This window comes from Marmota flaviventris, chromosome 7 (assembly GCF_047511675.1).
Source record: "Marmota flaviventris isolate mMarFla1 chromosome 7, mMarFla1.hap1, whole genome shotgun sequence".
Taxonomy (NCBI): domain Eukaryota; kingdom Metazoa; phylum Chordata; class Mammalia; order Rodentia; family Sciuridae; genus Marmota; species Marmota flaviventris.
Window position 1 is genome coordinate 75,293,483 of NC_092504.1, and position 144,179 is coordinate 75,437,661.

Here is a 144,179-nt window from a genome sequence, read left to right on the forward strand (position 1 = left end):
TGAAGTTGTAGGTTTCACATCATTTTCCCCTATAGGGATACAGGCATTTGGGACTCTAACTCAAACGCGGTTTGTACTAGCTGCTTGAAACTGAAACTCACTCAACTAGTTCTCAGTGCGATCTCTACGCTTTGTTTTCTGTTGAAGTAACCCTAAGCCCAGGCTAGGGAAAGAAACTTTCATTTCTAAGCATTTGCAGTGATTCCACAGAATTTTGAGTTTCCTGGAATCTCAGCAAATATTTTTTCACCCTAACTTGTTGTTATTCGACAGGAAAGATAACTAGACCGGATGCATTTGGCTGCCCAAATTTAGATCTTCTAGGTTGAATAGTTCGTTTGCAGGAACACTTTGAAGTTGTAGGTTTCACTTCATTTTCCCCTATAGGGATACATGCATTTGGAACTCTAACTCAAACGCGGTTTGTACTAGCTGCTTGAAACTGAAACTCTCTCAACTAGTTCTCAGTGCGATCTCTATGCTTTGTTTCCTGTTGAAGTAGCCCTAGGCTATGGCTAGGGAAAGAAACTTTCATTTCTAAGCATTTGCAGTGATTCCACAGAACTTTGAGTTTCCTGGAATCTCAGCAAATATTTTTTCACCGTAACTTGTTGTTATTCGACAGGAAAGATAACTAGACCGGATGCATTTGGCTGCCCAAATTTAGATCTTCTAGGTTGAATAGTTCGTTTGCAGGAACACTTTGAAGTTGTAGGTTTCACTTCATTTTCCCCTATAGGGATACATGCATTTGGAACTCTAACTCAAACGCGGTTTGTACTAGCTGCTAGAAACTGAAACTCACTCAACTAGTTCTCAGTGCGATCTCTATGCTTTGTTTCCTGTTGAAGTAGCCATAGGCAGAGGCAAGGAAACTATACTTTCATTTAAACGGGTTTGCAGAGCTTTCAAAGAACTCCGAGTTTACTGGAATCTCAGCAAATATTTTTTTCACCCTAACTTGTTGTTACTCGACAGGAAAGATAAGTAGACCGGTTGCATTTGGCTGCCCAAATTTAGATCTTCTAGGTTGAATAGTTCGTTTGCAGGAACACTTTGAAGTTGTAGGTTTCACTTCATTTTCCCCTATAGGGATACATGCATTTGGAACTCTAACTCAAACGCGGTTTGTACTAGCTGCTTGAAACTGAAACTCACTCAACTAGTTCTCAGTGCGATCTCTATGCTTTGTTTCCTATTGAGGTAGCCCTAGGCAGAGGCAAGGAAAATATACTTTCATTTTAAAGTGTTTGCAGAGCTTCCACAGAACTCTGAGTTTACTGGAATCTCAGCAAAAATTTTTTCACCCTAACTGGTTGTTACTCGACAGGAAATATAAGTAGACCGGTTGCATTTGGCTGCCCAAATTTAGATCTTCTAGGTTGAATAGTTCGTTTGCAGGAACACTTTGAAGTTGTAGGTTTCACATCATTTTCCCCTATAGGGATACAGGCATTTGGGACTCTAACTCAAACGCGGTTTGTACTAGCTGCTTGAAACTGAAACTCACTCAACTAGTTCTCAGTGCGATTTCTATGCTTTGTTTTCTGTTGAAGTAACCCTAAGCCCAGGCTAGGGAAAGAAACTTTCATTTCAAAGCATTTGCAGTGATTCCACAGAACTTTGAGTTTCCTGAAATCTCAGCCAATATTTTTTCACCATAACTTGTTGTTACTCGACAGGAAAGATAAGTAGACCGGTTGCATTGGGCTGCCCAAATTTAGATCTTCTAGGATGAATAGTTCGTTTGCAGGAACACTTTGAAGTTGTAGGTTTCACTTCATTTTCCCCTACAGGGATACATTCATTTGGAACTCTAACTCAAACGCGGTTTCTACTAGCTGCTTGAAACTGAATCTCACTCAACTAGTTCTCAGTGCGATCTCTATGCTTTGTTTTCTGTAGAAGTAACCCTAAGCCCAGGCTAGGGAAAGAAACTTTCATTTCAAAGCATTTGCAGTGATTCCACAGAACTTTGAGTTTCCTGGAATCTCAGCAAATATTTTTTCACCCTAACTTGTTGTTACTCGACAGGAAAGATAAGTAGACCGGTTGCATTTGGCTGCCCAAATTTAGATCTTCTAGGTTGAATAGTTCGTTTGCAGGAACACTTTGAAGTTGTAGGTTTCACTTCATTTTCCCCTACAGGGATACATGCATTTGGAACTCTAACTCAAACACTGTTTCTACTAGCTGCTTGAAACTGAATCTCACTCAACTAGTTCTCAGTGCGATCTCTATGCTTTGTTTTCTGTAGAAGTAAACCTAAGCCCAGGCTAGGGAAAGAAACTTTCATTTCAAAGCATTTGCAGTGATTCCACAGAACTTTGAGTTTCCTGGAATCTCAACAAATATTTTTTCACTCTAACTGGTTGTTACTCGACAGGAAAGATAAGTAGACCGGTTGCATTTGGCTGCCCAAATTTAGATCTTCTACATTGAATAGTTCGTTTGCAGGAACACTTTGAATTTGTAGGTTTCACTTCATTTTCCCCTATAGGGATACATGCATTTGGGACTCTAACTCAAACGTGGTTTGTACTAGCTGCTTGAAACTGAAACTCACTCAACTAGTTCTCAGTGCGATCTCTACGCTTTGTTTTCTGTTGAAGTAACCCAAACCAGAGGCTACGGAAAGAAACTTTCATTTCAAAGCATTTGCAGTGATTCCACAGAACTTTGAGTTTCCTGGAATCTCAGCAAATATTTTTTCACCCTAACTTGTTGTTACTCGACAGGAAAGATAAGTAGACCGGATGCATTTTTCTGCCCAAATTTGGATCTTCTAGATTGAATTGTTCGTTTGCAGAAACACTTTGAAGGTGTAGGTTTCACTTCATTTTCCCCTATAGGGATACATGCATTTGGAACCCTAACTCAAACGCGGTTTGTACTAGCTTCTTGAAACTGAAACTCACTCAACTAGTTCTCAGTGTGATCTTTATGCTTTGTTTCCTGTTGAAGTAGCCCTAAGCTCAGGCTAGGGAAAGAAACTTTCATTTCAATGCATTTGCAGTGATTCCACAGAACTTTGAGTTTCCTGGAATCTCAGCAAATATTTTTTCACCCTAACTTGTTGATACTCGACAGGAAAGATAAGTAGACCGGTTGCATTTGGCTGCCCAAATTTAGATCTTCTAGGTTGAATAGTTCGTTTGCAGGAACACTTTGAAGTTGTAGGTTTCACTTCATTTTCCCCTATAGGGATACATGCATTTGGAACTCTAACTCAAACGCGGTTTGTACTAGCTGCTAGAAACTGAAACTCACTCAACTAGTTCTCAGTGCGATCTCTATGCTTTGTTTCCTGTTGAAGTAGCCCTAGGCAGAGGCAAGGAAAATATACTTTCATTTAAACGGGTTTGCAGAGCTTTCAAAGAACTCCGAGTTTACTGGAATCTCAGCAAATATTTTTTTCACCCTAACTTGTTGTTACTCGACAGGAAAGATAAGTAGACCGGTTGCATTTGGCTGCCCAAATTTAGATCTTCTAGGTTGAATAGTTCGTTTGCAGGAACACTTTGAAGTTGTAGGTTTCACTTCATTTTCCCCTATAGGGATACATGCATTTGGAACTCTAACTCAAACGCGGTTTGTACTAGCTGCTTGAAACTGAAACTCACTCAACTAGTTCTCAGTGCGATCTCTATGCTTTGTTTCCTATTGAGGTAGCCCTAGGCAGAGGCAAGGAAAATATACTTTCATTTTAAAGTGTTTGCAGAGCTTCCACAGAACTCTGAGTTTACTGGAATCTCAGCAAAAATTTTTTCACCCTAACTGGTTGTTACTCGACAGGAAAGATAAGTAGACCGTTTGCATTTGGATGCCCAAATTTAGATCTTCTAGGTTGAATAGTTCGTTTGCAGGAACACTTTGAACTTGTAGGTTTCACATCATTTTCCCCTATAGGGATAAATGCATTTGGGACTCTAACTCAAACGCGGTTTGTACTAGCTGCTTGAAACTGAAACTCACTCAACTAGTTCTCAGTGCGATCTCTATGCTTTGTTTTCTGTTGAAGTAACCCTAAGCCCAGGCTAGGGAAAGAAACTTTGATTTCAAAGCATTTGCAGTGATTCCACAGAACTTTGAGTTTCCTGAAATCTCAGCCAATATTTTTTCACCATAACTTGTTGTTACTCGACAGGAAAGATAAGTAGACCGGTTGCATTGGGCTGCCCAAATTTAGATCTTCTAGGTTGAATAGTTCGTTTGCAGGAACACTTTGAAGTTGTAGGTTTCACTTCATTTTCCCCTACAGGGATACATTCATTTGGAACTCTAACTCAAACGCGGTTTCTACTAGCTGCTTGAAACTGAATCTCACTCAACTAGTTCTCAGTGCGATCTCTATGCTTTGTTTTCTGTAGAAGTAACCCTAAGCCCAGGCTAGGGAAAGAAACTTTCATTTCAAAGCATTTGCAGTGATTCCACAGAACTTTGAGTTTCCTGGAATCTCAGCAAATATTTTTTCACCCTAACTTGTTGTTACTCGACAGGAAAGATAAGTAGACCGGTTGCATTTGGCTGCCCAAATTTAGATCTTCTAGGTTGAATAGTTCGTTTGCAGGAACACTTTGAAGTTGTAGGTTTCACTTCATTTTCCCCTACAGGGATACATGCATTTGGAACTCTAACTCAAACACTGTTTCTACTAGCTGCTTGAAACTGAATCTCACTCAACTAGTTCTCAGTGCGATCTCTATGCTTTGTTTTCTGTAGAAGTAAACCTAAGCCCAGGCTAGGGAAAGAAACTTTCATTTCAAAGCATTTGCAGTGATTCCACAGAACTTTGAGTTTCCTGGAATCTCAGCAAATATTTTTTCACTCTAACTGGTTGTTACTCGACAGGAAAGATAAGTAGACCGGTTGCATTTGGCTGCCCAAATTTAGATCTTCTACATTGAATAGTTCGTTTGCAGGAACACTTTGAATTTGTAGGTTTCACTTCATTTTCCCCTATAGGGATACATGCATTTGGGACTCTAACTCAAACGTGGTTTGTACTAGCTGCTTGAAACTGAAACTCACTCAACTAGTTCTCAGTGCGATCTCTACGCTTTGTTTTCTGTTGAAGTAACCCAAACCAGAGGCTACGGAAAGAAACTTTCATTTCAAAGCATTTGCAGTGATTCCACAGAACTTTGAGTTTCCTGGAATCTCAGCAAATATTTTTTCACCCTAACTTGTTGTTACTCAACAGGAAAGATAAGTAGACCGGATGCATTTTTCTGCCCAAATTTGGATCTTCTAGATTGAATTGTTCGTTTGCAGAAACACTTTGAAGGTGTAGGGTTCACTTCATTTTCCCCTATAGGGATACATGCATTTGGAACCCTAACTCAAACGCGGTTTGTACTAGCTTCTTGAAACTGAAACTCACTCAACTAGTTCTCAGTGTGATCTTTATGCTTTGTTTCCTGTTGAAGTAGCCCTAAGCTCAGGCTAGGGAAAGAAACTTTCATTTCAATGCATTTGCAGTGATTCCACAGAACTTTGAGTTTCCTGGAATCTCAGCAAATATTTTTTCACTCTAACTGGTTGTTACTCGACAGGAAAGATAAGTAGACTGGTTGCATTTGGCTGCCCAAATTTAGATCTTCTACATTTAATAGTTCGTTTGCAGGAACACTTTGAAGTTGTAGGTTTCACTTCATTTTCCCCTATAGGGATACATGCATTTGGGACTCTAACTCAAACGTGGTTTGTACCAGCTGCTTGAAACTGAAACTCACTCAACTAGTTCTCAGTGCGATCTCTATGCTTTGTTTTCTGTTGAAGTAACCCTAAGCCCACACTAGGGAAAGAAACTTTCATTTCAAAGCATTTGCAGTGATTCCACAGAACTTTGAGTTTCCTGGAATCTCAGCAAATATTTTTTCAACCTAACTTGTTGTTACTCGACAGGAAAGATAAGTAGACCGGTTGCATTTGGCTGCCCAAATTTTGATCTTCTAGGTTGAATAGTTCGTTTGCAGGAACACTTTGAAGTTGTAGGTTTCACTTCATTTTCCCCTATAGGGATACATGCATTTGGAACTCTAACTCAAACGCGATTTGTACTAGCTGCTAGAAACTGAAACTCACTCAACTGGTTCTCAGTGCGATCTCTATGCTTTGTTTCCTGTTGAAGTAGCCCTAGGCAGAGGCAAGGAAAATATACTTTCATTTAAACGGGTTTGCAGAGCTTCCAAAGAACTCCGAGTTTACTGGAATCTCAGCAAATATTTTTTTCACCCTAACTTGTTGTTACTCGACAGGAAAGATAAGTAGACCGGTTTCATTTGGCTGCCCAAATTTAGATCTTCTAGGTTGAATAGTTCGTTTGCAGGAACACTTTGAAGTTGTAGGTTTCACTTCATTTTCCCCTATAGGGATACATGCATTTGGAACTCTAACTCAAACGCGGTTTGTACTAGCTGCTTGAAACTGAAACTCACTCAACTAGTTCTCAGTGCGATCTCTATGCTTTGTTTCCTGTTGAAGTAGCCCTAAGCAGAGGCAAGGAAAATATACTTTAATTTTAAAGTGTTTGCAGAGCTTCCACAGAACTCCGAGTTTACTGGAATCTCAGCAAATATTTTTTCACCCTAACTTGTTGTTACTCGACAGGAAAGATAACTAGACCGGTTGCATTTGGCTGCCCAAATTTAGATCTTCTAGGTTGAATAGTTCGTTTGCAGGAACACTTTGAAGTTGTAGGTTTCACTTCATTTTCCCCTATAGGGATACATGCATTTGGAACTCTAACTCAAATGCGGTTTGTACTAGCTGCTTGAAACTGAAATTCACTCAACTAGTTCTCAGTGCGATCTCTATGCTTTGTTTTCTGTTAAAGTAACCCTAAGCCCAGGCTAGGGAAAGAAACTTTCATTTCAAAGCATTTGCAGTGATTCCACAGAACTTTGAGTTTCCTGGAATCTCAGCAAATATTTTTTCACCATAACTTGTTGTTACTCGACAGGAAAGATAAGTAGACTGGTTGCATTTGGCTGCCCAAATTTAGATCTTCTAGGTTGAATAGTTCGTTTGCAGGAACACTTTGAAGTTGTAGGTTTCACTTCATTTTCCCCTACAGGGATACATGCATTTGGAACTCTAACTCAAACACTGTTTCTACTAGCTGCTTGAAACTGAATCTCACTCAACTAGTTCTCAGTGCGATCTCTATGCTTTGTTTTCTGTAGAAGTAAACCTAAGCCCAGGCTAGGGAAAGAAACTTTCATTTCAAAGCATTTGCAGTGATTCCACAGAACTTTGAGTTTCCTGGAATCTCAGCAAATATTTTTTCACTCTAACTGGTTGTTACTCGACAGGAAAGATAAGTAGACCGGTTGCATTTGGCTGCCCAAATTTAGATCTTCTACATTGAATAGTTCGTTTGCAGGAACACTTTGAATTTGTAGGTTTCACTTCATTTTCCCCTATAGGGATACATGCATTTGGGACTCTAACTCAAACGTGGTTTGTACTAGCTGCTTGAAACTGAAACTCACTCAACTAGTTCTCAGTGCGATCTCTACGCTTTGTTTTCTGTTGAAGTAACCCAAACCAGAGGCTACGGAAAGAAACTTTCATTTCAAAGCATTTGCAGTGATTCCACAGAACTTTGAGTTTCCTGGAATCTCAGCAAATATTTTTTCACCCTAACTTGTTGTTACTCAACAGGAAAGATAAGTAGACCGGATGCATTTTTCTGCCCAAATTTGGATCTTCTAGATTGAATTGTTCGTTTGCAGAAACACTTTGAAGGTGTAGGGTTCACTTCATTTTCCCCTATAGGGATACATGCATTTGGAACCCTAACTCAAACGCGGTTTGTACTAGCTTCTTGAAACTGAAACTCACTCAACTAGTTCTCAGTGTGATCTTTATGCTTTGTTTCCTGTTGAAGTAGCCCTAAGCTCAGGCTAGGGAAAGAAACTTTCATTTCAATGCATTTGCAGTGATTCCACAGAACTTTGAGTTTCCTGGAATCTCAGCAAATATTTTTTCACTCTAACTGGTTGTTACTCGACAGGAAAGATAAGTAGACTGGTTGCATTTGGCTGCCCAAATTTAGATCTTCTACATTTAATAGTTCGTTTGCAGGAACACTTTGAAGTTGTAGGTTTCACTTCATTTTCCCCTATAGGGATACATGCATTTGGGACTCTAACTCAAACGTGGTTTGTACCAGCTGCTTGAAACTGAAACTCACTCAACTAGTTCTCAGTGCGATCTCTATGCTTTGTTTTCTGTTGAAGTAACCCTAAGCCCACACTAGGGAAAGAAACTTTCATTTCAAAGCATTTGCAGTGATTCCACAGAACTTTGAGTTTCCTGGAATCTCAGCAAATATTTTTTCAACCTAACTTGTTGTTACTCGACAGGAAAGATAAGTAGACCGGTTGCATTTGGCTGCCCAAATTTTGATCTTCTAGGTTGAATAGTTCGTTTGCAGGAACACTTTGAAGTTGTAGGTTTCACTTCATTTTCCCCTATAGGGATACATGCATTTGGAACTCTAACTCAAACGCGATTTGTACTAGCTGCTAGAAACTGAAACTCACTCAACTGGTTCTCAGTGCGATCTCTATGCTTTGTTTCCTGTTGAAGTAGCCCTAGGCAGAGGCAAGGAAAATATACTTTCATTTAAACGGGTTTGCAGAGCTTCCAAAGAACTCCGAGTTTACTGGAATCTCAGCAAATATTTTTTTCACCCTAACTTGTTGTTACTCGACAGGAAAGATAAGTAGACCGGTTTCATTTGGCTGCCCAAATTTAGATCTTCTAGGTTGAATAGTTCGTTTGCAGGAACACTTTGAAGTTGTAGGTTTCACTTCATTTTCCCCTATAGGGATACATGCATTTGGAACTCTAACTCAAACGCGGTTTGTACTAGCTGCTTGAAACTGAAACTCACTCAACTAGTTCTCAGTGCGATCTCTATGCTTTGTTTCCTGTTGAAGTAGCCCTAAGCAGAGGCAAGGAAAATATACTTTAATTTTAAAGTGTTTGCAGAGCTTCCACAGAACTCCGAGTTTACTGGAATCTCAGCAAATATTTTTTCACCCTAACTTGTTGTTACTCGACAGGAAAGATAACTAGACCGGTTGCATTTGGCTGCCCAAATTTAGATCTTCTAGGTTGAATAGTTCGTTTGCAGGAACACTTTGAAGTTGTAGGTTTCACTTCATTTTCCCCTATAGGGATACATGCATTTGGAACTCTAACTCAAATGCGGTTTGTACTAGCTGCTTGAAACTGAAATTCACTCAACTAGTTCTCAGTGCGATCTCTATGCTTTGTTTTCTGTTAAAGTAACCCTAAGCCCAGGCTAGGGAAAGAAACTTTCATTTCAAAGCATTTGCAGTGATTCCACAGAACTTTGAGTTTCCTGGAATCTCAGCAAATATTTTTCACCATAACTTGTTGTTACTCGACAGGAAAGATAAGTAGACTGGTTGCATTTGGCTGCCCAAATTTAGATCTTCTAGGTTGAATAGTTCGTTTGCAGGAACACTTTGAAGTTGTAGGTTTCACTTCATTTTCCCCTATAGGGATACATGCATTTGGAACTCTAACTCAAACGCGGTTTGTACTAGCTGCTTGAAACTGAAACTCACTCAACTAGTTTTCAGTGCGATCTCTATGCTTTGTTTGCTATTGAGGTAGCCCTAGGCAGAGGCAAGGAAAATATACTTTCATTTTAAAGTGTTTGCAGAGCTTCCACAGAACTCTGAGTTTACTGGAATCTCAGCAAAAATTTTTTCACCCTAACTGGTTGTTACTCGACAGGAAAGATAAGTAGACCGGTTGCATTTGGCTGCCCAAATTTAGATCTTCTAGGTTGAATAGTTCGTTTGCAGGAACACTTTGAAGTTGTAGGTTTCACATCATTTTCCCCTATAGGGATACAGGCATTTGGGACTCTAACTCAAACGCGGTTTGTACTAGCTGCTTGAAACTGAAACTCACTCAACTAGTTCTCAATGCGATCTCTACGCTTTGTTTTCTGTTGAAGTAACCCTAAGCCCAGGCTAGGGAAAGAAACTTTCATTTCTAAGCATTTGCAGTGATTCCACAGAATTTTGAGTTTCCTGGAATCTCAGCAAATATTTTTTCACCCTAACTTGTTGTTATTCGACAGGAAAGATAACTAGACCGGATGCATTTGGCTGCCCAAATTTAGATCTTCTAGGTTGAATAGTTCGTTTGCAGGAACACTTTGAAGTTGTAGGTTTCACTTCATTTTCCCCTATAGGGATACATGCATTTGGAACTCTAACTCAAACGCGGTTTGTACTAGCTGCTTGAAACTGAAACTCTCTCAACTAGTTCTCAGTGCGATCTCTATGCTTTGTTTCCTGTTGAAGTAGCCCTAGGCTATGGCTAGGGAAAGAAACTTTCATTTCTAAGCATTTGCAGTGATTCCACAGAACTTTGAGTTTCCTGGAATCTCAGCAAATATTTTTTCACCGTAACTTGTTGTTATTCGACAGGAAAGATAACTAGACCGGATGCATTTGGCTGCCCAAATTTAGATCTTCTAGGTTGAATAGTTCGTTTGCAGGAACACTTTGAAGTTGTAGGTTTCACTTCATTTTCCCCTATAGGGATACATGCATTTGGAACTCTAACTCAAACGCGGTTTGTACTAGCTGCATGAAACTTGACTCACTCAGTTAGTTCTCAGTGCACACTTTATGCTATGTTTCCTGTTGAAGTAGCGCTAAGTAGAGGAAAGGAAAATATACTTTCATTTTAAATTGTTTGCAGAGCTTCCACAAGACTCCGAGTTTCCTGGAATCTCAGCAAATATTTTTTCACCCTAACTTGTTGTTACTCGACAGGAAACATAAGCAGACCGGTTTCATTTGGCTGCCCAAATTTAGATCTTCTAGGTTGAATAGTTCGTTTGCAGGAACACTTTGAAGTTGTAGGTTTCACTTCATTTTCCCCTATAGGGATACATGCATTTGGAACTCTAACTCAAACGCGGTTTGTACTAGCTGCATGAAACTTGACTCACTTAGTTAGTTCTCAGTGCACTCTCTATGCTTTGTTTCCTGTTGGAGTAACCCTAACAGAGGCAATAAAATATACTTTCATTTTAAAGTGTTTGCAGAGCTTCCACAGAACTCCGAGTTTCCTGGAATCTCAGCAAATATTTTTTCACCCTAAATTGTTGTTACTCGACAGGAAAGATAAGTAGTCCGGTTGCATTTGGCTGCCCAAATTTAGATCTTCTAGGTTGAATACTTCGTTTGCAGGAACACTTTGAAGTTGTAGGTTTCACTTCATTTTCCCCTATAGGGATACATGCATTTGGAACTCTAAGTCAACCGCGGTTTGTGCTAGCTGCTTGAAACTGAAACTCACTCAACTAGTTCTCAATGCGATCTCTATGCTTTGTTTCCTGTTGAAGTAGCCCTAGGCTATGGCTAGGGAAAGAAACTTTCGTTTCTAAGCATTTGCAGTGATTCCACAGAACTTTGAGTTTCCTGGAATCTCAGCAGATATTTTTTCACCCTAACTTGTTGTTATTCGACAGGAAAGATAACTAGACCGGTTGCATTTGGCTGCCCAAATTTAGATCTTCTAGGTTGAATAGTTCGTTTGCAGGAACACTTTGAAGTTGTAGGTTTCACTTCATTTTCCCCTATAGGGATACATGCATTTGGAACTCTAACTCAAACGCGGTTTGTACTAGCTGCTTGAAACTGAAACTCACTCAACTAGTTCTCAGTGCGATCTCTATGCTTTGTTTCCTGTTGAAGTAGCCCTAAGCAGAGGCAAGGAAAATATACTTTAATTTTAAAGTGTTTGCAGAGCTTCCACAGAACTCCGAGTTTACTGGAATCTCAGCAAATATTTTTTCACCCTAACTTGTTGTTACTCGACAGGAAAGATAACTAGACCGGTTGCATTTGGCTGCCCAAATTTAGATCTTCTAGGTTGAATAGTTCGTTTGCAGGAACACTTTGAAGTTGTAGGTTTCACTTCATTTTCCCCTATAGGGATACATGCATTTGGAACTCTAACTCAAATGCGGTTTGTACCAGCTGCTTGAAACTGAAACTCACTTAACTAGTTCTCAGTGCGATCTCTATGCTTTGTTTCCTGTTGAAGTAGCCCTAAGGAGAGGCAAGGAAAATATGCTTTCATTTTAAAATGTTTGCAGAGCTTCCTCAGAACTCCGAGTTTCCTGGAATCTCAGCAAATATTTTTTCACCCTAACTTGTTGTTACTCGACAGGAAAGATAAGTAGACCGGTTGCATTTGGCTGCCCAAATTTAGATCTTCTAGGTTGAATAGTTCGTTTGCAGGAACACTTTGAAGTTGTAGGTTTCACTTCATTTTCCCCTATAGGAATACATGCATTTGGAACTCTAACTCAAAAGCGGTTTGTACTAGCTGCATGAAACTTGACTCACTTAGTTAGTTCTCAGTGCACTCTCTATGCTTTGTTTCCTGTTGGAGTAGCCCTAAGCAGAGGCAAGGAAAATATACTTTCATTTTAAAGTGTTTGCAGAGCTTCCACAGAACTCCGAGTTTCCTGGAATCTCAGCAAATATTTTTTCACCCTAACTTGTTGTTAGTCGACAGGAAAGATAAGTAGACCGTTTGCATTTGGCTGCCCAAATTTAGATCTTCTAGGTTGAATAGTTCGTTTGCAGGAACAGTTTGAAGTTGTAGGTTTCACTTCATTTTCCCCTATAGGGATACATGCATTTGGAACTCTAACTCAACCGTGGTTTGTACTAGCTGCTTGAAACTGAAACTCACTCAACTAGTTCTCATTGTGATCTCTATGCTTTGTTTCCTGTTGAAGTAGCCCTAGGCTATGGCTAGGGAAAGAAACTTTCATTTCTAAGCATTTGCAGTGATTCCACAGAACTTTGAGTTTCCTGGAATCTCAGCAAATATTGTTTCACCCTAACTTGTTGTTATTCGACAGGAAAGATAACTAGACCGGTTGCATTTGGCTGCCCAAATTTAGATCTTCTAGGTTGAATAGTTCGTTTGCAGGAACACTTTGAAGTTGTAGGTTTCACTTCATTTTCCCCTATAGGGATACATGCATTTGGAACTCTAACTCAAACGCGGTTTGTACTAGCAGCATGAAACTTGACTCACTCAGTTAGTTCTCAGTGCAGTCTCTATGCTTTGTTTCCTGTTGGAGTAGCCCTAAGCAGAGGCAAGGAAAATATACTTTCATTTTAAAGTGTTTGCAGAGCTTCCACAGAACTCCGAGTTTCCTGGAATCTCAGCAAATATTTTTTCACCCTAACTTGTTGTTAGTCGAGAGGAAAGATAAGTAGACCGGTTGCATTTGGCTGCCCAAATTTAGATCTTCTAGGTTGAATAGTTCGTTTGCAGGAACAGTATGAAGTTGTAGGTTTCACTTCACTTTCCCCTATAGGGATACATGCATTTGGAACAATAACTCAAACGCGGTTTGTACTAGGTGCTTGAAACTGAAACTCACTCAACTAGTTCTCAGTGCGATCTCTATGCTTTGTTTTCTGTTCAAGTAACCCTAAGTCCAGGCTAGGGAAAATAACTTTCATTTCAAAGCATTTCCAGTGATTCCACAGAACTTTGAGTTCCCTGGAATCTCAGGAATTATTTTTTCAACCTAACTTGTTGTTACTCGACAGGAAAGATAAGTAGACCAGTTGCATTTCGCTGCCCAAATTTAGATCTTCTAGGTTGAATAGTTGTTTTGCAGGAACACTTTGAAGTTGTAGGTTTCACTTCATTTTCCCCTATACGGATACATGCATTTGGAACTCTAACTCAAAGTCGGTTTGTACTAGCTGCTTGAAACTGAAACTCACTCAACTAGTTCTCAGTGTGATCTCTATGCTTTGTTTTCTGTAGAAGTAACCCTAAGTCCAGGCTAGGGAAAATAACTTTCATTTCAAAGCATTTCCAGTGATTCCACAGAACTTTGAGTTCCCTGGAATCTCAGGAATTATTTTTTCAACCTAACTTGTTGTTACTCGACAGGAAAGATAAGTAGACCAGTTGCATTTGGCTGCCCAAATTTAGATCTTCTAGGTTGAATAGTTCTTTTGCAGGAACACTTTGAAGTTGTAGGTTTCACTTCATTTTCCCCTATAGGGATACATGCATTTGGAACTCTAACTCAACCGCGGTTTTTACTAGCTGCTTGAAACTGAAACTCACTCAACTAGTTCTCAGTGCGATCTCTATGCTTTGTTTCCTGTTGAAGTAGCCCTAAGCAGAGGCAAGGAAAATATACTTTAATTTTAAAGTGTTTGCAGAGCTTCCACAGAACTCCGAGTTTACTGGAATCTCAGCAAATATTTTTTCACCCTAACTTGTTGTTACTCGACAGGAAAGATAACTAGACCGGTTGCATTTGGCTGCCCAAATTTAGATCTTCTAGGTTGAATAGTTCGTTTGCAGGAACACTTTGAAGTTGTAGGTTTCACTTCATTTTCCCCTATAGGGATACATGCATTTGGAACTCTAACTCAAACGCGGTTTGTACTAGCTGCATGAAACTTGACTCACTCAGTTAGTTCTCAGTGCACTCTCTATGCTTTGTTTCCTGTTGGAGTAGCCCTAAGCAGAGGCAAGGAAAATATACTTTCATTTTAAAGTGTTTTCAGAGCTTCCACAGAAATCCGTGTTTCCTGGAATCTCAGCAAATATTTTTTCACCCTAACTTGTTGTTATTCGACAGGAAAGATAACTAGACCGGTTGCATTTGGCTGCCCAAATTTAGATCTTCTAGGTTGAATAGTTCGTTTGCAGGAACACTTTGAAGTTGTAGGTTTCACTTCATTTTCCCCTATAGGGATACATGCATTTGGAACTCTAACTCAAATGCGGTTTGTACCAGCTGCTTGAAACTGAAACTCACTGAACTAGTTCTCAGTGCAATCTCTATGCTTTGTTTCCTGTTGAAGTAGCCCTAAGCAGAGGCAAGGAAAATATGCTTTCATTTTAAAATGTTTGCAGAGCTTCCACAGAACTCCGAGTTTCCTGGAATCTCAGCAAATATTTTTTCAACCTAACTTGTTGTTAGTCGACAGGAAAGATAAGTAGACCGGTTGCATTTGGCTGCCCAAATTTAGATCTTCTAGGTTGAATAGTTCGTTTGCAGGAACAGTTTGAAGTTGTAGGTTTCACTTCATTTTCCCCTATAGGGATACATGCATTTGGAACTCTAACTCAAACGCGGTTTGTACTAGCTGCATGAAACTTGACTCACTTAGTTAGTTCTCAGTGCACTCTCTATGCTTTGTTTCCTGTTGGAGTAGCCCTAAGCAGAGGCAAGGAAAATATACTTTCATTTTAAAGTGTTTGCAGAGCTTCCACAGAACTCCGAGTTTCCTGGAATCTCAGCAAATATTTTTTCACCCTAACTTGTTGTTAGTCGACAGGAAAGATAAGTAGACCGTTTGCATTTGGCTGCCCAAATTTAGATCTTCTAGGTTGAATAGTTCGTTTGCAGGAACAGTTTGAAGTTGTAGGTTTCACTTCATTTTCCCCTATAGGGATACATGCATTTGGAACTCTAACTCAACCGCGGTTTGTACTAGCTGCTTGAAACTGAAACTCACTCAACTAGTTCTCATTGTGATCTCTATGCTTTGTTTCCTGTTGAAGTAGCCCTAGGCTATGGCTAGGGAAAGAAACTTTCATTTCTAAGCATTTGCAGTGATTCCACAGAACTTTGAGTTTCCTGGAATCTCAGCAAATATTGTTTCACCCTAACTTGTTGTTATTCGACAGGAAAGATAACTAGACCGGTTGCATTTGGCTGCCCAAATTTAGATCTTCTAGGTTGAATAGTTCGTTTGCAGGAACACTTTGAAGTTGTAGGTTTCACTTCATTTTCCCCTATAGGGATACATGCATTTGGAACTCTAACTCAAACGCGGTTTGTACTAGCTGCATGAAACTTGACTCACTCAGTTAGTTCTCAGTGCACTCTCTATGCTTTGTTTCCTGTTGGAGTAGCCCTAAGCAGAGGCAAGGAAAATATACTTTCATTTTAAAGTGTTTGCAGAACTTCCACAGAACTCCGAGTTTCCTGGAATCTCAGCAAATATTTTTTCACCCTAACTTGTTGTTAGTCGAGAGGAAAGATAAGTAGACCGGTTGCATTTGGCTGCCCAAATTTAGATCTTCTAGGTTGAATAGTTCGTTTGCAGGAACAGTATGAAGTTGTAGGTTTCACTTCACTTTCCCCTATAGGGATACATGCATTTGGAACAATAACTCAAAAGCGGTTTGTACTAGGTGCTTGAAACTGAAACTCACTTAACTAGTTCTCAGTGCGATCTCTATGCTTTGTTTTCTGTTCAAGTAACCCTAAGTCCAGGCTAGGGAAAATAACTTTCATTTCAAAGCATTTCCAGTGATTCCACAGAACTTTGAGTTCCCTGGAATCTCAGGAATTATTTTTTCAACCTAACTTGTTGTTACTCGACAGGAAAGATAAGTAGACCAGTTGCATTTGGCTGCCCAAATTTAGATCTTCTAGGTTGAATAGTTCTTTTGCAGGAACACTTTGAAGTTGTAGGTTTCACTTCATTTTCCCCTATAGGGATACATGCATTTGGAACTCTAACTCAACCGCGGTTTTTACTAGCTGCTTGAAACTGAAACTCACTCAACTAGTTCTCATTGCGATCTCTATGCTTTGTTTCCTGTTGAAGTAGCCCTAGGCTATGGCTAGGGAAAGAAACTTTCATTTCTAAGCATTTGCAGTGATTCCACAGAACTTCGAGTTTCCTGGAATCTCAGCAAATATTTTTTCACCCTAACTTGTTGTTATTCGACAGGAAAGATAACTAGACCGGTTGCATTTGGCTGCCCAAATTTAGATATTCTAGGTTGAATAGATCGTTTGCAGGAACACTTTGAAGTTGTAGGTTTCACTTCATTTTCCCCTATAGGGATACATGCATTTGGAACTCTAACTCAAACGCGGTTTGTACTAGCTGCATGAAACTTGACTCACTCAGTTAGTTCTCAGTGCACTCTCTATGCTTTGTTTCCTGTTGGAGTAGCCCTAAGCAGAGGCAAGGAAAATATACTTTCATTTTAAAGTGTTTTCAGAGCTTCCACAGAACTCCGTGTTTCCTGGAATCTCAGCAAATATTTTTTCACCCTAACTTGTTGTTATTCGACAGGAAAGATAACTAGACCGGTTGCATTTGGCTGCCCAAATTTAGATCTTCTAGGTTGAATAGTTCGTTTGCAGGAACACTTTGAAGTTGTAGGTTTCACTTCATTTTCCCCTATAGGGATACATGCATTTGGAACTCTAACTCAAATGCGGTTTGTACCAGCTGCTTGAAACTGAAACTCACTGAACTAGTTCTCAGTGCAATCTCTATGCTTTGTTTCCTGTTGAAGTAGCCCTAAGCAGAGGCAAGGAAAATATGCTTTCATTTTAAAATGTTTGCAGAGCTTCCACAGAACTCCGAGTTTCCTGGAATCTCAGCAAATATTTTTTCAACCTAACTTGTTGTTAGTCGACAGGAAAGATAAGTAGACCGGTTGCATTTGGCTGCCCAAATTTAGATCTTCTAGGTTGAATAGTTCGTTTGCAGGAACAGTTTGAAGTTGTAGGTTTCACTTCATTTTCCCCTATAGGGATACATGCATTTGGAACTCTAACTCAAACGCGGTTTGTACTAGCTGCATGAAACTTGACTCACTTAGTTAGTTCTCAGTGCACTCTCTATGCTTTGTTTCCTGTTGGAGTAGCCCTAAGCAGAGGCAAGGAAAATATACTTTCATTTTAAAGTGTTTGCAGAGCTTCCACAGAACTCCGAGTTTCCTGGAATCTCAGCAAATATTTTTTCACCCTAACTTGTTGTTAGTCGACAGGAAAGATAAGTAGACCGTTTGCATTTGGCTGCCCAAATTTAGATCTTCTAGGTTGAATAGTTCGTTTGCAGGAACAGTTTGAAGTTGTAGGTTTCACTTCATTTTCCCCTATAGGGATACATGCATTTGGAACTCTAACTCAACCGCGGTTTGTACTAGCTGCTTGAAACTGAAACTCACTCAACTAGTTCTCATTGTGATCTCTATGCTTTGTTTCCTGTTGAAGTAGCCCTAGGCTATGGCTAGGGAAAGAAACTTTCATTTCTAAGCATTTGCAGTGATTCCACAGAACTTTGAGTTTCCTGGAATCTCAGCAAATATTGTTTCACCCTAACTTGTTGTTATTCGACAGGAAAGATAACTAGACCGGTTGCATTTGGCTGCCCAAATTTAGATCTTCTAGGTTGAATAGTTCGTTTGCAGGAACACTTTGAAGTTGTAGGTTTCACTTCATTTTCCCCTATAGGGATACATGCATTTGGAACTCTAACTCAAACGCGGTTTGTACTAGCTGCATGAAACTTGACTCACTCAGTTAGTTCTCAGTGCACTCTCTATGCTTTGTTTCCTGTTGGAGTAGCCCTAAGCAGAGGCAAGGAAAATATACTTTCATTTTAAAGTGTTTGCAGAACTTCCACAGAACTCCGAGTTTCCTGGAATCTCAGCAAATATTTTTTCACCCTAACTTGTTGTTAGTCGAGAGGAAAGATAAGTAGACCGGTTGCATTTGGCTGCCCAAATTTAGATCTTCTAGGTTGAATAGTTCGTTTGCAGGAACAGTATGAAGTTGTAGGTTTCACTTCACTTTCCCCTATAGGGATACATGCATTTGGAACAATAACTCAAAAGCGGTTTGTACTAGGTGCTTGAAACTGAAACTCACTTAACTAGTTCTCAGTGCGATCTCTATGCTTTGTTTTCTGTTCAAGTAACCCTAAGTCCAGGCTAGGGAAAATAACTTTCATTTCAAAGCATTTCCAGTGATTCCACAGAACTTTGAGTTCCCTGGAATCTCAGGAATTATTTTTTCAACCTAACTTGTTGTTACTCGACAGGAAAGATAAGTAGACCAGTTGCATTTGGCTGCCCAAATTTAGATCTTCTAGGTTGAATAGTTCTTTTGCAGGAACACTTTGAAGTTGTAGGTTTCACTTCATTTTCCCCTATAGGGATACATGCATTTGGAACTCTAACTCAACCGCGGTTTGTACTAGCTGCTTGAAACTGAAACTCACTCAACTAGTTCTCATTGCGATCTCTATGCTTTGTTTCCTGTTGAAGTAGCCCTAGGCTATGGCTAGGGAAAGAAACTTTCATTTCTAAGCATTTGCAGTGATTCCACAGAACTTCGAGTTTCCTGGAATCTCAGCAAATATTTTTTCACCCTAACTTGTTGTTATTCGACAGGAAAGATAACTAGACCGGTTGCATTTGGCTGCCCAAATTTAGATATTCTAGGTTGAATAGATCGTTTGCAGGAACACTTTGAAGTTGTAGGTTTCACTTCATTTTCCCCTATAGGGATACATGCATTTGGAACTCTAACTCAAACGCGGTTTGTACTAGCTGCATGAAACTTGACTCACTCAGTTAGTTCTCAGTGCACTCTCTATGCTTTGTTTCCTGTTGGAGTAGCCCTAAGCAGAGGCAAGGAAAATATACTTTCATTTTAAAGTGTTTTCAGAGCTTCCACAGAACTCCGTGTTTCCTGGAATCTCAGCAAATATTTTTTCACCCTAACTTGTTGTTATTCGACAGGAAAGATAACTAGACCGGTTGCATTTGGCTGCCCAAATTTAGATCTTCTAGGTTGAATAGTTCGTTTGCAGGAACACTTTGAAGTTGTAGGTTTCACTTCATTTTCCCCTATAGGGATACATGCATTTGGAACTCTAACTCAAATGCGGTTTGTACCAGCTGCTTGAAACTGAAACTCACTGAACTAGTTCTCAGTGCAATCTCTATGCTTTGTTTCCTGTTGAAGTAGCCCTAAGCAGAGGCAAGGAAAATATGCTTTCATTTTAAAATGTTTGCAGAGCTTCCACAGAACTCCGAGTTTCCTGGAATCTCAGCAAATATTTTTTCACCCTAACTTGTTGTTAGTCGACAGGAAAGATAAGTAGACCGGTTGCATTTGGCTGCCCAAATTTAGATCTTCCAGGTTGAATAGTTCGTTTGCAGGAACACTTTGAAGTTGTAGGTTTCACTTCATTTTCCCCTATAGGGATACATGCATTTGGAACTCTAACTCAAACGCGGTTTGTACTAGCTGCTTGAAACTGAAACTCACTCAACTAGTTCTCATTGTGATTTCTATGCTTTGTTTCCTGTTGAAGTAGCCCTAGGCTATGGCTAGGGAAAGAAACTTTCATTTCTAAGCATTTGCAGTGATTCCACAGAACTTTGAGTTTCCTGGAATCTCAGCAAATATTGTTTCACCCTAACTTGTTGTTATTCGACAGGAAAGATAACTAGACCGGTTGCATTTGGCTGCCCAAATTTAGATCTTCTAGGTTGAATAGTTCTTTTGCAGGAACACTTTGAAGTTGTAGGTTTCACTTCATTTTCCCCTATAGGGATACATGCATTTGGAACTCTAACTCAACCGCGGTTTGTACTAGCTGCTTGAAACTGAAACTCACTCAACTAGTTCTCATTGCGATCTCTATGCTTTGTTTCCTGTTGAAGTAGCCCTAGGCTATGGCTAGGGAAAGAAACTTTCATTTCTAAGCATTTGCAGTGATTCCACAGAACTTCGAGTTTCCTGGAATCTCAGCAAATATTTTTTCACCCTAACTTGTTGTTATTCGACAGGAAAGATAACTAGACCGGTTGCATTTGGCTGCCCAAATTTAGATATTCTAGGTTGAATAGATCGTTTGCAGGAACACTTTGAAGTTGTAGGTTTCACTTCATTTTCCCCTATAGGGATACATGCATTTGGAACTCTAACTCAAACGCGGTTTGTACTAGCTGCATGAAACTTGACTCACTCAGTTAGTTCTCAGTGCACTCTCTATGCTTTGTTTCCTGTTGGAGTAGCCCTAAGCAGAGGCAAGGAAAATATACTTTCATTTTAAAGTGTTTTCAGTGCTTCCACAGAACTCCGTGTTTCCTGGAATCTCAGCAAATATTTTTTCACCCTAACTTGTTGTTATTCGACAGGAAAGATAACTAGACCGGTTGCATTTGGCTGCCCAAATTTAGATCTTCTAGGTTGAATAGTTCGTTTGCAGGAACACTTTGAAGTTGTAGGTTTCACTTCATTTTCCCCTATAGGGATACATGCATTTGGAACTCTAACTCAAATGCGGTTTGTACCAGCTGCTTGAAACTGAAACTCACTGAACTAGTTCTCAGTGCAATCTCTATGCTTTGTTTCCTGTTGAAGTAGCCCTAAGCAGAGGCAAGGAAAATATGCTTTCATTTTAAAATGTTTGCAGAGCTTCCACAGAACTCCGAGTTTCCTGGAATCTCAGCAAATATTTTTTCACCCTAACTTGTTGTTAGTCGACAGGAAAGATAAGTAGACCGGTTGCATTTGGCTGCCCAAATTTAGATCTTCCAGGTTGAATAGTTCGTTTGCAGGAACACTTTGAAGTTGTAGGTTTCACTTCATTTTCCCCTATAGGGATACATGCATTTGGAACTCTAACTCAAACGCGGTTTGTACTAGCTGCTTGAAACTGAAACTCACTCAACTAGTTCTCATTGTGATTTCTATGCTTTGTTTCCTGTTGAAGTAGCCCTAGGCTATGGCTAGGGAAAGAAACTTTCATTTCTAAGCATTTGCAGTGATTCCACAGAACTTTGAGTTTCCTGGAATCTCAGCAAATATTGTTTCACCCTAACTTGTTGTTATTCGACAGGAAAGATAAGTAGACCATTTGCATTTGGCTGCCCAAATTTAGATCTTCTAGGTTGAATAGTTCGTTTGCAGGAACAGTTTTAAGTTGTAGGTTTCACTTCATTTTCCCCTATAGGGATACATGCATTTGGAACTCTAACTCAACCGCGGTTTGTACTAGCTGCTTGAAACTGAAACTCACTCAACTAGTTCTCATTGTGATCTCTATGCTTTGTTTCCTCTTGAAGTAGCCCTTGGCTATGGCTAGGGAAAGAAACTTTCATTTCTAAGCATTTGCAGTGATTCCACAGAACTTTGAGTTTCCTGGAATCTCAGCAAATATTGTTTCACCCTAACTTGTTGTTATTCGACAGGAAAGATAACTAGACCGGTTGCATTTGGCTGCCCAAATTTAGATCTTCTAGGTTGAATAGTTCGTTTGCAGGAACACTTTGAAGTTGTAGGTTTCACTTCATTTTCCCCTATAGGGATACATGCATTTGGAACTCTAACTCAAACGCGGTTTGTACTAGCTGCATGAAACTTGACTCACTCAGTTAGTTCTCAGTGCACTCTCTATGCTTTGTTTCCTGTTGGAGTAGCCCTAAGCAGAGGCAAGGAAAATATACTTTCATTTTAAAGTGTTTGCAGAGCTTCCACAGAACTCCGAGTTTCCTGGAATCTCAGCAAATATTTTTTCACCCTAACTTGTTGTTAGTCGAGAGGAAAGATAAGTAGACCGGTTGCATTTGGCTGCCCAAATTTAGATCTTCTAGGTTGAATAGTTCGTTTGCAGGAACAGTATGAAGTTGTAGGTTTCACTTCACTTTCCCCTATAGGGATACATGCATTTGGAACAATAACTCAAACGCGGTTTGTACTAGGTGCTTGAAACTGAAACTCAATTAACTAGTTCTCAGTGCGATCTCTATGCTTTGTTTTCTGTTCAAGTAACCCTAAGTCCAGGCTAGGGAAAATAACTTTCATTTCAAAGCATTTCCAGTGATTCCACAGAACTTTGAGTTCCCTGGAATCTCAGGAATTATTTTTTCAACCTAACTTGTTGTTACTCGACAGGAAAGATAAGTAGACCAGTTGCATTTGGCTGCCCAAATTTAGATCTTCTAGGTTGAATAGTTCTTTTGCAGGAACACTTTGAAGTTGTAGGTTTCACTTCATTTTCCCCTATATGGATACATGCATTTGGAACTCTAACTCAACCGCGGTTTTTACTAGCTGCTTGAAACTGAAACTCACTCAACTAGTTCTCATTGCGATCTCTATGCTTTGTTTCCTGTTGAAGTAGCCCTAGGCTATGGATAGGGAAAGAAACTTTCATTTCTAAGCATTTGCAGTGATTCCACAGAACTCCGAGTTTCCTGGAATCTCAGCAAATATTTTTTCACCCTAACTTGTTGTTAGTCGACAGGAAAGATAAGTAGACCGGTTGCATTTGGCTGCCCAAATTTAGATCTTCTAGGTTGAATAGTTCGTTTGCAGGAACAGTTTGAAGTTGTAGGTTTCACTTCATTTTCCCCTATAGGGATACATGCATTTGGAACTCTAACTCAACCGCGGTTTGTACTAGCTGCTTGAAACTGAAACTCACTCAACTAGTTCTCATTGTGATCTCTATGCTTTGTTTCCTGTTGAAGTAGCCCTAGGCTATGGCTAGGGAAAGAAACTTTCATTTCTAAGCATTTGCAGTGATTCCACAGAACTTTGAGTTTCCTGGAATCCTAGCAAATATTGTTTCACCCTAACTTGTTGTTATTCGACAGGAAAGATAACTAGACCGGTTGCATTTGGCTGCCCAAATTTAGATCTTCTAGGTTGAATAGTTCGTTTGCAGGAACACTTTGAAGTTGTAGGTTTCACTTCATTTTCCCCTATAGGGATACATGCATTTGGAACTCTAACTCAAATGCGGTTTGTACCAGCTGCTTGAAACTGAAACTCACTGAACTAGTTCTCAGTGCAATCTCTATGCTTTGTTTCCTGTTGAAGTAGCCCTAAGCAGAGGCAAGGAAAATATGCTTTCATTTTAAAATGTTTGCAGAGCTTCCACAGAACTCCGAGTTTCCTGGAATCTCAGCAAATATTTTTTCACCCTAACTTGTTGTTAGTCGACAGGAAAGATAAGTAGACCGGTTGCATTTGGCTGCCCAAATTTAGATCTTCTAGGTTGAATAGTTCGTTTGCAGGAACAGTTTGAAGTTGTAGGTTTCACTTCATTTTCCCCTATAGGGATACATGCATTTGGAACTCTAACTCAAATGCGGTTTGTACCAGCTGCTTGAAACTGAAACTCACTGAACTAGTTCTCAGTGCAATCTCTATGCTTTGTTTCCTGTTGAAGTAGCCCTAAGCAGAGGCAAGGAAAATATGCTTTCATTTTAAAATGTTTGCAGAGCTTCCACAGAACTCCGAGTTTCCTGGAATCTCAGCAAATATTTTTTCAACCTAACTTGTTGTTAGTCGACAGGAAAGATAAGTAGACCGGTTGCATTTGGCTGCCCAAATTTAGATCTTCTAGGTTGAATAGTTCGTTTGCAGGAACAGTTTGAAGTTGTAGGTTTCACTTCATTTTCCCCTATAGGGATACATGCATTTGGAACTCTAACTCAAACGCGGTTTGTACTAGCTGCATGAAACTTGACTCACTTAGTTAGTTCTCAGTGCACTCTCTAGGCTTTGTTTCCTGTTGGAGTAGCCCTAAGCAGAGGCAAGGAAAATATACTTTCATTTTAAAGTGTTTGCAGAACTTCCACAGAACTCCGAGTTTCCTGGAATCTCAGCAAATATTTTTTCACCCTAACTTGTTGTTAGTCGACAGGAAAGATAAGTAGACCGTTTGCATTTGGCTGCCCAAATTTAGATCTTCTAGGTTGAATAGTTCGTTTGCAGGAACAGTTTGAAGTTGTAGGTTTCACTTCATTTTCCCCTATAGGGATACATGCATTTGGAACTCTAACTCAACCGCGGTTTGTACTAGCTGCTTGAAACTGAAACTCACTCAACTAGTTCTCATTGTGATCTCTATGCTTTGTTTCCTGTTGAAGTAGCCCTAGGCTATGGCTAGGGAAAGAAACTTTCATTTCTAAGCATTTGCAGTGATTCCACAGAACTTTGAGTTTCCTGGAATCTCAGCAAATATTGTTTCACCCTAACTTGTTGTTATTCGACACGAAAGATAACTAGACCGGTTGCATTTGGCTGCCCAAATTTAGATCTTCTAGGTTGAATAGTTCGTTTGCAGGAACACTTTGAAGTTGTAGGTTTCACTTCATTTTCCCCTATAGGGATACATGCATTTGGAACTCTAACTCAAACGCGGTTTGTACTAGCTGCATGAAACTTGACTCACTCAGTTAGTTCTCAGTGCAGTCTCTATGCTTTGTTTCCTGTTGGAGTAGCCCTAAGCAGAGGCAAGGAAAATATACTTTCATTTTAAAGTGTTTGCAGAGCTTCCACAGAACTCCGAGTTTCCTGGAATCTCAGCAAATATTTTTTCACCCTAACTTGTTGTTAGTCGAGAGGAAAGATAAGTAGACCGGTTGCATTTGGCTGCCCAAATTTAGATCTTCTAGGTTGAATAGTTCGTTTGCAGGAACAGTATGAAGTTGTAGGTTTCACTTCACTTTCCCCTATAGGGATACATGCATTTGGAACAATAACTCAAACGCGGTTTGTACTAGGTGCTTGAAACTGAAACTCACTTAACTAGTTCTCAGTGCGATCTCTATGCTTTGTTTTCTGTTCAAGTAACCCTAAGTCCAGGCTAGGGAAAATAACTTTCATTTCAAAGCATTTCCAGTGATTCCACAGAACTTTGAGTTCCCTGGAATCTCAGGAATTATTTTTTCACCCTAACTTGTTGTTACTCGACAGGAAAGATAAGTAGACCAGTTGCATTTGGCTGCCCAAATTTAGATCTTCTAGGTTGAATAGTTCTTTTGCAGGAACACTTTGAAGTTGTAGGTTTCACTTCATTTTCCCCTATAGGGATACATGCATTTGGAACTCTAACTCAACCGCGGTTTTTACTAGCTGCTTGAAACTGAAACTCACTCAACTAGTTCTCATTGCGATCTCTATGCTTTGTTTCCTGTTGAAGTAGCCCTAGGCTATGGATAGGGAAAGAAACTTTCATTTCTAAGCATTTGCAGTGATTCCACAGAACTTCGAGTTTCCTGGAATCTCAGCAAATATTTTTTCACCCTAACTTGTTGTTAGTCGACAGGAAAGATAAGTAGACCGGTTGCATTTGGCTGCCCAAATTTAGATCTTCTAGGTTGAATAGTTCGTTTGCAGGAACAGTTTGAAGTTGTAGGTTTCACTTCATTTTCCCCTATAGGGATACATGCATTTGGAACTCTAACTCAACCGCGGTTTGTACTAGCTGCTTGAAACTGAAACTCACTCAACTAGTTCTCATTGTGATCTCTATGCTTTGTTTCCTGTTGAAGTAGCCCTAGGCTATGGCTAGGGAAAGAAACTTTCATTTCTAAGCATTTGCAGTGATTCCACAGAACTTTGAGTTTCCTGGAATCTCAGCAAATATTGTTTCACCCTAACTTGTTGTTAGTCGACAGGAAAGATAAGTAGACCGGTTGCATTTGGCTGCCCAAATTTAGATCTTCTAGGTTGAATAGTTCGTTTGCAGGAACAGTTTGAAGTTGTAGGTTTCACTTCATTTTCCCCTATAGGGATACATGCATTTGGAACTCTAACTCAACCGCGGTTTGTACTAGCTGCTTGAAACTGAAACTCACTCAACTAGTTCTCAGTGCGATCTCTATGCTTTGTTTTCTGTTGAAGTAACCCTAAGTCCAGGCTAGGGAAAGTAACTTTCATTTCAAAGCATTTCCAGTGATTCCACAGAACTTTGAGTTCCCTGGAATTTCAGGAATTATTTTTTCAACCTAACTTGTTGTTACTCGACAGGAAAGATAAGTAGACCAGTTGCATTTGGCTGCCCAAATTTAGATCTTCTAGGTTGAATTGTTCGTTTGCAGGAACACTTTGAAGTTGTAGGTTTCACTTCATTTTCCCCTATAGGGATACATGCATTTGGAACTCTAACTCAAACGCGGTTTGTACTAGCTGCATGAATCTTGACTCATTTAGTTAGTTCACAGTGCACTCTCTATGCTTTGTTTCCTGTTGGAGTAGCCCTAAGCAGAGGCAAGGAAAATATACTTTCATTTTAAAGTGTTTGCAGAGCTTCCACAGAACTCCGAGTTTCCTGGAATCTCAGCAAATATTTTTTCACCCTAACTTGTTGTTACTCGACAGGAAAGATAAGTAGACCGGTTGCATTTGGCTGCCCAAATTTAGATCTTCTAGGTTGAATCGTTCGTTTGCAGGAACACTTTGAAGTTGTAGGTTTCACTTCATTTTCCCCTATAGGGATACATGCATTTGGAACTCTAACTCAAACGCTGTTTGTACTAGCTGCTTGAAACTGAAACTCACTCAACTAGTTCTCAGTGCGATCTCTATGCTTTGTTTCCTGTTGAAGTAGCCCTAAGCAGAGGCAAGGAAAATATACTTTCATTTTAAAGTGTTTGCAGAGCTTCCACAGAACTCTGAGTTTCCTGGAATCTCAGCAAATATTTTTTCACCCTAACTTGTTGTTACACGACAGGAAAGATAAGTAGACCGGTTGAATTTGGCTGCCCAAATTTAGATCTTCTAGGTTGAATAGTTCGTTTGCAGGAACACTTTGAAGTTGTAGGTTTCATTTCATTTTCCCCTATAGGGATACATGCATTTGGAACTCTAACTCAAACGCGGTTTGTACTAGCTGCTTGAAACTGAAACTCACTCAACTAGTTCTCAGTGCGATCTCTATGCTTTGTTTTCTGTTGAAGTTACCTTAAGCCCAGGGTAGGGAAAGAAACTTTCATTTCAAAGCATTTCCAGTTAATCCACAGAAATTTGAATTTCCTGGAATCTCAGTAAATATTTTTTCACCCTAACTTGTTGTTACTCGACAGGAAAGATAAGTAGACCGGTTGCATTTGGCTGCCCAAATTTAGATCTTCTAGGTTGAATAGTTCGTTTGCAGGAACACTTTGAAGCTGTAGGTTTCCCTTTATTTTCCCCTATAGGGATACATGCATTTGGAACTCTAACTCAAACGCGGTTTGTACTAGCTGCTTGAAACTGAAACTCACTCAACTAGTTCTCAGTGTGATCTCTATGCTTTGTTTCCTGTTGAAGTAGTCCTAAGCAGAGGCAAGGAAAATATACTTTCATTTTAAAGTGTTTGCAGATCTTCCACAGAACTCCGAGTTTACTGGAATCTCAGCAAATATTTTTTCAACCTAACTTGTTGTTACTCGACAGGAAAGATAAGTAGACCGGTTGCATTTGGCTGCCCAAATTTAGATCTTCTAGGTTGAATAGTTCGTTTGCAGGAACACTTTGAACTTTTAGGTTTCACTTCATTTTCCCCTAGAGGGATACATGCATTTGGAACTCTAACTCAACAGCGGTTTTTACTAGCTGCTTGAAACTGAAACTCACTCAACTAGTTCTCATTGCAATCTCAATGCTTTGTTTCCTGTTGAAGTAGGCCTAGGCTATGGCTAGGGAAAGAAACTTCCATTTCTAAGCATTTGCAGTGATTCCACAGAACTTTGAGTTTCCTGGAATCTCAGAAATTATTTTTTCACCCTAACTTGTTGTTACTCGACAGGAAAGATAAGTAGACCTGTTGCATTTGGCTGCCCAAATTTAGATCTTCTAGGTTGAATTGTTCGTTTGCAGGAACACTTTGAAGTTGTAGGTTTCACTTCATTTTCCCCTATAGGGATACATGCATTTGGAACTCTAACTCAAACGCTGTTTGTACTAGCTGCATGAAACTTGACTCACTCTGTTAGTTCTCAGTGCCCTCTCTATGCTTTGTTTCCTGTTGGAGTAGCCCTAAGCAGAGTCAAGGAAAATATACTTTCATTTTAAAGTGTTTGCAGAGCTTCCACAGAACTCCGAGTTTACTGGAATCTCAGCAAATATTTTTTCACCCTAACTTGTTGTTACTCGACAGGAAAGATAAGTAGACCGGTTGCATTTGGCTGCCCAAATTTAGATCTTCTAGGTTGAATAGTTTGTTTGCAGGAACACTTTGAAGCTGTAGGTTTCACTTCATTTTCCCCTATAGGGATACATGCTATTGGAACTCTAACTCAATAGCGGTTTGTACTAGCTGCTTGAAACTGAAACTCACTCAACTAGTTCTCAGTGCGATCTCTATGCTTTGTTTCCTGTTGAAGTAGCCCTAAGCAGAGGCAAGGAAAATATACTTTCATTTTAAAGTGTTTGCAGATCTTCCACAGAACTCCAAGTTTACTGGAATCTCAGCAAATATTTTTTCACCCTAACTTGTTGTTACTCGACAGGAAAGATAAGTAGACCGGTTGCATTTGGCTGCCCAAATTTAGATCATCTAGGTTGAATAGTTCGTTTGCAGGAAAACATTGTATTTGTAGGTTTCACTTCATTTTCCCCTATAGGGATACATGCATTTGGAACTCTAACTCAAACGCGGTTTGTACTAGCTGCATGAAACTTGACTCACTCTGTTAGTTCTCAGTGCCATCTCTATGCTTTGTTTCCGTTTGGAGTAGCCCTAAGCAGAGGCAAGGAAAATATACGTTCATTTTAAAGTGTTTGCAGAGCTTCCACAGAACTCCGAGTTTCCTGGAATCTAGCAAACATTTTTTTTCACCCTAACTTGTTGTTACTCGACAGGAAAGGTAAGTAGACCGGTTGCATTTGGCTGCACAAATTTAGATCTTCTAGGTTGAAAAGTTCGTTTACAGGAACAGTTTGAAGTTGTAGGTTTCACTTCATTTTCCCCTATAGGGATACATGCATTTGGAACTCTAACTCAACCGCGGTTTTTATTAGCTGCTTGAAACTGAAACTCACTCAACTAGTTCTCAGTGCTATCTCTATGCTTTGTTTCCTGTTGGAGTAGCCCTAAGCATAGGCAAGGAAAATATACTTTCATTTTAAAGTGTTTGCAGAGTTTCCACAGGACTCCGAGTTTCCAGGAATCTCAGCATATATTTTTTCACCCTAACTTGTTGTTACTCGACAGGAAAGATAAGTAGACCGTTTGCATTTGGCTGCCCAAATTTAGATCTTCTAGGTTGAATAGTTCGTTTGCAGGAACACTTTGAAGTTGTAGGTTTCACTTCATTTTCCCCTATAGGGATACATGCATTTGGAACTCTAACTCAAACGCGGTTTGTACTAGCTGCATGAAACTTGACTCACTCTGTTAGTTCTCAGTGCCCTCTCTATGCTTTGTTTCCGGTTGGAGTAGCCCTAAGCAAAGGCAAGGAAAATATACTTTCATTTTAAAGTGTTTGCAGAACTTCCACAGAACTCCGAGTTTACTGGAATCACAGCAAATATTTTTTCACCCGAACTTGTTGTTACTCGACAGGAAAGATAAGTAGACCGGTTGCATTTGGCTGCCCAAATTTAGATCTTCTAGGTTGAATAGTTCGTTTGCAGGAACACTTTGAAGCTGTAGGTTTCACTTCATTTTCCCCTATAGGGATACATGCAATTGGAACTCTAACTCAAACGCGGTTTGTACTAGCTGCTTGAAACTGAAACTCACTCAACTAGTTCTCAGTGCGATCTCTATGCTTTGTTTTCTGTTGAAGTTACCTTAAGCCCAGGCTAGGGAAAGAAACTTTCATTTCAAAGTATTTCCAGTGAATCCACAGAACTTTGAGTTTCCTGGAATCTCAGCAAATATTTTTTTACCCTAACTTGTTGTTACTCGACAGGAAAGATAAGTAGACCGGTTGCATTTGGCTGCCCAAATTTAGATCTTCTAGGTTGAATAGTTCGTTTGCAGGAACACTTTGATGTTGTAGGTTTCACTTCATTATCCCCTATAGGGATACATGCTTTTGGAACTCTAACTCAAACGCGGTTTGTACCAGCTGCATGAAACTTGACTCACTCAGTTAGTTCTCAGTGCACTCTCTATGCTTTGTTTCCTGTTGGAGTAGCCCTAAGCAGAGGCAAGGAAAATATACTTTCATTTTTAAGTGTTTGCAGAGCTTCCACAGAACTCCGAGTTTCCTGGAATCTCAGCAAATATTTTTTCACCCTAACTTGTTGTTACTCGACAGGAAAGATAAGTAGACTGGTTGCATTTGGCTGCCCAAATTTAGATCTTCTAGGTTGAATAGTTCGTTTGCAGGAACAGTTTGAATTTGTAGGTTTCACTTCATTTTCCCCTATAGGGATACATGCATTTGGAACTCTAACTCAACTGCGGTTTGTACTAGCTGCTTGAAACTGAAACTCACTCAACTAGTTCTCAGTGCGATCTCTATGCTTTGTTTCCTGTTGAAGTAGCCCTGGGCTATGGCTAGGGAAAGAAACTTTCATTTCTAAGCATTTGCAGTGATTCCACAGAACTTTGAGTTTCCTGGAATCTCAGCAAATATTTTTTCACCCTAACTTGTTGTTACTCGACAGGAAAGATAAGTAGACCGGTTGCATTTGGCTGCCCAAATTTAGATCTTCTAGGTTGAATTGTTCGTTTGCAGGAACACTTTGATGTTGTAGGTTTCACTTCATTATCCCCTATACGGATACATGCATTTGGAACTCTAACTCAAACGCCGTTGGTACTAGTTGCTTGAAACTGAAACTCACTCAACTAGTTCTCAGTGCGATCTCTATGCTTTGTTTTCTGTTGAAGTAACCCTAAGCCCAGGCTAGGGAAAGAAACTTTCATTTCAAAGCATTTGCAGTGATTCCACAGAACTTTGAGTTTCCTGGAATGTCAGCAAATATTTTTTCACCCTAACTTGTTGTTACTCGACAGGAAAGATAAGTAGACCGGTTGCATTTGGCTGCCCAAATTTAGATCTTCTAGGTTGAATAGTTCGTTTGCAGGAACACTTTGATGTTGTAGGTTTCACTTCATTTTCCCCTATAGGGATACATGCATTTGGAACTCTAACTCAAACGCAGTTTGTACTAGCTGCTTGAAACTGAAACTCACTCAACTAGTTCTCAGTGCGATCTCTATGCTTTGTTTCCTGTTGAAGTAGCCCTAAGCAGAGGCAAGGAAAATATACTTTATTTTTAAAGTGTTTGCAGAGCTTCCACAGAACTCCGAGTTTACTGGAATCTCAGCAAATATTTTTTCACCCTAACTTGTTGTTACTCGACAGGAAAGATAAGTAGACCGGTTGCATTTGGCTGCCCAAATTTAGATCTTCTAGGTTGAATAGTTCGTTTGCAGGAACACTTTGAAGTTGTAGGTTTCACTTCATTTTCCCCTATAGGGATACATGCATTTGGAACTCTAACTCAAACGCGGTTTGTACTAGCTGCTTGAAACTGAAACTCACTCAACTAGTTCTCAGTGCGATCTCTATGCTTTGTTTTCTGTTGAAGTTACCTTAAGCCCAGGCTAGGGAAAGAAACTTTCATTTCAAAGCATTTCCAGTGAATCCACAGAAATTTGAGTTTCCTGGAATCTCAGTAAATATTTTTTCACCCTAACTTGTTGTTACTCGACAGGAAAGATAAGTAGACCGGTTGCATTTGGCTGCCCAAATTTAGATCTTCTAGGTTGAATAGTTCGTTTGCAGGAACACTTTGAATCTGTAGGTTTCACTTCATTTTCCACTATAAGGATACATGCATTTGGAACTCTAACTCAAACGCGGTTTGTACTATCTGCTTGAAACTGAAACTCACTCAACTAGTTCTCAGTGCGATCTCTATGATTTGTTTCCTGTTGAAGTAGCCCTAAGCAGAGGCAAGGAAAATATACTTTCATTTTAAAGTGTTTGCAGAGCTTCCACAGAACTCCGAGTTTCCTGGAATCTCAGCAAATATTTTTTCACCCTAACTTGTTGTTACTCGACAGGAAAGATAAGTAGACCGGTTGCATTTGGCTGCCCAAATTTAGATCTTCTAGGTTGAATTGTTCGTTTGCAGGAACACTTTGATGTTGTAGGTTTCACTTCATTATCCCCTATACGGATACATGCATTTGGAACTCTAACTCAAACGCCGTTGGTACTAGTTGCTTGAAACTGAAACTCACTCAACTAGTTCTCAGTGCGATCTCTATGCTTTGTTTTCTGTTGAAGTAACCCTAAGCCCAGGCTAGGGAAAGAAACTTTCATTTCAAAGCATTTGCAGTGATTCCACAGAACTTTGAGTTTCCTGGAATGTCAGCAAATATTTTTTCACCCTAACTTGTTGTTACTCGACAGGAAAGATAAGTAGACCGGTTGCATTTGGCTGCCCAAATTTAGATCTTCTAGGTTGAATAGTTCGTTTGCAGGAACACTTTGATGTTGTAGGTTTCACTTCATTTTCCCCTATAGGGATACATGCATTTGGAACTCTAACTCAAACGCAGTTTGTACTAGCTGCTTGAAACTGAAACTCACTCAACTAGTTCTCAGTGCGATCTCTATGCTTTGTTTCCTGTTGAAGTAGCCCTAAGCAGAGGCAAGGAAAATATACTTTATTTTTAAAGTGTTTGCAGAGCTTCCACAGAACTCCGAGTTTACTGGAATCTCAGCAAATATTTTTTCACCCTAACTTGTTGTTACTCGACAGGAAAGATAAGTAGACCGGTTGCATTTGGCTGCCCAAATTTAGATCTTCTAGGTTGAATAGTTCGTTTGCAGGAACACTTTGAAGTTGTAGGTTTCACTTCATTTTCCCCTATAGGGATACATGCATTTGGAACTCTAACTCAAACGCGGTTTGTACTAGCTGCTTGAAACTGAAACTCACTCAACTAGTTCTCAGTGCGATCTCTATGCTTTGTTTTCTGTTGAAGTTACCTTAAGCCCAGGCTAGGGAAAGAAACTTTCATTTCAAAGCATTTCCAGTGAATCCACAGAAATTTGAGTTTCCTGGAATCTCAGTAAATATTTTTTCACCCTAACTTGTTGTTACTCGACAGGAAAGATAAGTAGACCGGTTGCATTTGGCTGCCCAAATTTAGATCTTCTAGGTTGAATAGTTCGTTTGCAGGAACACTTTGAATCTGTAGGTTTCACTTCATTTTCCACTATAAGGATACATGCATTTGGAACTCTAACTCAAACGCGGTTTGTACTATCTGCTTGAAACTGAAACTCACTCAACTAGTTCTCAGTGCGATCTCTATGATTTGTTTCCTGTTGAAGTAGCCCTAAGCAGAGGCAAGGAAAATATACTTTCATTTTAAAGTGTTTGCAGATCTTCCACAGAACTCCGAGTTTCCTGGAATCTCAGCAAATATTTTTTCACCCTAACTTGTTGTTACTCGACAGGAAAGATAAGTAGACCGGTTGCAATTGGCTGCCCAAATTTAGATCTTCTTGGTTGAATAGTTCGTTTGCAGGAACAGTTTGAAGTTGTAAGTTTCACTTCATTTTCCCCTATAGGGATACATGCATTTGGAACTCTAACTCAACCGCGGTTTGTACTAGCTGCTTGAAACTGAAACTCACTCAACTAGTTCTCATTGAGATCTCTATGCTTTTTTTCCTGTTGAAGTAGCCCTAGGCTATAGCTAGGGAAAGAAACTTTCATTTCTAAGAATTTGCAGTGATTCCACAGAACTTTGAGTTTCCTGGAATCTCAGCAAATATTTTTTCACCCTAACATGTTGTTATTCGACAGGAAAGATAACTAGACTGGTTTCATTTTGCTGCCCAAATTTAGATGTTCTAGGTTGAATAGTTCGTTTGCAGGAACACTTTGAAGTTGTAGGTTTCACTTCATTTTCCCCTATAGGGATACATGCATTTGGAACTCTAACTCAAACGCGGTTTGTACTAGCTGCATGAAACTTGACTCAATCAGTTAGTTCTCAGTGCACTGTCTATGCTTTGTTTCCTGTTGGAGTAGCGCTAAGTAGAGGAAAGGAAAACATACTTTCATTTTAAAGTGTTTGCAGAGCTTCCACAGGACTCCGAGTTTCCTGGAATCTCAGCAAATATTTTTTCACCCTAACTTGTTGTTACTCGACAGGAAAGATAAGTAGACCGGTTGCATTTGGCTGCCCAAATTTAGATCTTCTAGGTTGAATAGTTCGTTTGCAGGAACAGTTTGAAGTTGTAGGTTTCACTTCATTTTCCCCTATAGGGATACATGCATTTGGAACTCTAACTCAACCGCGGTTTGTACTAGCTGCTTGAAACTGAAACTCACTCAACTAGTTCTTATTGCGATCTCTATGCTTTCTTTCCAGTTGAAGTAGGCCTAGGCTATGGCTAGGGAAAGAAACTTTCATTTCTAAGCATTTGCAGTGATTCCACAGAACATTGAGTTTCCTGGAATCTCAGCAAATATTTTTTCACCCTAACTTGTTGTTACTCGACAGGAAAGATAAGTAGACCAGTTGCATTTGGCTGCCCAAATTTAGATGTTCTAGGTTGAATAGTTCGTTTGCAGGAACACTTTGAAGTTGTAGGTTTCACTTCATTTTCCCCTATAGGGATACATGCATTTGGAACTCTAACTCAAACGCGGTTTGTACTAGCTGCATGAAACTGAAACTCACTCAACTAGTTCTCAGTGCGATCACTATGCTTTGTTTCCTGTTGAAGTAGCCCTAAGCAGAGGCAAGGAAAATATGCTTTCATTTTAAACTGTTTGCAGAGCTTCCACAGAACTCCGAGTTTCCTGGAATCTCAGCAAATATTTTTTCACCCTAACTTGTTGTTATTCGAAAGGAAAGATAAGAAGACGGGTTGCATTTGGCTGCCCAAATTTAGATCTTCCAGGTTGAATAGTTCGTTTGCAGGAACACTTTGAAGTTGTAGGTTTCGCTTCATTTTCCCCTATAGGGATACATGCATTTGGAACTCTAACTCAAACGCGGTTTGTACTAGATGCTTGAAACTGAAACTCACTCAACTAGTTCTCAGTTCGATCTCTATGCCTTGTTTCCTGTTGAAGTAACCCTAAGCCCAGGCTAGGGAAAGAAACTGTGATTTCAAAGCATTTGCAGTGATTCCACAGAACTTTGAGTTTCCTGGAATCTCAGCAAATATTTTTTCACCCTAACGTGTTGTTACTCGACAAGAAAGAGAAGAAGACCGGTTGCATTTGGCTGTCCAAATTTAGATCTTCTAGGTTGAATAATTCGTTTGCAGGAACACTTTGAAGTTGTAGGTTTCACTTCATTTTCCCCTATAGGGATACATGCATTTGGAACTCTAAATCAAACGCGGTTTGTACTAGCTGCATGAAACCGAAACTCACTCAACTAGTTCTCAGTTCGATCCCTATGCCTTGTTTCCTGTTGAAGTAGCCCTAAGCATAGGCAAGGAAAATATACTTTCATTTTAAAGTGTTTGCAGAGCTTCCACAGAACTGCGAGTTTACTGGAATCTCAGCAAATATGTTTTCACCCTAACGTGTTGTTACTCGACAAGAAAGATAAGAAGACCGGTTGCATTTGGCTTTCCAAATTTAGATCTTCTAGGTTGAATAGTTCGATTGCAGGAACACTTTGAAGTTGTAGGTTTCACTTCATTTTCCCCTATACGGATACATGCATTTGGAACTCTAACTCAAACGCGGTTCGTAATAGCTGCTTGAAACTGAAACTCACTCAACTAGTTCTCAGTTCGATCTCTATGCCTTGTTTCCTGTTGAAGTAACCCTAAGCCCAGGCTAGGGAAAGAAACTGTGATTTCAAAGCATTTGCAGTGATTCCACAGAACTTTGAGTTTCCTGGAATCTCAGCAAATATTTTTTCACCCTAACGTGTTGTTACTCGACAAGAAAGAGAAGAAGACCGGTTGCATTTGGCTGCCCAAATTTAGATCTTCTAGGTTGAATAGTTCGTTTGCAGGAACACTTGGAAGTTGTAGGTTTCACTTCATTTTCCCCTATAGGGATACATATATTTGGAACTCTAACTCAAACGCATTGTGTACTAGTTGCTTGCAACTGAAACTCACTCAACTAGTTCTCTGTGCGATTTCTATGCTTAGTTTTCTGTTGAAGTAATCCTAAGCCCAGGCTAGGGAAAGAAACTATAATTTCAAAGCATTTACAGTGATTCCACAGAACTTTGAGTTTCCTGGAATCTCAGCAAATATTTTTTCACCCTAACGTGTTGTTACTCGACAAGAAAGATAAGAAGACCGGTTGCATTTGGCTGTCCAAATTTAGACCTTCTAGGTTGAATAGTTCGTTTGCAGGAACACTTTGAAGTTGTAGGTTTCACTTCATTTTCCCCTATACGGATACATGCATTTGGAACTCTAACTCAAACGCGGTTTGTACTAGCTGCATGATACCGAAACTCACTCAACTAGTTATCAGTTTGATCTCTATGCCTTGTTTCCTGTTGAAGTAGCCCTAAGCATAGGCAAGGAAAATATACTTTCATTTTAAAGTGTTTGCAGAGCTTCCACAGAACTCCGAGTTTACTGGAATCTCAGCAAATATTTTTTCACCCTAAATTGTTGTTACTCGACAGGAAAGATAAGTAGACTGGTTCCATTTGAATGCCCAAATTTCCATCTTCTATGTTGAATAGTTCGTTTTCAGGAACACTTTGAAGATGTAGGTTTCACTTCATTTTCCCCTATAGGGATACATGCATTTGGAACTCTAACTCAAACGCGGTTTGTACTAGCAGCTTGAAACTGAAACTCACTCAACTAGTTCTCAGTGCGATCTCTATGCTTTGTTTTCTGTTGAAGTAATCCTAAGCCCAGGCTAGGGAAAGAAACTTTCATTTCAATGCATTTGCAGTGATTCCACAGAACTTTGAGTTTAATGGAATCTCAGCAAATATTTTTTCACCCTAACTTGTTGTTACTCGACAGGAAAGATAAGTAGACCGGTTGCATTTGGCTGCCCAAATTTAGATCTTCTAGGTTGAATAGTTCGTTTGCAGGAACACTTTGAAGTTGTAGGTTTCGCTTCATTTTCCCCTATAGGGATACATGCATTTGGAACTCTAACTCAAACGCAGTTTGTACTAGCTGCTTGAATCTAAAACTCACTCAACTAGTTCTCAGTGCGATCTCTATGCTTTATTTCCTGTCGAAGTAGCCCTAGGCAGAGGCAAGGAAAATATACTTTCATTTTAAAGTGTTTGCAGTGCTTCCACAGAACTCCGAGTTTACTGGAATCTCAGCAAATATTTTTTCACCCTAAATTGTTGTTACTCGACAGGAAAGATAAGTAGACCGGTAGCATTTGGCTGCCCAAATTTAGATCTTCTACGTTGAATAGTTCGTTTGCAGGAACACTTTGAAGTTGTAGGTTTCACTTTATTTTCCCCTATAGGGATACATGCATTTGGAACTCTAACTCAAACGCGGTTTGTACTAGCTGCTTGAAACTGAAACTCACTCAACTAGTAATCAGTGCTATCTCTATGCTTTGTTTTCTGTTGAAGTAACCCAAACCAGAGGCTATGGAAAGAAATTTTCATGTCAAAGCATATGCAGTGATTCCACAGAACTTTGAGTTTCCTGGAATCTCAGCAAATATTTTTTCACCCTAACTTGATGTTACTCGACAGGAAAGATAAGTAGACCGGTTGCATTTTGCTGCCCAAATTTAGATCTTCTAGGTTGAATAGTTCGTTTGCAGGAACACATTGAAGTTGTAGGTTTCACTTCATTTTCCCCTAGAGGGATACATGCATTTGGAACTCTAACTCAAACGCGGTTTGTACTAGCAGCTTGAAACTGAAACTCACCAACTAGTTCTCAGTGCGATCTCTATGCTTTGTTTTCTGTTGAAGTAACCCTAAGTGCAGGCTAGGGAAAGAAACTTTCATTTCAAAGCATTTGCAGTGATTCCACAGAACTTTGAGTTTCCTGGAAACTCAGCAAATATTTTTTCAACGTAACTTGTTGTTAATCGACAGGAAAGATACGTAGACCGGTTGCATTTGGCTGCCCAAATTTAGATCTTCTAGGTTGAATAGTTCGTTTGCAGGAACACTTTGAAATTGTAGGTTTCGCTTCATTTTCCCCTATAGGGATACATGCATTTGGAACTCTAACTCAAACGCGGTTTGTACTAGCTGCTTGAAACTAAAACTCACTCAACTAGTTCTCAGTGCGATCTCTATGCTTTATTTCCTGTCGAAGTAGCCCTAGGCAGAGGCAAGGAAAATATACTTTCATTTTAAATTGTTTGCAGAGCTTCCACAGAACTCCGAGTTTACTGGAATCTCAGCAAATATTTTTTCACCCTAACTTGTTGTTACTCGACAGGAAAGATAAGTAGACCGGTTGCATTTGGCTGCCCAAATTTAGATCTTCTAGGTTGAATAGTTCGTTTGCAGGAAAACTTTGAAGTTGTAGGTTTCACTTCATTTTCCCCTATAAGGATACATGCATTTGGAACTCTAACACAAACGCAGTTTGTACTAGCTGCTTGAAACTAAAACTCACTCAACTAGTTCTCAGTGCGATCTCTATGCTTTATTTCCTGTCGAAGTAGCCCTAGGTAGAGGCAAGGAAAATATACTTTCATTTCAATGTGTTTGCAGAGCTTCCACAGAACTCTGAGTTTACTGGAATCTCAGCAAATATTTTTTCACCCTAACTTGTTGTTTCTCGACAGGAAAGATAAGTAGACCGGTAGCATTTGGCTGCCCAAATTTCGATATTCTAGGTTGAATAGTTCGTTTGCAGGAACACTTTGAATTTGTAGGTTTCACTTTATTTTCCCCTATAGGGATACATGCATTTGGAACTCTAACTCAAACGCGGTTTGTACTAGTTTCTGGAAAGTGAAACTCACTCAACTAGTTCTCAGTGCGATCTCTAGGTTTTATTTTCTGTTGAAGTAACCCAAACCGGAGGCTACGGAAAGAAACTTTCATTTCAAAGCAGTTGCAGTGATTCCACAGAACTTTGTGTTTCCTGGAATCTCAGCAAATATTTTTTCACCATAACTTGATGTTACTCGACAGGAAAGATAAGTAGACCGGTTGCATTTGGCTGCCCCATTTTAGATCTTCTAGGTTGAATAGTTCGTTTGCAGGAACACTTTGAAGTTGTAGGTTTCGCTTCATTTTCCCCTATAGGGATACATGCATTTGGAACTCTAACTCAAACGCGGTTTGTACTAGCAACTTGAAACTGAAACTCACTCAACTAGTTCTCAGTGCGATCTCTATGCTTTGTTTTCTGTTGAAGTAACCCTAACCGCAGGCTATGGAAAGAAACTTTAATTTCAAAGCATTTGCAGTGATTCCACAGAACTTTGAGTTTCCTGGAATCTCAGCAAATATTTTTTCACCCTAACTTGTTGATACTCGACAGGAAAGATAAGTAGACCGGTTGGATTTGGCTGCCCAAATTTAGATCTTCTAGGTTGAATAGTTCGTTTGCAGGAACACTTTGAAGTTGTAGGTTTCGCTTCATTTTCCCCTATAGGGATACATGCATTTGGAACTCTAACTCAAACGCGGTTTGTACTAGCTGCTTGAAACTAAAACTCACTCAACTAGTTCTCAGTGCGATCTCTATGCTTTATTTCCTGTCGAAGTAGCCCTAGGCAGAGGCAAGGAAAATATACTTTCATTTTAAAGTGTTTGCAGAGCTTCCACAGAACTCCGAGTTTACTGGAATCTCAGCAAATATTTTTTCACCCTAACTTGTTGTTACTCGACAGGAAAGATAAGTAGACCGGTAGCATTTGGCTGCCCAAATTTAGATCTTCTAGGTTGAATAGTTCGTTTGCAGGAACACTTTGAAGTTGTAGGTTTCACTTCAATTTCCCCTATAGGGATACATGCATTTGGAACTCTAACTCAAACGCGGTTTGTACTAGCTGCTTGAAACTGAAACTCACTCAACTAGTTCTCAGAGCGATCTCTATGCTTTGTTTCCTGTTGAAGTAGCCCTAGGCAGAGGCAAGGAATATATACTTTCATTTTAAAGTGTTTGCAGAGCTTCCACAGAACTCCGAGTTTCCTGGAATCTCAGCAAATATTTTTTCACCCTAACTTGATGTTACTCGACAGGAAAGATAAGTAGACCGGTTGCATTTGTCTGCCCAAATTTAGATCTTCTAGGTTGAATAGTTCGTTTGCAGGAACACTTTGAAGTTGTAGGTTTCGCTTCATTTTCCCCTATAGGGATACATGCACTTGGAACTGTAACTCAAACGCGGTTTGTACTAGCTGCTTGAAACTGAAACTAACTCAACTAGTAATCAGTTCAATCTCTATGCTTTGTTTTCTGTTGAAGTAACCCAAACCAGAGGCTACGGAAAGAAACTTTCATTTCAAAGCATTTTCAGGGATTCCACAGAACTTTGAGTTTCCTGGAATCTCAGCAAATATTTTTTCACCCTAACTTTTTGTTACTCGACAGGAAAGATAAGTAGACCGGTTGCATTTGGCTGCCCAAATTTAGATCTTCTAGGTTGAATAGTTCGCTTGCAGGAACACTTTGAATCTGTAGGTTTCACTTCATTTTCCCCTATAGGGATACATGCATTTGGATCTCTAACTCAAACGCGGTTTGTACTAGCTGCTTGAAACTGAAACTCACTCAACTAGTTCTCAGTGCAATCTCTATGCTTTGTTTCCTGTTGAAGTAGCCCTAAGACCAGGCTAGGGAAAGAAACTTTCATTTCAAAGCATTTGTAGTGATTCCACAGAACTTTCAGTTTCCTGGAATCTCAGCAAATATTTTTTCACCCTAACTTGTTGTTATACGACACGAAAGATAAGTAGACCGGTTGCATTTGGCTGCCCAAGTTTAGATATTCTAGGTTGAATAGTTCGTTTGCAGGAACAATTTGAAATTGTATTTTTCACTTCATTTTCCCCTATAGGGATACATGCATTTGGAACTCTAACTCAAACGCGGTTTGTACTAGCTGCTTGAATCTGAAACTCACTCAACTAGTTCTCAGTTTGATCTCTATGCCTTCTTTCCTGTTGAAGTAGCCCTAGGCAGAGGCAAGGAAAATATACTTTCATTTTAAAGTGTTTGCAGAGCTTCCACACAACTCCGAGTTTACTGGAATCTCAGCAAATATTTTTTCACCCTAACTTGTTGTTACTCGACAGGAAAGATAAGTAGACCGGTAGCATTTGGCTGCCCAAATTTAGATCTTCTAGGTTGAATAGTTCGTTTGCAGGAACACTTGAAGTTGTAGGTTTCACATTACTTTCCCCTATAGGGATACATGCATTTGGAACTCTAACTCAAACGCGGTTTGTACTAGTTGCTTGAAACTGAAACTCTCTCAGCTAGTTCTCAGTGCGATCTCTATGCTTTGTTTTCTGTTGAAGTAACCCTAAGCCCAAGCTAGGGAAAGAAACTTTCATTTCAAAGCATTTGCAGTGATTCCACAGAACTTTGAGTTTCCTGGAATCTGAGCAAATATTTTTTCACCCTAACTTGTTGTTACTCGACAGGAAAGATAAGTAGACCGGTTGCATTTGTCTGACCAAATTTAGATCTTCTAGGTTGAATAGTTAGTTTGTAGGAACACTTTGAAGTTTTAGGTTTCACGTCATTTTCCCCTATAGGGATACATGCATTTGGAACTCTAACTCAAACGCGGTTTGTACTAGCTGATTGAAACTCAAAATCACTCAACTAGTTCTCAGTGCGATCTCTATGCTTTGTTTTCTGTTGAAGTAAGCCTAAGCCCAGGCTAGGGAAAGAAACTTTCATTTCAAAGCATTTTCAGTGATTCCACAGTACTTTGTGTTTCCTGGAATCTCAGCAAATATTTTTTCACCCTAACTTGTTGTTACTCGACAGGAAAGATAAGTAGACCGGATTCATTGGCTGCCCAAATTTAGATCTTCTATGTTGAATATTTCGTTTGCAGGAACACTTTGAAGTTGTAGGTTTCACTTCATTTTCCCCTATAGGGATACATGCATTTGAAACTCTAACTGAAACGCGGTTTGTACTAGCTGCTTGAAACTGAAACCCACTCAACTAGTTCTCAGTGCAATCTCTATGCTTTGTTTTCTGTTGAAGTAGCCTTAAGCCCAGTCTAGGGAAAGTAACTTTCATTTCAAAGCATTTGCAGTGATTCCACAGAACTTTGAGTTTCCTGGAATCTCAGCAAATATTTTTTCACCCTAACTTGTTGTTACTCGACAGGAAAGATAAGTAGACCGGTTGCATTTGGCTGCCCAAATTTAGATCTTCTAGGTTGAATATTTCGTTTGCAGGAACACTTTGAAGTTGTAGGTTTCACTTCATTTTCCCCTATAGGGATACATGCATTTGGAACTCTAACTCAAACGCGGTTTGTACTAGCTGCTTGAAACTGAAACTCACTCAACTAGTTCTAAGTGCGATCTCTACGCTTTGTTTTCTGTTGAAGTAACCCTAAGCCCAGGCTAGGGAAAGTACCTTTCATTTTAAAGCATTTGCAGTGATTCCACAGAACTTTGAGTTTCCTGGAATCTCAGCAAATATTTTTTCACCCTAACTTGTTGTTACACGACAGGAAAGATAAGTAGACCGGTTGCATTTGGCTGCCCAAGTTTAGATATTCTAGGTTGAATAGTTCGTTTGCAGGAACAGTTTGAAGTTGTAGGTTTCACTTCATTTTCCCCTAGAGGGATACATGCATTTGGAACTCTAACTCAAACGCGGTTTGTACTAGCTGCTTGAAACTGAAACTCACTCAACTAGTTCTCAGTGCAATCTCTATGCTGTGTTTTGTGTTGAAGTAACCCTAATCCCAGGCTAGGGAAAGAAACTTTCATTTCAAAGCATTTGCAGTGATTCCACAGAACTTTGAGTTTCCTGGAATCTCAGCAAATATTTTTTCACCCTAACTTTTTGTTACTCGACAGGAAAGATCTGTAGACCGGTTGCATTTGGCTGCCCAAATTTAGATCTTCTAGGTTGAATAGTTCGTTTGCAGGAACACTTTGAAGTTGTAGGTTTCACTTCATTTTCCCCTATAAGGATACATGCATTTGGAACTCTAACTCAAACGCAGTTTGTACTAGCTGCTTGAAACTGAAACTCACTCAACTAGTTCTCAGTGCGATCTCTATGCTTTGTTTCCTGTTGAAATAGCCCTAGGCAGAGGCAAGGAAAATATACTTTCATTTTAAAGTGTTTGCAGAGCTTCCACAGAACTCCGAATTTACTGCAATCTCAGCAAATATTTTTTTCACCCTAACTTGTTGTTACTCGAGAGGAAAGATAAGTAGACAGGTTGCATTTGGCTGCCCAAATTTAGATCTTCTAGGTTGAATAGTTCGTTTGCAGGAACACTTTGAAGTTGTAGGTTTCACTTCATTTTCCCCTATAGGGATACATGCATTTGGAACTCTAACTCAAACGCGGTTTGTACTAGCTGCTTGAAACTGAAACTCACTCAACTAGTTCTCAGTGCGATCTCTATGCTTTGTTTCCTGTTGAAGTAACCCTAATCCCAGGCTAGGGAAAGAAACTTTCATTTCAAAGCATTTGCAGTGATTCCACAGAAAGTTGAGTTTCCTGGAATCTCAGCAAATATTTTTTCACCCTAACTTGTTGTTACTCGACACGAAAGATAAGTAGACCGGTTGCATTTGGCTGCCCAAATTTAGATCTTCTAGGTTGAATAGTTCGTTTGCAGGAACACTTTGAAGTTGTAGGTTTCACTTCATTTTTCCCTATAGGGATACATGCATTTGGAACTCTAACTCAAACGCGGTTTGTACTAGCTGCTTGAAACTGAAACTCACTCAACTAGTTCTCAGTGCAATCTCTATGCTGTGTTTTGTGTTGAAGTAACCCTAATCCCAGGCTAGGGAAAGAAACTTTCATTTCAAAGCATTTGCAGTGATTCCACAGATCTTTGAGTTTCCTGGAATCTCATCAAATATTTTTTCACCCTAAGTTGTTGTTACTCAACAGGAAAGAGAAGTAGACCGGTTGCATTTGGGTGCCCAAATTTAGATCTTCCAGGTTGAATAGTTCGTTTGCAGGAACACTTTGAAGTTGTAGGTTTCACTTCATTTCCCCCTCTAGGGGTACATGCATTTGGAACTCTAACTCAAACGCGGTTTGTACTAGCTGCTTGAAACTGAAACTCACTCAACTAGTTCTCAGTGCGATCTCTATGCTTTGTTTCCTGTTGAAGTAACCCTAATCCCAGGCTAGGGAAAGAAACTTTCATTTCAAAGCATTTGCAGTGATTCCACAGAAATTTGAGTTTCCTGGAATCTCAGCAAATATTTTTTCACCCTAACTTGTTGTTACTCGACACGAAAGATAAGTAGACCGGTTGCATTTGGCTGCCCAAATTTAGATCTTCTAGGTTGAATAGTTCGTTTGCAGGAACACTTTGAAGTTGTAGGTTTCACTTCATTTTCCCCTATAGGGATACATGCATTTGGAACTCTAACTCAAACGCGGTTTGTACTAGCTGCTTGAAACTGAAACTCACTCAACTAGTTCTCAGTGTGATCTCTATGCTTTGTTTCCTGTTTAGTAGCCCTAGGCAGAGGCAAGGAAATATACTTTCATTTTAAAGTGTTTGCAGAGCTTCCACAGAACTCTGAGTTTACTGGAATCTCAGCAAATATTTTTTCACCCTAACTTGTTGTTACTCGACAGGAAAGATAAGTAGACCGGTTGCATTTGGCTGCCCAAATTTAGATGTTCTAGGTTGAATAGTTCGTTTGCAGGAACACTTTGAAATTGTAGGTTTCACTTCATTTTCCCCTATAGGGATACATGCATTTGGAACTCTAACTCAAACGCGGTTTGTACGAGCTGCTTGAAACTGAAACTCACTCAACAAGTTCTCAGTGCCATTTCTATGCTTTGTTTTCTGTTGAAGTAACCCTAAGCCCAGGCTAGGGAAAGAAACTTTCATTTCAAAGCATTTGCAGTGATTCCACAGAACTTTGAGTTTCCTGGAATCTCATCAAATATTTTTTCACCCTAACTTGTTGTTACTCGACAGGAAAGATAAGTAGACCGGTTGCATTTGGCTGCCCAAATTTAGATCTTCTAGGTTGAATAGTTCGTTTGCAGGAATACTTTGAAGTTGTAGGTTTCACTTCATTTTCCCCTATAGGGATACATGCATTTGGAACTCTAACTCAAACGCGGTTTGTACTAGCTGCTTGAAACTGAAACTCACTCAACTAGTTCTCAGTGTGATCTCTATGCTTTGTTTCCTGTTGAAGTAGCCCTAAGCCCAGGCTAGGGAAAGAAACTTTCATTTCAAAGCATTTGCAGTGATTCCACAGATCTTTGAGTTTCCTGGAATCTCATCAAATATTTTTTCACCCTAAGTTGTTGTTACTCAACAGGAAAGATAAGTAGACTGGTTGCATTTGGGTGCCCAAATTTAGATCTTCCAGGTTGAATAGTTCGTTTGCAGGAACACTTTGAAGTTGTAGGTTTCACTTCATTTCCCCCTCTAGGGGTACATGCATTTGGAACTCTAACTCAAACGCGGTTTGTACTAGCTGCTTGAAACTGAAACTCACTCAACTAGTTCTCAGTGCGATCTCTATGCTTTGTTTCCTGTTGAAGTAACCCTAATCCCAGGCTAGGGAAAGAAACTTTCATTTCAAAGCATTTGCAGTGATTCCACAGATCTTTGAGTTTCCTGGAATCTCATCAAATATTTTTTCACCCTAAGTTATTGTTACTCAACAGGAAAGATAAGTAGACCGGTTGCATTTGGCTGCCCAAATTTAGATCTTCCAAGTTGAATAGTTCGTTTGCAGGAACACTTTGAAATTGTAGGTTTCACTTCATTTTCCCCTATAGGGATACATGCATTTGGAACTCTAACTCAAACGCGGTTTGTACTAGCTGCTTGAAACTGAAACTCACTCAACTAGTTCTCAGTGCGATCTATATGCTTTGTTTCCTGTCGAAGTAGACCTAAGCCCAGGCTAGCGAAAGAAACTTTCATTTCAAAGCATTTGCAGTGATTCCACAGAAATTTGAGTTTCCTGGAATCTCATCAAATATTTTTTCACCCTAAGTTGTTGTTACTCAACAGGAAAGATAAGTAGACAGGTTGCATTTGGGTGCCCAAATTTAGATCTTCCAGGTTGAATAGTTCGTTTGCAGGAACACTTTGAAGTTGTAGGTTTCACTTCATTTCCCCCTCTAGGGGTACATGCATTTGGAACTCTAACTCAAACGCGGTTTGTACTAGCTGCTTGAAACTGAAATTCACTCAACTAGTTCTCAGTGCGATCTCTATGCTTTGTTTCCTGTTCAAGTAACCCTAATCACAGGCTAGGGAAAGAAACTTTCATTTCAAAGCATTTGCAGTGATTCCACAGAAATTTGAGTTTCCTGGAATCTCATCAAATATTTTTTCACCCTAAGTTGTTGTTACTCAACAGGAAAGATAAGTAGACAGGTTGCATTTGGGTGCCCAAATTTAGATCTTCCAGGTTGAATAGTTCGTTTGCAGGAACACTTTGAAGTTGTAGGTTTCACTTCATTTCCCCCTCTAGTGGTACATGCATTTGGAACTCTAACTCAAACGCGGTTTGTACTAGCTGCTTGAAACTGAAACTCACTCAACTAGTTCTCAGTGCGATCTCTATGCTTTGTTTCCTGTTCAAGTAACCCTAATCACAGGCTAGGGAAAGAAACTTTCATTTCAAAGCATTTGCAGTGATTCCACAGAACTTTGAGTTTCTTGTAATCTCAGCAAATATTTTTTCACCCTAACTTGTTGTTACTCGACAGGAAAGATAAGTAGACCGGTTTCATTTGGCTGCCCAAATTTAGATCTTCTAGGTTGAATAGTTCGTTTGCAGGAACACTTTGAAATTGTAGGTTTCACTTCATTTTCCCCTATATGGATACATGCATTTGGAACTCTAACTCAAACGCGGTTTGTACTAGCTGCTTGAAACTGAAACTCACTCAACTAGTTCTCAGTGCGATCTATATGCTTTGTTTCCTGTCGAAGTAGACCTAAGCCCAGGCTAGCGAAAGAAACTTTCATTTCAAAGCATTTGCAGTGATTCCACAGAACTTTGAGTTTCCTGGAATCTCAGCAAATATTTTTTCACCTAACTTGTTGTTACTCGACAGGAAAGATAAGTAGACCGGTTGCATTTGGCTGCCCAAATTTAGATCTTCTAGGTTGAATAGTTCCTTTGCAGGAACACTTTGAAGTTGTAGGTTTCACTTCATTTTCCCCTATAGGGATACATGCATTTGGAACTCTAACTCAAACGCGGTTTGTACTAGCTGCTTGAAACTGAAACTCACTCAACTAGTTCTCAGTGTGATCTCTATGCTTTGTTTCCTGTTGAAGTCGCCCTAAGCCCAGGCTAGGGAAAGAAATTTTCATTTCAAAGCATTTGCAGTGATTCCAGAGATCTTTGAGTTTCCTGGAATCTCATCAAATATTTTTTCACCCTAAGTTGTTGTTACTCAACAGGAAAGATAAGTAGACCGGTTGCATTTGGGTGCCCAAATTTAGATCTTCCAGGTTGAATAGTTCGTTTGCAGGAACACTTTGAAGTTGTAGGTTTCACTTCATTTTCCCCTATAGGGATACATGCATTTGGAACTCTAACTCAAACGCGGTTTGTACTAGCTGCTTGAAACTGAAACTCACTCAACTAGTTCTCAGTGTGATCTCTATGCTTTGTTTCCTGTTGAAGTCGCCCTAAGCCCAGGCTAGGGAAAGAAACTTTCATTTCAAAGCATTTGCAGTGATTCCACAGAATTTTGAGTTTCCTGGAATCTCAGCAAATATTTTTTCACCCTAACATGTTGTTACTCGACAGGAAAGATAAGTAGACCGGTTGCATTTGGCTGCCCAAATTTAGATGTTCTAGGTTGAATAGTTCGTTTGCAGGAACACTTTGAAGTAGGTTTTACTTCATTTTCCCCTATAGGGATACATGCATTTGGAACTCTAACTTAAACGCGGTTTGTACTAGCTGCTTGAAACTGAAACTCACTCAACTAGTTCTCAGTGTGATCTCTATGCTTTGTTTCCTGTTGAAGTAGCCCTAGGCAGAGGCAAGGAAAATATACTTTCATTTTAAAGTGTTTGCAGAGCTTCCACAGAACTCCGAGTTTACTGGAATCTCAGCAAATATTTTTTCACCCTAACTTGTTGTTACTCGACAGGAAAGATAAGTAGACCGGTTGCATTTGGCTGCCCAAATTTAGATCTTCTAGGTTGAATAGTTCGTTTGCAGGAACACTTTGAATTTGTAGGTTTCACTTCATTTTCCCCTATAGGGATACATGCATTTGGAACTCTAACTCAAACATGGTTTGTACTAGCTGCTTGAAACTGAAACTCACTCAAGTAGTTCTCAGTGCGATCTCTATGCTTTGTTTCCTGTTGAAGTAGCCCTAAGCCCAGGCTAGGGAAAGAAACTTTCATTTCAAAGCATTTGCAGTGATTCCACAGAACTTTGAGTTTCCTGGAATCTCAGCAAATATTTTTTTCACCCTAAATTTTGTTACTCGACAGGAAAGATAAGTAGACCGGTTGAATTAGGCTGCCCAAATTTAGATCTACTGTGTTGAATAGTTCGTTTGCAGGAACACTTTGAAGTTGTAGGTTTCACTTCATTTTCCAATATAGGGATACATGCATTTGGATCTCTAACTCAAACGCGGTTTGTACTAGCTGCTTGAAACTGAAACTCACTCAACTAGTTCTCAGTGCGATCTCTATGCTTTGTTTCCTGTTGAAGTAGCCCTAAGCCCAGGCTAGGGAAAGAAACTTTCATTTCAAAGCATTTGCAGTGATTCCACAGAACTTTGAGTTTCCTGGAATCTCAGCAAATATTTTTTCACCCTAACTTGTTGTTACTCGACAGGAAAGATAAGTAGTCCGTTTTTATTTATCTGCCCAAATTTAGATCTTCTAGGTTCAATAGTTCGTTTGCAGGAACACTTTGAAGTTGTAGGTTTTCCTTCATTTTCCCCTATAGGGATACATGCATTTGGAACTCTAACTCAAACGCGGTTTGTACTAGCTGCTTGAAACTGAAACTCACTCAACTAGTTCTCAGTGCGATCTCTAAGCTTTGTTTTCTGTTGAAGTAACCCTAAGCACAGGCTAGGGAAAGAAACTTTCATTTCAAAGCACTTGCAGTGATTCCACAGAACTTTGTGTTTCCTGGAATCTCAGCAAATATTTCTTCAACCTAACTTGTTGTTACTCAACAGGAAAGATAATTAGACCGGTTGCATTTGGCTGCCCAAATTTAGATCTTCTAGGTTGAATAGTTCGTTTGCAGGAACACTTTGAAGTTGTAGGTTTCACTTCATTTTCCCCTATAGGGATACATGCATTTGGAACTCTAACTCAAACTTGGTTTGTACTAGCTGCTTGAAACTGAAACTTACTCAACTAGTTCTCAGTGCGATCTCTACGCTTTGTTTCCTGTTGAAGTAGCCCTAGGCAGAGGCAAGGAAAAAATAGTTTCAATTTAAAGTGTTTGCAGAGCTTCCACAGAACTCCGAGTTTCCTGGAATCTCAGCAAATATTTTTTCACCCTAACTTGTTGTTACTCGACAGGAAAGATAAGTAGACCGGTTGCATTTGGCTGCCCAAATTTAGATATTCTCGGTTGAATAGTTCATTTGCAGGAACACTTTGAAGTTGTAGGTGTCACTTTATTTTCCCCTAAAGGGATACATGCATTTGGAACTCTAACTCAAACGCGGTTTGTACTAGTCGCTTGAAACTGAAACACACTCAACTAGTTCTCAGTGCGATCTCTATGCTTTGTTTTCTGTTGAAGTTACCCAAACCAGAGGCTACGGAAAGAAACTTTCATTTCAAAGCATTTGCAGTGATTCCACAGAACTTTGAGTTTCCTGGAATCTCAGCAAATATTTTTTCACCCTAACATATTGTTACTCGACAGGAAAGATAAGTAGACCGGATGCATTTTTCTGCCCAAATTTAGATCTTCTAGATTGAATTGTTCGTTTGCAGAAACACTTTGAACGTGTAGGTTTCACTTCATTTTCCCCTATAGGGATACATGCATTTGGAACTCTAACTCAAACGCAGTTTGTACTAGCTGCTTGAAACTGAAACTCACTCAACTAGTTCTCAGTGCGATCTCTATGCTTGGTTTTCTGTTGAAGTAACCCTAAGCCCAGGCTAGGGAAAGAAACTTTCATTTCAAAGCATTTGCAGTGATTCCACAGAACTTTGAGTTTCCTGGAATCTCAGCAAATATTTTTTCACCTAACTTGTTGTTACTCGACAGGAAAGATAAGTAGTCCGTTTTTATTTATCTGCCCAAATTTAGATCTTCTAGGTTGAATAGTTCGTTTGCAGGAACACTTTGAAGTTGTAGGTTTCCCTTCATTTTCCCCTATAGGGATACATGCATTTGGAACTCTAACTCAAACGCGGTTTGTACTAGCTGCTTGAAACTGAAACTCACTCAACTAGTTCTCAGTGCGATCTCTATGCTTTGTTTTCTGTTGATGTAACCCTAAGCCCAGGCTAGGGAAAGAAACTTTCATTTCAAAGCATTTGCAGTGATTTCACAGAACTTTGAGTTTCCTGGAATCTCAGCAAATATTTTTTCACCCTAACTTGTTGTTACTCGACAGGAAAGATAAGTAGTCCGTTTTTATTTATCTGCCCAAATTTAGATCTTCTAGGTTGAATAGTTCGTTTGCAGGAACACTTTGAAGTTGTAGGTTTCCCTTCATTTTCCCCTATAGGGATACATGCATTTGGAACTCTAACTCAAACGCGGTTTGTACTAGCTGCTTGAAACTGAAACTCACTCAACTAGTTATCAGTGCGATCTCTATGCTTTGTTTTCTGTTGAAGTAACCCTAAGCCCAGGCTAGGGAAAGAAACTTTCATTTCAAAGCACTTGCAGTTATTCCACAGAACTTTGTGTTTCCTGGAATCTCAGCAAATATTTCTTCACCCTAACTTGTTGTTACTCAACAGGAAAGATAATTAGACCGGTTGCATTTGGCTGCCCAAATTTAGATCTTCTAGGTTGAATAGTTCGTTTGCAGGAACACTTTGAAGTTGTAGGTTTCACTTCATTTTCCCCTATAGGGATACATGCATTTGGAACTCTAACACAAACTTGGTTTGTACTAGCTGCTTGAAACTGAAACTCACTCAACTAGTTCTCAGTGCGATCTCTACGCTTTGTTTCCTGTTGAAGTAGCCCTAGGCAGAGGCAAGGAAAAAATAGTTTCAATTTAAAGTGTTTGCAGAGCTTCCACAGAACTCCGAGTTTCCTGGAATCTCAGCAAATATTTTTTCACCCTAACTTGTTGTTACTCGACAGGAAAGATAAGTAGACTGGTTGCATTTGGCTGCCCAAATTTAGATATTCTCTTTTGAATAGTTCATTTGCAGGAACACTTTGAAGTTGTAGGTTTCACTTTATTTTCCCCTAAAGGGATACATGCATTTGGAACTCTAACTCAAACGCGGTTTGTACTAGTCGCTTGAAACTGAAACTCACTCAACTAGTTCTCAGTGCGATCTCTATGCTTGGTTTTCTGTTGAAGTAACCCTAAGCCCAGGCTAGGGAAAGAAACTTTCATTTCAAAGCATTTGCAGTGATTCCACAGAACTTTGAGTTTCCTGGAATCTCAGCAAATATTTTTTCACCTAACTTGTTGTTACTCGACAGGAAAGATAAGTAGTCCGTTTTTATTTATCTGCCCAAATTTAGATCTTCTAGGTTGAATAGTTCGTTTGCAGGAACACTTTGAAGTTGTAGGTTTCCCTTCATTTTCCCCTATAGGGATACATGCATTTGGAACTCTAACTCAAACGCGGTTTGTACTAGCTGCTTGAAACTGAAACTCACTCAACTAGTTCTCAGTGCGATCTCTATGCTTTGTTTTCTGTTGATGTAACCCTAAGCCCAGGCTAGGGAAAGAAACTTTCATTTCAAAGCATTTGCAGTGATTTCACAGAACTTTGAGTTTCCTGGAATCTCAGCAAATATTTTTTCACCCTAACTTGTTGTTACTCGACAGGAAAGATAAGTAGTCCATTTTTATTTATCTGCCCAAATTTAGATCTTCTAGGTTGAATAGTTCGTTTGCAGGAACACTTTGAAGTTGTAGGTTTCCCTTCATTTTCCCCTATAGGGATACATGCATTTGGAACTCTAACTCAAACGCGGTTTGTACTAGCTGCTTGAAACTGAAACTCACTCAACTAGTTATCAGTGCGATCTCTATGCTTTGTTTTCTGTTGAAGTAACCCTAAGCCCAGGCTAGGGAAAGAAACTTTCATTTCAAAGCACTTGCAGTGATTCCACAGAACTTTGTGTTTCCTGGAATCTCAGCAAATATTTCTTCACCCTAACTTGTTGTTACTCAACAGGAAAGATAATTAGACCGGTTGCATTTGGCTGCCCAAATTTAGATCTTCTAGGTTGAATAGTTCGTTTGCAGGAACACTTTGAAGTTGTAGGTTTCACTTCATTTTCCCCTATAGGGATACATGCATTTGGAACTCTAACACAAACTTGGTTTGTACTAGCTGCTTTTAACTGAAACTCACTCAACTAGTTCTCAGTGCGATCTCTATGCTTTGTTTCCTGTTGAAGTAGCCCTAGGCAGAGGCAAGGAAAAAATAGTTTCAAATTAAAGTGTTTGCAGAGCTTCCACAGAACTCCGAGTTTCCTGGAATCTCAGCAAATATTTTTTCACCCTAACTTGTTGTTACTCGACAGGAAAGATAAGTAGACTGGTTGCATTTGGCTGCCCAAATTTAGATATTCTCGGTTGAATAGTTCATTTGCAGGAACACGTTGAAGTTGTAGGTTTCACTTTATTTTCCCCTAAAGGGATACATGCATTTGGAAATCTAACTCAAACGCGGTTTGTACTAGTCGCTTGAAACTGAAACTCACTCAACTAGTTCTCAGTGCGATCTCTATGCTTGGTTTTCTGTTGAAGTAACCCTAAGCCCAGGCTAGGGAAAGAAACTTTCATTTCAAAGCATTTGCAGTGATTCCCACAGAACTTTGAGTTTCCTGGAATCTCAGCAAATATTTTTTCACCTAACTTGTTGTTACTCGACAGGAAAGATAAGTAGTCCGTTTTTATTTATCTGCCCAAATTTAGATCTTCTAGGTTGAATAGTTCGTTTGCAGGAACACTTTGAAGTTGTAGGTTTCCCTTCATTTTCCCCTATAGGGATACATGCATTTGGAACTCTAACTCAAACGCGGTTTGTACTAGCTGCTTGAAACTGAAACTCACTCAACTAGTTCTCAGTGCGATCTCTATGCTTTGTTTTCTGTTGATGTAACCCTAAGCCCAGGCTAGGGAAAGAAACTTTCATTTCAAAGCATTTGCAGTGATTTCACAGAACTTTGAGTTTCCTGGAATCTCAGCAAATATTTTTTCACCCTAACTTGTTGTTACTCGACAGGAAAGATAAGTAGTCCATTTTTATTTATCTGCCCAAATTTAGATCTCCTAGGTTGAATAGTTCGTTTGCAGGAACACTTTGAAGTTGTAGTTTCCCTTCATTTTCCCCTATCGGGATACATGCATTTGGAACTCTAACTCAAACGCGGTTTGTACTAGCTGCTTGAAACTGAAACTCACTCAACTAGTTATCAGTGCGATCTCTATGCTTTGTTTTCTGTTGAAGTAACCCTAAGCCCAGGCTAGGGAAAGAAACTTTCATTTCAAAGCACTTGCAGTGATTCCACAGAATTTTGAGTTTCCTGGAATCTCAGCAAATATTTCTTCACCCTAACTTGTTGTTACTCAACAGGAAAGATAAGTAGACCGGTTGCATTGGGCTGCCCAAATTTAGATCTTCTAGGTTGAATAGTTCGTTTGCAGGAACACTTTGAATTTGTAGGTTTCACTTCATTTTCCCTTATAGGGATACCTGGCATTTGGAACTCTAACTCAAACGTGGTTTGTACTAGCTGCTTGAAAACTGAAACTCACTCAACTAGTTCTCAGTGCAATCTCCATGCTTTGTTTCCTGTTGAAGTAGCCCTACGCCCAGGCTAGGGAAAGAAACTTTCATTTCAAAGCATTTGCAGTGATTCCACAGAACTTTGAGTTTCCTGGAATCTCAGCAAATATTTTTTCACCCCAACTTGTTGTTACTCGACAGGAAAGATAAGTAGTCCGTTTTTATTTATCTGCCCAAATTTAGATCTTCTAGGTTGAATAGTTCGTTTGCAGGAACACTTTGAAGTTGTAGGTTTCCCTTCATTTTCCCCTATAGGGATACATGCATTTGGAACTCTAACTCAAACGCGGTTTGTACTAGCTGCTTGAAAACTGAAACTCACTCAACTAGTTCTCAGTGCGATCTCTATGCTTTGTTTTCTGTTGATGTAACCCTAAGCCCAGGCTAGGGAAAGAAACTTTCATTTCAAAGCACTTGCAGTGATTCCACAGAACTTTGTGTTTCCTGGAATCTCAGCAAATATTTTTTCAACCTAACTTGTTGTTACTCAACAGGAAAGATAATTAGACCGGTTGCATTTGGCTGCCCAAATTTAGATCTTCTAGGTTGAATAGTTCGTTTGCAGGAACACTTTGAAGTTGTAGGTTTCACTTCATTTTCCCCTATAGGGATACATGCATTTGGAACTCTAACTCAAACGCGGTTTGTACTAGCTGCTTGAAACTGAAACTCACTCAACTAGTTCTCAGTGCAATCTCTACGCTTCGTTTCCTGTTGAAGTAGCCCTAGGCAGAGGCAAGGAAAAAATAGTTTCAATTTAAAGTGTTTGCAGAGCTTCCACAGAACTCCGAGTTTCCTGGAATCTCAGCAAATATTTTTTCACCCTAACTTGTTGTTACTCGACAGGAAAGATAAGTAGACCGGTTGCATTTGGCTGAACAAATTTAAATATTCTAGGTTGAATAGTTCATTTGCAGGAACACTTTGAAGTTGTAGGCTTCACTTTATTTTCCCCTATAGGGATACATGCATTTGGAACTCTAACTCAAACGCGGTTTGTACTAGTCGCTTGAAACTGAAACTCACTCAACTAGTTCTCAGTGCGATCTCTTTGCTTTGTTTTCTGTTGAAGTAACCCTAACCAGAGGCTACGGAAAGAAACTTTCATTTCAAAGCATTTGCAGTGATTCCACAGAACTTTGAGTTTCCTGGAATCTCAGCAAATATTTTTTCACCCTAACTTGTTGTTACTCGACAGGAAAGATAAGTAGACCGGATGCATTTTTCTGCCCAAATTTGGATCTTCTAGATTGAATTGTTCGTTTGCAGAAACACTTTGAAGGTGTAGGTTTCACTTCATTTTCCCCTATAGGGATACATGCATTTGGAACTCTAACTCAAACACGGTTTGTACTAGCTGCTTGAAACTGAAACTCACTCAACTAGTTCTCGGTGTGATCTCTATGCTTTGTTTCCTGTTGAAGTAGCCCTACGCAGAGGCAAGGAAAATATAGTTTCATTTTAAAGTGTTTGCAGAGCTTCCAAAGAACTCCGAGTTTACTGGAATCTCAGCAAATATTTTTTCACCCTAACTTGTTGTTACTCGACAGGAAAGATAAGTAGACCGGTTGCATTTGGCTGCCCAAATTTAGATCTTCTAGGTTGAATAGTTCATTTGCAGGAACACTTTGAAGTTGTAGGTTTCACTTTATTTTCCCCTATAGGGATACTTGCATTTGGAACTCTAACTCAAACGCGGTTTGTACTAGCTGCTTGAAACTGAAACTCACTAAACTAGTTCTCAGTGCTATCTCTATGCTTTGTTTCCTGTTGAAGTAGCCCTAAGCCCAGGCTAGGGAAAGAAACTTTCATTTCAAAGCACTTGCAGTGATTCCACAGAACTTTGTGTTTCCTGGAATCTCAGCAAATATTTTTTCACCCTAACTTGTTGTTACTCAACAGGAAAGATAATTAGACCGGTTGCAATTGGCTGCCCAAATTTAGATCTTCTAGGTTGAATAGTTCGTTTGCAGGAACACTTTGAAGTTGTAGGTTTCACTTCATTTTCCCCTATAGGGATACATGCATTTGGAACTCTAACTCAAACTTGGTTTGTACTAGCTGCTTGAAACTGAAACTCACTCAACTAGTTCTCAGTGCGATCTCTACGCTCTGTTTCCTGTTGAAGTAGCCCTAGGCAGAGGCAAGGAAAAAATAGTTTCAATTTAAAGTGTTTGCAGAGCTTCCACAGAACTCCGAGTTTCCTGGAATCTCAGCAAATATTTTTTCACCCTAACTTGTTGTTACTCGACAGGAAAGATAAGTAGACCTGTTGCATTTGGCTGCCCAAATTTAGATATTCTCGGTTGAATAGTTCATTTGCAGGAACACTTTGAAGTTGTAGGTTTCACTTTATTTTCCCCTATAGGGATACATGCATTTGGAACTCTAACTCAAACGCGGTTTGTACTAGTCGCTTGAAACTGAAACTCACTCAACTAGTTCTCAGTGCGATCTCTATGCTTTGTTTTCTGTTGAAGTAACCCAAACCAGAGGCTACGGAAAGAAGCTTTCATTTCAAAGCATTTGCAGTGATTCCACAGAACTTTGAGTTTCCTGGAATCTCAGCAAATATTTTTTCACCCTAACTTGTTGTTACTCGACAGGAAAGATAAGTAGACCGGATGCATTTTTCTGCCCAAATTTGGATCTTCTAGATTGAATTGTTCGTTTGCAGAAACACTTTGAAGGTGTAGGTTTCACTTCATTTTCCCCTATAGGGATACATGCATTTGGAACTCTAACTCAAACGCGGTTTGTACTAGCTGCTTGAAACTGAAACTCACTCAACTAGTTCTCAGTGCGATCTCTATGCTTTGTTTCCTGTTGAAGTAGCCCTAGGCAGAGGCAAGGAAAATATAGTTTCATTTTAAAGTGTTTGCAGAGCTTCCAAAGAACTCCGAGTTTCCTGGAATCTCAGCAAATATTTTTTCACCCTAACTTGTTGTTACTCGACAGGAAAGATAAGTAGACCGGTTGCATTTGGCTGCCCAAATTTAGATCTTCTAGGTTGAATAGTTCATTTGCAGGAACACTTTGAAGTTGTAGGTTTCACTTTATTTTCCCCTATAGGGATACTTGCATTTGGAACTCTAACTCAAACGCGGTTTGTACTAGCTGCTTGAAACTGAAACTCACTCAACTAGTTCTAAGTGCGATCTCTATGCTTTGTTTTCTGTTGAAGTAAGCCTAAGCCCAGTTTAGGGAAAGAAACTTTCATTTCAAAGCATTTGCAGTGATTCCACAGAACTTTGAGTTTCCTGGAATCTCAGCAAATATTTTTTCACCCTAACTTGTTGTTACTCGACAGGAAAGATAAGTAGACCGGTTGCATTGGGCTGCCCAAATTTAGATCTTCTAGGTTGAATAGTTCGTTTGCAGGAACACTTTGAATTTGTAGGTTTCACTTCATTTTCCCCTATAGGGATACTTGCATTTGGAACTCTAACTCAAACGCGGTTTGTACTAGCTGCTTGAAACTGAAACTCACTCAACTAGTTCTCAGTGCAATCTCTATGCTTTGTTTCCTGTTGAAGTAGCCCTAAGCCCAGGCTAGGGAAAGAAACTTTCATTTCTAAGCATTTGCAGGATTAAACAGAACTTTGAGTTTCCTGGAATCTCAGCAAATATTTTTTCACCCTAACTTGTTGTTACTCAACAGGAAAGATAAGTAGACCGGATGCATTTTTCTGCCCAAATTTGGATCTTCTAGATTGAATTGTTCGTTTGCAGAAACACTTTGAAGGTGTAGGTTTCACTTCATTTTCCCCTATAGGGATACATGCATTTGGAACTCTAACTCAAACGCGGTTTGTACTAGCTGCTTGAAACTGAAACTCACTCAACTAGTTCTCAGTGCGATCTCCATGCTTTGTTTCCTGTTGAAGTAGCCCTAGGCAGAGGCAAGGAAAATATAGTTTCATTTTAAAGTGTCTGCAGAGCTTCCAAAGAACTCCGAGTTTACTGGAATCTCAGCAAATATTTTTTCACCCTAACTTGTTGTTACACGACAGGAAAGATAAGTAGACCGGTTGCATTTGGCTGCCCAAATTTAGATCTTCTAGGTTGAATAGTTCATTTGCAGGAACACTTTGAAATTGTAGGTTTCACTTTATTTTCCCCTATAGGGATACCTGCATTTGGAACTCTAACTCAAACGCGGTTTGTACTAGCTGCTTGAAACTGAAACTCACTCAACTAGTTCTCAGTGCGATCTCTATGCTTTGTTTTCTGTTGAAGTAAGCCTAAGCCCAAGCTAGGGAAAGAAACTTTCATTTCAAATCATTTGCAGTGATTCCACAGAACTTTGAGTTTCCTGGAATCTCAGCAAATATTTTTTCACCCTAACTTGTTGTTACTCGACAGGAAAGATAAGTAGACCGGTTGAATTGGGTTGCCCAAATTTAGATATTCTAGGTTGAATAGTTCGTTTGCAGGAACACTTTGAATTTGTAGGTTTCACTTCATTTTCCCCTATAGGGATACTTGCATTTGGAACTCTAACTCAAACGCGGTTTGTACTAGCTGCTTGAAACTGAAACTCACTCAACTAGTTCTCAGTGCAATCTCTATGCTTTGTTTCCTGTTTAAGTAGCCCTAAGCCCAGGCTAGGGAAAGAAACTTTCATTTCAAAGCATTTGCAGGATTAAACAGAACTTTGAGTTTCCTCGAATCTCAGCAAATATTTTTTCACCCTAACTTTTTGTTACTCAACAGGAAAGATAAGTAGACCGGTTGCATTTGACTGAACAAATTTAGATCTTCTAGGTTGAATAGTTCGTTTGCAGGAACACTTTGAACTTGTAGGTTTCACTTCATTTTCCCCTATAGGGCTACATGCATTTGGAACTCTAACTCAAACGCGGTTTGTACTAGCTGCTTGAAACCTAAACTCACTCAACTAGTTCTCAGTGTGATCTCTATGCTTTGTTTTCTGTTGAAGTAACCCTAAGCCCAGGCTAGGGAAAGAAACTTTCATTTCAAAGCACTTGCAGTGATTCCACAGAACTTTGTGTTTCCTGGAATCTCAGCAAATATTTTTTCAACCTAACTTGTTGTTACTCAACAGGAAAGATAATTAGACCGGTTGCATTTGGCTGCCCAAATTTAGATCTTCTAGGTTGAATAGTTCGTTTGCAGGAACACTTTGAAGTTGTAGGTTTCACTTCATTTTCCCCTATAGGGATACATGCATTTGGAACTCTAACTCAAACGCGGTTTGTACTAGCTGCTTGAAACTGAAACTCACTCAACTAGTTCTCAGTGCAATCTCTACGCTTCGTTTCCTGTTGAAGTAGCCCTAGGCAGAGGCAAGGAAAAAATAGTTTCAATTTAAAGTGTTTGCAGAGCTTCCACAGATCTCCGAGTTTCCTGGAATCTCAGCAAATATTTTTTCACCCTAACTTGTTGTTACTCGACAGGAAAGATAAGTAGACCGGTTGCATTTGGCTGAACAAATTTAAATATTCTAGGTTGAATAGTTCATTTGCAGGAACACTTTGAAGTTGTAGGCTTCACTTTATTTTCCCCTATAGGGATACATGCATTTGGAACTCTAACTCAAACGCGGTTTGTACTAGTCGCTTGAAACTGAAACTCACTCAACTAGTTCTCAGTGCGATCTCTTTGCTTTGTTTTCTGTTGAAGTAACCCTAACCAGAGGCTACGGAAAGAAACTTTCATTTCAAAGCATTTGCAGTGATTCCACAGAACTTTGAGTTTCCTGGAATCTCAGCAAATATTTTTTCACCCTAACTTGTTGTTACTCGACAGGAAAGATAAGTAGACCGGATGCATTTTTCTGCCCAAATTTGGATCTTCTAGATTGAATTGTTCGTTTGCAGAAACACTTTGAAGGTGTAGGTTTCACTTCATTTTCCCCTATAGGGATACATGCATTTGGAACTCTAACTCAAACACGGTTTGTACTAGCTGCTTGAAACTGAAACTCACTCAACTAGTTCTCGGTGTGATCTCTATGCTTTGTTTCCTGTTGAAGTAGCCCTAGGCAGAGGCAAGGAATATATAGTTTCATTTTAAAGTGTTTGCAGAGCTTCCAAATAACTCCGAGTTTACTGGAATCTCAGCAAATATTTTTTCACCCTAACTTGTTGTTACTCGACAGGAAAGATAAGTAGACCGGTTGCATTGGGCTGCCCAAATTTAGATCTTCTAGGTTGAATAGTTCATTTGCAGGAACACTTTGAAGTTGTAGGTTTCACTTTATTTTCCTCTATAGGGATACTTGCATTTGGAACTCTAACTCAAACGCGGTTTGTACTAGCTGCTTGAAACTGAAACTCACTCAACTAGTTCTCAGTGCAATCTCTATGCTTTGTTTCCTGTTGAAGTAGCCCTAAGCCCAGGCTAGGGAAAGAAACTTTCATTTCAAAGCATTTGCAGTGATTCTACAGAACTTTGAGTTTCCTGGAATCTCAGCAAATATTTTTTCACCCCAACTTGTTGTTACTCGACAGGAAAGATAAGTAGACCGGTTGCATTTTGCTGCCCAAATTTAGATGTTCTAGGTTGAATAGTTCGTTTGCAGGAACACTTTGAAGTTGTAGGTTTCACTTCATTTTCCCCTATAGGGATACATGCATTTGAAACTCTAACTCAAACGTGGTTTGTACTAGCTGTTTGAAACTGAAACTCACTCAACTAGTTCTAAGTGCGATATCTATGCTTTGTTTTCTCTTGAAGTAAGCCTAAGCCCAGGCTAGGGAAAGAAACTTTCATTTCAAATCATTTGCAGTGATTCCACAGAACTTTGAGTTTCCTGGAATCTCAGCAAATATTTTTTCACCCTAAATTGTTGTTACTCGACAGGAAAGATAAGTAGACCGGTTGCATTGGGTTGCCCAAATTTAGATATTCTAGGTTGAATAGTTCGTTTGCAGGAACACTTTGAATTTGTAGGTTTCACTTCATTTTCCCCTATAGGGATACTTGCATTTGGAACTCTAACTCAAACGCGGTTTGTACTAGCTGCTTGAAACTGAAACTCACTCAACTAGTTCTCAGTGCAATCTCTATGCTTTTTTTTCTGTTGAAGTAAGCCTAAGCCCAGGCTAGGGAAAGAAACTTTCATTTCAAAGCATTTTCAGTGATTCCACAGAACTTTGAGTTTCCTGGAATCTCAGCAAATATTTTTTCACCCTAACTTGTTGTTACTCGACAGGAAAGATAAGTAGACCGGTTGCATTTGGCTGCCCAAATTTAGATATTCTAGGTTGAATAGTTCGTTTGCAGGAACACTTTGAAGTTGTAGGTTTAACTTCATTTTCCCCTATAGGGATACATGCATTTGAAACTCTAACTCAAACGTGGTTTGTACTAGCTGCTTGAAACTGAAACTCACTCAACTAGTTCTAAGTGCGATCTCTATGCTTTTTTTTCTGTTGAAGTAAGCCTAAGCCCAGTTTAGGGAAAGAAACTTTCATTTCAAAGCATTTGCAGTGATTCCACTGAACTTTGAGTTTCCTGGAATCTCAGCAAATATTTTTTCACCCTAACTTGTTGTTACTCGACAGGAAAGATAAGTAGACCGGTTGCATTGGGCTGCCCAAATTTAGATCTTCTAGGTTGAATAGTTCGTTTGCAGGAACACTTTGAATTTGTAGGTTTCACTTCATTTTCCCCTATAGGGATACTTGCATTTGGAACTCTAACTCAAACGCGGTTTGTACTAGCTGCTTGAAACTGAAACTCACTCAACTAGTTCTCAGTGCAATCTCTATGCTTTGTTTCCTGTTGAAGTAGCCCTAAGCCCAGGCTAGGGAAAGAAACTTTCATTTCAAACCATTTGCAGGATTAAACAGAACTTTGAGTTTCCTCGAATCTCAGCAAATATTTTTTCACCCTAACTTTTTGTTACTCAACAGGAAAGATAAGTAGACCGGTTGCATTTGGCTGAACAAATTTAGATCTTCTAGGTTGAATAGTTCGTTTGCAGGAACACTTTGAAGTTGTAGGTTTCACTTCATTTTCCCCTATAGGGCTACATGCATTTGGAACTCTACCTCAAACGCGGTTTGTACTAGCTGCTTGAAACCTAAACTCACTCAACTAGATCTCAGTGTGATCTCTATGCTTTGTTTTCTGTTGAAGTAACCCTAAGCCCAGGCTAGGGAAAGAAACTTTCATTTCAAAGCACTTGCAGTGATTCCAAAGAACTTTGAGTTTCCTGGAATCTCAGCAAATATTTTTTCACCTTAACTTGTTGTTACTCAACAGGAAAGATAAGAAGACCGGTTGCATTTGGCTGCCCAAATTTAGATCTTCTAGGTTGAATAGTTCGTTTGCAGGAACACTTTGAAGTTGTAGGTTTCACTTCATTTTCCCCTATAGGGATACATGCATTTGGAACTCTAACTCAAACGCGGTTTGTACTAGCTGCTTGAAACCTAAACTCACTCAACTAGATCTCAGTGCGATCTCTATGCTTTGTTTTCTGTTGAAGTAACCCTAAGCCCAGGCTAGGGAAAGAAACTTTCATTTCAAAGCACTTGCAGTGATTCCAAAGAACTTTGAGTTTCCTGGAATCTCAGCAAATATTTTTTCACCTTAACTTGTTGTTACTCAACAGGAAAGATAAGAAGACCGGTTGCATTTGGCTGCCCAAATTTAGATCTTCTAGGTTGAATAGTTCGTTTGCAGGCACACTTTGAAGTTGTAGGTTTCACTTCATTTTCCCCTATAGGGATACATGTATTTGGAACTCTAACTCAAACGCGGTTTGTACTAGCTGCTTGAAACTGAAACTCACTCAACTAGTTCTCAGTGCGATCTCTATGCTTTGTTTCCTGTTGAAGTAGCCCTAGGCAGAGGCAAGGAAAAAATAGTTTCAATTTAAAGTGTTTGCAGAGCTTCCACAGAACTCCGAGTTTCCTGGAATCTCAGCAAATATTTTTTCACCCTAACTTGTTGTTACTCGACAGGAAAGATAAGTAGACCAGTTGCATTTGGCTGCCCAAATTTAGATATTCTCGGTTGAATAGTTCATTTGCAGGAACACTTTGAAGTTGTAGGTTTCACTTTATTTTCCCCTATAGGGATACATGCATTTGGAACTCTAACTCAAACGCGGTTTGTACTAGTCGCTTGAAACTGAAACTCACTCAACTAGTTCTCAGTGCGATCTCTACGCTTTGTTTTCTGTTGAAGTAACCCAAACCAGAGGCTATGGAAAGAAACTTTCATTTCAAAGCATTTGCAGTGATTCCACAGAACTTTGAGTTTCCTGGAATCTCAGCAAATATTTTTTCACCCTAACTTGTTGTTACTCGACAGGAAAGATAAGTAGACCGGATGCATTTTTCTGCCCAAATTTGGATCTTCTAGATTGAATTGTTCGTTTGCAGAAACACTTTGAAGGTGTAGGTTTCACTTCATTTTCCCCTATAGGGATACATGCATTTGGAACTCTAACTCAAACGCGGTTTGTACTAGCTGCTTGAAACTGAAACTCACTCAACTAGTTCTCAGTGCGATCTCTATGCTTTGTTTCCTGTTGAAGTAGCCCTAGGCAGAGGCAAGGAAAATATAGTTTCATTTTAAAGTGTTTGCAGAGCTTCCAAAGAACTCCGAGTTTACTGGAATCTCAGCAAATATTTTTTCACCCTAACTTGTTGTTACTCGACAGGAAAGATAAGTAGACGGGTTGCATTTGGCTGCCCAAATTTAGATCTTCTAGGTTGAATAGTTCATTTGCAGGAACACTTTGAAGTTGTAGGTTTCACTTTATTTTCCCCTATAGGGATACTTGCAATTGGAACTCTAACTCAAACGCGGTTTGTACTAGCTGCTTGAAACTGAAACTCACTCAACTAGTTCTCAGTGTGACCTCTATGCTTTGTTTCCTTTTGAAGTAGCCCTAAGCCCACGCTAGGGAAAGAAACTTTCATTTCAAAGCATTTGCAGTGATTCCACAGAACTTTGAGTTTCCTGGAATCTCAGCAAATATTTTTTCACCCCAACTTGTTGTTACTCGACAGGAAAGATAAGTAGACCGGTTGCATTTGGCTGCCCAAATTTAGATCTTCTAGGTTGAATAGTTCGTTTGCAGGAACACTTTGAAGTTGTAGGTTTCACTTCATTTTCCCCTATAGGGATACATGCATTTGGAACTCTAACTCAAACGCCGTTTGTACTAGCTGCTTGAAACTGAAACTCACTCAACTAGTTCTCAGTGCGATCTCTATGCTTTTTTTTCTGTTGAAGTAACCCTAAGCCCAGGCTAGGGAAAGAAACTTTCATTTCAAAGCATTTGCAGTGATTCCACAGAACTTTGAGTTTCCTTGAATCTCAGCAAATATTTTTTCACCCTAACTTGTTTTACTTGACAGGAAAGATAACTAGACTGGTTGCAATTGGCTGCCCAAATTTAGATATTCTAGGTTGAATCATTCGTTTGCAGGAACACTTTGAAGTTGTGGGTTTCACTTCATTTTCCCCTATAGGGATACATGCATTTGGAACTCTAACTCAAATGCGGTTTGTACTAGCTGCTTGAAACTGAAACTCACTCAACTAGTTCTCAATGTGATCTCTATGCTTTGTTTCCTGTTGAAGTAACCCTAAAACAAGGCTAGGGAAAGAAACTTTCATTTCAAAGCATTTGCAGTGATTCCACAGAACTTTGAGTTTCCTGGAATCTCAGCAAATATTTTTTCACCCTAACTTGTTGTTACTCGACAGGAAAGATAAGTAGACCGGTTGCATTGGCTACCCAAATTTAGATATTCTAGGTTGAAAATTTCGTTTGCAGGAACACTTTGAAGTTGTAGGTTTCACTTCATTTTCCCCAATAGGGATATATGAATTTGGAACTCTAACTCAAACGCGGTTTGTACTAGCTGCTTGAAACTGAAACTCACTCAACTAGTTCTCAGTGCGATCTCTACGCTTTGTTTCCTGTTGAAGTAGCCCTAGGCAGAGGCAAGGAAAATATAGTTTCATTTTAAAGTGTTTGAAGAGCTTCCACAGTACTCCGAGTTTCGTGAAATCTCAGGAAATATTTTTTCACCCTAACTTGTTGTTACTCGACAGGAAAGATAAGTAGACCGGTTGCATTTGACTGCCCAAATTTAGATCTTCTAGGTTGAATAGTTCGTTTGCAGGAACACTTTGAAGTTGTAGGTTTCACTTCATTTTCCCCTATAGGGATACATGCATTTGGAACTCTAACTCAAACGCGGTTTGTACTAGCTGCTTGAAACTGAAACTCACTCAACTAGTTCTCAGTGTGATCTCTATGCTTTGTTAACTGTTGAAGTAACCCTAAGCCCAGGCTGGGGAAAGAAACTTTCCTTTCAAAGCATTTGCAGTGATTCCACAGAACTTTGAGTTTCCTGGAATCTCAGCAAATGTTTTTTCACCCTAACTTGTTGTTACTCGACAGGAAAGATAAGTAGACCGGTTGCATTTGGCTGCCCAAATTTAGATCTTCTAGGTTGAATAGTTCGTTTGCAGGAACACTTTGAAGTTGTAGTTTTCACTTCATTTTCCCCTATACGGATACATGCATTTGGAACTCTAACTCAAACACGGTTTGTACTAGTTGCTTGAAACTGAAACTCACTCAACTAGTTCTCAGTGCGATCTATATACTTTGTTTTCTGTTGAAGTAACCCTAAGCCCAGGCTTGGGAAAGAAACTTTCATTTCAAAGCATTTGCAGTGATTCCACAGATCTTTGAGTTTCCTGGAATCTCAGGAAAAGTTTTTTCACCCTAACTTGTTGTTACTCGACAGGAAAGATAAGTAGACCGGTTGCATTTGGCTGCCCAAATTTAGATCTTCTAGGTTGAATAGTTCGTTTGCAGGAACACTTTGAAGTTGTGGGTTTCACTTCATTTTCCCCTATAGGGATACATGCATTTGGAACTCTAACTCAAACGCAGTTTGTACTAGCTGCTTGAAACTGAAACTCACTCAACTAGTTCTCAGTGTGATCTCTATGCTTTGTTTCTTGTTGAAGTACCCCTAAGCAGAGGCAAGGATAATATACTTTAATTTTAAAGTGTTTGCAGAGCTTCCACAGAACTCCGAGTTTACTGGAATCTCAACAAATATTTTTCACCCTAACTTGTTGTTACTCGACAGGAAAGATAAGTAGACCGTTTGCATTTGGCTGCCCAAATTTAGATCTTCTAGGTTGAATAGTTCGTTTGCAGGAACACTTTGAAGTTGTAGGTTTCACTTCATTTTCCCCTTTAGGGATACATGCATTTGGAACTCTAACTCAAACGCGGTTTGTACTAGCTGCTTGAAACTGAAACTCACCCAACTAGTTCTCAGTGCGATCTCTATGCTTTGTTTTCTGTTGAAGTAACCCTAAGCCCAGGCTAGGGAAAGAAACTTTCATTTCAAAGCATTTGCAGTGATTCCACAGAACTTTGAGTTTCCTGGAATCTCAGCAAATATTTTTTCACCCTAAATTGTTGTTACTCGACAGGAAAGATAAGTAGACCGGTTGCATTTGGCTGCCCAAATTTAGATCTTCTAGGTTGAATAGTTCGTTTGCAGGAACACTTTGAAGTTGTAGGTTTCACTTCATTTTCCCCTATAAGGATACATGCATTAGGAACTCTAACTCAAACGCGGTTTGTACTAGCTGCTTGAAACTGAAACTCACTCAACTAGTTCTCAGTGTGATCTCTATGCTTTGTTTCCTGTTGAAGTAGCCATAAGCAGAGGCAAGGAAAATATACTTTCATTTTAAAGTGTTTGCAGAGCTTCCACAGAACTCCGAGTTTACTGGAATCTCAGCAAATATTTTTTCTCCCTAACTTGTTGTTACTCGGCAGGAAAGATATGTAGACCGGTTGCATTTTGCTGCCCAAATTTAGATCTTCTAGGTTGAATAGTTCGTTTGCAGGAACACTTTGAAGTTGTAGGTTTCACTTCATTTTCCCCTATAGGGATACATGCATTTGGAACTCTAACTCAAACGCGGTTTGTACTAGCTGCTTGAAACTGAACCTCACTCAACTAGTTCTCAGTGCGATCTCTATGCTTTTTTTCCTGTTGAAGTAGCCCTAAGCAGAGGCAAGGAAAATATACTTTCATTTTAAAGTGTTTGCAGAGCTTCCACAAAACTCCGAGTTTCCTGGAATCTCAGCAAATATTTTTTCACCCTAACTTATTGTTACTCGACAGGAAAGATATGTAGACCGGTTGCATTTGGCTGCCCAAATTTAGAACTTCTAGGTTGAAGAGTTCGTTTGCAGGAACCCTTTGAAGTTGTAGGTTTCACTTCATTTTCCCCTATAGGGATACATGCATTTGGAAATCTAACTCAAACGCGGTTTGTACTAGCTGCTTGAAACTGAAACTCACTCAACTAGTTCTCAGTGCGATCTCTATGCTTTGTTTTCTGTTGAAGTAACCCTAAGCCCAGGCTAGGGAAAGAAACTTTCATTTCAAAGCATTTGCAGGGATTCCACAGAACTTTGAGTTTCCTGGAAACTCAGCAAATATTTTTTCACCCTAACTTGTTGTTACTCGACAGGAAAGATAAGTAGACCGTTTGCATTTGGCTGCCCAAATTTAGATCTTCTAGGTTGAATAGTTCGTTTGCAGGAACACTTTTAAGTTGTAGGTTTCACTTCATTTTCCCCTATAGGGATACATGCATTTGGAACTCTAACTCAAACGCGGTTTGTACTAGCTGCTTGAAACTGAAACTCACTCAACTATTTCTCAGTGCGATCTCTATGCTTTGTTATCTGTTGAAGTAACCCTAAGCCCAGGCTAGGGAAAGAAACTTTCATTTCAAAGCATTTGCAGTGATTCCACAGAACTTTGAGTTTCCTGGAATCTCAGCAAATATTTTTTCACCCTAACTTGTTGTTACTCGACAGGAAAGATAAGTAGACCGGTTGCATTTGGCTGCCCAAATTTAGATCTTCTAGGTTGAATAGTTCGTTTGCAGGAATACTTTGAAGTTGTAGGTTTCACTTCATTTTCCCCTATAGGGATACATGCATTTGGAACTCTAACTCAAACGCGGTTTGTACTAGCTGCTTGAAACTGAAACTCACTCAACTAGTTCTCAGTGTGATCTCTATGCTTTGTTTCCTGTTGAAGTAGCCATAAGCAGAGGCAAGAAAAATATACTTTCATTTTAACGTGTTTGCAGAGCTTCCACAGAACTCCGAGTTTACTGGAATCTCAGCAAATATTTTTTCACCCTAACTTGTTGTTACTCGACAGGAAAGATAAGTAGACCGGTTGCATTTGGCTGCCCAAATTTAGATCTTCTAGGTTGAATAGTTCGTTTACAGGAACACTTTGAAGCTGTAGGTTTCACTTCATTTTCCCCTATAGGGATACATGCATTTGGAACTCTAACTCAAACGCGGTTTGTACTAACTGCTTGAAACTGAAACTCACTCAACTAGTTCTCAGTGCGATCTCAATGCTTTTTTTTCTGTTGAAGTAACCCTAAGCCCAGGCTAGGAAAGAAACTTTCATTTCAAAGCATTTGCAGGGATTCCACAGAACTTTGAGTTTCCTGGAAACTCAGCAAATATTTTTTCACCCTAACTTGTTGTTACTCGACAGGAAAGATAAGTAGACCGGTTGCATTTGGCTGCCCAAATTTAGATCTTCTAGGTTGAATAGTTCGTTTGCAGGAACACTTTGAAGTTGTAGGTTTCACTTCATTTTCCCCTATAGGGATACATGCATTTGGAACTCTAACTCAAACGCGGTTTGTACTAGCTGCTTGAAACTGAAACTCACTCAACTAGTTCTCAGTGTGATCTCTATGCTTTGTTATCTGTTGAAGTAACCCTAAGCCCAGGCTAGGGAAAGAAACTTTCATTTCAAAGCATTTGCAGTGATTCCACAGAACATTGAGTTTCCTGGAATCTCAACAAATGTTTTTTCACCCTAACTTGTTGTTACTAGACAGGAAAGATAAGTAGACCAGTTGCATTTGGCTGCCCAAATTTAGATCTTCTGGGTTGAATATTTCGTTTGCAGGAACACTTTGAATTTGTAGGTTTCACTTCATTTTCCCCTATAGGGATACATGCATTTGGAACTCTAAATCAAACACGGTTTGTACTAGTTGCTTGAAACTGAAACTCACTCAACTAGTTCTCAGTGCGATCTCTATACTTTGTTTTCTGTTGAAGTAACCCTAAGCCCAGGCTTGGGAAAGAAACTTTCATTTCAAAGCATTTGCAGGGATTCCACAGAACTTTGAGTTTCCTGGAATCTCAGCAAATGTTTTTTCACCCTAACTTGTTGTTACTCGACAGGAAAGATAAGTAGACCGGTTGCATTTGGCTGCCCAAATTTAGATCTTCTAGGTTGAATAGTTCGTTTGCAGGAACACTTTGAAGTTGTGGGTTTCACTTCATTTTCCCCTATAGGGATACATGCATTTGGAACTCTAACTAAAACGCAGTTTGTACTAGATGCTTGAAACTGAAACTCACTCAACTAGTTCTCAGTGTGATATCTATGCTTTGTTTCTTGTTGAACTAGCCCTAAGCAGAGGCATAGATAATATACTTTCATTTTAAAGTGTTTGCAGAGCTTCCACAGAACTCCGAGTTTACTGGAATCTCAGCAAATATTTTTTCACCCTAAATTGTTGTTACTCCACAGGAAAGATAAGTAGACCGGTTGCATTTGGCTGCCCAAATTTAGATCTTCTAGGTTGAATAGTTCGTTTGCAGGAACACTTTGAAGTTGTGGGTTTCACTTCATTTTCCCCTATAGGGATACATGCATTTGGAACTCTAACTCAAACGCAGTTTGTACTAGCTGCTTGAAACTGAACCTCACTCAACTAGTTCTCAGTGCGATCTCTATGCTTTTTTTCCTGTTGAAGTAGCCCTAAGCAGAGGCAAGGAAAATATACTTTCATTTTAAAGTGTTTGCAGAGCTTCCACAAAACTCCGAGTTTCCTGGAATCTCAGCAAATATTTTTTCACCCTAACTTATTGTTACTCGACAGGAAAGATATGTAGACCGGTTGCATTTGGCTGCCCAAATTTAGAACTTCTAGGTTGAAGAGTTCGTTTGCAGGAACCCTTTGAAGTTGTAGGTTTCACTTCATTTTCCCCTATAGGGATACATGCATTTGGAAATCTAACTCAAACGCGGTTTGTACTAGCTGCTTGAAACTGAAACTCACTCAACTAGTTCTCAGTGCGATCTCTATGCTTTGTTTTCTGTTGAAGTAACCCTAAGCCCAGGCTAGGGAAAGAAACTTTCATTTCAAAGCATTTGCAGGGATTCCACAGAACTTTGAGTTTCCTGGAAACTCAGCAAATATTTTTTCACCCTAACTTGTTGTTACTCGACAGGAAAGATAAGTAGACCGTTTGCATTTGGCTGCCCAAATTTAGATCTTCTAGGTTGAATAGTTCGTTTGCAGGAACACTTTTAAGTTGTAGGTTTCACTTCATTTTCCCCTATAGGGATACATGCATTTGGAACTCTAACTCAAACGCGGTTTGTACTAGCTGCTTGAAACTGAAACTCACTCAACTATTTCTCAGTGCGATCTCTATGCTTTGTTATCTGTTGAAGTAACCCTAAGCCCAGGCTAGGGAAAGAAACTTTCATTTCAAAGCATTTGCAGTGATTCCACAGAACTTTGAGTTTCCTGGAATCTCAGCAAATATTTTTTCACCCTAACTTGTTGTTACTCGACAGGAAAGATAAGTAGACCGGTTGCATTTGGCTGCCCAAATTTAGATCTTCTAGGTTGAATAGTTCGTTTGCAGGAATACTTTGAAGTTGTAGGTTTCACTTCATTTTCCCCTATAGGGATACATGCATTTGGAACTCTAATTCAAACGCGGTTTGTACTAGCTGCTTGAAACTGAAACTCACTCAACTAGTTCTCAGTGTGATCTCTATGCTTTGTTTCCTGTTGAAGTAGCCATAAGCAGAGGCAAGAAAAATATACTTTCATTTTAACGTGTTTGCAGAGCTTCCACAGAACTCCGAGTTTACTGGAATCTCAGCAAATATTTTTTCACCCTAACTTGTTGTTACTCGACAGGAAAGATAAGTAGACCGGTTGCATTTGGCTGCCCAAATTTAGATCTTCTAGTTTGAATAGTTCGTTTACAGGAACACTTTGAAGCTGTAGGTTTCACTTCATTTTCCCCTATAGGGATACATGCATTTGGAACTCTAACTCAAACGCGGTTTGTACTAACTGCTTGAAACTGAAACTCACTCAACTAGTTCTCAGTGCGATCTCAATGCTTTTTTTTCTGTTGAAGTAACCCTAAGCCCAGGCTAGGAAAGAAACTTTCATTTCAAAGCATTCGCAGGGATTCCACAGAACTTTGAGTTTCCTGGAAACTCAGCAAATATTTTTTCACCCTAACTTGTTGTTACTCGACAGGAAAGATAAGTAGACCGGTTGCATTTGGCTGCCCAAATTTAGATCTTCTAGGTTGAATAGTTCGTTTGCAGGAACACTTTGAAGTTGTAGGTTTCACTTCATTTTCCCCTATAGGGATACATGCATTTGGAACTCTAACTCAAACGCGGTTTGTACTAGCTGCTTGAAACTGAAACTCACTCAACTAGTTCTCAGTGTGATCTCTATGCTTTGTTATCTGTTGAAGTAACCCTAAGCCCAGGCTAGGGAAAGAAACTTTCATTTCAAAGCATTTGCAGTGATTCCACAGAACATTGAGTTTCCTGGAATCTCAACAAATGTTTTTTCACCCTAACTTGTTGTTACTAGACAGGAAAGATAAGTAGACCAGTTGCATTTGGCTGCCCAAATTTAGATCTTCTGGGTTGAATATTTCGTTTGCAGGAACACTTTGAATTTGTAGGTTTCACTTCATTTTCCCCTATAGGGATACATGCATTTGGAACTCTAAATCAAACACGGTTTGTACTAGTTGCTTGAAACTGAAACTCACTCAACTAGTTCTCAGTGCGATCTCTATACTTTGTTTTCTGTTGAAGTAACCCTAAGCCCAGGCTTGGGAAAGAAACTTTCATTTCAAAGCATTTGCAGGGATTCCACAGAACTTTGAGTTTCCTGGAATCTCAGCAAATGTTTTTTCACCCTAACTTGTTGTTACTCGACAGGAAAGATAAGTAGACCGGTTGCATTTGGCTGCCCAAATTTAGATCTTCTAGGTTGAATAGTTCGTTTGCAGGAACACTTTGAAGTTGTGGGTTTCACTTCATTTTCCCCTATAGGGATACATGCATTTGGAACTCTAACTAAAACGCAGTTTGTACTAGATGCTTGAAACTGAAACTCACTCAACTAGTTCTCAGTGTGATATCTATGCTTTGTTTCTTGTTGAACTAGCCCTAAGCAGAGGCATAGATAATATACTTTCATTTTAAAGTGTTTGCAGAGCTTCCACAGAACTCCGAGTTTACTGGAATCTCAGCAAATATTTTTTCACCCTAAATTGTTGTTACTCGACAGGAAAGATAAGTAGACCGGTTGCATTTGGCTGCCCAAATTTAGATCTTCTAGGTTGAATAGTTCGTTTGCAGGAACACTTTGAAGTTGTGGGTTTCACTTCATTTTCCCCTATAGGGATACATGCATTTGGAACTCTAACTCAAACGCAGTTTGTACTAGCTGCTTGAAACTGAAACTCACTCAACTAGTTCTCAGTGCGATCTCTATGCTTTGTTATCTGTTGAAGTAACCCTTAGCTCAGGCTAGGGAAAGAAACTTTCATTTCAAAGCATTTGCAGTGATTCCACAGAAATTTGAGTTTCCTGGAATCTCAGCAAATATTTTTTCACCCTAACTATTTGTTACTCAACAGGAAAGATAAGTAGACCGGTTGCATTTGGCTGCCCAAATTTAGATATTCTAGGTTGACTAGTTCGTTTGCAGGAACACTTTGAAGCTGTAGGTCTCTCTTCCTTTTCCCCTATAGGGATACATGCATTTGGAACTCTAACTCAAACGCGGTTTGTACTAGCTGCTTGAAACTGAAACTCACTCAACTAGTTCTCAGTGCGATCTCTATGCTTTTTTTCCTGTTTAAGTAGCCCTAAGCAGAGGCAAGGAAAATATACTTTCATTTTAAAGTGTTTGCAGAGCTTCCACAAAACTCCGAGTTTCCTGGAATCTCAGCAAATATTTTTTCACACTGACTTATTGTTACTCGACAGGAAAGATATGTAGACCGGATGCATTTGGCTGCCCAAATTTAGATCTTCTAGGTTGAATAGTTCGTTTACAGGAACACTTTGAAGTTGTAGGTTTCACTTCATTTTCCGCTATACGGATACATGCATTTGGAAATCTAACTCAAACGCGGTTTGTACTAGCTGCTTGAAACTGAAACTCACTCAGCTAGTTCTCAGTGCGATCTCTATGCTTTTTTTTCTGTTGAAGTAACCCTAAGCCCAGGCTAGGGAAAGAAACTTTCATTTCAAAGCATTTGCAGTGATTCCACAGAACTTTGAGTTTCCTGGAATCTCATTGTTACTCGACAGGAAAGATAAGTAGACCGGTTGCATTTGGCTGCCCAAATTTAGATCTTCTAGGTTGAATAGTTCGTTTACAGGAACACTTTGAAGTTGTAGGTTTCACTTCATTTTCCGCTATACGGATACATGCATTTGGAACTCTAACTCAAACGCGGTTTGTACTAGCTGCTTGAAACTGAAACTCACTCAACTAGTTCTCAGTGTGATCTCTATGCTTTGTTTCCTGTTGAAGTAGCCATAAGCAGAGGCAAGGATAATATACTTTCATTTTAACGTGTTTGCAGAGCTTCCACAGAACTCCGAGTTTACTGGAATCTCAGCAAATATTTTTTCACCCTAACTTGTTGTTACTCGACAGGAAAGATAAGTAGACCGGTTGCATTTGGCTGCCCAAATTTAGATCTTCTAGGTTGAATAGTTCGTTTGCAGGAACACTTTGAAGTTGTAGGTTTCACTTCATTTTCCCCTATAGGGATACATGCATTTGGAACTCTAAGTCAAACGCGGTTTGTACTAACTGCTTGAAACTGAAACTCACTCAACTAGTTCTCAGTGCGATCTCAATGCTTTTTTTTCTGTTGAAGTAACCCTAAGCCCAGGCTAGGAAAGAAACTTTCATTTCAAAGCATTTGCAGGGATTCCACAGAACTTTGAGTTTCCTGGAAACTCAGCAAATATTTTTTCACCCTAACTTGTTGTTACTCGACAGGAAAGATAAGTAGACCGGTTGCATTTGGCTGCCCAAATTTAGATCTTCTAGGTTGAATAGTTCGTTTGCAGGAACACTTTGAAGTTGTAGGTTTCACTTCATTTTCCCCTATAGGGATACATGCATTTGGAACTCTAACTCAAACGCGGTTTGTACTAGCTGCTTGAAACTGAAACTCACTCAACTAGTTCTCAGTGTGATCTCTATGCTTTGTTATCTGTTGAAGTAACCCTAAGCCCAGGCTAGGGAAAGAAACTTTCATTTCAAAGCATTTGCAGTGATTCCACAGAACATTGAGTTTCCTGGAATCTCAACAAATGTTTTTTCACCCTAACTTGTTGTTACTAGACAGGAAAGATAAGTAGACCAGTTGCATTTGGCTGCCCAAATTTAGATCTTCTGGGTTGAATATTTCGTTTGCAGGAACACTTTGAATTTGTAGGTTTCACTTCATTTTCCCCTATAGGGATACATGCATTTGGAACTCTAAATCAAACACGGTTTGTACTAGTTGCTTGAAACTGAAACTCACTCAACTAGTTCTCAGTGCGATCTCTATACTTTGTTTTCTGTTGAAGTAACCCTAAGCCCAGGCTTGGGAAAGAAACTTTCATTTCAAAGCATTTGCAGGGATTCCACAGAACTTTGAGTTTCCTGGAATCTCAGCAAATGTTTTTTCACCCTAACTTGTTGTTACTCGACAGGAAAGATAAGTAGACCGGTTGCATTTGGCTGCCCAAATTTAGATCTTCTAGGTTGAATAGTTCGTTTGCAGGAACACTTTGAAGTTGTGGGTTTCACTTCATTTTCCCCTATAGGGATACATGCATTTGGAACTCTAACTAAAACGCAGTTTGTACTAGATGCTTGAAACTGAAACTCACTCAACTAGTTCTCAGTGTGATATCTATGCTTTGTTTCTTGTTGAACTAGCCCTAAGCAGAGGCATAGATAATATACTTTCATTTTAAAGTGTTTGCAGAGCTTCCACAGAACTCCGAGTTTACTGGAATCTCAGCAAATATTTTTTCACCCTAAATTGTTGTTACTCGACAGGAAAGATAAGTAGACCGGTTGCATTTGGCTGCCCAAATTTAGATCTTCTAGGTTGAATAGTTCGTTTGCAGGAACACTTTGAAGTTGTGGGTTTCACTTCATTTTCCCCTATAGGGATACATGCATTTGGAACTCTAACTCAAACGCAGTTTGTACTAGCTGCTTGAAACTGAAACTCACTCAACTAGTTCTCAGTGCGATCTCTATGCTTTGTTATCTGTTGAAGTAACCCTTAGCTCAGGCTAGGGAAAGAAACTTTCATTTCAAAGCATTTGCAGTGATTCCACAGAAATTTGAGTTTCCTGGAATCTCAGCAAATATTTTTTCACCCTAACTATTTGTTACTCAACAGGAAAGATAAGTAGACCGGTTGCATTTGGCTGCCCAAATTTAGATATTCTAGGTTGACTAGTTCGTTTGCAGGAACACTTTGAAGCTGTAGGTCTCTCTTCCTTTTCCCCTATAGGGATACATGCATTTGGAACTCTAACTCAAACGCGGTTTGTACTAGCTGCTTGAAACTGAAACTCACTCAACTAGTTCTCAGTGCGATCTCTATGCTTTTTTTCCTGTTTAAGTAGCCCTAAGCAGAGGCAAGGAAAATATACTTTCATTTTAAAGTGTTTGCAGAGCTTCCACAAAACTCCGAGTTTCCTGGAATCTCAGCAAATATTTTTTCACACTGACTTATTGTTACTCGACAGGAAAGATATGTAGACCGGATGCATTTGGCTGCCCAAATTTAGATCTTCTAGGTTGAATAGTTCGTTTACAGGAACACTTTGAAGTTGTAGGTTTCACTTCATTTTCCGCTATACGGATACATGCATTTGGAAATCTAACTCAAACGCGGTTTGTACTAGCTGCTTGAAACTGAAACTCACTCAGCTAGTTCTCAGTGCGATCTCTATGCTTTTTTTTCTGTTGAAGTAACCCTAAGCCCAGGCTAGGGAAAGAAACTTTCATTTCAAAGCATTTGCAGTGATTCCACAGAACTTTGAGTTTCCTGGAATCTCACCAAATATTTTTTCACCCTAACTTGTTGTTACTCGACAGGAAAGATAAGTAGACCGGTTGCATTTGGCTGCCCAAATTTAGATCTCCTAGGTTGAATAGTTCGTTTGCAGGAACACTTTGAAGTTGTAGGTTTCACTTCATTTTCCCCTATAGGGATACATGCATTTGGAAATCTAACTCAAACGCGGTTTGTACTAGCTGCTTGAAACTGAAACTCACTCAACTAGTTCTCAGTGCGATCTCTATTCTTTGTTTTCTGTTGAAGTAACCCTAAGCCCAGGCTAGGGAAAGAAACTTTCATTTCAAAGCATTTGCAGTGATTCCACAGAACTTTGAGTTTCCTGGAATCTCATTGTTACTCGACAGGAAAGATAAGTAGACCGGTTGCATTTGGCTGCCCAAATTTAGATCTTCTAGGTTGAATAGTTCGTTTACAGGAACACTTTGAAGTTGTAGGTTTCACTTCATTTTCCGCTATACGGATACATGCATTTGGAACTCTAACTCAAACGCGGTTTGTACTAGCTGCTTGAAACTGAAACTCACTCAACTAGTTCTCAGTGTGATCTCTATGCTTTGTTTCCTGTTGAAGTAGCCATAAGCAGAGGCAAGGATAATATACTTTCATTTTAACGTGTTTGCAGAGCTTCCACAGAACTCCGAGTTTACTGGAATCTCAGCAAATATTTTTTCACCCTAACTTGTTGTTACTCGACAGGAAAGATAAGTAGACCGGTTGCATTTGGCTGCCCAAATTTAGATCTTCTAGGTTGAATAGTTCGTTTGCAGGAACACTTTGAAGTTGTAGGTTTCACTTCATTTTCCCCTATAGGGATACATGCATTTGGAACTCTAAGTCAAACGCGGTTTGTACTAACTGCTTGAAACTGAAACTCACTCAACTAGTTCTCAGTGCGATCTCAATGCTTTTTTTTCTGTTGAAGTAACCCTAAGCCCAGGCTAGGAAAGAAACTTTCATTTCAAAGCATTTGCAGGGATTCCACAGAACTTTGAGTTTCCTGGAAACTCAGCAAATATTTTTTCACCCTAACTTGTTGTTACTCGACAGGAAAGATAAGTAGACCGGTTGCATTTGGCTGCCCAAATTTAGATCTTCTAGGTTGAATAGTTCGTTTGCAGGAACACTTTGAAGTTGTAGGTTTCACTTCATTTTCCCCTATAGGGATACATGCATTTGGAACTCTAACTCAAACGCGGTTTGTACTAGCTGCTTGAAACTGAAACTCACTCAACTAGTTCTCAGTGTGATCTCTATGCTTTGTTATCTGTTGAAGTAACCCTAAGCCCAGGCTAGGGAAAGAAACTTTCATTTCAAAGCATTTGCAGTGATTCCACAGAACATTGAGTTTCCTGGAATCTCAACAAATGTTTTTTCACCCTAACTTGTTGTTACTAGACAGGAAAGATAAGTAGACCAGTTGCATTTGGCTGCCCAAATTTAGATCTTCTGGGTTGAATATTTCGTTTGCAGGAACACTTTGAATTTGTAGGTTTCACTTCATTTTCCCCTATAGGGATACATGCATTTGGAACTCTAAATCAAACACGGTTTGTACTAGTTGCTTGAAACTGAAACTCACTCAACTAGTTCTCAGTGCGATCTCTATACTTTGTTTTCTGTTGAAGTAACCCTAAGCCCAGGCTTGGGAAAGAAACTTTCATTTCAAAGCATTTGCAGGGATTCCACAGAACTTTGAGTTTCCTGGAATCTCAGCAAATGTTTTTTCACCCTAACTTGTTGTTACTCGACAGGAAAGATAAGTAGACCGGTTGCATTTGGCTGCCCAAATTTAGATCTTCTAGGTTGAATAGTTCGTTTGCAGGAACACTTTGAAGTTGTGGGTTTCACTTCATTTTCCCCTATAGGGATACATGCATTTGGAACTCTAACTAAAACGCAGTTTGTACTAGATGCTTGAAACTGAAACTCACTCAACTAGTTCTCAGTGTGATATCTATGCTTTGTTTCTTGTTGAACTAGCCCTAAGCAGAGGCATAGATAATATACTTTCATTTTAAAGTGTTTGCAGAGCTTCCACAGAACTCCGAGTTTACTGGAATCTCAGCAAATATTTTTTCACCCTAAATTGTTGTTACTCGACAGGAAAGATAAGTAGACCGGTTGCATTTGGCTGCCCAAATTTAGATCTTCTAGGTTGAATAGTTCGTTTGCAGGAACACTTTGAAGTTGTGGGTTTCACTTCATTTTCCCCTATAGGGATACATGCATTTGGAACTCTAACTCAAACGCAGTTTGTACTAGCTGCTTGAAACTGAAACTCACTCAACTAGTTCTCAGTGCGATCTCTATGCTTTGTTATCTGTTGAAGTAACCCTTAGCTCAGGCTAGGGAAAGAAACTTTCATTTCAAAGCATTTGCAGTGATTCCACAGAAATTTGAGTTTCCTGGAATCTCAGCAAATATTTTTTCACCCTAACTATTTGTTACTCAACAGGAAAGATAAGTAGACCTGTTGCATTTGGCTGCCCAAATTTAGATATTCTAGGTTGAATAGTTCGTTTGCAGGAACACTTTGAAGCTGTAGGTCTCTCTTCCTTTTCCCCTATAGGGATACATGCATTTGGAACTCTAACTCAAACGCGGTTTGTACTAGCTGCTTGAAACTGAAACTCACTCAACTAGTTCTCAGTGCGATCTCTATGCTTTTTTTCCTGTTTAAGTAGCCCTAAGCAGAGGCAAGGAAAATATACTTTCATTTTAAAGTGTTTGCAGAGCTTCCACAAAACTCCGAGTTTCCTGGAATCTCAGCAAATATTTTTTCACACTGACTTATTGTTACTCGACAGGAAAGATATGTAGACCGGATGCATTTGGCTGCCCAAATTTAGATCTTCTAGGTTGAATAGTTCGTTTACAGGAACACTTTGAAGTTGTAGGTTTCACTTCATTTTCCGCTATACGGATACATGCATTTGGAAATCTAACTCAAACGCGGTTTGTACTAGCTGCTTGAAACTGAAACTCACTCAGCTAGTTCTCAGTGCGATCTCTATGCTTTTTTTTCTGTTGAAGTAACCCTAAGCCCAGGCTAGGGAAAGAAACTTTCATTTCAAAGCATTTGCAGTGATTCCACAGAACTTTGAGTTTCCTGGAATCTCACCAAATATTTTTTCACCCTAACTTGTTGTTACTCGACAGGAAAGATAAGTAGACCGGTTGCATTTGGCTGCCCAAATTTAGATCTCCTAGGTTGAATAGTTCGTTTGCAGGAACACTTTGAAGTTGTAGGTTTCACTTCATTTTCCCCTATAGGGATACATGCATTTGGAAATCTAACTCAAACGCGGTTTGTACTAGCTGCTTGAAACTGAAACTCACTCAACTAGTTCTCAGTGCGATCTCTATTCTTTGTTTTCTGTTGAAGTAACCCTAAGCCCAGGCTAGGGAAAGAAACTTTCATTTCAAAGCATTTGCAGTGATTCCACAGAACTTTGAGTTTCCTGGAATCTCATTGTTACTCGACAGGAAAGATAAGTAGACCGGTTGCATTTGGCTGCCCAAATTTAGATCTTCTAGGTTGAATAGTTCGTTTACAGGAACACTTTGAAGTTGTAGGTTTCACTTCATTTTCCGCTATACGGATACATGCATTTGGAACTCTAACTCAAACGCGGTTTGTACTAGCTGCTTGAAACTGAAACTCACTCAACTAGTTCTCAGTGTGATCTCTATGCTTTGTTTCCTGTTGAAGTAGCCATAAGCAGAGGCAAGGATAATATACTTTCATTTTAACGTGTTTGCAGAGCTTCCACAGAACTCCGAGTTTACTGGAATCTCAGCAAATATTTTTTCACCCTAACTTGTTGTTACTCGACAGGAAAGATAAGTAGACCGGTTGCATTTGGCTGCCCAAATTTAGATCTTCTAGGTTGAATAGTTCGTTTGCAGGAACCCTTTGAAGTTGTAGGTTTCACTTCATTTTCCGCTATACGGATAAATGCATTTGGAAATCTAACTCAAACGCGGTTTGTACTAGCTGCTTGAAACTGAAACTCACTCAACTAGTTCTCAGTGCGATCTCTATGCTTTGTTTTCTGTTGAAGTAACCCTAAGCCCAGGCTAGGTAAAGAAACTTTCATTTCAAAGCATTTGCAGTGATTCCACAGAACTTTGAGTTTCCTGGAATCTCAGCAAATATTTTTTCACCCTAACTTGTTGTTACACGTCAGGAAAGATAAGTAGACCGGTTGCATTTGGCTGCCCAAATTTAGATATTCTAGGTTGAATAGTTCGTTTGCAGGAATACATTGAAGTTGTAGGTTTCACTTCATTTTCCCCTATAGGGATACATGCATTTGGAACTCTAACTCAAACGCGGTTTGTACTAGCTGCTTGAAACTGAAACTCACTCAACTAGTTCTCAGTGCGATCTCTATGCTTTGTTATCTGTTGAAGTAACCCTAAGCCCAGGCTAGGGAAAGAAACTTTCATTTCAAAGCATTTGCAGTGATTCCACAGAACTTTGAGTTTCCTGGAATCTCAGCAAATATTTTTTCACCCTAACTTGTTGTTACTCGACAGGAAAGATAAGTAGACCGGTTGCATTTGGCTGCCCAAATTTAGATATTCTAGGTTGAATAGTTCGTTTGCAGGAATACTTTGAAGTTGTAGGTTTCACTTCATTTTCCCCTATAGGGATACATGCATTTGGAACTCTAACTCAAACGCGGTTTGTACTAGCTGCTTGAAACTGAAACTCACTCAACTAGTTCTCAGTGTGATCTCTATGCTTTGTTTCCTGTTGAAGTAGCCATAAGCAGAGGCAAGGAAAATATACTTTCATTTTAAAGTGTTTGCAGAGCTTCCACAAAACTCCGAGTTTACTGGAATCTCAGCAAATATTTTTTCACCCTAACTTGTTGTTACTCGACAGGAAAGATAAGTAGACCGGTTGCATTTGGCTGCCCAAATTTAGATCTTCTAGGTTGAATAGTTCGTTTGCAGGAACACTTTGAAGTTGTAGGTTTCACTTCATTTTCCCCTATAGGGATACATGCATTTGGAACTCTAACTCAAACGCGGTTTGTACTAGCTGCTTGAAACTGAAACTCACTCAACTAGTTCTCAGTGCGATCTCTATGCTTTTTTTCCTGTTGAAGTAGCCCTAAGCAGAGGCAAGGAAAATATACTTTCATTTTAAAGTGTTTGCAGAGCTTCCACAGAACTCTGAGTTTACTGGAATCTCAGCAAATATTTTTTCACCCTAAATTGTTTTTACTCGACAGGAAAGATAAGTAGACCGGTTGCATTTGGCTGCCCAAATTTAGATATTCTAGGTTGAATAGTTCGTTTGCAGGAACACTTTGAAGTTGTGGGTTTCACTTCATTTTCCCCTATAGGGATACATGCATTTGGAACTCTAACTCAAACGCAGTTTGTACTAGCTGCTTGAAACTGAAACTCACTCAACTAGTTCTCAGTGCGATCTCTATGCTTTGTTATCTGTTGAAGTAACCCTAAGCTCAGGCTAGGGAAAGAAACTTTCATTTCAAAGCATTTGCAGTGATTCCACAGAACTTTGAGTTTCCTGGAATCTCAGCAAATATTTTTTCAACCTAACTTGTTGTTACTCGACAGGAAAGATAAGTAGACCGGTTGCATTGGGCTGCCCAAATTTAGATCTTCTAGGTTGAATAGTTCGTTTGCAGGAACACTTTGAATTTGTAGGTTTCACTTCATTTTCCCCTATAGGGATACTTGCATTTGGAACTCTAACTCAAACGCGGTTTGTACTAGCTGCTTGAAACTGAAACTCACTCAACTAGTTCTCAGTGCGATCTCTATGCTTTGTTTCCTGTTGAAGTAGCCCTAAGCAGAGGCAAGGAAAATATACTTTCATTTTAAAGTGTTTGCAGAGCTTCCACAAAACTCCGAGTTACCTGGAATCTCAGCAAATATTTTTTCACCCTAACTTATTGTTACTCGACAGGAAAGATATGTAGACCGGTTGCATTTGGCTGCCCAAATTTAGATCTTCTAGGTTGAATAGTTCGTTTGCAGGAAACCTTTGAAGTTGTAGGTTTCACTTCATTTTCCGCTATACGGATACATGCATTTGGAAATCTAACTCAAACGCGGTTTGTACTAGCTGCTTGAAACTGAAACTCACTCAACTAGTTCTCAGTGCGATCTCTATGCTTTGTTTTCTGTTGAAGTAACCCTAAGCCCAGGCTAGGGAAAGAAACTTTCATTTCAAAGCATTTGCAGGATTAAACAGAACTTTGAGTTTCCTCGAATCTCAGCAAATATTTTTTCACCCTAACTATTTGTTACTCAACAGGAAAGATAAGTAGACCGGTTGCATTTGGCTGCCCAAATTTACATCTTCTAGGTTGAATAGTTCGTTTGCAGGAACACTTTGAAGTTGTAGGTTTCACTTCATTTTCCCCTATAGGGATACATGCATTTGGAACTCTAACTCAAACGCGGTTTGTACGAGCTGCTTGAAACTGAAACTCACTCAACTAGTTCTCAGTGCGATCTCTATGCTTTTTTTACTGTTTAAGTAGCCCTAAGCAGAGGCAAGGAAAATATACTTTCATTTTAAAGTGTTTGCAGAGCTTCCACAAAACTCCGAGTTTCCTGGAATCTCAGCAAATATTTTTTCACACTAACTTATTGTTACTCGACAGGAAAGATATGTAGACCGGTTGCATTTGGCTGCCCAAATTTAGATCTTCTAGGTTGAATAGTTCGTTTACAGGAACACTTTGAAGTTGTAGGTTTCACTTCATTTTCCGCTATACGGATACATGCATTTGGAAATCTAACTCAAACGCGGTTTGTACTAGCTGCTTGAAACTGAAACTCACTCAGCTAGTTCTCAGTGCGATCTCTATGCTTTTTTTTCTGTTGAAGTAACCCTAAGCCCAGGCTAGGGAAAGAAACTTTCATTTCAAAGCATTTGCAGTGATTCCACAGAACTTTGAGTTTCCTGGAATCTCACCAAATATTTTTTCACCCTAACTTGTTGTTACTCGACAGGAAAGATAAGTAGACCGGTTGCATTTGGCTGCCCAAATTTAGATCTCCTAGGTTGAATAGTTCGTTTGCAGGAACACTTTGAAGTTGTAGGTTTCACTTCATTTTCCCCTATAGGGATACATGCATTTGGAACTCTAACTCAAACGCGGTTTGTACTAGCTGCTTGAAACTGAAACTCACTCAACTAGTTCTCAGTGCGATCTCTATTCTTTGTTTTCTGTTGAAGTAACCCTAAGCCCAGGCTAGGGAAAGAAACTTTCATTTCAAAGCATTTGCAGTGATTCCACAGAACTTTGAGTTTCCTGGAATCTCATTGTTACTCGACAGGAAAGATAAGTAGACCGGTTGCATTTGGCTGCCCAAATTTAGATATTCTAGGTTGAATAGTTCGTTTACAGGAACACTTTGAAGTTGTAGGTTTCACTTCATTTTCCCCTATAGGGATACATGCATTTGGAACTCTAACTCAAACGCGGTTTGTACTACCTGCTTGAAACTGAAAATCACTCAACTAGTTCTCAGTGCGATCTCTATGCTTTGTTTTCTGTTGAAGTAACCCTAAGCCCAGGCTAGGGAAAGAAACTTTCATTTCAAAGCATTTGCAGGGATTCCACAGAACTTTGAGTTTCCTGGAAACTCAGCAAATATTTTTTCAGCCTAACTTGTTGTTACTCGACAGGAAAGATAAGTAGACCGTTTGCATTTGGCTGCCCAAATTTAGATATTCTAGGTTGAATAGTTCGTTTGCAGGAACACTTTGAAGCTGTAGGTCTCTCTTCCTTTTCCCCTATAGGGATACATGCATTTGGAACTCTAACTCAAACGCGGTTTGTACTAGCTGCTTGAAACTGAAACTCACTCAACTAGTTCTCAGTGCGATCTCTATGCTTTGTTTCCTGTTGAAGTAGCCCTAAGCAGAGGCAAGGAAAATATACTTTCATTTTAAAGTGTTTGCAGAGCTTCCACAAAACTCCGAGTTACCTGGAATCTCAGCAAATATTTATTCACCCTAACTTATTGTTACTCGACAGGAAAGATATGTAGACCGGTTGCATTTGGCTGCCCAAATTTAGATCTTCTAGGTTGAATAGTTCGTTTGCAGGAAACCTTTGAAGTTGTAGGTTTCACTTCATTTTCCGCTATACGGATACATGCATTTGGAAATCTAACTCAAACGCGGTTTGTACTAGCTGCTTGAAACCGAAACTCACTCAACTAGTTCTCAGTGCGATCTCTATGCTTTGTTTTCTGTTGAAGTAACCCTAAGCCCAGGCTAGGTAAAGAAACTTTCATTTCAAAGCATTTGCAGTGATTCCACAGAACTTTGAGTTTCCTGGAATCTCAGCAAATATTTTTTCACCCTAACTTGTTGTTACACGTCAGGAAAGATAAGTAGACCGGTTGAATTTGGCTGCCCAAATTTAGATATTCTAGGTTGAATAGTTCGTTTGCAGGAATACTTTGAAGTTGTAGGTTTCCCTTCATTTTCCCCTATAGGGATACATGCATTTGGAACACTAACTCAAACGCGGTTTGTACTAGCTGCTTGAAACTGAAACTCACTCAACTAGTTCTCAGTGCGATCTCTATGCTTTGTTATCTGTTGAAGTAACCCTAAGCCCAGGCTAGGGAAAGAAACTTTCATTTCAAAGCATTTGCAGTGATTCCACAGAACTTTGAGTTTCCTGGAATCTCAGCAAATATTTTTTCACCCTAACTTGTTGTTACTCGACAGGAAAGATAAGTAGACCGGTTGGATTTGGCTGCCCAAATTTAGATATTCTAGGTTGAATAGTTCGTTTGCAGGAATACTTTGAAGTTGTAGGTTTCACTTCATTTTCCCCTATAGGGATACATGCATTTGGAACTCTAACTCAAACGCGGTTTGTACTAGCTGCTTGAAACTGAAACTCACTCAACTAGTTCTCAGTGCGATCTCTATGCTTTGTTATCTGTTGAAGTAACCCTAAGCCCAGGCTAGGGAAAGAAACTTTCATTTCAAAGCATTTGCAGTGATTCCACAGAACTTTGAGTTTCCTGGAATCTCAGCAAATATTTTTTCACCCTAACTTGTTGTTACTCGACAGGAAAGATAAGTAGACCGGTTGCATTTGGCTGCCCAAATTTAGATATTCTAGGTTGAATAGTTCGTTTGCAGGAATACTTTGAAGTTGTAGGTTTCACTTCATTTTCCCCTATAGGGATACATGCATTTGGAACTCTAACTCAAACGCGGTTTGTACTAGCTGCTTGAAACTGAAACTCACTCAACTAGTTCTCAGTGTGATCTCTATGCTTTGTTTCCTGTTGAAGTAGCCCTAAGCAGAGGCAAGGAAAATATACTTTCATTTTAAAGTGTTTGCAGAGCTTCCACAAAACTCCGAGTTACCTGGAATCTCAGCAAATATTTTTTCACCCTAACTTATTGTTACTCGACAGGAAAGATATGTAGACCGGTTGCATTTGGCTGCCCAAATTTAGATCTCCTAGGTTGAATAGTTCGTTTGCAGGAACACTTTGAAGTTGTAGGTTTCACTTCATTTTCCCCTATAGGGATACATGCATTTGGAACTCTAACTCAAACGCGGTTTGTACTAGCTGCTTGAAACTGAAACTCACTCAACTAGTTCTCAGTGCGATCTCTATGCTTTTTTTTTCTGTTGAAGTAAGCCTAAGCCCAGGCTAGGGAAAGAAACTTTCATTTCAAAGCATTTGCAGTGATTCCACAGAACTTTGAGTTTCCTGGAATCTCAGCAAATATTTTTTCACCCTAACTCTTTGTTACTCGACAGGAAAGATAAGTAGACCGGTTGCATTTGGCTGCCCTAATTTAGATCTTCTAGGTTGAATAGTTCGTTTGCAGGAATACTTTGAAGTTGTAGGTTTCACTTCATTTTCCCCTATAGGGATACATGCATTTGGAACTCCAACTCAAACGCGGTTTGTACTAGCTGCTTGAAACTGAAACTCACTCAACTAGTTCTCAGTGCGATCTCTATGCTTTGTTATATGTTGAAGTAACCCTAAGCCCAGGCTAGCGAAAGAAACTTTCATTTCAAAGCATTTGCAGTGATTCCACAGAACTTTGAGTTTCCTGGAATCTCAGCAAATATTTTTTCACCCTAACTTGTTGTTACTCGACAGGAAAGATAAGTAGACCGGTTGCATTTGGCTGCCCAAATTTAGATATTCTAGGTTGAATAGTTCGTTTGCAGGAATACTTTGAAGTTGTAGGTTTCACTTCATTTTCCCCTATAGGGATACATGCATTTGGAACTCTAACTCAAACGCGGTTTGTACTAGCTGCTTGAAACTGAAACTCACTCAACTAGTTCTCAGTGTGATCTCTATGCTTTGTTTCCTGTTGAAGTAGCCCTAAGCAGAGGCAAGGAAAATATACTTTCATTTTAAAGTGTTTGCAGAGCTTCCACAAAACTCCGAGTTACCTGGAATCTCAGCAAATATTTTTTCACCCTAACTTATTGTTACTCGACAGGAAAGATATGTAGACCGGTTGCATTTGGCTGCCCAAATTTAGATCTTCTAGGTTGAATAGTTCGTTTGCAGGAAACATTTGAAGTTGTAGGTTTCACTTCATTTTCCGCTATACGGATACATGCATTTGGAAATCTAACTCAAACGCGGTTTGTACTAGCTGCTTGAAACTGAAACTCACTCAACTAGTTCTCAGTGCGATCTCTATGCTTTGTTTTCTGTTGAAGTAACCCTAAGCCCAGGCTAGGTAAAGAAACTTTCATTTCAAAGCATTTGCAGTGATTCCACAGAACTTTGAGTTTCCTGGAATCTCACCAAATATTTTTTCACCCTAACTTGTTGTTACTCGACAGGAAAGATAAGTAGACCGGTTGCATTTGGCTGCCCAAATTTAGATCTCCTAGGTTGAATAGTTCGTTTGCAGGAATACTTTGAAGCTGTAGGTTTCACTTCATTTTCCCCTTTAGGGATACATGCATTTGGAACTCTAACTCAAACGCGGTTTGTACTAGCTGCTTGAAACTGAAACTCACTCAACTAGTTCTCAGTGTGATCTCTATGCTTTGTTTCCTGTTGAAGTAGCCATAAGCAGAGGCAAGGAAAATGTACTTTAATTTTAAAGTGTTTGCAGAGCTTCCACAGAACTCCGAGTTTACTGGAATCTCAGCAAATATTTTTTCACCCTAACTTGTTGTTACTCGACAGGAAAGATAAGTAGACCGGTTGCATTTGGCTGCCCAAATTTAGATCTCCTAGGTTGAATAGTTCGTTTACAGGAACACTTTGAAGTTGTAGGTTTCACTTCATTTTCCCCTATAGGGATACATGCATTTGGAACTCTAACTCAAACGCGGTTTGTACTACCTGCTTGAAACTGAAACTCACTCAACTAGTTCTCAGTGCGATCTCTATGCTTTGTTTCCTGTTGAAGTAGCCCTATGCACAGGCAAGGAAAATATGCTTTCATTTTAAAGTGTTTGCAGAGCTTCCACAGAACTCCGAGTTTCCTGGAATCTCAGCAAATATTTTTTCACCCTAACTTGTTGTTACTCGACAGGAAAGATAAGTAGACCGGTTGCATTTGGCTGCCCAAATTTAGATCTTCTAGGTTGAATAGTTCGTTTGCAGGAACACTTTGAAGTTGTGGGTTTCACTTCATTTTCCCCTATACGGATACAGGCATTTGGAACTCTAACTCAAACGCGGTTTCTACTAGCTGCTTGAAACTGAAACTCACTCAACTAGTTCTCAGTGCGATCTCTATGCTTTGTTATCTGTTGAAGTAACCCTCAGCCCAGGCTAGGGAAAGAAACTTTCATTTCAAAGCATTTGCAGTGATTCCACAGAACTTTGAGTTTCCTGGAATCTCAGCAAATATTTTTTCACCCTAACTTGTTGTTACTCGACAGGAAAGATAAGTAGACCGGTTGCATTTGGCTGCCCAAATTTAGATATTCTAGGTTGAATAGTTCGTTTGCAGGAATACTTTGAAGTTGTAGGTTTCACTTCATTTTCCCCTATAGGGATACATGCATTTGGAACTCTAACTCAAACGCGGTTTGTACTAGCTGCTTGAAACTGAAACTCACTCAACTAGTTCTCAGTGTGATCTCTATGCTTTGTTTCCTGTTGAAGTAGCCCTAAGCAGAGGCAAGGAAAATATACTTTCATTTTAAAGTGTTTGCAGAGCTTCCACAAAACTCCGAGTTACCTGGAATCTCAGCAAATATTTTTTCACCCTAACTTATTGTTACTCGACAGGAAAGATATGTAGACCGGTTGCATTTGGCTGCCCAAATTTAGATCTTCTAGGTTGAATAGTTCGTTTGCAGGAAACATTTGAAGTTGTAGGTTTCACTTCATTTTCCGCTATACGGATACATGCATTTGGAAATCTAACTCAAACGCGGTTTGTACTAGCTGCTTGAAACTGAAACTCACTCAACTAGTTCTCAGTGCGATCTCTATGCTTTGTTTTCTGTTGAAGTAACCCTAAGCCCAAGCTAGGTAAAGAAACTTTCATTTCAAAGCATTTGCAGTGATTCCACAGAACTTTGAGTTTCCTGGAATCTCACCAAATATTTTTTCACCCTAACTTGTTGTTACTCGACAGGAAAGATAAGTAGACCGGTTGCATTTGGCTGCCCAAATTTAGATCTCCTAGGTTGAATTGTTCGTTTGCAGGAATACTTTGAAGTTGTAGGTTTCACTTCATTTTCCCCTATAGGGATACATGCATTTGGAACTCTAAATCAAACGCGGTTTGTACTAGCTGCTTGAAACTGAAACTCACTCAACTAGTTCTCAGTGTGATCTCTATGCTTTGTTTCCTGTTGAAGTAGCCATAAGCAGAGGCAAGGAAAATGTACTTTAATTTTAAAGTGTTTGCAGAGCTTCCACAGAACTCCGAGTTTACTGGAATCTCAGCAAATATTTTTTCACCCTAACTTGTTGTTACTCGACAGGAAAGATAAGTAGACCGGTTGCATTTGGCTGCCCAAATTTAGATCTCCTAGGTTGAATAGTTCGTTTACAGGAACACTTTGAAGTTGTAGGTTTCACTTCATTTTCCCCTATAGGGATACATGCATTTGGAACTCTAACTCAAACGCGGTTTGTACTACCTGCTTGAAACTGAAACTCACTCAACTAGTTCTCAGTGCGATCTCTATGCTTTGTTTCCTGTTGAAGTAGCCCTATGCAGAGGCAAGGAAAATATGCTTTCATTTTAAAGTGTTTGCAGAGCTTCCACAGAACTCCGAGTTTCCTGGAATCTCAGCAAATATTTTTTCACCCTAACTTGTTGTTACTCGACAGGAAAGATAAGTAGACCGGTTGCATTTGGCTGCCCAAATTTAGATCTTCTAGGTTGAATAGTTCGTTTGCAGGAACACTTTGAAGTTGTGGGTTTCACTTCATTTTCCCCTATACGGATACAGGCATTTGGAACTCTAACTCAAACGCGGTTTCTACTAGCTGCTTGAAACTGAAACTCACTCAACTAGTTCTCAGTGCGATCTCTATGATTTGTTATCTGTTGAAGTAACCCTCAGCCCAGGCTAGGGAAAGAAACTTTCATTTCAAAGCATTTGCAGTGATTCCACAGAACTTTGAGTTTCCTGGAATCTCAGCAAATATTTTTTCACCCTAACTTGTTGTTACTCGACAGGAAAGATAAGTAGACCGGTTGCATTTGGCTGCCCAAATTTAGATATTCTAGGTTGAATAGTTCGTTTGCAGGAATACTTTGAAGTTGTAGGTTTCACTTCATTTTCCCCTATAGGGATACATGCATTTGGAACTCTAACTCAAACGCGGTTTGTACTAGCTGCTTGAAACTGAAACTCACTCAACTAGTTCTCAGTGTGATCTCTATGCTTTGTTTCCTGTTGAAGTAGCCCTAAGCAGAGGCAAGGAAAATATACTTTCATTTTAAAGTGTTTGCAGAGCTTCCACAAAACTCCGAGTTACCTGGAATCTCAGCAAATATTTTTTCACCCTAACTTATTGTTACTCGACAGGAAAGATATGTAGACCGGTTGCATTTGGCTGCCCAAATTTAGATCTTCTAGGTTGAATAGTTCGTTTGCAGGAAACATTTGAAGTTGTAGGTTTCACTTCATTTTCCGCTATACGGATACATGCATTTGGAAATCTAACTCAAACGCGGTTTGTACTAGCTGCTTGAAACTGAAACTCACTCAACTAGTTCTCAGTGCGATCTCTATGCTTTGTTTTCTGTTGAAGTAACCCTAAGCCCAGGCTAGGTAAAGAAACTTTCATTTCAAAGCATTTGCAGTGATTCCACAGAACTTTGAGTTTCCTGGAATCTCACCAAATATTTTTTCACCCTAACTTGTTGTTACTCGACAGGAAAGATAAGTAGACCGGTTGCATTTGGCTGCCCAAATTTAGATCTCCTAGGTTGAATTGTTCGTTTGCAGGAATACTTTGAAGTTGTAGGTTTCACTTCATTTTCCCCTATAGGGATACATGCATTTGGAACTCTAAATCAAACGCGGTTTGTACTAGCTGCTTGAAACTGAAACTCACTCAACTAGTTCTCAGTGTGATCTCTATGCTTTGTTTCCTGTTGAAGTAGCCATAAGCAGAGGCAAGGAAAATGTACTTTAATTTTAAAGTGTTTGCAGAGCTTCCACAGAACTCCGAGTTTACTGGAATCTCAGCAAATATTTTTTCACCCTAACTTGTTGTTACTCGACAGGAAAGATAAGTAGACCGGTTGCATTTGGCTGCCCAAATTTAGATCTTCTAGGTTGAATAGTTCGTTTGCAGGAACACTTTGAAGTTGTGGGTTTCACTTCATTTTCCCCTATACGGATACAGGCATTTGGAACTCTAACTCAAACGCGGTTTCTACTAGCTGCTTGAAACTGAAACTCACTCAACTAGTTCTCAGTGCGATCTCTATGCTTTGTTATCTGTTGAAGTAACCCTAAGCCCAGGCTAGGGAAAGAAACTTTCATTTCAAAGCATTTGCAGTGATTCCACAGAACTTTGAGTTTCCTGGAATCTCAGCAAATATTTTTTCACCCTAACTTGTTGTTACTCGACAGGAAAGATAAGTAGACCGGTTGCATTTGGCTGCCCAAATTTAGATATTCTAGGTTGAATAGTTCGTTTGCAGGAATACTTTGAAGTTGTAGGTTTCACTTCATTTTCCCCTATAGGGATACATGCATTTGGAACTCTAACTCAAACGCGGTTTGTACTAGCTGCTTGAAACTGAAACTCACTCAACTAGTTCTCAGTGTGATCTCTATGCTTTGTTTCCTGTTGAAGTAGCCCTAAGCAGAGGCAAGGAAAATATACTTTCATTTTAAAGTGTTTGCAGAGCTTCCACAAAACTCCGAGTTACCTGGAATCTCAGCAAATATTTTTTCACCCTAACTTATTGTTACTCGACAGGAAAGATATGTAGACCGGTTGCATTTGGCTGCCCAAATTTAGATCTCCTAGGTTGAATAGTTCGTTTGCAGGAACACTTTGAAGTTGTAGGTTTCACTTCATTTTCCCCTATAGGGATACATGCATTTGGAACTCTAACTCAAACGCGGTTTGTACTAGCTGCTTGAAACTGAAACTCACTCAACTAGTTCTCAGTGCGATCTCTATGCTTTTTTTTTCTGTTGAAGTAAGCCTAAGCCCAGGCTAGGGAAAGAAACTTTCATTTCAAAGCATTTGCAGTGATTCCACAGAACTTTGAGTTTCCTGGAATCTCAGCAAATATTTTTTCACCGTAACTCTTTGTTACTCGACAGGAAAGATAAGTAGACCGGTTGCATTTGGCTGCCCTAATTTTGATCTTCTAGGTTGAATAGTTCATTTGCAGGAATACTTTGAAGTTGTAGGTTTCATTTCATTTTCCCCTATAGGGATACATGCATTTGGAACTCCAACTCAAACGCGGTTTGTACTAGCTGCTTGAAACTGAAACTCACTCAACTAGTTCTCAGTGCGATCTCTATGCTTTGTTATCTGTTGAAGTAACCCTAAGCCCAGGCTAGCGAAAGAAACTTTCATTTCAAAGCATTTGCAGTGATTCCACAGAACTTTGAGTTTCCTGGAATCTCAGCAAATATTTTTTCACCCTAACTTGTTGTTACTCGACAGGAAAGATAAGTAGACCGGTTGCATTTGGCTGCCCAAATTTAGATATTCTAGGTTGAATAGTTCGTTTGAAGGAAACCTTTGAAGTTGTAGGTTTCACTTCATTTTCCGCTATACGGATACATGCATTTGGAAATCTAACTCAAACGCGGTTTGTACTAGCTGCTTGAAACTGAAACTCACTCAACTAGTTCTCAGTGCGATCTCTATGCTTTGTTTTCTGTTGAAGTAACCCTAAGCCCAGGCTAGGTAAAGAAACTTTCATTTCAAAGCATTTGCAGTGATTCCACAGAACTTTGAGTTTCCTGGAATCTCACCAAATATTTTTTCACCCTAACTTGTTGTTACTCGACAGAAAAGATAAGTAGACCGGTTGCATTTGGCTGCCCAAATTTAGATATTCTAGGTTGAATAGTTCGTTTGCAGGAACACTTTGAAGTTGTAGAATTCACTTCATTTTCCCCTATAGGGATACATGCATTTGGAAATCTAACTCAAACGCGGTTTGTACTAGCTGCTTGAAACTGAAACTCACTCAACTAGTTCTCAGTGCGATCTCTATGCTTTTTTTTTCTGTTGAAGTAAGCCTAAGCCCAGGCTAGGGAAAGAAACTTTCATTTCAAAGCATTTGCACTGATTCCACAGAACTTTGAGTTTCCTGGAATCTCAGCAAATATTTTTTCCCCCTAACTTGTTGTTACTCGACAGGAAAGATAAGTAGACCGGTTGCATTTGGCTGCCCAAATTTAGATATTCTAGGTTGAATAGTTCGTTTGCAGGAATACTTTGAAGTTGTAGGTTTCACTTCATTTTCCCCTATAGGGATACATGCATTTGGAACTCTAACTCAAACGCGGTTTGTACTAGCTGCTTGAAACTGAAACTCACTCAACTAGTTCTCAGTGCTATCTCTATGCTTTGTTTCCTGTTGAAGTAGCCCTAAGCAGAGGCAAGGAAAATATACTTTCATTTTAAAGTGTTTGCAGAGCTTCCACAAAACTCCGAGTTACCTGGAATCTCAGCAAATATTTTTTCACCCTAACTTATTGTTACTCGACAGGAAAGATATGTAGACCGGTTGCATTTGGCTGCCCAAAATTAGACCTCCTAGGTTGAATAGTTCGTTTGCAGGAACACTTTGAAGTTGTAGGTTTCACTTCATTTTACCCTATAGGGATACATGCATTTGGAAATCTAACTCAAACGCGGTTTGTACTAGCTGCTTGAAACTGAAACTCACTCAACTAGTTCTCAGTGCGATCTCTATGCTTTTTTTTTCTGTTGAAGTAAGCCTAAGCCCAGGCTAGGGAAAGAAACTTTCATTTCAAAGCATTTGCAGTGATTCCACAGAACTTTGAGTTTCCTGGAATCTCAGCAAATATTTTTTCACCCTAACTCTTTGTTACTCGACAGGAAAGATAAGTAGACCGGTTGCATTTGGCTGCCCAAATTTAGATATTCTAGGTTGAATAGTTCGTTTGCAGGAATACTTTGAAGTTGTAGGTTTCACTTCATTTTCCCCTATAGGGATACATGCATTTGGAAATCTAACTCAAACGCGGTTTGTACTAGCTCCTTGAAACTGAAACTCACTCAACTAGTTCTCAGTGTGATCTCTATGCTTTGTTTCCTGTTGAAGTAGCCATAAGCAGAGGCAAGGAAAATATACTTTAATTTTAAAGTGTTTGCAGAGCTTCCACAGAACTCCGAGTTTACTGGAATCTCAGCAAATATTTTTTCACCCTAACTTGTTGTTACTCAACAGGAAAGATAAGTAGACCGGTTGCATTTGGCTGCCCAAATTTAGATCTCCTAGGATGAATAGTTCGTTTACAGGAACACTTTGAAGTTGTAGGTTTCACTTCATTTTCCCCTATAGGGATACATGCATTTGGAACTCTAACTCAAACGCGGTTTGTACTACCTGCTTGAAACTGAAACTCACTCAACTAGTTCTCAGTGCGATCTCTATGCTTTGTTTCCTGTTGAAGTAGCCCTATGCAGCGGCAAGGAAAATATGCTTTCATTTTAAAGTGTTTGCAGAGCTTCCACAGAACTCCGAGTTTCCTGGAATCTCAGCAAATATTTTTTCACCCTAACTTGTTGTTACTCGACAGGAAAGATAAGTAGACCGGTTGCATTTGGCTGCCCAAATTTAGATCTTCTAGGTTGAATAGTTCGTTTGCAGGAACACTTTGAAGTTGTAGGTTTCACTTCATTTTCCCCTATACGGATACATGCATTTGGAACTCTAACTCAAACGCGGTTTGTACTAGCTGCTTGAAACTGAAACTCACTCAACTAGTTCTCAGTGCGATCTCTATGCTTTGTTTTCTGTTGAAGTAACCCTAAGCCCAGGCTAGGTAAAGAAACTTTCATTTCAAAGCATTTGCAGTGATTCCACAGAACTTTGAGTTTCCTGGAATCTCACCAAATATTTTTTCACCCTAACTTGTTGTTACTCGACAGGAAAGATAAGTAGACCGGTTGCACTTGGCTGCCCAAATTTAGATATTCTAGGTTGAATAGTTCGTTTGCAGGAATACTTTGAAGTTGTAGGTTTCACTTCATTTTCCCCTATAGGGATACATGCATTTGGAACTCTAACTCAAACGCGGTTTGTACTAGCTGCTTGAAACTGAAACTCACTCAACTAGTTCTCAGTGTGATCTCTATGCTTTGTTTCCTGTTGAAGTAGCCATAAGCAGAGGCAAGGAAAATATACTTTCATTTTAAAGTGTTTGCAGAGCTTCCACAGAACTCCGAGTTTACTGGAATCTCAGCAAATATTTTTTCACCCTAACTTGTTGTTACTCGACAGGAAAGATAAGTAGACCGGTTGCATTTGGCTGCCCAAATTTAGATCTTCTAGGTTGAATAGTTCGTTTGCAGGAACACTTTGAAGTTGTAGGTTTCACTTCATTTTCCCCTATAGGGATACATGCATTTGGAACTCTAACTCAAACGCGGTTTTTACTAGCTGCTTGAAACTGAAACTCACTCAACTAGTTCTCAGTGTGATCTCTATGCTTTGTTATCTGTTGAAGTAACCCTAAGCACAGGCTAGGGAAATAAACTTTCATTTCAAAGCATTTGCAGTGATTCCACAGAACTTTGAGTTTCCTGGAATCTCAGCAAATGTTTTTTCACCCTAACTTGTTGTTACTCGACAGGAAAGATAAGTAGACCAGTTGCATTTGGCTGCCCAAATTTAGATCTTCTGGGTTGAATATTTCGTTTGCAGGAACACTTTGAATTTGTAGGTTTCACTTCATTTTCCCCTATAGGGATACATGCATTTGGAACTCTAACTCAAACGCGGTTTTTACTAGCTGCTTGAAACTGAAACTCACTCAACTAGTTCTCAGTGCGATCTCTATACTTTGTTTTCTGTTGAAGTAACCCTAAGCCCAGGCTTGGGAAAGAAACTTTCATTTCAAAGCATTTGCAGTGATTCCACAGAACTTTGAGTTTCCTGGAATCTCAGCAAATATTTTTTCACCCTAACTTGTTGTTACTCGACAGGAAAGATAAGTAGACCGGTTGCATTTGGCTGCCCAAATTTAGATCTTCTAGGTTGAATAGTTCGTTTGCAGGAACACTTTGAATTTGTAGGTTTCACTTCATTTTCCCCTATAGGGATACATGCATTTGGAACTCTAACTCAAACGCGGTTTGTACTAGCTGCTTGAAACTGAAACTCACTCAACTAGTTCTCAGTCCGATCTCTATTTTTGTTTTCTGTTGAAGTAACCCTAAGCCCAGGCTAGGGAAAGAAACTTTCATTTCAAAGCATTTGCAGTGATTCCACAGAACTTTGAGTTTCCTGGAATCTCAGCAAATATTTTTTCACCATAAATTGTTGTTACTCGACAGGAAAGATAAGTAGACCGGTTCCATTTGGCTGCCCAAATTTAGATCTTCTAGGTTGAATAGTTCGTTTACAGGAACACTTTGAAGTTGTAGATTTCGCTTCATTTTCCCCTATAGGGATACATGCATTTGGAACTCTAACGCAAACGCGGTTTGTACTAGCTGCTTGAAACTGAAACTCACTCAACTAGTTCTCAGTGCGATCTCTATGCTTTGTTTCTTGTTGAAGTAGCCCTAAGCAGAGGCAAGGAAAATATACTTTCATTTTAAAGTGTTTGCAGAGCTTCCACCGAACTCCGAGTTTCCTGGAATATCAGCAAATATTTTTTCACCCTAACTTGTTGTTACTCGACAGGAAAGATAAGTAGACCGGTTGCATTTGGCTGCCCAAATGTAGATCTTCTAGGTTGAATAGTTCGTTTGCAGGAACACTTTGAAGTTGTAGGTTTCACTTCATTTTCCCCTATAGGGATACATGCATTTGGAACTCTAACTCTAACGCGGTTTCTACTAGCTGCTTGAAACTGAAACTCACTCAACTAGTTCTCGGTGCGATCTCTATGCTTTTTTTTTCTGTTGAAGTAACCCTAAGCCCAGGCTAGGGAAAGAAACTTTCATTTCAAAGCATTTGCAGAGCTTCCACAGAATTCCGAGTTTCCTGGAATCTCAGCAAATATTTTTTCACCCTAACTGGTTGTTACTCGACAGGAAAGATAAGTAGACCGGTTGCATTTGGCTGCCCAAATTTAGATCTTCTAGGTTGAATAGTTCGTTTGCAGGAACACTTTGAAATTGTAGGTTTCACTTCATTTTCCCCTATAGGGATACATGCATTTGGAACTCTAAGTCAAACGCGGTTTGTACTAGCTGCTTGAAACTGAAACTCACTCAACTAGTTCTCAGTGCGATCTCTATGCTTTTTTTTTCTGTTGAAGTAACCCTAAGGCCAGGCTAGGGAAAGAAACTTTCATTTCAAAGCATTTGCAGGGATTCCACAGAACTTTGTGTTTCCTGGAATCTCAGCAAATATTTTTTTCACCCTAACTTGTTGTTACTCGACAGGAAAGATAAGTAGACCGGTTGCATTTGGCTGCCCAAATTTAGATCTTCTAGGTTGAATAGTTCGTTTGCAGGAACACTTTGAAGTTGTAGGTTTCACTTCCTTTTCCCCTATAGGGATACATGCATTTGGAACTATAACTCAAACGCGGTTTGTACTAGCTGCTTGAAACTGAAACTCACTCAACTAGTTCTCAGTGCGATCTCTATGCTTTGTTTCCTGTTGAAGTAGCCCTAAGCAGAGGCAAGGAAAATATGCTTTCATTTTAAAGTGTTTGCAGAGCTTCCACAGAACTCTGAGTTTCCTGGAATCTCAGCAAATATTTTTTCCCCCTAACTTGTTGTTACTCGACAGGAAAGATAAGTAGACCGGTTGCATTTGGCTGCCCAAATTTAGATCTTCTAGGTTGAATAGTTCGTTTGCAGGAACACGTTGAAGTTTTAGGTTTCACTTCATTGTACCCTATATTGATCCATGCATTTGGAACTCTAACTCAAACGCGGTTTGTACTAGCTGCTTGAAACTGAAACTCACTCAACTAGTTCTCAGTGCTATCTCTATGCTTTGTTTCTTGTTGAAGTAACCCTAAGCCCAGGCTAGGGAAAGAAACTTTCATTTCAAAGCATTTCCAGTGATTCCACAGAACTTTGAGTTTCCTGGAATCTCAGCAAATATTTTTTCACCCTAACTTGTTGATACTCGACAGGAAAGATAAGAAGACCGGTTGCATTTGGCTGCCCAAATTTAGATCTTCTAGGTTGAATAGTTCGTTTGCAGGAACACTTTGAAGCTGTAGGTTTCAATTCATTTTCCCCTATAGGGATACATGCATTTGGAACTGTAACTTAAACGCGGTTTGTACAAGCTGCTTGAAACTGAAACTCACTCAACTAGTTCTCAGTGCTATCTCTATGCTTTGTTTCCTGTTGAAGTAGCCCTAAGCAGAGGCAAGGAAAATATGCTTTCATTTTAAAGTGTTTGCAGAGCTTCCACAGAACTCCGAGTTTCCTGGAATCTCAGCAAATATTTTTTCACCCTAACTTGTTGTTACTCGACAGGAAAGATAAGTAGACCGGTTGCATTTGGCTGCCCAAATTTAGATCTTCTAGGTTGAATAGTTCGTTTGCAGGAACACTTTGAAGCTGTAGGTTTCACTTCATTGTCCCCTATAGGAATACATGCATTTGGAACTCTAACTCAAACGCGGTTTGAACTAGCTGCTTGAAACTGAAACTCACTCAACTAGTTCTCAGTGCGATCTCTATGCTTTGTTTTCTGTTGAAGTAACCCTAAGCCCAGTCTAGGGAAAGAAACTTTCATTTCAAAGCATTTCCAATGATTCCACAGAACTCTGAGTTTCCTGGAATCTCAGCAAATATTTTTTCACCCTAACTTGTTGTTACTCGACAGGAAAGATAAGAAGACCGGTTGCATTTGGCTGAACAAATTTAGATCTTCTAGGTTGAATAGTTCGTTTGCAGGAACACTTTGAAGCTGTAGGTTTCTCTTCCTTTTCCCCTATAGGGATACATGCATTTGGAACTCTAACTCAAACGCGGTTTGTACTAGCTGCTTGAAACTGAAACTCACTCAACTAGTTCTCAGTGCGATCTCTATGCTTTGTTTCCTGTTGAAGTAGCCCTAAGCAGAGGCAAGGAAAATATGCTTTCATTTTAAAGTGTTTGCAGAGCTTCCTCAGAACTCCGAGTTTCCTGGAATCTCAGCAAATATTTTTTCATGCTAACTTGTTGTTACTCGACAGGAAAGATAAGTAGACCGGTTGCATTTGGCTGCCCAAATTTAGATCTTCTAGGTTGAATAGTTCGTTTGCAGGAGCACTTTGAAGTTGTAGGTTTCACTTCATTTTCCCCTATAGGGATACATGCATTTGGAACTCTAACTCAAACGCGGTTTGTTCTAGCTGCTTGAAACTGAAACGCACTCAACTAGTTCTCAGTGCGATCTCTATGCTTTGTTTTCTGTTGAAGTAACGCTAAGCCCATTCTAGGGAAAGAAACTTTCATTTCAAAGCATTTCCAGTGATTCCACAGAACTTTGAGTTTCCTGGAATCTCAGCAAATATTTTTTCACCCTAACTTTTTGTTACTCGACAGGAAAGATAAGTAGACCGGTTGCATTTGGCTGCCCAAATTTAGATCTTCTAGGTTGAATAGTTCGTTTGCAGGAACACTTTGAAGCTGTAGGTTTCAATTCATTGTCCCCTATAGGAATACATGCATTTGGAACTCTAACTCAAACGCGGTTTGTACTAGCTGCTTGAAACTGAAACTCACTCAACTAGTTCTCAGTGCTATCTCTATGCTTTGTTTTCTGTTGAAGTAACCCTAAGCCCAGGCTAGGGAAAGAAACTTTCATTTCAAAGCATTTCCACTGATTCCACAGAACTTTGAGTTTCCTGGAATCTCAGCAAATATTTTTTTCACCCTAACTTGTTGTTACTCGACAGGAAAGATAAGAAGACTGGTTGCATTTGGCTGAACAAATTTAGATCTTCTAGGTTGAATAGTTCGTTTGCAGGAACACTTTGAAGCTGTAGGTTTCTCTTCCTTTTCCCCTATAGGGATACATGCATTTGGAACTCTAACTCAAATGCGGTTTGTACTAGCTGCTTGAAACTGAAACTCACTCAACTAGTTCTCAGTGCGATCTCTATGCTTTGTTTCCTGTTGAAGTAGCCCTAAGCAGAGGCAAGGAAAATATACTTTCATTTAAAGTGTTTGCAGAGCTTCCACAGAACTCCGAGTTTCCTGGAATCTCAGCAAATATTTTTTCATGCTAACTTGTTGTTACTCGACAGGAAAGATAAGTAGACCGGTTGCATTTGGCTGCCCAAATTTAGATCTTCTAGGTTAAATAGATCGTTTGCAGGAACACTTTGAAGTTGTAGGTTTCACTTCATTTTCCCCTATAGGGATATATGCATTTGGAACTCTAACTCAAACGCGGTTTGTTCTAGCTGCTTGAAACTGAAACTCACTCAACTAGTTCTCAGTGCGATCTCTATGCTTTGTTTTCTGTTGAAGTAACCCTAAGCCCAGGCTAGGGAAAGAAACTTTCATTTCAAAGCATTTCCAGTGATTCCACAGAACTTTGAGTGTCCTGGAATCTCAGCAAATATTTTTTCACCCTAACTTGTTGATACTCGACAGGAAAGATAAGAAGACTGGTTGCATTTGGCTGTACAAAATTAGATATTCTAGGTTGAATAGTTCGTGTGCAGGAACACTTTGAAGTTGTAGGTTTCACTTCATTGTCCCCTATAGGGATACATGCATTTGGAACTGTAACTCAAACGCGGTTTGTACTAGCTGCTTGAAACTGAAACTCACTCAACTAGTTCTCAGTGCGATCACTATGCTTTGTTTCCTGTTGAAGTAGCCCTAAGCAGAGGCAAGGAAAATATGCTTTCATTTTAAAGTGTTTGCAGAGCTTCCACAGAACTCCGAGTTTCCTGGAATCTCAGCAAATATTTTTTCCCCCTAACTTGTTGTTACTCGACAGGAAAGATAAGTAGACCGGTTGCATTTGGCTGCCCAAATTTAGATCTTCTAGGTTGAATAGTTCGTTTGCAGGAACACGTTGAAGTTGTAGGTTTCACTTCATTGTCCCCTATAGGGATACATGCATTTGGAACTCTAACTCAAACGCGGTTTGTACTAGCTGCTTGAAACTGAAACTCACTCAACTAGTTCTCAGTGCAATCTCTATGCTTTGTTTCCTGTTGAAGTAGCCATAAGCAGAGGCAATTAAAATATGCTTTCATTTTAAAGTGTTTGCAGAGCTTCCACAGAACTCCGAGTTTCCTGGAATCTCAGCAAATATTTTTTCACCCTAACTTGTTGTTACTCGACAGGAAAGATAAGTAGACCGGTTGCATTTGGCTGCCAAAATTTAGATCTTCTAGGTTGAATAGTTCGTTTGCAGGAACACTTTGAAGCTGTATGTCTCTCTTCCTTTTCCCCTATAGGGATACATGCATTTGGAACTCTAACTCAAACGCGGTTTGTACTAGCTGCTTGAAACTGAAACTCACTCAACTAGTTCTCAGTGTGATCTCTATGCTTTGTTTCCTGTTGAAGTAGCCATAAGCAGATGCAAGGAAAATATACTTTAATTTTAAAGTGTTTGCAGAGCTTCCACAGAACTCCGAGTTTACTGGAATCTCAGCAAATATTTTTTCACCCTAACTTGTTGTTACTCGACAGGAAAGATAAGTAGACCGGTTGCATTTGGCTGCCCAAATTTAGATCTCCTAGGTTGAATAGTTCGCTTACAGGAACACTTTGAAGTTGTAGGTTTCACTTCATTTTCCCCTATAGGGATACATGCATTTGGAACTCTAACTCAAACGCGGTTTGTACAACCTGCTTGAAACTGAAACTCACTCAACTAGTTCTCAGTGCGATCTCTATGCTTTGTTATCTGTTGAAGTAACCCTAAGCCCAGGCTAGGGAAAGAAACTTTCATTTCAAAGCATTTGCAGTGATTCCACAGAACTTTGAGTTTCCTGGAATCTCAGCAAATATTTTTTCACCCTAACTTGTTGTTACTCCACAGGAAAGATAAGTAGACTGGTTGCATTTGGCTGCCCAAATTTAGATCTTCTAAGTTGAATAGTTCGTTTGCAGGAACACTTTGAAGTTGTAGGTTTCACTTCATTTTCCCCTATAGGGATACATGCATTTGGAACTCTAACTCAAACGCGGTTTGTACTAGCTGCTTGAAACTGAAACTCACTCAACTAGTTCTCAGTGCGATCTCTATGCTTTTTTTCCTGTTGAAGTAGCCCTAAGCAGAGGCAAGGAAAATATACTTTCATTTTAAAGTGTTTGCAGAGCTTCCACAAAACTCCGAGTTACCTGGAATCTCAGCAAATATTTTTTCACCCTAACTTATTGTTACTCGACAGGAAAGATATGTAGACCGGTTGCATTTGGCTGCCCAAATTTAGATCTTCTAGGTTGAATAGTTCGTTTGCAGGAAACCTTTGAAGTTGTAGGTTTCACTTCATTTTCCCCTATACGGATACATGCATTTGGAAATCTAACTCAAACGCGGTTTGTACTAGCTGCTTGAAACTGAAACTCACTCAACTAGTTCTCAGTGCGATCTCTATGCTTTGTTTTCTGTTGAAGTAACCCTAAGCCCAGGCTAGGTAAAGAAACTTTCATTTCAAAGCATTTGCAGTGATTCCACAGAACTTTGAGTTTCCTGGAATCTCACCAAATTTTTTTTCACCCTAACTTGTTGTTACTCGACAGGAAAGATAAGTAGACCGGTTGCATTTGGCTGCCCAAATTTAGATCTCCTAGGTTGAATAGTTCGTTTGCAGGAACACTTTTAACCTGTATGTTTCAATTCATTTTCCCCTATAGGGATACATGCATTTGGAACTGTAACTCAAACGCGGTTTGTACTAGCTGCTTGAAACTGAAATTCACTCAACTAGTTCTCAGTGCGATCTCTATGCTTTGTTTTCTGTTGAAGTAACCCTAAGCCCAGGCTAGGGAAATAAACTTTCATTTCAAAGCATTTGCAGTGATTCCACAGAACTTTGAGTTTACTGGAATCTCAGCAAATATTTTTTCACCCTAACTTGTTGTTACTCGACAGGAAAGATAAGTAGACCGGTTGCATTTGGCTGCCCAAATTTAGATCTTCTAGGTTGAATAGTTCGTTTGCAGGAAGACTTTGGAGTTGTAGGTTTCACTTCATTTTCCCCTATAGGGATACATGCATTTGGAACTCTAACTCAAACGCGGTTTGTACTAGCTGCTTGAAACTGAAACTCACTCAACTAGTTCTCAGTCCGATCTCTATTTTTGTTTTCTGTTGAAGTAACCCTAAGCCCAGGCTAGGGAAAGAAACTTTCATTTCAAAGCATTTGCCGTGATTCCACAGAACTTTGAGTTTCCTGGAATCTCAGCAAATATTTTTTCACCCTAAATTGTTGTTACTCGACAGGAAAGATAAGTAGACCGGTTCCATTTGGCTGCCCAAATTTAGATCTTCTAGGTTGAATAGTTCGTTTACAGGAACACTTTGAAGTTGTAGGTTTCGCTTCATTTTCCCCTATAGGGATACATGCATTTGGAACTCTAACGCAAACGCGGTTTGTACTAGCTGCTTGAAACTGAAACTCACTCAACTAGTACTCAGTGCAATCTCTATGCTTTGTTTCTTGTTGAAGTAGCCCTAAGCAGAGGCAAGGAAAATACACTTTCATTTTAAAGTGTTTGCAGAGCTTCCACCGAACTCCGAGTTTCCTGGAATATCAGCAAATATTTTTTCACCCTAACTTGTTGTTACTCGACAGGAAAGATAAGTAGACCGGTTGCATTTGGCTGCCTAAATGTAGATCTTCTAGGTTGAATAGTTCGTTTGCAGGAACACTTTGAAGTTGTAGGTTTCACTTCATTTTCCCCTATAGGGATACATGCATTTGGAACTCTAACTCAAACGCGGTTTGTACTAGCTGCTTGAAACTGAAACTCACTCAACTAGTTCTTAGTGCGATCTCTATGCTTTGTTTTCTGTTGAAGTAACCCTAAGCCCAGGCTAGGGAAAGAAACTTTCATTTGAAAACATTTGCAGAGCTTCCACAGAACTCCGAGTATACTGGAATCTCAGCAAATATTTTTTCACCCTAACTTGTTGTTACTCGACAGGAAAGATAAGTAGACCGGTTGCATTTGGCTGCCCAAATTTAGATCTTCTAGGTTGAATAGTTCGTTTGCAGGAACACTTTGAAGTTGTAGGTTTCACTTCATTTTCCCCTATAGGGATACATGCATTTGGAACTCTAACTCAAACGCGGTTTGTACTAGCTGCTTGAAACTGAAACTCACTCAACTAGTTCTCAGTGCGATCTCTATGCTTTGTTTCCTGTTGAAGTAGCCCTAAGCAGAGGCAAGGAAAATATGCTTTCATTTTAAAGTGTTTGCAGAGCTTCCACAGAACTCCGAGTTTCCTGGAATCTCAGCAAATATTTTTTTCCCCCTAACTTGTTGTTACTCGACAGGAAAGATAAGTAGACCGGTTGCATTTGGCTGCCCAAATTTAGATCTTCTAGGTTGAATAGTTCGTTTGCAGGAACACGTTGAAGTTTTAGGTTTCACTTCATTGTCCCCTATATTGATACATGCATTTGGAACTCTAACTCAAACGCGGTTTGTACTAGCTGCTTGAAACTGAAACTCACTCAACTAGTTCTCAGTGCGATCTCTATGCTTTGTTTCTTGCTGAAGTAACCCTAAGCCCAGGCTAGGGAAAGAAACTTTCATTTCAAAGCATTTCCAGTGATTCCACAGAACTTTGAGTTTCCTGGAATCTCAGCAAATATTTTTTCACCCTAACTTGTTGATACTCGACAGGAAAGATAAGAAGACCGGTTGCATTTGGCTGCCCAAATTTAGATCTTCTAGGTTGAATAGTTCGTTTGCAGGAACACTTTGAAGCTGTAGGTTTCAATTCATTTTCCCCTATAGGGATACATGCATTTGGAACTGTAACTTAAACGCGGTTTGTACTAGCTGCTTGAAACTGAAACTCACTCAACTAGTTCTCAGTGCGATCTCTATGCTTTGTTTCCTGTTGAAGTAGCCCTAAGCAGAGGCAAGGAAAATATGCTTTCATTTTAAAGTGTTTGCAGAGCTTCCACAGAAATCCGAGTTTCCTGGAATCTCAGCAAATATTTTTTCACCCTAACTTGTTGTTACTCGACAGGAAAGATAAGTAGACCGGTTGCTTTTGGCTGCCCAAATTTAGATCTTCTAGGTTGAATAGTTCGTTTGCAGGAACACTTTGAAGCTGTAGGTTTCACTTCATTGTCCCCTATAGGAATACATGCATTTGGAACTCTAACTCAAACGCGGATTGTACTAGCTGCTTGAAACTGAAACTCACTCAACTAGTTCTCAGTGCGATCTCTATGCTTTGTTTTCTGTTGAAGTAACCCTAAGCCCAGTCTAGGGAAAGAAACTTTCATTTCAAAGCATTTCCACTGATTCCACAGAACTTTGAGTTTCCTGGAATCTCAGCAAATATTTTTTCACCCTAACTTGTTGTTACTCGACAGGAAAGATAAGAAGACCGGTTGCATTTGGCTGAACAAATTTAGATCTTCTAGGTTGAATAGTTCGTTTGCAGGAACACTTTGAAGCTGTAGGTTTCTCTTCCTTTCCCCTATAGGGATACATGCATTTGGAACTCTAACTCAAACGCGGTTTGGACTAGCTGCTTGAAACTGAAACTCACTCAACTAGTTCTCAGTGCGATCTCTATGCTTTGTTTCCTGTTGAAGTAGCCCTAAGCAGAGGCAAGGAAAATATACTTTCATTTTAAAGTGTTTGCAGAGCTTCCACAGAAATCCGAGTTTCCTGGAATCTCACCAAATATTTTTTCATGCTAACTTGTTGTTACTCGACAGGAAAGATAAGTAGACCGGTTGCATTTGGCTGCCCAAATTTAGATCTTCTAGGTTGAATAGTTCGTTTGCAGGAACACTTTGAAGTTGTAGGTTTCACTTCATTTTCCCCTATAGGGATACATGCATTTGGAACTCTAACTCAAACGCGGTTTGTTCTAGCTGCTTGAAACTGAAACTCACTCAACTAGTTCTCAGTGCGATCTCTATGCTTTGTTTTCTGTTGAAGTAACCCTAAGCCCAGGCTAGGGAAAGAAACTTTCATTTCAAAGCATTTCCAGTGATTCCACAGAACTTTGAGTTTCCTGGAATCTCAGCAAATATTTTTTCACCCTAACTTGTTGTTACTCGACAGGAAAGATCAGTAGACCGGTTGCATTTGGCTGCCCAAATTTAGATCTTCTAGGTTGAATAGTTCGTTTGCAGGAACACTTTGAAGCTGTATGTTTCAATTCATTGTCCCCTATAGGAATACATGCATTTGGAACTCTAACTCAAACGCGGTTTGTACTAGCTGCTTGAAACTGAAACTCACTCAACTAGTTCTCAGTGCGATCTCTATGCTTTGTTTTCTGTTAAAGTAACCCTACGCCCAGGCTAGGGAAAGAAACTTTCATTTCAAAGCATTTCCACTGATTCCACAGAACTTTGAGTTTCCTGGAATCTCAGCAAATATTTTTTTCACCCTAACATGTTGTTACTCGACAGGAAAGATAAGAAGACCGGTTGCATTTGGCTGAACAAATTTAGATCTTCTAGGTTGAATAGTTCGTTTGCAGGAACACTTTGAAGCTGTAGGTTTCTCTTCCTTTCCCCTATAGGGATACATGCATTTGGAACTCTAACTCAAACGCGGTTTGTACTAGCTGCTTGAAACTGAAACTCACTCAACTAGTTCTCAGTGCGATCTCTATGCTTTGTTTCCTGTTGAAGTAGCCCTAAGCAGAGGCAAGGAAAATATACTTTCATTTTAAAGTGTTTGCAGAGCTTCCACAGAAATCCGAGTTTCCTGGAATCTCACCAAATATTTTTTCATGCTAACTTGTTGTTACTCGACAGGAAAGATAAGTAGACCGGTTGCATTTGGCTGCCCAAATTTAGATCTTCTAGGTTGAATAGTTCGTTTGCAGGAACACTTTGAAGTTGTAGGTTTCACTTCATTTTCCCCTATAGGGATACATGCGTTTGGAACTCTAACTCAAACGCGGTTTGTTCTAGCTGCTTGAAACTGAAACTCACTCAACTAGTTCTCAGTGCGATCTCTATGCTTTGTTTTCTGTTGAAGTAACCCTAAGCCCAGGCTAGGGAAAGAAACTTTCATTTCAAAGCATTTCCAGTGATTCCACAGAACTTTGAGTTTCCTGGAATCTCAGCAAATATTTTTTCACCCTAACTTGTTGATACTCCACAGGAAAGATAAGAAGACCGGTTGCATTTGGCTGCCCAAACTTAGATATTCTAGGTTGAATAGTTCGTTTGCAGGAACACTTTGAAGTTGTAGGTTTCACTTCATTGTCCCCTATAGGGATACATGCATTTGGAACTGTAACTCAAACGCGGTTTGTACTAGCTGCTTGAAACTGAAACTCACTCAACTAGTTCTCAGTGCAATCACTATGCTTTGTTTCCTGTTGAATTAGCCCTAAGCAGAGGCAAGGAAAATATGCTTTCATTTTAAAGTGTTTGCAGAGCTTCCACAGAACTCCGAGTTTCCTGGAATCTCAGCAAATATTTTTTCCCCCTAACTTGTTGTTACTCGACAGGAAAGATAAGTAGACCGGTTGCATTTGGCTGCCCAAATTTAGATCTTCTAGGTTGAATAGTTCGTTTGCAGGAACACGTTGAATTTGTAGGTTTCACTTCATTGTCCCCTATAGGGATACATGCATTTGGAACTCTAACTCAAACGCGGTTTGTACTAGCTGCTTGAAACTGAAACTCACTCAACTAGTTATCAGTGCAATCTCTATGGTTTGTTTCCTGTTGAAGTAGCCCTAAGCAGAGGCAAGGAAAATATGCTTTCATTTTAAAGTGTTTGCAGAGCTTCCACAGAACTCCGAGTTTCCTGAAATCTCAGCAAATATTTTTTCACCCTAACTTGTTGTTACTCGACAGGAAAGATAAGTAGACCGGTTGCATTTGGCTGCCAAAATTTAGATCTTCTAGGTTGAATAGTTCGTTTGCAGGAACACTTTGAAGCTGTAGGTTTCTCTTCCTTTTCCCCTATAGGGATACATGCATTTGGAACTCTAACTCAAACGCGGTTTGTACTAGCTGCTTGAAACTGAAACTCACTCAACTAGTTCTCAGTGCAATCTCTATGCTTTGTTTCCTGTTGAAGTAGCCCTAAGCAGAGGCAAGGAAAATATGCTTTCATTTTAAAGTGTTTGCAGAGCTTCCACAGAACTCCGAGTTTCCTGGAATCTCAGCAAATATTTTTTCACCCTAACTTGTTGTTACTCGACAGGAAAGATAAGTAGACCGGTTGCCTTTGGCTGCCAAAATTTAGATCTTCTAGGTTGAATAGTTCGTTTGCAGGAACACTTTGAATCTGTAGGTTTCTCTTCCTTTTCCCCTATAGGGATACATGCATTTGGAACTGTAACTCAAACGCGGTTTGTACTAGCTGCTTGAAACTGAAACTCACTCAACTAGTTCTCAGTGCAATCTCTATGCTTTGTTTCCTGTTGAAGTAGCCCTAAGCAGAGGCAAGGAAAATATGCTTTCATTTTAAAGTGTTTGCAGAGCTTCCACAGAACTCCGAGTTTCCTGGAATCTCAGCAAATATTTTTTCACCCTAACTTGTTGTTACTCGACAGGAAAGATAAGTAGACCGGTTGCATTTGGCTGCCCAAATTTAGATCTTCTAGGTTGAATAGTTCGTTTGCAGGAACACTTTGGAGCTGTAGGTTTCACTTCATTTTCCCCTATAGGGATACATGCATTTGGAACTGTAACTCAAACGCGGTTTGTACTAGCTGCTTGAAACTGAAACTCACTCAACTAGTTCTCAGTGCGATCTCTATGCTTTGTTTCCTGTTGAAGTAGCCCTAAGCAGAGGCAAGGAAAATATGTTTTCATTTTAAAGTGTTTGCAGAGCTTCCACAGAACTCCGAGTTTCCTGGAATCTCAGCAAATATTTTTTCACCCTAACTTGTTGTTACTCGACAGGAAAGATAAGTAGACCGGTTGCATTTGGCTGCCCAAATTTAGATCTTCTAGGTTGAATAGTTCGTTTGCAGGAACACTTTGAAGCTGTAGGTTTCACTTCATTTTCCCCTATAGGGTTACATACATTTGAAACTCTAACTCAAACGCGGTTTGTACTAGCTGCTTGAAACTGAAATTCACTCAACTAGTTCTCAGTGCGATCTCTATGCTTTGTTTTCTGTTGAAGTAACCATAAGCCCAGGCTAGGGAAAGAAACTTTCATTTCAAAGCATTTCCAGTGAATCCACAGAACTTTGAGTTTCCTGGAATCTCAGCAAATATTTTTTCACCCTAACTTGTTGTTACTCGACAGGAAAGATCAGTAGACCGGTTGCATTTGGCTGCCCAAATTTAGATCTTCTAGGTTGAATAGTTCGTTTGCAGGAACACTTTGAAGCTGTAGGTTTCACTTCATTTTCCCCTATAGGGTTACATACATTTGGAACTCTAACTCAAACGCGGTTTGTACTAGCTGCTTGAAACTGAAATTCACTCAACTAGTTCTCAGTGCGATCTCTATGCTTTGTTTTCTGTTGAAGTAACCCTAAGCCCAGGCTAGGGAAAGAAACTTTCATTTCAAAGCATTTCCAGTGAATCCACAGAACTTTGAGTTTCCTGGAATCTAAGCAAATATTTTTTCACCCTAACTTGTTGTTACTCGACAGGAAAGATAAGAAGACCGGTTGCATTTGGCTGCCCAAATTTAGATCTTCTAGGTTGAATAGTTCGTTTGCAGGAACACTTTGAACTGTAGGTTTCACTTCATTTTCCCCTATAGGGTTACATACATTTGGAACTCTAACTCAAACGCGGTTTGTACTAGCTGCTTGAAACTGAAATTCACTCAACTAGTTCTCAGTGCGATCTCTATGCTTTGTTTTCTGTTGAAGTAACCATAAGCCCAGGCTAGGGAAAGAAACTTTCATTTCAAAGCATTTCCAGTGAATCCACAGAACTTTGAGTTTCCTGGAATCTCAGCAAATATTTTTTCACCCTAACTTGTTGTTACTCGACAGGAAAGATCAGTAGACCGGTTGCATTTGGCTGCCCATATTTAGATCTTCTAGGTTGAATAGTTCGTTTGCAGGAACACTTTGAAGTTGTAGGTTTCACTTCATTGTCCCCTATAGGGGTACATGCATTTGGAACTCTAACTCAAACGCGGTTTGTACTAGCTGCTTGAAACTGAAACTCACGCAACTAGTTCTCAGTGCGATCTCTATGCTTTGTTTTCTGTTGAAGTAACCCTAAGACCAGGCTAGGGAAAGAAACTTTCATTTCAAAGGATTTCCAGTGATTCCACAGAACTTTGAGTTTCCTGGAATCTCAGCAAATATTTTTTCACCCTAACTTGTTGTTACTCGACAGGAAAGATCAGTAGACCGGTTGCATTTGGCTGCCCAAATTTAGATCTTCTAGGTTGAATAGTTCGTTTGCAGGAACAGTTTGAAGCTGTAGGTTTCACTTCATTTTCCCCTATAGGGTTACATACATTTGGAACTCTAACTCAAACGCGGTTTGTACTAGCTGCTTGAAACTGAAACTCACTCAACTAGTTCTCAGTGCGATCTCTATGCTTTGTTTTCTGTTGAAGTAACCCTAAGCCCAGGCTAGGGAAAGAAACTTTCATTTCAAAGCATTTCCAGTGATTCCACAGAACTTTGAGTTTCCTGGAATCTCAGCAAATATTTTTTCACCCTAACTTGTTGATACTCGACAGGAAAGATAAGAAGACCGGTTGCATTTGGCTGCCCAAATTTAGATCTTCTAGGTTGAATAGTTCGTTTGCAGGAACACTTTGAAGCTGTAGGTTTCACTTCCTTTTCCCCTATAGGGATACATGCATTTGGAACTCTAACTCAAACGCGGTTTGTACTAGTTGCTTGAAACTGAAACTCACTCAACTATTTCTCAGTGTGATCTCTATGCTTTGTTTCCTGTTGAAGTAGCCCTAAGCAGAGGCAAGGAAAATATGCTTTCATTTTAAAGTGTTTGCAGAGCTTCCACAGAACTCCGAGTTTCCTGGAATCTCAGCAAATATTTTTTCACCCTAACTTGTTGTTACTCGACAGGAAAGATAAGTAGACCGGTTGCATTTGGCTGCCCAAATTTAGACCTCCTAGGTTGAATAGTTCGTTTGCAGGAACACTTTGAAGCTGTAGGTTTCACTTCATTTTCCCCTATAGGGATACATGCATTTGGAACTGTAACTCAAACGCTGTTTGTACTAGCTGCTTGAAACTGAAACTCACTCAACTAGTTCTCAGTGCGATCCCTATGCTTTGTTTCCTGTTGAAGTAGCCCTAAGCAGAGGCAAGGAAAATATGTTTTCATTTTAAAGTGTTTGCAGAGCTTCCACAGAACTCCGAGTTTCCTGGAATCTCAGCAAATATTTTTTCACCCTATCTTGTTGATACTCGACAGGAAAGATAAGAAGACCGGTTGCATTTGGCTGCCCAAATTTAGATCTTCTAGGTTGAATAGTTCGTTTGCAGGAACACTTTGAAGCTGTAGGTTTCACTTCATTTTCCCCTATAGGGTTACATACATTTGGAACTCTAACTCAAACGCGGTTTGTACTAGCTGCTTGAAACTGAAATTCACTCAACTAGTTCTCAGTGCGATCTCTATGCTTTGTTTTCTGTTGAAGTAACCCTAAGCCCAGGCTAGGGAAAGAAACTTTCATTTCAAAGCATTTCCAGTGAATCCACAGAACTTTGAGTTTCCTGGAATCTCAGCAAATATTTTTTCACCCTAACTTGTTGTTACTCGACAGGAAAGATCAGTAGACCGGTTGCATTTGGCTGCCCAAATTTAGATCTTCTAGGTTGAATAGTTCGTTTGCAGGAACACTTTGAAGTTGTAGGTTTCACTTCATTTTCCCCTATAGGGATACATGCATTTGGAACTCTAACTCAAACGCGGTTTGTACTAGCTGCTTGAAAGTGAAACTCACTCAACTAGTTCTCAGTGCGATCTCTATGCTTTGTTTTCTGTTGAAGTAACCCTAAGCACAGGCTAGGGAAAGAAACTTTCATTTCAAAGGATTTCCAGTGATTCCACAGAACTTTGAGTTTCCTGGAATCTCAGCAAATATTTTTTCACCCTAACTTGTTGTTACTCGACAGGAAAGATAAGTAGACCGGTTGCATTTGGCTGCCCAAATTTAGATCTTCTAGGTTGAATAGTTCGTTTGCAGGAACACTTTGAAGCTGTAGGTTTCACTTCATTTTCCCCTATAGGGTTACATACATTTGAAACTCTAACTCAAACGCGGTTTGTACTAGCTGCTTGAAACTGAAATTCACTCAACTAGTTCTCAGTGCGATCTCTATGCTTTGTTTTCTGTTGAAGTAACCATAAGCCCAGGCTAGGGAAAGAAACTTTCATTCCAAAGCATTTCCAGTGAATCCACAGAACTTTGAGTTTCCTGGAATCTCAGCAAATATTTTTTCACCCTAACTTCTTGTTACTCGACAGGAAAGATCAGTAGACCGGTTGCATTTGGCTGCCCATATTTAGATCTTCTAGGTTGAATAGTTCGTTTGCAGGAACACTTTGAAGTTGTAGGTTTCACTTCATTGTCCCCTATAGGGGTACATGCATTTGGAACTCTAACTCAAACGCGGTTTGTACTAGCTGCTTGAAACTGAAACTCACGCAACTAGTTCTCAGTGCGATCTCTATGCTTTGTTTTCTGTTAAAGTAACCCTAAGACCAGGCTAGGGAAAGAAACTTTCATTTCAAAGGATTTCCAGTGATTCCACAGAACTTTGAGTTTCCTGGAATCTCAGCAAATATTTTTTCACCCTAACTTGTTGTTACTCGACAGGAAAGATCAGTAGACCGGTTGCATTTGGCTGCCCAAATTTAGATCTTCTAGGTTGAATAGTTCGTTTGCAGGAACAGTTTGAAGCTGTAGGTTTCACTTCATTTTCCCCTATAGGGTTACATACATTTGGAACTCTAACTCAAACGCGGTTTGTACTAGCTGCTTGAAACTGAAACTCACTCAACTAGTTCTCAGTGCGATCTCTATGCTTTGTTTTCTGTTGAAGTAACCCTAAGCCCAGGCTAGGGAAAGAAACTTTCATTTCAAAGCATTTCCAGTGATTCCACAGAACTTTGAGTTTCCTGGAATCTCAGCAAATATTTTTTCACCCTAACTTGTTGATACTCGACAGGAAAGATAAGAAGACCGGTTGCATTTGGCTGCCCAAATTTAGATCTTCTAGGTTGAATAGTTCGTTTGCAGGAACACTTTGAAGCTGTAGGTTTCACTTCATTTTCCCCTATAGGGATGCATGCATTTGGAACTGTAACTCATACGCGGTTTGTACTAGCTGCTTGAAACTGAAACTCACTCAACTAGTTCTCAGTGCGATCTCTATGCTTTGTTTCCTGTTGAAGTAGCCCTAAGCAGAGGCAAGGAAAATATGTTTTCATTTTAAAGTGTTTGCAGAGCTTCCACAGAACTCCGAGTTTCCTGGAATCTCAGCAAATATTTTTTCACCCTAACTTGTTGTTACTCGACAGGAAAGATAAGTAGACCGGTTGCATTTGGCTGCCCAAATTTAGATCTTCTAGGTTGAATAGTTCGTTTGCAGGAACACTTTGAAGCTGTAGGTTTCACTTCATTTTCCCCTATAGGGTTACATACATTTGAAACTCTAACTCAAACGCGGTTTGTACTAGCTGCTTGAAACTGAAATTCACTCAACTAGTTCTCAGTGCGATCTCTATGCTTTGTTTTCTGTTGAAGTAACCATAAGCCCAGGCTAGGGAAAGAAACTTTCATTCCAAAGCATTTCCAGTGAATCCACAGAACTTTGAGTTTCCTGGAATCTCAGCAAATATTTTTTCACCCTAACTTGTTGTTACTCGACAGGAAAGATCAGTAGACCGGTTGCATTTGGCTGCCCATATTTAGATCTTCTAGGTTGAATAGTTCGTTTGCAGGAACACTTTGAAGTTGTAGGTTTCACTTCATTGTCCCCTATAGGGGTACATGCATTTGGAACTCTAACTCAAACGCGGTTTGTACTAGCTGCTTGAAACTGAAACTCACGCAACTAGTTCTCAGTGCGATCTCTATGCTTTGTTTTCTGTTGAAGTAACCCTAAGACCAGGCTAGGGAAAGAAACTTTCATTTCAAAGGATTTCCAGTGATTCCACAGAACTTTGGGTTTCCTGGAATCTCAGCAAATATTTTTTCACCCTAACTTGTTGTTACTCGACAGGAAAGATCAGTAGACCGGTTGCATTTGGCTGCCCAAATTTAGATCTTCTAGGTTGAATAGTTCGTTTGCAGGAACAGTTTGAAGCTGTAGGTTTCACTTCATTTTCCCCTATAGGGTTACATACATTTGGAACTCTAACTCAAACGCGGTTTGTACTAGCTGCTTGAAACTGAAACTCACTCAACTAGTTCTCAGTGCGATCTCTATGCTTTGTTTTCTGTTGAAGTAACCCTAAGCCCAGGCTAGGGAAAGAAACTTTCATTTCAAAGCATTTCCAGTGATTCCACAGAACTTTGAGTTTCCTGGAATCTCAGCAAATATTTTTTCACCCTAACTTGTTGATACTCGACAGGAAAGATAAGAAGACCGGTTGCATATGGCTGCCCAAATTTAGATCTTCTAGGTTGAATAGTTCGTTTGCAGGAACACTTTGAAGCTGTAGGTTTCACTTCATTTTCCCCTATAGGGATGCATGCATTTGGAACTGTAACTCAAACGCGGTTTGTACTAGCTGCTTGAAACTGAAACTCACTCAACTAGTTCTCAGTGCGATCTCTATGCTTTGTTTCCTGTTGAAGTAGCCCTAAGCAGAGGCAAGGAAAATATGTTTTCATTTTAAAGTGTTTGCAGAGCTTCCACAGAACTCCGAGTTTCCTGGAATCTCAGCAAATATTTTTTCACCCTAACTTGTTGTTACTCGACAGGAAAGATAAGTAGACCGGTTGCATTTGGCTGCCCAAATTTAGATCTTCTAGGTTGAATAGTTCGTTTGCAGGAACACTTTGAAGCTGTAGGTTTCACTTCATTTTCCCCTATAGGGTTACATACATTTGAAACTCTAACTCAAACGCGGTTTGTACTAGCTGCTTGAAACTGAAATTCACTCAACTAGTTCTCAGTGCGATCTCTATGCTTTGTTTTCTGTTGAAGTAACCATAAGCCCAGGCTAGGGAAAGAAACTTTCATTCCAAAGCATTTCCAGTGAATCCACAGAACTTTGAGTTTCCTGGAATCTCAGCAAATATTTTTTCACCCTAACTTGTTGTTACTCGACAGGAAAGATCAGTAGACCGGTTGCATTTGGCTGCCCATATTTAGATCTTCTAGGTTGAATAGTTCGTTTGCAGGAACACTTTGAAGTTGTAGGTTTCACTTCATTGTCCCCTATAGGGGTACATGCATTTGGAACTCTAACTCAAACGCGGTTTGTACTAGCTGCTTGAAACTGAAACTCACGCAACTAGTTCTCAGTGCGATCTCTATGCTTTGTTTTCTGTTGAAGTAACCATAAGCCCAGGCTAGGGAAAGAAACTTTCATTTCAAAGCATTTCCAGTGAATCCACAGAACTTTGAGTTTCCTGGAATCTCAGCAAATATTTTTTCACCCTAACTTGTTGTTACTCGACAGGAAAGATCAGTAGACCGGTTGCATTTGGCTGCCCATATTTAGATCTTCTAGGTTGAATAGTTCGTTTGCAGGAACACTTTGAAGTTGTAGGTTTCACTTCATTGTCCCCTATAGGGGTACATGCATTTGGAACTCTAACTCAAACGCGGTTTGTACTAGCTGCTTGAAACTGAAACTCACGCAACTAGTTCTCAGTGCGATCTCTATGCTTTGTTTTCTGTTGAAGTAACCCTAAGACCAGGCTAGGGAAAGAAACTTTCATTTCAAAGGATTTCCAGTGATTCCACAGAACTTTGAGTTTCCTGGAATCTCAGCAAATATTTTTTCACCCTAACTTGTTGTTACTCGACAGGAAAGATCAGTAGACCGGTTGCATTTGGCTGCCCAAATTTAGATCTTCTAGGTTGAATAGTTCGTTTGCAGGAACAGTTTGAAGCTGTAGGTTTCACTTCATTTTCCCCTATAGGGTTACATACATTTGGAACTCTAACTCAAACGCGGTTTGTACTAGCTGCTTGAAACTGAAACTCACTCAACTAGTTCTCAGTGCGATCTCTATGCTTTGTTTTCTGTTGAAGTAACCCTAAGCCCAGGCTATGGAAAGAAACTTTCATTTCAAAGCATTTCCAGTGATTCCACAGAACTTTGAGTTTCCTGGAATCTCAGCAAATATTTTTTCACCCTAACTTGTTGATACTCGACAGGAAAGATAAGAAGACCGGTTGCATTTGGCTGCCCAAATTTAGATCTTCTAGGTTGAATAGTTCGTTTGCAGGAACACTTTGAAGCTGTAGGTTTCACTTCATTTTCCCCTATAGGGATGCATGCATTTGGAACTGTAACTCAAACGCGGTTTGTACTAGCTGCTTGAAACTGAAACTCACTCAACTAGTTCTCAGTGCGATCTCTATGCTTTGTTTCCTGTTGAAGTAGCCCTAAGCAGAGGCAAGGAAAATATGTTTTCATTTTAAAGTGTTTGCAGAGCTTCCACAGAACTCCGAGTTTCCTGGAATCTCAGCAAATATTTTTTCACCCTAACTTGTTGTTACTCGACAGGAAAGATAAGTAGACCGGTTGCATTTGGCTGCCCAAATTTAGATCTTCTAGGTTGAATAGTTCGTTTGCAGGAACACTTTGAAGCTGTAGGTTTCACTTCATTTTCCCCTATAGGGTTACATACATTTGAAACTCTAACTCAAACGCGGTTTGTACTAGCTGCTTGAAACTGAAATTCACTCAACTAGTTCTCAGTGCGATCTCTATGCTTTGTTTTCTGTTGAAGTAACCATAAGCCCAGGCTAGGGAAAGAAACTTTCATTCCAAAGCATTTCCAGTGAATCCACAGAACTTTGAGTTTCCTGGAATCTCAGGAAATATTTTTTCACCCTAACTTGTTGTTACTCGACAGGAGAGATCAGTAGACCGGTTGCATTTGGCTGCCCATATTTAGATCTTCTAGGTTGAATAGTTCGTTTGCAGGAACACTTTGAAGTTGTAGGTTTCACTTCATTGTCCCCTATAGGGGTACATGCATTTGGAACTCTAACTCAAACGCGGTTTGTACTAGCTGCTTGAAACTGAAACTCACGCAACTAGTTCTCAGTGCGATCTCTATGCTTTGTTTTCTGTTGAAGTAACCCTAAGCCCAGGCTAGGGAAAGAAACTTTCATTTCAAAGCATTTCCAGTGATTCCACAGAACTTTGAGTTTCCTGGAATCTCAGCAAATATTTTTTCACCCTAACTTGTTGATACTCGACAGGAAAGATAAGAAGACCGGTTGCATTTGGCTGCCCAAATTTAGATCTTCTAGGTTGAATAGTTCGTTTGCAGGAACACTTTGAAGCTGTAGGTTTCACTTCATTTTCCCCTATAGGGATGCATGCATTTGGAACTGTAACTCAAACGCGGTTTGTACTAGTTGCTTGAAACTGAAACTCACTCAACTAGTTCTCAGTGCGATCTCTATGCTTTGTTTCCTGTTGAAGTAGCCCTAAGCAGAGGCAAGGAAAATATGTTTTCATTTTAAAGTGTTTGCAGAGCTTCCACAGAACTCCGAGTTTCCTGGAATCTCAGCAAATATTTTTTCACCCTAACTTGTTGTTACTCGACAGGAAAGATAAGTAGACCGGTTGCATTTGGCTGCCCAAATTTAGATCTTCTAGGTTGAATAGTTCGTTTGCAGGAACACTTTGAAGCTGTAGGTTTCACTTCATTTTCCCCTATAGGGTTACATACATTTGAAACTCTAACTCAAACGCGGTTTGTACTAGCTGCTTGAAACTGAAACTCACGCAACTAGTTCTCAGTGCGATCTCTATGCTTTGTTTTCTGTTGAAGTAACCATAAGCCCAGGCTAGGGAAAGAAACTTTCATTTCAAAGCATTTCCAGTGAATCCACAGAACTTTGAGTTTCCTGGAATCTCAGCAAATATTTTTTCACCCTAACTTGTTGTTACTCGACAGGAAAGATCAGTAGACCGGTTGCATTTGGCTGCCCATATTTAGATCTTCTAGGTTGAATAGTTCGTTTGCAGGAACACTTTGAAGTTGTAGGTTTCACTTCATTGTCCCCTATAGGGGTACATGCATTTGGAACTCTAACTCAAACGCGGTTTGTACTAGCTGCTTGAAACTGAAACTCACGCAACTAGTTCTCAGTGCGATCTCTATGCTTTGTTTTCTGTTGAAGTAACCCTAAGACCAGGCTAGGGAAAGAAACTTTCATTTCAAAGGATTTCCAGTGATTCCACAGAACTTTGAGTTTCCTGGAATCTCAGCAAATATTTTTTCACCCTAACTTGTTGTTACTCGACAGGAAAGATCAGTAGACCGGTTGCATTTGGCTGCCCAAATTTAGATCTTCTAGGTTGAATAGTTCGTTTGCAGGAACAGTTTGAAGCTGTAGGTTTCACTTCATTTTCCCCTATAGGGTTACATACATTTGGAACTCTAACTCAAACGCGGTTTGTACTAGCTGCTTGAAACTGAAACTCACTCAACTAGTTCTCAGTGCGATCTCTATGCTTTGTTTTCTGTTGAAGTAACCCTAAGCCCAGGCTAGGGAAAGAAACTTTCATTTCAAAGCATTTCCAGTGATTCCACAGAACTTTGAGTTTCCTGGAATCTCAGCAAATATTTTTTCACCCTAACTTGTTGATACTCGACAGGAAAGATAAGAAGACCGGTTGCATTTGGCTGCCCAAATTTAGATCTTCTAGGTTGAATAGTTCGTTTGCAGGAACACTTTGAAGCTGTAGGTTTCACTTCATTTTCCCCTATAGGGATGCATGCATTTGGAACTGTAACTCAAACGCGGTTTGTACTAGCTGCTTGAAACTGAAACTCACTCAACTAGTTCTCAGTGCGATCTCTATGCTTTGTTTCCTGTTGAAGTAGCCCTAAGCAGAGGCAAGGAAAATATGTTTTCATTTTAAAGTGTTTGCAGAGCTTCCACAGAACTCCGAGTTTCCTGGAATCTCAGCAAATATTTTTTCACCCTAACTTGTTGTTACTCGACAGGAAAGATAAGTAGACCGGTTGCATTTGGCTGCCCAAATTTAGATCTTCTAGGTTGAATAGTTCGTTTGCAGGAACACTTTGAAGCTGTAGGTTTCACTTCATTTTCCCCTATAGGGTTACATACATTTGAAACTCTAACTCAAACGCGGTTTGTACTAGCTGCTTGAAACTGAAATTCACTCAACTAGTTCTCAGTGCGATCTCTATGCTTTGTTTTCTGTTGAAGTAACCATAAGCCCAGGCTAGGGAAAGAAACTTTCATTCCAAAGCATTTCCAGTGAATCCACAGAACTTTGAGTTTCCTGGAATCTCAGCAAATATTTTTTCACCCTAACTTGTTGTTACTCGACAGGAAAGATCAGTAGACCGGTTGCATTTGGCTGCCCATATTTAGATCTTCTAGGTTGAATAGTTCGTTTGCAGGAACACTTTGAAGTTGTAGGTTTCACTTCATTGTCCCCTATAGGGGTATATGCATTTGGAACTCTAACTCAAACGCGGTTTGTACTAGCTGCTTGAAACTGAAACTCACGCAACTAGTTCTCAGTGCGATCTCTATGCTTTGTTTTCTGTTGAAGTAACCCTAAGCCCAGGCTAGGGAAAGAAACTTTCATTTCAAAGCATTTCCAGTGATTCCACAGAACTTTGAGTTTCCTGGAATCTCAGCAAATATTTTTTCACCCTAACTTGTTGATACTCGACAGGAAAGATAAGAAGACCGGTTGCATTTGGCTGCCCAAATTTAGATCTTCTAGGTTGAATAGTTCGTTTGCAGGAACACTTTGAAGCTGTAGGTTTCACTTCATTTTCCCCTATAGGGATGCATGCATTTGGAACTGTAACTCAAAGGCGGTTTGTACTAGCTGCTTGAAACTGAAACTCACTCAACTAGTTCTCAGTGCGATCTCTATGCTTTGTTTCCTGTTGAAGTAGCCCTAAGCAGAGGCAAGGAAAATATGTTTTCATTTTAAAGTGTTTGCAGAGCTTCCACAGAACTCCGAGTTTCCTGGAATCTCAGCAAATATTTTTTCACCCTAACTTGTTGTTACTCGACAGGAAAGATAAGTAGACCGGTTGCATTTGGCTGCCCAAATTTAGATCTTCTAGGTTGAATAGTTCGTTTGCAGGAACACTTTGAAGCTGTAGGTTTCACTTCATTTTCCCCTATAGGGTTACATACATTTGAAACTCTAACTCAAACGCGGTTTGTACTAGCTGCTTGAAACTGAAATTCACTCAACTAGTTCTCAGTGCGATCTCTATGCTTTGTTTTCTGTTGAAGTAACCATAAGCCCAGGGTAGGGAAAGAAACTTTCATTCCAAAGCATTTCCAGTGAATCCACAGAACTTTGAGTTTCCTGGAATCTCAGCAAATATTTTTTCACCCTAACTTGTTGTTACTCGACAGGAAAGATCAGTAGACCGGTTGCATTTGGCTGCCCATATTTAGATCTTCTAGGTTGAATAGTTCGTTTGCAGGAACACTTTGAAGTTGTAGGTTTCACTTCATTGTCCCCTATAGGGGTACATGCATTTGGAACTCTAACTCAAACGCGGTTTGTACTAGCTGCTTGAAACTGAAACTCACGCAACTAGTTCTCAGTGCGATCTCTATGCTTTGTTTTCTGTTGAAGTAACCCTAAGACCAGGCTAGGGAAAGAAACTTTCATTTCAAAGGATTTCCAGTGATTCCACAGAACTTTGAGTTTCCTGGAATCTCAGCAAATATTTTTTCACCCTAACTTGTTGTTACTCGACAGGAAAGATCAGTAGACCGGTTGCATTTGGCTGCCCATATTTAGATCTTCTAGGTTGAATAGTTCGTTTGCAGGAACACTTTGAAGTTGTAGGTTTCACTTCGTTGTCCCCTATAGGGGTACATGCATTTGGAACTCTAACTCAAACGCGGTTTGTACTAGCTGCTTGAAACTGAAACTCACGCAACTAGTTCTCAGTGCGATCTCTATGCTTTGTTTTCTGTTGAAGTAACCCTAAGACCAGGCTAGGGAAAGAAACTTTCATTTCAAAGGATTTCCAGTGATTCCACAGAACTTTGAGTTTCCTGGAATCTCAGCAAATATTTTTTCACCCTAACTTGTTGTTACTCGACAGGAAAGATCAGTAGACCGGTTGCATTTGGCTGCCCAAATTTAGATCTTCTAGGTTGAATAGTTCGTTTGCAGGAACAGTTTGAAGCTGTAGGTTTCACTTCATTTTCCCCTATAGGGTTACATACATTTGGAACTCTAACTCAAACGCGGTTTGTACTAGCTGCTTGAAACTGAAACTCACTCAACTAGTTCTCAGTGCGATCTCTATGCTTTGTTTTCTGTTGAAGTAACCCTAAGCCCAGGCTAGGGAAAGAAACTTTCATTTCAAAGCATTTCCAGTGATTCCACAGAACTTTGAGTTTCCTGGAATCTCAGCAAATATTTTTTCACCCTAACTTGTTGATACTCGACAGGAAAGATAAGAAGACCGGTTGCATTTGGCTGCCCAAATTTAGATCTTCTAGGTTGAATAGTTCGTTTGCAGGAACACTTTGAAGCTGTAGGTTTCACTTCATTTTCCCCTATAGGGATGCATGCATTTGGAACTGTAACTCAAACGCGGTTTGTACTAGCTGCTTGAAACTGAAACTCACTCAACTAGTTCTCAGTGCGATCTCTATGCTTTGTTTCCTGTTGAAGTAGCCCTAAGCAGAGGCAAGGAAAATATGTTTTCATTATAAAGTGTTTGCAGAGCTTCCACAGAACTCCGAGATTCCTGGAATCTCAGCAAATATTTTTTCACCCTAACTTGTTGTTACTCGACAGGAAAGATAAGTAGACCGGTTGCATTTGGCTGCCCAAATTTAGATCTTCTAGGTTGAATAGTTCGTTTGCAGGAACACTTTGAAGCTGTAGGTTTCACTTCATTTTCCCCTATAGGGTTACATACATTTGAAACTCTAACTCAAACGCGGTTTGTACTAGCTGCTTGAAACTGAAATTCACTCAACTAGTTCTCAGTGCGATCTCTATGCTTTGTTTTCTGTTGAAGTAACCCTAAGCCCAGGCTAGGGAAAGAAACTTTCATTCCAAAGCATTTCCAGTGAATCCACAGAACTTTGAGTTTCCTGGAATCTCAGCAAATATTTTTTCACCCTAACTTGTTGTTACTCGACAGGAAAGATCAGTAGACCGGTTGCATTTGGCTGCCCATATTTAGATCTTCTAGGTTGAATAGTTCGTTTGCAGGAACACTTTGAAGTTGTAGGTTTCACTTCATTGTCCCCTATAGGGGTACATGCATTTGGAACTCTAACTCAAACGCGGTTTGTACTAGCTGCTTGAAACTGAAACTCACGCAACTAGTTCTCAGTGCGATCTCTATGCTTTGTTTTCTGTTGAAGTAACCCTAAGCCCAGGCTAGGGAAAGAAACTTTCATTTCAAAGCATTTCCAGTGATTCCACAGAACTTTGAGTTTCCTGGAATCTCAGCAAATATTTTTTCACCCTAACTTGTTGATACTCGACAGGAAAGATAAGAAGACCGGTTGCATTTGGCTGCCCAAATTTAGATCTTCTAGGTTGAATAGTTCGTTTGCAGGAACACTTTGAAGCTGTAGGTTTCACTTCATTTTCCCCTATAGGGATGCATGCATTTGGAACTGTAACTCAAACGCGGTTTGTACTAGCTGCTTGAAACTGAAACTCACTCAACTAGTTCTCAGTGCGATCTCTATGCTTTGTTTCCTGTTGAAGTAGCCCTAAGCAGAGGCAAGGAAAATATGTTTTCATTTTAAAGTGTTTGCAGAGCTTCCACAGAACTCCGAGTTTCCTGGAATCTCAGCAAATATTTTTTCACCCTAACTTGTTGTTACTCGACAGGAAAGATAAGTAGACCGGTTGCATTTGGCTGCCCAAATTTAGATCTTCTAGGTTGAATAGTTCGTTTGCAGGAACACTTTGAAGCTGTAGGTTTCACTTCATTTTCCCCTATAGGGTTACATACATTTGAAACTCTAACTCAAACGCGGTTTGTACTAGCTGCTTGAAACTGAAATTCACTCAACTAGTTCTCAGTGCGATCTCTATGCTTTGTTTTCTGTTGAAGTAACCCTAAGACCAGGCTAGGGAAAGAAACTTTCATTTCAAAGGATTTCCAGTGATTCCACAGAACTTTGAGTTTCCTGGAATCTCAGCAAATATTTTTTCACCCTAACTTGTTGATACTCGACAGGAAAGATAAGAAGACCGGTTGCATTTGGCTGCCCAAATTTAGATCTTCTAGGTTGAATAGTTCGTTTGCAGGAACACTTTGAAGCTGTAGGTTTCACTTCATTTTCCCCTATAGGGATGCATGCGTTTGGAACTGTAACTCAAACGCGGTTTGTACTAGCTGCTTGAAACTGAAACTCACTCAACTAGTTCTCAGTGCGATCTCTATGCTTTGTTTCCTGTTGAAGTAGCCCTAAGCAGAGGCAAGGAAAATATGTTTTCATTTTAAAGTGTTTGCAGAGCTTCCACAGAACTCCGAGTTTCCTGGAATCTCAGCAAATATTTTTTCACCCTAACTTGTTGTTACTCGACAGGAAAGATAAGTAGACCGGTTGCATTTGGCTGCCCAAATTTAGATCTTCTAGGTTGAATAGTTCGTTTGCAGGAACACTTTGAAGCTGTAGGTTTCACTTCATTTTCCCCTATAGGGTTACATACATTTGAAACTCTAACTCAAACGCGGTTTGTACTAGCTGCTTGAAACTGAAACTCACTCAACTAGTTCTCAGTGCGATCTCTATGCTTTGTTTTCTGTTGAAGTAACCCTAAGCCCAGGCTAGGGAAAGAAACTTTCATTTCAAAGCATTTCCAGTGATTCCACAGAACTTTGAGTTTCCTGGAATCTCAGCAAATATTTTTTCACCCTAACTTGTTGATACTCGACAGGAAAGATAAGAAGACCGGTTGCATTTGGCTGCCCAAATTTAGATCTTCTAGGTTGAATAGTTCGTTTGCAGGAACACTTTGAAGCTGTAGGTTTCACTTCATTTTCCCCTATAGGGATGCATGCATTTGGAACTGTAACTCAAACGCTGTTTGTACTAGCTGCTTGAAACTGAACCTCACTCAACTAGTTCTCAGTGCGATCTCTATGCTTTTTTTCCTGTTGAAGTAGCCCTAAGCAGAGGCAAGGAAAATATGTTTTCATTTTAAAGTGTTTGCAGAGCTTCCACAGAACTCCGAGTTTCCTGGAATCTCAGCAAATATTTTTTCACCCTAACTTGTTGTTACTCGACAGGAAAGATAAGTAGACCGGTTGCATTTGGCTGCCCAAATTTAGATCTTCTAGGTTGAATAGTTCGTTTGCAGGAACACTTTGAAGCTGTAGGTTTCACTTCATTTTCCCCTATAGGGTTACATACATTTGAAACTCTAACTCAAAGGCGGTTTGTACTAGCTGCTTGAAACTGAAATTCACTCAACTAGTTCTCAGTGCGATCTCTATGCTTTGTTTTCTGTTGAAGTAACCATAAGCCCAGGCTAGGGAAAGAAACTTTCATTCCAAAGCATTTCCAGTGAATCCACAGAACTTTGAGTTTCCTGGAATCTCAGCAAATATTTTTTCACCCTAACTTCTTGTTACTCGACAGGAAAGATCAGTAGACCGGTTGCATTTGGCTGCCCATATTTAGATCTTCTAGGTTGAATAGTTCGTTTGCAGGAACACTTTGAAGTTGTAGGTTTCACTTCATTGTCCCCTATAGGGGTACATGCATTTGGAACTCTAACTCAAACGCGGTTTGTACTAGCTGCTTGAAACTGAAACTCACGCAACTAGTTCTCAGTGCGATCTCTATGCTTTGTTTTCTGTTGAAGTAACCCTAAGACCAGGCTAGGGAAAGAAACTTTCATTTCAAAGGATTTCCAGTGATTCCACAGAACTTTGAGTTTCCTGGAATCTCAGCAAATATTTTTTCACCCTAACTTGTTGTTACTCGACAGGAAAGATCAGTAGACCGGTTGCATTTGGATGCCCAAATTTAGATCTTCTAGGTTGAATAGTTCGTTTGCAGGAACAGTTTGAAGCTGTAGGTTTCACTTCATTTTCCCCTATAGGGTTACATACATTTGGAACTCTAACTCAAAAGCGGTTTGTACTAGCTGCTTGAAACTGAAACTCACTCAACTAGTTCTCAGTGCGATCTCTATGCTTTGTTTTCTGTTGAAGTAACCCTAAGCCCAGGCTAGGGAAAGAAACTTTCATTTCAAAGCATTTCCAGTGATTCCACAGAACTTTGAGTTTCCTGGAATCTCAGCAAATATTTTTTCACCCTAACTTGTTGATACTCGACAGGAAAGATAAGAAGACCGGTTGCATTTGGCTGCCCAAATTTAAAACTTCCAGGTTGAATAGTTCGTTTGCAGGAACACTTTGAATTTGTAGGTTTCACTTCTTTTTCCCCTATAGGGATACATGCATTTGGAACTCTAACTCAAACGCGGTTTGTACTAGCTGATTGAAACTGACACTCACTCAACTATTTCTCAGTGCGATCTCTATGCTTTGTTTCCTGTTAAAGTAGCCCTAAGCAGAGGCAAGGAAAATATGCTTTCATTTTAAAGTGTTTGCAGAGCTTCCACAGAACTCCGAGTTTCCTGGAATCTCAGCAAATATTTTTTCACCCTAACTTGTTGTTACTCGACAGGAAAGATAAGTAGACCGGTTGCATTTGGCTGCCCAAATTTAGATCTTCTAGGTTGAATAGTTCGTTTGCAGGAACACTTTGAAGCTGTAGGTTTCACTTCATTTTCCCCTATAGGGATGCATGCATTTGGAACTGTAACTCAAACGCGGTTTGTACTAGCTGCTTGAAACTGAAACTCACTCAACTAGTTCTCAGTGCGATCTCTATGCTTTGTTTCCTGTTGAAGTAGCCCTAAGCAGAGGCAAGGAAAATATGTTTTCATTTTAAAGTGTTTGCAGAGCTTCCACAGAACTCCGAGTTTCCTGGAATCTCAGCAAATATTTTTTCACCCTAACTTGTTGTTACTCGACAGGAAAGATAAGTAGACCGGTTGCATTTGGCTGCCCAAATTTAGATCTTCTAGGTTGAATAGTTCGTTTGCAGGAACACTTTGAAGCTGTAGGTTTCACTTCATTTTCCCCTATAGGGTTACATACATTTGAAACTCTAACTCAAACGCGGTTTGTACTAGCTGCTTGAAACTGAAATTCACTCAACTAGTTCTCAGTGCGATCTCTGTGCTTTGTTTTCTGTTGAAGTAACCATAAGCCCAGGCTAGGGAAAGAAACTTTCATTCCAAAGCATTTCCAGTGAATCCACAGAACTTTGAGTTTCCTGGAATCTCAGCAAATATTTTTTCACCCTAACTTCTTGTTACTCGACAGCAAAGATAAGAAGACCGGTTGCATTTGTCTGCCCAAATATAGATCTTCTAGGTTGAATAGTTCGTTTGCAGGAACACTTTGAAGCTGTAGGTTTCACTTCATTTTCCCCTATAGGGATACATGCATTTGGAACTGTAACTCAAACGCGGTTTGTACTAGCTGCTTGAAACTGAAACTCACTCAACTCGTTCTCAGTGCGATCTCTATGCTTTTTTTCCTGTTGAAGTAGCCCTAAGCAGAGGCAAGGAAAATATTCTTTCATTTTAAAGTGTTTGCAGAGCTTCCACAGAACTCCGAGTTTCCTGGAATCTCAGCAAATATTTTTTCACCCTAACTTGTTGTTACTCGACAGGAAAGATAAGTAGACCGGTTGCATTTGGCTGCCCAAATTTAGATCTTCTAGGTTGAATAGTTCGTTTGCAGGAACACTTTGAACTGTAGGTTTCACTTCATTTTCCCCTATAGGGTTACATACATTTGGAACTCTAACTCAAACGCGGTTTGTACTAGCTGCTTGAAATTGAAATTCACTCAACTAGTTCTCAGTGCGATCTCTATGCTTTGTTTTCTGTTGAAGTAACCCTAAGCCAGGCTAGGGAAAGAAACTTTCATTTCAAAGCATTTCCAGTGAATCCACAGAACTTTGAGTTTCCTGGAATTTCAGCAAATATTTTTTCACCCTAACTTGTTGTTACTCGACAGGAAAGATCAGTAGACCGGTTTGCATTTGGCTGCCCATATTTAGATCTTCTAGGTTGAATAGTTCGTTTGCAGGAACACTTTGAAGTTGTAGGTTTCACTTCATTGTCCCCTATAGGGGTACATGCATTTGGAACTCTAACTCAAACGCGGTTTTGTACTAGCTGCTTGAAACTGAAACTCACGCAACTAGTTCTCAGTGCGATCTCTATGCTTTGTTTCTGTTGAAGTAACCCTAAGACCAGGCTAGGGAAAGAAACTTTCATTTCAAAGGATTTCCAGTGATTCCACAGAACTTTGAGTTTCCTGGAATCTCAGCAAATATTTTTTCACCCTAACTTGTTGTTACTCGACAGGAAAGATCAGTAGACCGGTTGCATTTGGCTGCCCAAATTTAGATCTTCTAGGTTGAATAGTTCGTTTGCAGAAACAGTTTGAATCTGTAGGTTTCACTTCATTTTCCCCTATAGGGTTACATACATTTGGAACTCTAACTCAAACGCGGTTTGTACTAGCTGCTTGAAACTGAAACTCACTCAACTAGTTCTCAGTGCGATCTCTATGCTTTGTTTTCTGTTGAAGTAACCCTAAGCCCAGGCTAGGGAAAGAAACTTTCATTTCAAAGCATTTCCAGTGATTCCACAGAACTTTGAGTTTCCTGGAATCTCAGCAAATATTTTTTCACCCTAACATGTTGATACTCGACAGGAAAGATAAGAAGACCGGTTGCATTTGGCTGCCCAAATTTAGATCTTCTAGGTTGAATAGTTCGTTTGCAGGAACACTTTGAAGTTGTAGGTTTCACTTCCTTTTCCCCTATAGGGATACATGCATTTGGAACTGTAACTCAAACGCGGTTTGTACTAGCTGCTTGAAACTGAAACTCACTCAACTAGTTCTCAGTGCAATCACTATGCTTTGTTTCCTGTTGAATTAGCCCTAAGCAGAGGCAAGGAAAATATGCTTTCATTTTAAAGTGTTTGCAGAGCTTCCACAGAACTCCGAGTTTCCTGGAATCTCAGCAAATATTTTTTCACCCTAACTTGTTGTTACTCGACAGGAAAGATAAGTAGACCGGTTGCATTTGGCTGCCCAAATTTAGATCTTCTAGGTTGAATAGTTCGTTTGCAGGAACACTTTGAAGCTGTAGGTTTCACTTCATTTTCCCCTATAGGGTTACATACATTTGGAACTCTAACTCAAACACGGTTTGTACTAGCTGCTTGAAACTGAAATTCACTCAACTAGTTTCTCAGTGCGATCTCTATGCTTTGTTTTCTGTAGAAGTAACCCTAAGCCCAGGCTAGGGAAAGAAACTTTCATTTCAAAGCATTTGCAGTGATTCCACAGAACTTTGAGTTTCCTGGAATCTCAGCAAATATTTTTTCACCCTAACTTGTTGTTACTCGACAGGAAAGATAAGTAGACCGGTTGCATTTGTCTGCCCAAATTTAGATCTTCTTGGTTGAATAGTTCGTTTGCAGGAACACGTTGAAGTTGTAGTTTTCACTTCATTGTCCCCTATAGGGATACATGCATTTGGAACTCTAACTCAAACGCGGTTTGTACTAGCTGCTTGAAACTGAAACTCACTCAACTAGTTCTCAGTGCGATCTCTATGCTTTGTTTCCTGTTGAAGTAACCCTAAGCCCAGGCTAGGGAAAGAAACTTTCATTTCAAAGCATTTCCAGTGATTCCACAGAACTTTGAGTTTCCTGGAATCTCAGCAAATAGTTTTTCACCCTAACTTGTTGATACTCGACAGGAAAGAAGAAGACCGGTTGCATTTGCCTGCCCAAATTTAGATCTTCTAGGTTGAATAGTTCGTTTGCAGGAACACTTTGAAGTTGTAGGTTTCACTTCATTTTCCCCTATAGGGATACATGCATTTGGAAACTCTAACTCAAACGCGGTTTGTACTAGCTGCTTGAAACTGAAACTCACTCAACTAGTTCTCAGTGCGATCTCTATGCTTTGTTTCCTGTTGAAGTAGCCCTACTCAGAGGCAAGGAAAATATGCTTTCATTTTAAAGTGTTTGCAGAGCTTCCACAGAACTCCGAGTTTCCTGGAATCTCAGCAAATATTTTTTCACCCTAACTTGTTGTTACTCGACAGGAAAGATAAGTAGACCGGTTGCATTTGGCTGCCCAAATTTAGATCTTCTAGGTTGAATAGTTCGTTTGCAGGAACACTTTGAAGCTGTAGGTTTCAATTCATTTTCCCCTATAGGGATACATGCATTTGGAACTGTAACTCAAACGCGGTTTGTACTAGCTGCTTGAAACTGAAACTCACTCAACTAGTTCTCAGTGCGATCTCTATGCTTTGTTTCCTGTTGGAAGTAGCCCTAAGCAGAGGCAAGGAAAAATATGCTTTCATTTTAAAGTGTTTGCAGAGCTTCCACAGAACTCCAAGTTTCCTGGTATCTCAGCAAAATAATTTTTTCACCCTAACTTGTTGTTACTCGACAGGAAAGATAAGTAGACCGGTTGCATTTGGCTGCCCAAATTTAGATCTTCTAGGTTGAATAGTTCGTTTGCAGGAACACTTTGAAACTGTAGGTTTCACTTCATTTTCCCCTATAGGGTTACATACATTTGGAACTCTAACTCAAACGCGGTTTGTACTAGCTGCTTGAAACTGAAATTCACTCAACTAGTTCTCAGTGCGATCTCTATGCTTTGTTTTCTGTTGAAGTAACCCTAAACCCAGGCTAGGGAAAGAAACTTTCATTCAAAGCATTTCCAGTGAATCCACAGAACTTTGAGTTTCCTGGAATCTAAACAATTATTTTTTCACCCTAACTTGTTGTTACTCGACAGGAAAGATAAGAAGACCAGTTGCATTTGGCTGCCCAAATTTAGATCTTCTAGGTTGAATAGTTCGTTTGCAGGAACACTTTGAAGTTGTAGGATTCACTTCATTGTCCCCTATAGGGATACATGCATTTGGAACTCTAACTCAAACGCGGTTTGTACTAGCTGCTTGAATCTGAACTCCCTCAACTAGTTCTCAGTGCGATCTCTATACTTTGTTTCCTGTTGAAGTAGCCTAAGCAGAGGCAAGGTAAATATACTTTCATTTTAAAAGTGTTTGCAGAGCTTCCACAGAACTCCGAGTTTCCTGGAATCTCAGCAAATATTTTTTCACCCTAACTTGTTGTTATTCGACAGGAAAGATAAGAAGACCGGTTGCATTTGGCTGCCCAAATTTAGATCTTCTAGGTTGAATCGTTCGTTTGCAGGAACACTTTGAAGCTGTAGGTTTCACTTCCTTTTCCCATATAGGGATACATGCATTTGGAACTGTAACTCAAACGTGGTTTGTACTAGCTGCTTGAAACTGAAACTCACTCAACTAGTTCTCAGTGCGATCTCTATGCTTTGTTTCCTGTTGAAGTAGCCCTAAGCAGAGGCAAGGAAAATATGCTTTCATTTTAAAGTGTTGCAGAGCTTCCACAGAACTCCGAGTTTCCTGGAATCTCAGCAAATATTTTTTCACCCTAACTTGTTGTTACTGGACAGGAAAGATAAGCAGACCGGTTGCATTTGGGTGCCCAAATTTAGATTTTCTAGGTTGAATAGTTCGTTTGCAGGAACACGTTGAAGTTGTAGGTTTCACTTCATTTTCCCCTATAGGGATACATGCATTTGGAACTCTAACTCAAACGCGGTTTGTACTAGCTGCTTGAAACTGAAACTCACTCAACTAGTTCTCAGTGCGATCCCTATGCTTTGTTTTCTGTTGAAGTAACCCTAAGCCCAGGATAGGGAAAGAAACTTTCATTTCAAAGGATTTCCAGTGATTCCACAGAACTTTGAGTTTCCTGGAATCTCAGCAAATATTTTTTCACCCTAACTTCTTGTTACTCGACAGCAAAGATAAGAAGACCGGTTGCATTTGGCTGCCAAATATAGATCTTCTAGGTTGATAGTTCGTTTTCAGGAACACTTTGAAGCTGTAGGTTTCACTTCATTTTCCCCTATAGGGATACATGCATTTGGAACTCTAACTCAAACGCGGTTTGTACTAGCTGCTTGAAACTGAAACTCACTCAACTAGTTCTCAGTGCGATCTCTATGCTTTGTTTCCTGTTGAAGTAGCCCTAAGCAGAGGCAAGGAAAATATGCTTTCATTTTAAAGTGTTTGCAGAGCTTCCACAGAACTCCGAGTTTCCTGGAATCTCAGCAAATATTTTTTCACCCTAACTTGTTGTTACTCGACAGGAAAGATAAGTAGACCGGTTGCATTTGGCTGCCCAAATTTAGATCTTCTAGGTTGAATAGTTCGTTTGCAGGAACACGTTGAATTTGTAGGTTTCACTTCATTGTCCCCTATAGGGATACATGCATTTGGAACTGTAACTCAAACGCGGTTTGTACTAGCTGCTTGAATCTGAAACTCCCTCAACTAGTTCTCAGTGCGATCTCTATGCTTTGTTTCCTGTTGAAGTAGCCCTAAGCAGAGGCAAGGAAAATATGCTTTCATTTTAAAGTGTTTGCAGAGCTTCCACAGAACTCCGAGTTTCCTGGAATCTCAGCAAATATTTTTTCACCCTAACTTTTTGTTACTAGACAGGAAAGATAATAAGTCCGGTTGAATTTGGCTGCCCAAATTTAGATCTTCTAGGCTGAATAGTTCGTTTGCAGGAACACTTTGAAGTTGTAGGTTTCACTTCATTGTCCCCTATAGGGATACATGCATTTGGAACTCTAAATCAAACGCGGTTTGTACTAGCTGCTTGAATCTAAAACTCCCTCAACTAGTTCTCAGTGCGATCTGTATGCTTTGTTTCCTGTTGAAGTAGCCCTAAGCAGAGGCAAGGAAAATATACTTTCATTTTAAAGTGTTTGCAGAGCTTCCACAGAACTCCGAGTTTCCTGGAATCTCAGCAAATATTTTTTCACCCTAACTTGTTGTTACTCGACAGGAAAGATAAGTAGACCGGTTGCATTTGGCTGCCCAAATTTAGATCTTCTAGGTTGAATAGTTCGTTTGCAGGAACACTTTGAAGCTGTAGGTTTCACTTCATTTTCCCCTATAGGGATACATGCATTTGGAACTCTAACTCAAACGCGGTTTGTACTAGCTGCTTGAAACTGAAACTCACTCAACTAGTTCTCAGTGCGATCTCTATGCTTTGTTTCCTGTTGAAGTAGCCCTAAGCAGAGGCAAGGAAAATATGCTTTCATTTTAAAGTGTTTGCAGAGCTTCCACAGAACTCCGAGTTTCCTGGAATCTCAGCAAATATTTTTTCACCCTAACTTGTTGTTACTCGACAGGAAAGATAAGTAGACCGGTTGCATTTGTCTGCCCAAATTTAGATCTTCTTGGTTGAATAGTTCGTTTGCAGGAACACGTTGAAGTTGTAGTTTTCACTTCATTGTCCCCTATAGGGATACATGCATTTGGAACTCTAACTCAAACGCGGTTTGTACTAGCTGCTTGAAACTGAAACTCACTCAACTAGTTCTCAGTGCGATCTCTATGCTTTGTTTCCTGTTGAAGTAACCCTAAGCCCAGGCTAGGGAAAGAAACTTTCATTTCAAAGCATTTCCAGTGATTCCACAGAACTTTGAGTTTCCTGGAATCTCAGCAAATATTTTTTCACCCTAACTTGTTGATACTCGACAGGAAAGATAAGAAGACCGGTTGCATTTGCCTGCCCAAATTTAGATCTTCTAGGTTGAATAGTTCGTTTGCAGGAACACTTTGAAGTTGTAGGTTTCACTTCATTTTCCCCTATAGGGATACATGCATTTGGAACTCTAACTCAAACGCGGTTTGTACTAGCTGCTTGAAACTGAAACTCACTCAACTAGTTCTCAGTGCGATCTCTATGCTTTGTTTCCTGTTGAAGTAGCCCTACTCAGAGGCAAGGAAAATATGCTTTCATTTTAAAGTGTTTGCAGAGCTTCCACAGAACTCCGAGTTTCCTGGAATCTCAGCAAATATTTTTTCACCCTAACTTGTTGTTACTCGACAGGAAAGATAAGTAGACCGGTTGCATTTGGCTGCCCAAATTTAGATCTTCTAGGTTGAATAGTTCGTTTGCAGGAACACTTTGAAGCTGTAGGTTTCAATTCATTTTCCCCTATAGGGATACATGCATTTGGAACTGTAACTCAAACGCGGTTTGTACTAGCTGCTTGAAACTGAAACTCACTCAACTAGTTCTCAGTGCGATCTCTATGCTTTGTTTCCTGTTGAAGTAGCCCTAAGCAGAGGCAAGGAAAATATGCTTTCATTTTAAAGTGTTTGCAGAGCTTCCACAGAACTCCAAGTTTCCTGGTATCTCAGCAAATATTTTTTCACCCTAACTTGTTGTTACTCGACAGGAAAGATAAGTAGACCGGTTGCATTTGGCTGCCCAAATTTAGATCTTCTAGGTTGAATAGTTCGTTTGCAGGAACACTTTGAAACTGTAGGTTTCACTTCATTTTCCCCTATAGGGTTACATACATTTGGAACTCTAACTCAAACGCGGTTTGTACTAGCTGCTTGAAACTGAAATTCACTCAACTAGTTCTCAGTGCGATCTCTATGCTTTGTTTTCTGTTGAAGTAACCCTAAACCCAGGCTAGGGAAAGAAACTTTCATTTCAAAGCATTTCCAGTGAATCCACAGAACTTTGAGTTTCCTGGAATCTAAACAATATTTTTTCACCCTAACTTGTTGTTACTCGACAGGAAAGATAAGAAGACCAGTTGCATTTGGCTGCCCAAATTTAGATCTTCTAGGTTGAATAGTTCGTTTGCAGGAACACTTTGAAGTTGTAGGATTCACTTCATTGTCCCCTATAGGGATACATGCATTTGGAACTCTAACTCAAACGCGGTTTGTACTAGCTGCTTGAATCTGAAACTCCCTCAACTAGTTCTCAGTGCGATCTCTATACTTTGTTTCCTGTTGAAGTAGCACTAAGCAGAGGCAAGGAAAATATACTTTCATTTTAAAGTGTTTGCAGAGCTTCCACAGAACTCCGAGTTTCCTGGAATCTCAGCAAATATTTTTTCACCCTAACTTGTTGTTACTCGACAGGAAAGATAAGAAGACCGGTTGCATTTGGCTGCCCAAATTTAGATCTTCTAGGTTGAATCGTTCGTTTGCAGGAACACTTTGAAGCTGTAGGTTTCACTTCCTTTTCCCATATAGGGATACATGCATTTGGAACTGTAACTCAAACGTGGTTTGTACTAGCTGCTTGAAACTGAAACTCACTCAACTAGTTCTCAGTGCGATCTCTATGCTTTGTTTCCTGTTGAAGTAGCCCTAAGCAGAGGCAAGGAAAATATGCTTTCATTTTAAAGTGTTTGCAGAGCTTCCACAGAACTCCGAGTTTCCTGGAATCTCAGCAAATATTTTTTCACCCTAACTTGTTGTTACTGAACAGGAAAGATAAGCAGACCGGTTGCATTTGGGTACCCAAATTTAGATTTTCTAGGTTGAATAGTTCGTTTGCAGGAACACGTTGAAGTTGTAGGTTTCACTTCATTTTCCCCTATAGGGATACATGCATTTGGAACTCTAACTCAAACGCGGTTTGTACTAGCTGCTTGAAACTGAAACTCACTCAACTAGTTCTCAGTGCGATCCCTATGCTTTGTTTTCTGTTGAAGTAACCCTAAGCCCAGGATAGGGAAAGAAACTTTCATTTCAAAGGATTTCCAGTGATTCCACAGAACTTTGAGTTTCCTGGAATCTCAGCAAATATTTTTTCACCCTAACTTCTTGTTACTCGACAGCAAAGATAAGAAGACCGGTTGCATTTGGCTGCCCAAATATAGATCTTCTAGGTTGAATAGTTCGTTTTCAGGAACACTTTGAAGCTGTAGGTTTCACTTCATTTTCCCCTATAGGGATACATGCATTTGGAACTCTAACTCAAACGCGGTTTGTACTAGCTGCTTGAAACTGAAACTCACTCAACTAGTTCTCAGTGCGATCTCTATGCTTTGTTTCCTGTTGAAGTAGCCCTAAGCAGAGGCAAGGAAAATATGCTTTCATTTTAAAGTGTTTGCAGAGCTTCCACAGAACTCCGAGTTTCCTGGAATCTCAGCAAATATTTTTTCACCCTAACTTGTTGTTACTCGACAGGAAAGATAAGTAGACCGCTTGCATTTGGCTGCCCAAATTTAGATCTTCTAGGTTGAATAGTTCGTTTGCAGGAACACGTTGAATTTGTAGGTTTCACTTCATTGTCCCCTATAGGGATACATGCATTTGGAACTGTAACTCAAACGCGGTTTGTACTAGCTGCTTGTATCTGAAACTCCCTCAACTAGTTCTCAGTGCGATCTCTATGCTTTGTTTCCTGTTGAAGTAGCCCTAAGCAGAGGCAAGGAAAATATGCTTTCATTTTAAAGTGTTGCAGAGCTTCCACAGAACTCCGAGTTTCCTGGAATCTCAGCAAATATTTTTTCACCCTAACTTGTTGTTACTCGACAGGAAAGATAAGTAGACGGGTTGCATTTGGCTGCCCAAATTTAGATCTTCTAGGTTGAATAGTTCGTTTGCTGGAACACGTTGAAGTTGTAGGTTTCACTTCATTTTCCCCTATAGGGATACATGCATTTGGAACTGTAACTCAAACGCGGTTTGTACTAGCTGCTTGAAACTGAAACTCACTCAACTAGTTCTCAGTGCGATCTCTATGCTTTGTTTTCTGTTGAAGTAACCCTAAGCCCAGGCTAGGGAAAGAAACTTTCATTTCAAAGCATTTCCAGTGATTCCACAGAACTTTGAGTTTCCTGGAATCTCAGCAAATATTTTTTCACCCTAACTTGTTGTTACTCAACAGGAAAGATAAGTAGACCGGTTGCATTTGGCTGCCCAAATTTAGATCTTCTAGGTTGAATAGTTCGTTTGCAGGAACACGTTGAAGTTGTAGGTTTCACTTCATTGTCCCCTATAGGGATACATGCATTTGGAACTCTAACTCAAATGCGGTTTGTACTAGCTGCTTGAAACTGAAACTCACTCAACTAGTTCTCAGTGCAATCTCTATGCTTTGATTCCTGTTGAAGTAACCCTAAGCCTGGATAGGGAAAGAAACTTTCATTTCAAAGCATTTCCAGTGATTCCACAGAACTTTGAGTTTCCTGGAATCTCAGCAAATATTTTTTCACCCTAACATGTTGATACTCGACAGGAAAGATAAGAAGACCGGTTGCATTTGGCTGCCCAAATTTAGATCTTCTAGGTTGAATAGTTCGTTTGCAGGAACACTTTGAAGTTGTAGGTTTCACTTCCTTTTCCCCTATAGGGATACATGCATTTGGAACTCTAACTCAAACGCGGTTTGTACTAGCTGCTTGAATCTGAAACTCCCTCAACTAGTTCTCAGTGCGATCTCTATGCTTTGTTTCCTGTTGAAGTAGCCCTAAGCAGAGGCAAGGAAAATATGCTTTCATTTTAAAGTGTTGCAGAGCTTCCACAGAACTCCGAGTTTCCTGGAATCTCAGCAAATATTTTTTCACCCTAACTTGTTGTTACTCGACAGGAAAGATAAGTAGACGGGTTGCATTTGGCTGCCCAAATTTAGATCTTCTAGGTTGAATAGTTCGTTTGCTGGAACACGTTGAAGTTGTAGGTTTCACTTCATTTTCCCCTATAGGGATACATGCATTTGGAACTCTAACTCAAACGCGGTTTGTACTAGCTGCTTGAAACTGAAACTCACTCAACTAGTTCTCAGTGCGATCTCTATGCTTTGTTTTCTGTTGAAGTAACCCTAAGCCCAGGCTAGGGAAAGAAACTTTCATTTCAAAGCATTTCCAGTGATTCCACAGAACTTTGAGTTTCCTGGCATCTCAGCAAATATTTTTTCACCCTAACTTGTTGTTACTCGACAGGAAAGATAAGTAGACCGGTTGCATTTGGCTGCCCAAATTTAGATCTTCTAGGTTGAATAGTTCGTTTGCAGGAACACGTTGAATTTGTAGGTTTCACTTCATTGTCCCCAATAGGGATACATGCATTTGGAACTGTAACTCAAACGCGGTTTGTACTAGCTGCTTGAAACTGAAACTCACTCAACTAGTTCTCAGTGCGATCTCTATGTTTTGTTTCCTGTTGAAGTAGCCCTAAGCAGAGGCAAGGGAAATATGCTTTCATTTTAAAGTGTTTGCAGAGCTTCCACAGAACTCCGAGTTTCCTGGAATCTCAGCAAATATTTTTTCACCCTAACTTGTTGTTACTCGACAGGAAAGATAAGTAGACCGGTTGCATTTGGCTGCCCAAATTTAGATCTTCTAGGTTGAATAGTTCGTTTGCAGGAACACGTTGAAGTTGTAGGTTTCACTTCATTGTCCCCTATAGGGATACATGCATTTGGAACTCTAACTCAAATGCGGTTTGTACTAGCTGCTTGAAACTGAAACTCACTCAACTAGTTCTCAGTGCGATCTCTATGCTTTGTTTCCTGTTGAAGTAACCCTAAGCCTGGATAGGGAAAGAAACTTTCATTTCAAAGCATTTCCAGTGATTCCACAGAACTTTGAGTTTCCTGGAATCTCAGCAAATATTTTTTCACCCTAACTTGTTGATACTCGACAGGAAAGATAAGAAGACCGGTTGCATTTGGCTGCCCAAATTTAGATCTTCTAGGTTGAATAGTTCGTTTGCAGGAACACTTTGAAGTTGTAGGTTTCACTTCCTTTTCCCCTATAGGGATACATGCATTTGGAACTCTAACTCAAACGCGGTTTGTACTAGCTGCTTGAATCTGAAACTCCCTCAACTAGTTCTCAGTGCGATCTCTATGCTTTGTTTCCTGTTGAAGTAGCCCTAAGCAGAGGCAAGGAAAATATACTTTCATTTTAAAGTGTTTGCAGAGCTTCCACAGAACTCCGAGTTTCCTGGAATCTCAGCAAATATTTTTTCACCCTAAATTGTTGTTACTGGACAGGAAAGATAAGTAGACCGGTTGCATTTGGCTGCCCAAATTTGGATCTTCTAGGTTGAATAGTTCGTTTGCAGGAACACGTTGAAGTTGTAGGTTTCACTTCATTTTCCCCTATAGGGATACATGCATTTGGAACTCTAACTCAAACGCGGTTTGTACTAGCTGCTTGAAACTGAAACTCACTCAACTAGTTCTCAGTGCGATCCCTATGCTTTGTTTTCTGTTGAAGTAACCCTAAGCCCAGGACAGGGAAAGAAACTTTCATTTCAAAGGATTTCCAGTGATTCCACAGAACTTTGAGTTTCCTGGAATCTCAGCAAATATTTTTTCACCCTAACTTCTTGTTACTGGACAGCAAAGATAAGAAGACCGGTTGCATTTGGCTGCCCAAATTTAGATCTTCTAGGTTGAATAGTTCGTTTGCAGGAACACTTTGAAGTTGTAGGTTTCACTTCATTGTCCCCTATAGGGATACATGCATTTGGAACTCTAACTCAAACGCGGTTTGTACTAGCTGCTTGAATCTGAAACTCCCTCAACTAGTTCTCAGTGCGATCTGTATGCTTTGTTTCCTGTTGAAGTAGCCCTAAGCAGAGGCAAGGAAAATATACTTTCATTTTAAAGTGTTTGCAGAGCATCCACAGAACTCCGAGTTTCCTGGAATCTCAGCAAATATTTTTTCACCCTAACTTGTTGTTACTCGACAGGAAAGATAAGTAGACCGGTTGCATTTGGCTTCCCAAATTTAGATCTTCTAGGTTGAATAGTTCGTTTGCAGGAACACTTTGAAGCTGTAGGTTGCACTTCATTTTCCCCTATAGGGATACATGCATTTGGAACTGTAACTCAAACGCGGTTTGTACTAGCTGCTTGAAACTGAAACTCACTCAACTAGTTCTCAGTGCGATCTCTATGCTTTGTTTCCTGTTGAAGTAGCCCTAAGCAGAGGCAAGGAAAATATGCTTTCATTTTAAAGTGTTTGCAGAGCTTCCACAGAACTCCGAGTTTCCTGGAATCTCAGCAAATATTTTTTCACCCTAACTTGTTGTTACTCGACAGGAAAGAAAAGTAGACCGGTTGCATTTGGCTGCCCAAATTTAGATCTTCTAGGTTGAATAGTTCGTTTGCAGGAACACGTTGAAGTTGTAGGTTTCACTTCATTTTCCCCTATAGGGATACATGCATTTGGAACTCTAACTCAAACGCGGTTTGTACTAGCTGCTTGAAACTGAAACTCACTCAACTAGTTCTCAGTGCGATCTCTATGCTTTGTTTCCTGTTGAAGTAGCCCTAAGCAGAGGCAAGGAAAATATTCTTTCATTTTAAAGTGTTTGCAGAGCTTCCACAGAACTCCGAGTTTCCTGGTATCTCAGCAAATATTTTTTCACCCTAACTTGTTGTTACTCGACAGGAAAGATAAGTAGACCGGTTGCATTTGGCTGCCCAAATTTAGATCATCTAGGTTGAATAGTTCGTTTGCAGGAACACTTTGAAGCTGTAGGTTTCACTTCATTTTCCCCTATAGGGTTACATACATTTGGATCTCTAACTCAAACGCGGTTTGTACTAGCTGCTTGAAACTGAAATTCACTCAACTAGTTCTCATTGCGATCTCTATGCTTTGTTTTCTGTTGAAGTAACCCTAAGCCCAGGCTAGGGAAAGAAACTTTCATTTCAAAGCATTTCCAGTGAATCCACAGAACTTTGAGTTTCCTGGAATCTAAGCAAATATTTTTTCACCCTAACTTGTTGTTACTCGACAGGAAAGATAAGAAGACCGGTTGCATTTGGCTGCCCAAATTTTGATCTTCTAGGTTGAATAGTTCGTTTGCAGGAACACTTTGAAGTTGTAGGTTTCACTTCATTGTCCCCTATAGGGATACATGCATTTGGAACTCTAACTCAAACGCGGTTTGTACTAGCTGCTTGAATCTGAAACTCCCTCAACTAGTTCTCAGTGCGATCTGTATGCTTTGTTTCCTGTTGAAGTAGCCCTAAGCAGAGGCAAGGAAAATATGCTTTCATTTTAAAGTGTTGCAGAGCTTCCACAGAACTCCGAGTTTCCTGGAATCTCAGCAAATATTTTTTCACCCTAACTTGTTGTTACTCGACAGGAAAGATAAGTAGACGGGTTGCATTTGGCTGCCCAAATTTAGATCTTCTAGGTTGAATAGTTCGTTTGCAGGAACACGTTGAAGTTGTAGGTTTCACTTCATTTTCCCCTATAGGGATACATGCATTTGGAACTCTAACTCAAACGCGGTTTGTACTAGCTGCTTGAAACTGAAACTCACTCAACTAGTTCTCAGTGCGATCTCTATGCTTTGTTTTCTGTTGAAGTAACCCTAAGCCCAGGCTAGGGAAAGAAACTTTCATTTCAAAGCATTTCCAGTGATTCCACAGAACTTTGAGTTTCCTGGAATCTCAGCAAATATTTTTTCACCCTAAATTGTTGTTACTCGACAAGAAAGATAAGAAGACCGGTTGCATTTGGCTGCCCAAATTTAGATCTTCTAGGTTGAATAGTTCGTTTGCAGGAACACTTTGAAGCTGTAGGTTTCACTTCATTTTCCCCTATAGGGATACATGCATTTGGAACTGTAACTCAAACGCGGTTTGTACTAGCTGCTTGAAACTGAAACTCACTCAACTAGTTCTCAGTGCGATCTCTATGCTTTGTTTCCTGTTGAAGTAGCCCTAAGCAGAGGCAAGGAAAATATGCTTTCATTTTAAAGTGTTTGCAGAGCTTCCACAGAACTCCGAGTTTCCTGGAATCTCAGCAAATATTTTTTCACCCTAACTTGTTGTTACTCAACAGGAAAGATAAGTAGACCGTTTGCATTTGGCTGCCCAAATTTAGATCTTCTAGGTTGAATAGTTCGTTTGCAGGAACACGTTGAAGTTGTAGGTTTCACTTCATTGTCCCCTATAGGGATACATGCATTTGGAACTCTAACTCAAACGCGGTTTGTACTAGCTGCTTGAAACTGAAACTCACTCAACTAGTTCTCAGTGCGATCTCTATGCTTTGTTTCCTGTTGAAGTAACCCTAAGCCCAGGATAGGGAAAGAAACTTTCATTTCAAAGCATTTCCATTGATTCCACAGAACTTTGAGTTTCCTGGAATCTCAGCAAATATTTTTTCACCCTAACTTGTTGATACTCGACAGGAAAGATAAGAAGACCGGTTGCATTTGGCTGCCCAAATTTAGATCTTCTAGGTTGAATAGTTCGTTTGCAGGAACACTTTGAAGTTGTAGGTTTCACTTCCTTTTCCCCTATAGGGATACATGCATTTGGAACTCTAACTCAAACGCGGTTTGTACTAGCTGCTTGAATCTGAAACTCCCTCAACTAGTTCTCAGTGCGATCTCTATGCTTTGTTTCCTGTTGAAGTAGCCCTAAGCAGAGGCAAGGAAAATATACTTTCATTTTAAAGTGTTTGCAGAGCTTCCACAGAACTCCGAGTTTCCTGGAATCTCAGCAAATATTTTTTCACCCTAACTTGTTGTTACTCGACAGGAAAGATAAGTAGACCGGTTGCATTTGGCTGCCCAAATTTAGATCTTCTAGGTTGAATAGTTCGTTTGCAGGAACACTTTGAAGCTGTAGGTTTCACTTCCTTTTCCCATATAGGGATACATGCATTTGGAACTCTAACTCAAACGCGGTTTGTACTAGCTGCTTGAAACTGAAACTCACTCAACTAGTTCTCAGTGCGATCCCTATGCTTTGTTTTCTGTTGAAGTAACCCTAAGCCCAGGACAGGGAAAGAAACTTTCATTTCAAAGGATTTCCAGTGATTCCACAGAACTTTGAGTTTCCTGGAATCTCAGCAAATATTTTTTCACCCTAAATTCTTGTTACTCGACAGCAAAGATAAGTAGACCGGATGCATTTGGCTGCCCAAATTTAGATCTTCTAGGTTGAATAGTGCGTTTGCAGGAACACTTTGAAGCAGTAGGTTGCACTTCATTTTCCCCTATAGGGATACATGCATTTGGAACTGTAACTCAAACGCGGTTTGTACTAGCTGCTTGAAACTGAAACTCACTCAACTAGTTCTCAGTGCGATCTCTATGCTTTGTTTCCTGTTGAAGTAGCCCTAAGCAGAGGCAAGGAAAATATGCTTTCATTTTAAAGTGTTTGCAGAGCTTCCACAGAACTCCGAGTTTCCTGGAATCTCAGCAAATATTTTTTCACCCTAACTTGTTGTTACTCGACAGGAAAGATAAGTAGACCGGTTGCATTTGGCTGCCCAAATTTAGATTTTCTAGGTTGAATAGTTCGTTTGCAGGAACACTTTGAAGCTGTAGGTTTCACTTCATTTTCCCCTATAGGGTTACATATATTTGGAACTCTAACTCAAACACGGTTTGTACTAGCTGCTTGAAACTGAAATTCACTCAACTAGTTCTCAGTGCGATCTCTATGCTTTGTTTTCTGTTGAAGTAACCCTAAGCCCAGGCTAGGGAAAGAAACTTTCATTTCAAAGCATTTCCAGTGAATGCACAGAACTTTGAGTTTCCTGGAATCTCAGCAAATATTTTTTCACCCTAACTTGTTGATACTCGACAGGAAAGATAAGAAGACCGGTTGCATTTGGCTGCCCAAATTTAGATCTTCTAGGTTGAATAGTTCGTTTGCAGGAACACTTTGAAGTTGTAGGTTTCACTTCCTTTTCCCCTATAGGGATACATGCATTTGGAACTCTAACTCAAACGCGGTTTGTACTAGCTGCTTGAATCTGAAACTCCCTCAACTAGTTCTCAGTGCGATCTCTATGCTTTGTTTCCTGTTGAAGTAGCCCTAAGCAGAGGCAAGGAAAATATACTTTCATTTTAAAGTGTTTGCAGAGCATCCACAGAACTCCGAGTTTCCTGGAATCTCAGCAAATATTTTTTAACCCTAACTTGTTGTTACTCGACAGGAAAGATAAGTAGACCGGTTGCATTTGGCTTCCCAAATTTAGATCTTCTAGGTTGAATAGTGCGTTTGCAGGAACACTTTGAAGCAGTAGGTTGCACTTCATTTTCCCCTATAGGGATACATGCATTTGGAACTGTAACTCAAACGCGGTTTGTACTAGCTGCTTGAAACTGAAACTCACTCAACTAGTTCTCAGTGCGATCTCTATGCTTTGTTTCCTGTTGAAGTAGCCCTAAGCAGAGGCAAGGAAAATATGCTTTCATTTTAAAGTGTTTGCAGAGCTTCCACAGAACTCCGAGTTTCCTGGAATCTCAGCAAATATTTTTTCACCCTAACTTGTTGTTACTCGACAGGAAAGATAAGTAGACCGGTTGCATTTGGCTGCCCAAATTTAGATTTTCTAGGTTGAATAGTTCGTTTGCAGGAACACTTT